General features: G+C 42.0%; 3 protein-coding genes across 5 annotated transcripts; 2 read left to right on the forward strand and 1 right to left on the reverse strand.

Moving 5' to 3' along the window:
• Nucleotides 1-8,364: 8,364 nt before the first annotated feature.
• On the forward strand, nt 8,365-12,987 carry LOC140909934 (C-X-C motif chemokine 13-like). Its single transcript, XM_073340027.1, has 4 exons — nt 8,365-8,460; nt 9,276-9,408; nt 10,697-10,780; nt 12,432-12,987. The coding sequence occupies exons 1-4, from the start codon at nt 8,397-8,399 to the stop codon at nt 12,463-12,465; spliced, it is 315 nt and encodes a 104-aa protein (XP_073196128.1). The 5' UTR covers nt 8,365-8,396; the 3' UTR covers nt 12,466-12,987.
• A 22,075-nt stretch (nt 12,988-35,062) lies between these two features.
• On the forward strand, nt 35,063-43,456 carry LOC140909935 (C-X-C motif chemokine 13-like). The gene is made up of 4 exons (XM_073340028.1): nt 35,063-35,127; nt 38,880-39,015; nt 42,593-42,676; nt 43,376-43,456. The coding sequence occupies exons 1-4, from the start codon at nt 35,064-35,066 to the stop codon at nt 43,407-43,409; spliced, it is 318 nt and encodes a 105-aa protein (XP_073196129.1). The 5' UTR covers nt 35,063; the 3' UTR covers nt 43,410-43,456.
• Nucleotides 43,457-52,134: 8,678 nt separating this feature from the next.
• On the reverse strand, nt 52,135-121,256 carry CNOT6L (CCR4-NOT transcription complex subunit 6 like). 3 transcript variants are annotated; one of them, XM_073340454.1, is made up of 13 exons: nt 121,171-121,256; nt 83,454-83,589; nt 76,511-76,632; nt 74,992-75,178; nt 74,200-74,285; nt 72,008-72,097; nt 69,521-69,589; nt 67,615-67,772; nt 66,373-66,527; nt 65,056-65,207; nt 63,261-63,488; nt 62,217-62,419; nt 52,135-60,326 (listed from the first exon to the last, which is right to left on the reverse strand). In XM_073340454.1, exons 3-13 carry the CDS (start codon nt 76,620-76,622, stop codon nt 60,114-60,116), a joined length of 1,653 nt encoding a protein of 550 aa, XP_073196555.1. In that variant the 5' UTR covers nt 76,623-76,632; nt 83,454-83,589; nt 121,171-121,256; the 3' UTR covers nt 52,135-60,113. The 3 variants fall into 3 exon arrangements, with proteins under 3 accessions (XP_073196555.1, XP_073196556.1, XP_073196554.1); XM_073340455.1 differs by having other exon boundaries at nt 83,445-83,589; XM_073340453.1 differs by lacking the exon at nt 83,454-83,589 and having other exon boundaries at nt 121,171-121,254.
• Between the last annotated feature and the right edge of the window lie 640 nt (nt 121,257-121,896).

The following is a 121,896-nucleotide window of genomic DNA, read 5'->3' on the forward strand; positions in this document are numbered from 1 at the left end:
CAGAGGATTAAACCAGTTTCAGCCTTACCTCAAAATGTTCTGGTTATGCTGATCTCACACACTCTCTGTCTCTGTCTGAATTTCGTCGGAAGGTGTGACACTGTATGGCGTATGGGAGACATTTTATGACATTGTTGATCCCAATATTATAAAAGCGCAATCACTCTTTCCAGATATACAGTGTAAGGTATCAGTGGAAAATTTATAATTTGCTAAATATGATCTTGTTTATATCACCTTTCTATGATGATTCATAGATATGTAGGATATATCTGTATTTCCAAACTTTGCTACAAACTGAAGCTCTGAACAAAGGACTGAATGACCCATCCAAGCTGTGGATGAGTTCCAAAGGGACTTTCAAACCAGCAAACTCATCTAAACTGCTAAGAACCTGATATATGGACTTTGAGGTCTCTGTATGTATTTGATTGCTTTTTCATTTAACAACTCTCTTGTTCTTTTTCTTTTTCTTCTTCTTTATAATAAACCTTTAATTTTAGATACTAAAGGATTGGCTGGCAGTGTGGTATTTTGGGTAAGATCCAAATCTATGCTGTCCCAGTAACATGGCTGACCCTTTGGGGTCAGAAGAACACTTTGTATATGTGAGCAGTGTTTAAAATAACTTCTCCCTGCACTGGACCTAGGTGCGGATTGAGAGCCAGAGAGCTGGAATGCAATAAAGGGGGCGGTGTGATTTCTTTTTGCTTCTTGATAACGAGGTTGGGGGATCAGAAGCACAGTTTGTGACCTGGTTCGGGAGTTTAATTTCAGTATTACTCACCAGTCTTGGGAGTATCTGCTCTCCCTTGCAGCTTGCCCTGACCTTGGCATTTCCAGTGAGGGCTGCCCTATGTACCACCGGGTCACAGAGGGGAATTAACTTTAGTGAGCACTACCTGCTGTGGTTCCCTAATACAGGGTGAAAGGTTAAACTATCCATGAAAGGTAAAATCATAGAATATCAGGGTTGGAAGGGACCTCAGGAGGCCATCTAGTCCAACCCCCTGCTCAAAGCAGGACCAATCCCCAACTAAATCATCCCAGCCAGGGCTTTGTCAAGCCTGACCTTAAAAATATCTAAGGAAGGAGATTCCACCACCTCCCTAGGTAACGCATTCCAGTGTTTCACCACCCTCCTAGTGAAAAAGTTTTTCCTAATATCCAACCTACAGCGAAGCTAGGATGGAAAGGAGGGAAGAGGCCAGACAGAAGCATGGCTGGCCCAAGAATGATACTGGAGAGGAAAGCTAATATTTTGGGCCCATCAGAGCAACAGACACATGGGTGAAAAGATGCATAAAGACCAGTATCTAGCAATCACTTTTAACAGTCATTCGAAGTCCTTCATAGCAAAGGTCTAAAGGATAGAAGTGTTGAATTCCAGGGTATGTGCTTAAACACAAGGAAACCCTGTGTCTAGTGTTTTCTCATATGCTGATACGCTGTATCTCTTCAATCTATCCTAGAGCAAGCAAATACGAGGGTTGGTATCTTGCGCCCCATTCAATGCTCACAGTAACTTATTTATTGAGCCTTCCAGTGGGGGGCACAGTTGCTTGCTCATTTTTTTAAATGTTCCAAACTCTTCTCTCAGGGAATCAATTTTTAAGAGGTGGATTATTCACTAACTTTAAATCCTTCCAAGGAAAGAACATATCTATTTCTAATTTTGGTCTTACGAGACCGGTGTGCTACTTCTCCAGGTAAAAGGACTGTGGAGGAAAAAGCACGGGACCTTCTGTCTCCCACACCTGTGAGCCAAACTGGTCTTTGTCACTGACTTGCTGTATGGCATTGGGCAAGCCACTTCAGTCTGTTTACCTCTCTGTAAAATGGGTGGAATACTTAGACTCCTCTCCTTCACAGCAGTGTTGTGAGGCTTAGTTAAACTCTGGACAGTGCTTTGAACACTTTACATGCTAACTATCTCCTCCTGATCTCACACAACAGGCTCGTCATTGAAAACACCACTGTATCTCCTGCAGCTAAACTGTTGTAACACTTACCAATATTAAATACTCCTTTTAAGTTCAGATTCTAAGAAGATGTTAAGAGCCTTAAGTGACATGGTGAGGATACAGCTTTCTGTTACGCTGATGTCAGACTTTTTCTGCTTGCAGTGCAAATCGAGGAAGAGAAATTTTGATGCACACACAAGGGTCATGGTTTTTAGAGATAGCAGTTTTGCAGCCAGGGGGGACATTCCAAAGAAAGTCTTATCACAACACAAAGGAAGCAGATGGCTTTGTTGCGATTTTCTTAAGCCAACATACTGTGTTTATATAAATAAGAATGGGGGAGAAATGAGCAAGTACTGTTTCAGTTTACCACACTTACTCCCTATTTTTAAACCAAGAAAGCTGACTGCTGGTGGGGCTTTTCCAAATGTAGCCTCCCCTCGGCCATTGCTCAAGGTTTGACTAGTCGCTGGGGGTTTAATGTTCACTGACTATGCTCATTAAAGGCAGACAGAGTTAGGCCCTCATTGAAGAGAAGAATCTTGAGAAGAAGAGAAGAAGAAGAAGAGAAGAGAAGGCTCTGAACCCTGCGTGAATCCAAATACTGAGACTGCTCAGAGGATGAATAGGCTAACTCCCATCCCTCCCTGCACACAGGCTTTGGGGGAACCAACGCAGGGGGGTGAGGAGACCAAATTCAATTCCCTCCCAAATTGGGGGCAGCTTCACACGCACACCCATGTCCTCTACTTCAACCCTACGTCACAGTTGCTTTATATAAAAAAGGCTGACAATTTAAGAATGAGCCCTATGTGGTTCTATACAAATTACTCCGAAACCCTATGGAATTTCATAGTGCACGAGAGCCTTGTGAGAGGTTCTTTTGCCGCAGCCCGTGGCAGGGATATAATTGTTAAATTCTATAGGGTGCTATATAAGCACCGACCGTGAGGCTCTCGTTCACTATTAAATTCTGAAGGAACTGGGAAATTGTTCAGGTAAATCCTCATCAGATTCTATTTTGTGCTGTCATGTACAGTGGGGTAAAACTGTTAAGCTTGAAGATTGTCTGAGGTCCCAACTTTTAGCATGCAAAACCAATGGCTGAGCACTCACGTTCTCTGGCAAGAGAGGGGTGGGAATTGTGGGAGATGACAGTGCTTTGTGGTTTATTTAAATGGTAAATTAATTTTAAAAAAAACCAAACCCATTTACATGACTTGAAACCACTCTGTTCTGCACATCATTCTACAGTCATCTCATCAGTGTAACCCCCCTTTTTCCTTCCTGTCCCTGTCTACTCACTTATTGCATCTCATCTTTAAATTTAAATTGTTCAGGGCAGGGACCGTACGATGAGGCCCCACGCTTCATCTGCGGACTTTGGGCAGTACCATGATGATTCTGCAGAAGCACCATTCAGAACAGCAAGGCGGGCTTGTAGTCTGAACCCAGATCCTTCTGCGGCAAATTTGTTAGCATGATGGGGCCTATGACACAAGTGCACGGTTCTGAATCCATTCAGCAGAATGTAGTGAATCACATAGAAATTAACCAATTAAGTGCAGTGATTTTAGTACAGTGATGTGATAACTTGCAGGAATCAGAGGCCTCCTCACGTGGTCCAACCACACCAGCCATTAACAGTCATCAAACATTTTAATAAGACTATTAGTCTGAAAATTCTCTGAGCAAGTGTTTGTGTTTTGTTCTGATTTTTGTCTCCATTTGAGTCCATCAATAGCTGACCATTTAGCTGGGGCTGCCTTGAGTCTGCGTTCATCTTCTCAGACTTATGTCTGTGTAGATCTCAGTTAAATGGTGGACACTTAAATATTTCCCTGATGCTGAGTGAAAGTGGTGAGCAGTGACACACAGTTGGGAAAGGACAACTTTCGCTAATGAAATGTACAGTGGGTTTGAATTTAAGTCCTCTGAGCTAAGATCACATTTTTAAAAGACCTATCGAAATGCTAACAAATATTGTATTTCAATATTTAATTAAATATTTTTGGGAAACCCATGTCCCTATTCATTTTAGACAATAATATAAATTCTTCATTATCTAAAGTTTGGGTTCATTTTAAGGCTACTAATGCAACATCGTCATAATCTGATCAATGCTGACCCAGTCTTTTCATGAGTCAGACTAATCTGCTCCATCTTGTGGATATTTCTTTGGTTATTCACTTTCATCACAGCCAAGAAACCAAACACTCACTCATGCATTTGGGAATCTATACATCTGCTGTGCACCATGAAGTGTTGTGTCACTTCCAGACCTGCAACCTCTTCTTTACTCCAAAACACATGAGCCACTGATTCCAGTGTGGGTGTTCCCAGTCTGATGAGGGAGATGATGACCATTCAGAACACTGGTTTGGGGTTACCCAGCTGTGAAATATGCTAACTGTAATCCAATCCTGTAGATCTCGTGTAGACAGACCTCCAAATGGTAGTAGAGGGAAGTCCATCTGTGTGAGGATGACAAGAATCTGCTAGTTTCCAAACTTGGCCAACTGAGAGCTCTGTGATAGTTGATCAACAGTGTTGTAAGGATTGGTTAAAATCCAGTTTTGCTTTCTATTGTTATATATCACTCGCACAGCTCTGCTTTGCTGTTCAGTGAGACCGCTTTGCCATTAGCTCCCGATAGGCATGTAGCATGAAACAATGTAGTAGTGACAGCATGATATACAGGTTGAAATCAGTATTAAAGCTTCCCCCCCTTTACCCCAAATTGTAGGGAATGAAAGACAGCTCTCAACATTTGCACAGTTAAAGCTGATTTTCTGGGATATTAGACAAGCAAGAAGGACGTAAAATAAAACAGACTATTTCAGGTTCTTCCAATAGCGGGTTAAGGGTCTACATCTGACTGCTATTAAAGATGGGCAAACACGAGAAACTCACCCACGTGGCAGAGACAAGAATTTAATTGTGTGCTCCTGCAGTAGAGAGATCATCCCTGATTTAGTCATATTGCAAATTTTAAAGGTTCAAGGGAAACACCGAGGGATTCAGCAGGACCCATTCAAAACTGGACACCGCTGGCAAGGCCTCTGTGCTTTTTCAACGCACCATTTTTAAGGCTTCAGTTGGCCAGCAAGGGATGCAGTGACCGTGGTAAGGAGTATTCTAATCAGTGACCTCAGAAAACTGCAGAGTTGGGCCCCTTTCCTGGAAACCTTGATATTTTTCTAGTTGAGGGTCATGATGTTGTATTAGCAGGTCCCTCCTCACAAAGTAGGGAGTGAAATGAACACTGCCACCACCAGCACATACAATGATGCATCCTTGGAATTAGGAGGGTTACAAGCCAGGTAGTTCCATATATAATATTTCCATGTGTGTAAAATCGCATACTTTGTAATATATTTCCCAATGAGTGTTTTCCTTTCTCCTCATTTTACCGTAAATCCACAGGCTTCTGTTAAAAAACCAGCCTATTTCATTAGCATCCACAAGCCATTAGCATCTGGGTCTGCCTCCTGTAAGAAGTTCCTGGGAAGTTCAATTCCTGGAGTATTTAAGCCCTAGCAGGCTCTGAAATGAGTTGATAGCTTGTGATGTGCACACCTCTACACAAGGAACTAGATTGAGCCCACCATCAGTTGGCATAAATTGGCCGCTATGATGCGTTCGAGCGTTTGACCCCATCCTGCCAAGTCTGCCACTTTTCCTGGCACCCTGCTGGCTTAAGGTTCTTTGGTCAAGCTGTTGCTATGCTTCCTGCACATTGAAATAGCATGAGTTGCCTCCCACCATCCCAACCAGATCATGAACCTGGCTTAAAATTAACATTCTGCAATGTATCTCTGGGGGTTTTTTTATTGGCCTCCTGGTTTGAGAGTTGAGGGGTCACTTTTCAAACTTTTCTCCAAGAAATCATGAGGGGCTAGAAACTTTTTAAAGAAAAGTAAGCTGACAAAAGATGGTCCAGTGGTTAGGGGAGGAGCCTACTACCAGTGAGATGGGGGGTTCAAATCCCTGCTGTGCCTGAGTGATATTGGACATGCCACTCAGTCTCTCTCCATCTCCATTCTGTATCACTGAAATGGGGACAATAGCATGTCCCTCCATCATGGGGGTATTGTGAGGGCAAAACCATTAAGGACAGAGGCACTCAGATACTACAGCAAGGGACTCACACAAGTAACTTTATGAATCTAATCTAAGGCCAGAAGGAACCATCAGCTCATTTAGTCTAACCTCCTATGTCACAGGTCACTAAATACCGCCAGAATTAGACCAAAGTATTACAGCCCTCAGGGGACTGTGTTACAGGCAGAGAACAGGAAGGACTAACATGCATCAGTGCCCCAGGCAGTGGCAGGAAACCAATTTAGTGGGATACCCAAACAAGTGACCCATGCCTCACATGGCAATGGAAGGCAAAAAAATCCCCAGGCCTCTGCGAATCTGACCTGGGGAAAGATTCCTTCCTGATCCCAAATGCGATGATCAGTTAGACCCTGAGCAAGTGAGAAAGACCTACCAAGCCAGCAGACTGAATTCTCAGTTACCACCTGACAGCACTAGCCCACCCTACATAGTCCCACCTCCAGCTGTAGCTATCTTTTGATGCATCAGAGGACAAACCCACGAACACATTGGATTGGGGGCAGCGGAGAAGTTTTCCTTCCTGACCCTTATAGATGACTGTCTGAAGCCCTGAAGGATGAGATTTTAGGAACATAAGGTGAACTACGAGGGACACCTTGGCTGCCGAGTCCTGCCCTTCACCACGTGACTCCAGGAGGTGGGGCTTTGAGAAGGATCCCAAATAGGAGACGCATACAACTGAATACTAATGTTAGTCACATTCCAGAGGCTACTGAATAGATTTTAGGGCTAAAAGAGACCATTAGATCAAATCTGACCTCCTGAACCCTACAGCCATTAAGTTTCACCCAATTATCCCTGTACAGACTCAATAACTTATATGTCCTTCCTTCCAGGAGGACACCAGTCTGAACCTGAAGACATCAGGAGGTGGAGAAACCACCACTTCCCTTGGCAGTGTGTTCCAATGGTTAATCATCCTCACAGTTACTTTTTTTGCCTTATTGCTCGTTTGAATGTGTCTAGCTTCAGCTCCCAGCCTTTGGTGGTGGTTACATTTCTCTGCGAGATTCTCGAGCCCTTCAGTACCCAGTATTCTCGCCTCACGAAGGGACCTACCAAGCCACCTCTCAGTTCGTACAGTGTACTAGGTAAACAGCTGGAGCTCTTTAAATCTCTTTGCAGGGTGTTTTCTCCCACCCTCCGTTTATTTTTGTGGCTCGTTTCTGCACCCTCTATTTTTTTTCAACCTCTTTCTAAACCATGGCACCCAAACTGGTTGCGTCATTCCAACGTCTGCCGCTAGCATTGTGTACGGAGGTGAAATCGCCTTCCCGCTCACCGGTCCCCTGATTTGATATCCATGGCTTACATCAGCTTCCTGCCACAGCATTACACGGGGAGCTCCCGTTCAGCTGCTTGGCCACTTTGACCCCAACACCTTTTTGGAGTCACCACGTTCCAACGTACGGTCTCCCGGTCAGTAGGTCTGGCCTGCCCTGATTATTCCTAGGTGCATAACTTTTACATTTGGCTGTATTTATACGCACTTTGTGTGAGCCCAAGTCACTAAGCAAGCCAGATCACTCTGACTACCCTCATTGTTATACACCATGCCACCAGTCTGTCATCCGCAGATTTTATCAGCAGTGACTTTATATTTACTTCCAGATCATAGATAATGGTGAATAACAGCAGGACGAACCCTGCAGAATCCTGCTAGAAACACCGCCATTTAGGGATGATTCCCCATTAACTGTGAGATAGGCCAATTAGCCATTTTTAATCCATTGAATGTGTGCTTCACCAGTTCTACATAGTGCGAATTGTAATGTCTGAGCCTGACTAGAAGGACTTCAGGACGGGAGATGCCTGTCAGCATTTTGCTTGGTACTGTAAAATACAGAGAAGTAGACGAGATATTTATTGTAGGGTTATAAAATACTTAAGCATGTGGAGGCAGTATGACATAAAACGAATAACGATTATTAGGTGTAAACACTGGGGTGAAATATTACCAAGCATATCTCATGTAAGGAAAGTCATTTGGGTTTTCTTCCATTACGCAATGTTTTCCTCTACTGTTTAGCTGATTCTAAAAGCAGCAAAATGTGTATTAATTCCTTTTGCTCATTTGTATCAACAATATTGCAAATTCAGCAATTAGTCTCAGGGGAATGCCTGGGTAGCAGCCCGTGAAAAACGATGATGCCATTTCTCGGCTTTGATTTCTAAAAATAGAATCCTGCTGATCTTGCCACACTGTGAACCTCCCAAATAAATAGGAACCTTTTCTCCACCAAAAGCCTCAGACAAACTTTGAGATTGAACTTGCTGCTGAGAGGTCAACTGACAACTCTAGCCATAATGAGATCCCACACTGCTCTTCTGCTGGTCTCTCTGCTGGTGATCTGTCACTCAGTTTATGCAGGTAAGTACTTTCATTTCTTGACGGGGCAGGAGGAGTTACAGTCACTCCTCTTGAAAGAGTAAGGTAATCATTAAAAATGGTTTTCTCTCATCAGATTTGCAGTGTGTGGTCCAGCAGACCAGGCACTGCTCTAGGAGTCTGGAGACCTGGGTTCTGTTCCCAGCTCTGACACCTATTGTGTGACCTTGGGCAAGTCACTTCACCTCCCTGTGCTTCTCTGCCTCAAAAACTTACAAGCCACATAAACAACAAGAGAGGGGGAAGAGACTGTCTGTTATGCGTATGTACAGCACCTAGTGCAATGGGAACCTGCTCTCCGTTGAGACCTCTAGGCACTAATGTAACACTAATTAAAAGATGCACCTAAAGATGCAGAAAGGCACCTAGTGGATTTTTCAAAAGCACCAAATTCCCATTGAAATAAATAGTATCATTAAATACTTTTAAAAATCTGGCCCTTACTCATGTTGCATAGTACGTTACTCCTCCAATTACCTCATTTGTTTTAATAAGGCTACAACAGATGCTAATCCTCTGTGCCTCAATTTCCCATGTGTAAAATAGGGATAATACCACCTACCTTACAGGAGTACTGCAAGAACTAATGCATTAGTCAGTACAGTGCATTGAGATCCTCCGATGGAAGGGGCTTTAGAAATACAAGGTATAATAATTATTTCCATTAGTTGTGGCTAAAACTCCATTAATAACGTACTACACAGCAAGGATTTCTCTGTCTCACTAGCTAAGTGTAAGCTACCTACTCTATTGCTATCCCTGAATTATACCTAATTCGATGAATTTTTGCTTCATAGCTATCCTAGAAACCAACGGTTCCTATAAGAGCTGCAGATGCACAAAGCAGACTTCAGACTTTATAGCGCCAAGAAGATATGAAAGTATTGAGATCATTCCTCTTGGGGGTGCCTGCCGAACCACAGAAATTATGTAAGTGGCATAAATTACTTTTAACTTGCCTCGATGCACCAAGACTCTACTTTAGTTATGAAGAGGGCAGCAATTACACTTACAATTAGATACACTGATGCAGTATAGACCTTTACATTTCAGCTTCCATCTAACAACCTAGCTATATACTGGGTCGCTTTTTGTATTTATACGAACAATGTACAAAGAGTAGGTTTTAATGCCCAAAGTCACAGGATTGGCTTACCACTCAGGGGAAAATCAAGTATAAAGTCTTCTTGGCTCAACTACACCGTTGAACTTTTTTTTTTTTTTCCCAGCTGGGCGAACGGGTTCTGGCGTAGTAAGGACAGATTCAAATCAAACACGTGTTAAATACTGAAATTTTTTAATTTTTGTTGTTTTTAACTTCATGTGCTTCTGCACTTCCTGTTCTTTGGCCCAGACTGGAAGTGGAAGAACCAAAATACCACAAGGAATTACACTTGTGCTATTCTCAGCCTATATGGATTCAGGAAGTACTGGAAATTTCCCCAAACAGCTTGAGGTCATTTAATTTCTAGCCCACTTCCGAGACCATAGAACTATGGGTACGCTTTAGAGTGGAGATGAGAATGAGTGACTAGGATTTGGTTTGGAAAGAACTTCTTGATCAGGTGTTGTTATTAGTCTGACAAAACTGGGGAGCCAGGTTCCATTTTCTCTGAGACAAAGTTTGAGACTGAGGACTAGAGAAAGTATTTGTTTGGTCCCTTCTGTTTTCTAGAGAGAAACCTACAGCTTTGTGTGCTGCTCCTGTGTGATCAAAACATCCAACACTTTTAAAATGTGCTCCTAGCTAGTTATTTCAAAGGAGTGGGATTTATTTTATTTGTAGAAATACATGTGCTAGAACTTGCATCAGTCCAGTGATCTCCCTCTTTCAATCACACAAATGATCTTGATTGCCCAGTTATGTGTTATGTTTAAAAATCCCTACTTTTGGGCCCTGATAAGGCATGTGTGAATTTATACATGTGTAACTGCAAGTTGTCTCATTGACTTTGCAGAATCGGGGCTTTAAAAGAGGTGTCTACTGATCACATGCGCTACGAGTTAAATCTAAAATTTTGTTTTGCTTTGAACAATTGAAAACTTGTACTCGTCCTCGTGTGATGCAGAATTACTTCTATTTGCCCATTCCTCTACATTCTCAGTATTTTGAAGTCTGCTCCATAAGTTGTCTGTTTGAGGGATGGCTATTGCTGCTAATAATGATTTGAAGAAAGCACAGTATTTAATGAAAGCTTAAACTACACTTGTTTTTCAGACTCAAACTAAAAACAGGGCAGAAACTGTGTGTGCATCCCAAGGCCCCCTGGATGCAGAAATTTCTGACTAAGTTACATAACCAGTAAGTCTCATTTATATTATTTGCCTGTAATAGGACCCATTCCTACAACCATTACTCATGCATAGTCTGACATTCATGGTACTATGTGCATGAGTAAGAACTACTCAGGCAGTTAAAGTTTGCCGAACTGCCCCCTGAGTTGTAGCAGATCAGACTAAAGAGACCTGATCTTGAAGCCTAACTGTATGAAGCTGCCTCATTTAAGTTAATGCTTTGTTATAGAACAGTTTGAGTGCACAAGCTCTAGTTATGGTTATATTTGAATTTTTATTCTAACCCTCTGTTTTACCATGCTCATACTTCTCTGAAAAATGCCCCTTCCTGCCTGCAGTCCACTGCTTGGTCTCAGCCAGGAAAGAAATTATCCTGGAAAGTTTGAGCAAGATTCATCTGGTCATTTTTAAGTAATAGAACAGCAAAAATAATATCCCCACTTAAACTTCAAGAAACTTATTTGCCCAGCTCTACAAATCAAGCTTCCTGGTTGGCTATTCTCCCTGGATATTTCCATGTCCCGATCAGTGTGATATCTGAGTGCTCAGGAACATCAAATTAATTTAACTTTACTACATCCTGTAAAGTAAGGAAGTACTAGTTTTGCAGCTGTAACCAGGTTAGAACATTGACTCATGAAAGCCCTTTATCTCATTGTGTGTGACCTCTGTCAAATTGCATAAGCAAGTATATAGTAGAACCAGGATTTGGAGTCCCAGATGAGTGCTCTAACCACAAAACCATCTGTCTACACTGAGGACTACACTCATTCTTTTATTATTAGAAAAATAAATTAAAATGGTAACTTTGGGGAAGTCAGAACAACCGCTTGTAAACTGCATATTAATTGGCTTTGCAACCAGTTAGGTTTTTAAGCTCAAAGCTAAGAGCTGTGAATTTTTCCTTTAAAAAAAATTGACTTATGAACTTTTTTCCAGTGGGAGCAGATTTAAGCCAATGCTGAAGGCTTTTGAAAACCCAACCCGTAATGATCTAACATTTAACAGGGATATTTCCCTTTCTGATTTTTGAGTATTTACTTTTGGATCTTTAAAATGTTATGGCTTTTGTTCAATATAAAATCTAGAAGATGTTAAGATCTAGACATGGTTAAGATAAAGGATACTGTGAGTATAATTCTCAGTTCCTGACTCTTGAGGATTAAAATACAAAGCATTACACCAGTAACGTAAACTCTCACATTTAATGACGAAAATTGTCAGGCAAAGTCTGCTGAAACAATGTTATCTAATCGATTGGGCCATTTTAGGACAAAGTTGATGGTTCGTGATAAAGCTGAACAAAGTCCAGTCAGGAAAGTGACGGTCTATTTTCAAATGAGAGATGTTACTCTTTTTTCCCTTAGCCCTTGTACAATTATCTAGCTCTAACTGCAGGCCTGTCCCATTTCTTGTTCATATCCAATCAATGGATAGCCATGGATGAAAAGCTCTGTGTGCACGATAATTATCACAATTACTTGGTTTGTGTTTTCACATAATTAAGACAGGTCCTAAATAAAGTTTGAGACCATCTTTATTCCCCCATCTGGAAAACAAGGCCCAGAGATTAAGCGATTTTTCACAAGGCCACGAAGTATAGCTGTAATAGCCCACCCATTTTCTCTGCATTTACTTTTCTTGTTTTCCCCTTACAGAAAGGAACAAACAGCTTCCTCACACAAAGAATAGAAGATTAAACAACTTTAGAAGGAAAAAAGGATGGAGGGCACAAACCTGATTGTTTCCTAATTTTGCTTTTGCTTCCTCTTACCTTTGTCTTGCTCAGCCCACAGAATTATTCTTTCTAAAGAAGCAGCAACTGTTGCTAGCAACTGCTTCCCTCTCGAGCTGGTTTTCCATTAGTCAGATTCCTTGTTCAGTGTTTCAGTGTGCTGCCTCATGCATCATGAGTCATGGAAGAGTAATATCAAATCAAACCAACTACAAGAATACCACTTCGGTTTCTTGAAATAAATGGACTAACGTTTACCAAGTATTATGGCATCTGCCATAAGAGTGTAGTGAGCCATTTTGTAATGATCATGCCTTTGATTCCTCAGTGTCCTTTTTCCGTGATACATCTTCAAAACTTCCCAAACATTAATCCCTACCTTGTTCTATGCTTGCTAGTAAATTTTAAATATCTTAAAGGGCCCTTTCCACCATTGTTGGAATAAATGTGAAGCACTTTCAGTGCAAAGTATTTTTTGAACAGATTGTAATCTTTTAACTTTTTATCATGTACTCTTCGTGTGTGTGCTATGAAGCAAGTGCAATTCAATTAAAGCTCATGGTTTACAATAATTGCGTCATCCTTTTAATCTAGTTCTGATGAGTCGCTGGAGTTTTGGCAAAGTCCTCTGCAATTCGTACAGTGCCTTGCACAATGAGGTCCTGGTCCATGGCTGAGGGTGCTAGGTGCTATTCCAGTACAAATAATAAATAACCACAGGGTGGTGAAAATGCGACTTTTAAAGTGAACTATGCACCTAAAGCAGCACATAGTGAAAATCCAGAGCTGATCAGGCCAGTAGCAAGAGTCCTGCCTCTCCAAAATAAATTGGTACCATATACATCATGTGTGGCTGACAGCGAGGATGCATGGATTCTTAATTGCACAGCTTGCTTGTTCTAAGCCAGGGGTGGGCAAACTACAGCCCTTGGGCGCCGACTTCCCCACTGCCTGGTGGCTGCTCGACCCCCCCCACCTCCCCTGCCCCTGACCCCGCCTCTTCCTGCACCTGCACCACCCTTACCCCAAGTCCCCGCCCCTGCCCTGCCTCTTCTCCACCTCCTCTCCTGAGCGCGCTGCGTCCCTGCTCCTTCCTCTCCCTCCCAGAAAGTCCTAAGCACCGCCAAACAGCTGTTAGGCAGCAGGGGGCGGGAAGTGCTGGGGAGGAGGAGGAGGAGCAGGGACACTGCACTTATGGGGCCGGATCTGGCCCATCAGGGCTTTGGATCTGGCCCGTGGGATTGCCAGCCCCACACTGCGGCGCTGTGGCCCCTGTGAAGAGGCAGAGGGCTCCATGCGCAGCCCTTACCCCACAGCTCCCATTGGCCAGGAATGGGGAACCATGGCCAATGGGAGCTTCGGGGGAGGTACCCGGCCTCCCCCAGGGGCCTCAGGGACATAGTGCTGGCTGCTTCTGGGAGCAGCGCGGGGCCAGGGGAGGCAGGGAGTCTGCCTTAGCCTCGCTGTGTACCGCTACCACCCCGGAGCCGCTCCCGGTAAGCAGCGAGCCCCTGCTGCACCCCTTCCTGCACCCCAACCCCTTGCCCTGAGCCCCTTCCTGCACCTCGCACTCCCTCCCGCACCCCGGCCCTCCATTCATGGCCCTGCATACAATTTCCCCACCCAGATGTGGCCCTGCAGCCAAAAAGTTTGCCCACCCCTGTTCTAAGCTTTCTGTTATAGTTTGGATAAGACACAAGAGCCTGAAAAAGCTAATTTGCTGAAACTGACGTACAAGCTTGTATTACACTAATCCAACTCTATGAGATGTTTCTTTCTTGACATGACTTTTCTGGGAAGTTATTGCTCTGTTAAAGGACTGAGGATACTGTACAAAAAGCCTTGTTTCTTATTTACTTAAGCCTAATAATGGAAATGTAAAATGTAGGTATTTCACTGCTGATATTTTGGCAGAAACAGGCAATAGCTTAAGAGTTAATATTCACCTACCCTGGGACATTGATTAGCATTGGGGAAGGGACTGGGCCATATAGTATTTCCACCCATGATGCTAATCTGATCCATCTCTTAACTCCCATTCCACTTTCCGTTGTCTCTTCGTTAGTGAATTGATAGCATGAAGCAGTTTAGCCAATCCGTGCATTATAAAAGAGGGGCATCCTTTCCATTTGAGAACTGATGGATTAAAACTGAATCCCTGTATGGCTTTTCTATCAGTCAGACACTGCCACCCATTGGTCAGTTTTCACCTTATTAGGGAACCAGAACAAGGAAAGGTGCCAGCAGGTGACCCCCAGAGCTAGTGGCATCTGCCAGCTCAGCAGAACACAGGAACTGCAGACTGAAATCATAGGTGGAGTTTGTGGGGGCAGGCATAGGAGGGTGTTCCCTCCCCCCCCACCCTGCAAATTGCAAGCCTCAGGCAGGCAGCCTGAGCGTGCAATGTAATGAGTTCTGCAGAGGAGACTGGAGGCTGCTCCCAGCTTGCGCCCCTGAGACAGGGAGTCAGAATTTTGTTTATAAACAGAGTGATTAGCGTCGATTAAGATAAGAAAGGGCTGTTAGGATAAGCTTGGTGAACTCCAAAAAGTAAGTAGCCTAAAATAACAAAGTTACTAATAGCTTTCTTTGAGAAGATGACTGATTTTTAGGCAAAGGAAATGCAGTAGATCTCATCTACCTGGCTTCCAGTGAGGCAGCTGATACAGTTCCAAATGAGAAATTGTTAGTTAAAGGGGAGAAGAGGGGATTAATATGAGAACTGAAAAGTGAATAAGGAATTAGTTAAAGGGGAGACTACAACCTGTCATACTGGAGGGAGGTTACTATTGGAGTTCCTCAGGGATCAGTCTCGGGGGGCCAACCTTATTTACCATTTTTATTACTGACCTTGGCACAAAAAGCGTGAGTGCGCTAATAAAATTTGCAGATGCCACAAAGTTGGGAGGTATTGCCAATACCGAAGAGGGCCGGAATATAATACAAGAAGATCTGGATAACCTTGTAAACTGGAGTAATAGAAATGGGATGAGATTTAATAGTGCAAAGTGCAAGGTCATGCATTTAGGGACTAACAACAAGAAGTCTTGCTATAAGCTAAAAGAAAAGGAGTCCTTTTTTAAAAGAAAAAGGAAAAGGAGTAAAAAGAAAAATAAATTGGTTAGTCTCTAGGGTGCCACAAGTACTCCTTTTCTTTTTGCAAATATAGACTAACACGGCTGCTACTCTGAAACTTGCTATAAGCTGGGAATTTATCAGTTGGAAGCGACAGGAGGAGGAGAAAGACCTGGGTGTATTGAGTGATCACAGGATGCCTATGAGCCGTCAATGTGATGCGCTAGTGAAAAAGGCTTATGCAGTCCTAGGAGGTATCAGGCGAGGTATTTCCAGTAGAGACAGGCAAGTGTAGTACCATTATACAAGGCACAAGTGAGACCTTGTCTGGAGTATTGTGTGCAATTCTGGACTCCCGTGTTTAAGAAAGATGAATTCAAACTGGAACATGTGCAGAGACGGGCTACTAGGTTCTCCATTCCTCAGATCATCCTATCTTCTGAGAAGAGACTCAAAGAATGTGGCTTGTTTAGTCTAACCAATAGAAGGCTGAGGAGAGAGAGATGATTGCTCTCTAAAAATACATCAGAGTGCTAAATACCAGGGAGGGAGAGGAGTTACTTAAATTAAGCATCAATGTAGGCCCCAGAACGAATATATATAAACTGGCCATCAACAAGTTTAGGCTTGAAATTAGATGAATGTTTCTAACCATTGGATGAGTGAAATTCTGGAACAGCCTCCCAAGGGGAGCAGTGGGGGCAAAAAACCTAACTGGCTTCAAGACAGAGCTTGATAAGTTTATGGAGGGGCCGGTATAACAGGACTGCCTACAATGGTGTGTGGACCATCGGCAACTGCCTACAGCAAATATCTCAAATGGCTGGAGTTGGGACACTAGATAGGGAGTTACTACAGAGAATTCTTTCCTAGGTATCTGCCTGATGGGTCTTCCCGCATGCTCAGGGTCTAACTGATCTTTATATTTGGGTTCAGAAAGGAATTTTCCCCCAGATCAGATTGGCAGAGACCATGGGGGTTTTAAACTAGTGTAAATGGTGGATTCTCTGTAACTTGAAGTCTTTAACCCATGATTTGAGGACGTCAGTAACTCAGCCAGAGACTAAGGGTCGATTATAGGAGTGGGTGGAGGAGGTTCTGTGGCCTGCAAGGTGCAGGAGGTCAGACTAGATGATCACGCTGGTCCCTTCTGACTTCAGTAAGCGTATCTGAGTAAGAATAGACATTATAATTTTAAACCTAACCAGTGTCCCATAAGTGACTTGCTACAAGATGTCAGCACATGTTAGTATTAGAGCTGAGGGGTCTAATCTTTATTTAATTTTCTTTGTTGAGATAAGAATTCAATACCATCCTCCTGTCAGAGATTTGTAAGTTATCTGCAAAAATACTAGAGTTTGCAGTTGCCTAAGTAGCCCCCGGAATCACAGTGAAAGTTGTGCCCCTCCCCCACACCCCGAAATGTGAAATGGCCCCCTTGTGGGCAGGCATGGAATTGTTCCCCCGCCCCAACACACACACAGCCCCATAGGCCTGACTGGAGCAGCCCCACCTAGGGTGACCAGATGTCCCGATTTTATAGGGACAGTCCTGATATTCGGGGCTTTTTCTTATATAGGTGCCTGTTACCCTCCACCCCCATTTTTCGCACTTGTTATCTGGTCACCCTAGCCCCACCCCAAATATAAAAGTCAAACTACGCCTATGACTAAACTCCCCCTCAGACAAGCACCAGTGGGCACTTCATCTCTCCATTAGGGGAGGCAGAAAGATCGTTATGGAAGGGCAGGGGCAAACAGAAGCAGTCAGTGGCTCTGACTGGTATGCCAGAGTTACATGTTCCTGCCATAAAGAGCAGGGAAATTAATGATTACTGAAGTGCATCACAATAAAACTGCCATATGCCCACAGAAGTCTTGTGTGTGAATAAGGAGTCTTTCTCTGCACGTCCCTCCTAATGGTGCGGCAGAGGGATGAAGTCCACAACACAAATTAGTTCCATAACATGGAGCACGCACAGTGCTAACGGGAAGTGCAGTGACATGTTTAATGGGTGCCATTATTGGATTGACAGGGCTTCTGTTTTTCAGGGTATAGTTTTAAGCAACTTGTAAGTTTTATGCAGGTGTCCAAAAATCAGGATTTTGCTCTTTGTCTATACTGTCCTGAGTAAGCTCTATTCCATACTTTACAGTGTATAGCACTGTAATGAGTAATCTCTGTGGTGCTCCCTATCGCACTGTAACATAGCGCTGTTTCAAACGTTAAACCACACTAGGCAATCTGTAGTACGCACCAGCAGGGTCTGCACAGACCAATTAATTATATTAGTGCACATTACACACCACGGACACTCCCCGTAGTCCACATTACTGCTCTGTGTAGACAAGCCCTTATCTGCAAGTCACCATTTCTGGGGTTTATTGAACAAACGCTGATTTCATTTTTTTAATTGGAGGTGTTTTATCGGCTAAAACTAAAACTCCAAAGCCCAATGTATTGATGATGTCACCCCTTCTGGAAAAGGCCCCTAGCTGAAATTGGGAAGAAATCAACAGGCTTCTATAGAAGCTGTTAAATATGGTTAGCAGACACCACTACCCCGGGGCGGGGAGAGGAGCTGCTCCAAAGGATGACAAAGGGGCGGATGATTTCTCAAAGCCGCCCGTGCCCTGCATGGGCCGTGACCTGCCTGCCATTTGGCTGCTGTCACCGAAGCTGCCCCACGTCCCCCCTCGCACCCAAATAGTCACTGGCTTGCCCCAGGCTGCACTGAGCTGGCTTCACGGCACTGCCAGTAGCTGCCATAAGCCCGCTCTCTTTTCCTACTCCCCCTAGGTATCGGCCTCATCACCCAAAGTTGTGGCCAGATCACCTGAACCCCTACAACACTTTCTCTGTTGCCAACAGGAGCAGCACCTGCATCCTAACGACAGTGCTCAGACATTCTGAACATTGTATGTCCCATCTGAAACCCTGCCTTGCTACAGGGCCAGTAATCAGCCTGTTAGACCTCCTCTTCTGGGCCACGGCCAGGCCCTCCCCTCAGCCAGCAACCCCTGCCCCACGGCCATCTCAGCCGCTCTCATTGGGCCCTGGACAGTAACAAACACATCATCCTCTGATGTATCTTCCCTTCCCTTCCCTTCTGCATCAGCATCGCTCACATGCGTCTGTCCCCTTGTATCTTTCTAGCCTGCTTCCTGTTGGGTAGCTGCAGGGCCCACAAAGTGGCGTGATAAGGCAAACAGCCTGCTCCCAAAGCCTCTAGCACAGCCCAGAGAGTTGATGAAATGGAATTTTTAAAAAAACACTGATTGTTCCCCCATTATACCTGTTACATGCCCCACCCCATTATCATCTCTCATGCACCATCAAAAGGTCAACTCCCACCTTCGGTCTATTACTCCAGCTTCCATCACCCACCTGTTCAGTTATCCAACAAGCACTGGCGTGCTCTCTTATGCTGTCCCTCATGGTTGGAAGAAGCTCCCCGTAAACTTCTGCAAAGCTACCTCATTACCCTCCTTCAAATCCGCCCCTCCCTAAAACTCTCCTTTGATGGGGTGCCTTCAAAAAACCACTGGGGTGTTGAGACCACACAGTCTGTTATGCTGACCAATATTGTCTCATGGTTTCCCTGTTCTCCCTCATCCGTCTGTATTCATTTATGGTGTCTTGTTTTATACTTCTATTGTCAACTCTTTGGGGGCAGGGCCTGGCTTTTTGTTCTGTGTTTGTACAGTGCCTGGCACAATGAAGTCCTTGTCCCCGATGGATTCCTAGGTACTATGGTAATACAAATAATTGATGATAATAATAATAATCTAACTACGTAGACTGTCGATCCTTCATCAATTGAGACTGAGCCGATCACAACACGTTTTCCAATCTTCTCTCGCTCTGGCCATCCTTCGCCATGCTTGTCCATATCTCCTTGTTAGGAAATCATCCCACCTCTTTGAAGGCTGACCGTGTGGCCATTTCTGTTCTCGCAGATACCACTCAGATATAGCTACGGTCCATCTAACATTAATAGAACACCCCCCCTCCCCGAGATATTCATATGTGTGTCAAGAATAGAAGAAGGATAAGCATCCAAAGACATTTTTAAAAGACACAGGATCGGATTCCTCATCTTCAGAGTCAACTAGAAACACTAAGGAGTGTTTTCTACAACTAGTTTGAAAAATCCTAAGCTATTGAGAAAGATCATTTCTCCTCCAACCTATGCAGAAGAGAAGCAGGGTGGGAAGTCTAGATACAACTAATCGCTCCAGCAACAATCAAGACACTGAGTTTGTTTTCCCTGAATACTCTAGGGCACAATGTATCAATTTTGCAGTGTCTATTCTGGAGTATTCACTCAAAATCCATTGTTTACGCACTTTCATAATTGCAAGTTTTCCCATTGGAATAGCTGAACAGAAATCAGGGAACAGAAACGCACCCTGTGGCTCATCTGTCTGATAATCACGCATGAAATCTGAGCTGTTTTGATCAACAGCTGAAGGTGTGCTTACAGTGAAATAACTAATGTCCTTGGCAAACTAGTCTCAGCTCCTCAGCCAAATATCTCCAGCAACAAACACTCAGGGACTTGTTCACAGGCAATACGCAAACAGAAAACAAGGGCTACATAAAGTGAATACAAAATAATTTGTCCAATTCTGAGTCGCTGCACTTAGCAGCAAACATTTGTACGGAAGTACAAGCATTCCAGTCCCACACCCATTCAATTGTTAACAACACTTCAGTGCTGCATCCTCTTTAGGGAAAGTAATGGGAGCATGTGCACTTTGGACTACCTCCAGAGAACGTAAATGCTGTTAAATAATGCAGTGTCTCAATCCAGAGTAGACAACTGAAGCTCTGGCTAGGTATGATTTGGACCAGTAGGGTATGTATCTGCCTATATAGTGAAATACTGTGGTTAAGCAGTATCATTGCAAAGTCAGCTGAAGGCAGTGGCCTGCTGCTCCAGACCATTGTCTGGCTGGGATCTTTACGCTCGCACTGAGGAGGAGCACCTCACCACAGTACTGGTGTGTGGAAAAAATTGTGAAGTCATGTATGGATTAGAATCTTGTAAACCTTTCTCTGACCATTAAAAAATAGCGAGGCCTTCGTGCACTGAGGGACACCTTTACCATCTCACAGGCACATGATTAATGACGTTCTACCTGAAGACAGTCACATGTCTGACAAGGCCTTTGTAGGTTTCAGAGTAACAGCCGTGTTAGTCTGTATTCGCAAAAAGAAAAGGAGTACTTGTGGCACCTTAGAGACTAACCAATTTATTTGAGCATAAGCTTTCGTGAGCTACAGCTCACTTCATCAGATGCATACTGTGGAAAATACAGAAGATGTTTGTTTTTATACACACAAATCATGAAAAAATGGGTGTTTATCACTACAAAAGGTTTTCTCTCCCCCCACCCCACTCTCCTGCTGGTAATAGCTTATCTTATAGTGATCACTTTAGATAAGCTATTACGAGCAGGAGAGTGGGGTGGGGGGTGAGAAAACCTTTTGTAGTGATAAACACCCATTTTTTCATGGTTTGTATGTATAAAAACATCTTCTGTATATTCCACAGTATGCATCCGATGAAGTGAGCTGTAGCTCATGAAAGCTTATGCTCAAATAAATTGGTTAGTTGCTAAGGTGCCACAAGTACTCCTTTTCTTTTTGCAAAGGCCTTTGTAGTTGCCAATATCTTGTCTAGACACCCTTTGCATGGGACTGATGTGGGAGCAATGCCAATTTTAGGGCTTGATGAATTCTTGCGTCAGCCTAAGTGACTAATGCTGTTACAATAAATTAGGCCCTTACCAAAAACTGGAATTCCAGACAACATTCTTACTCATAGAATCACAGAATTATAGAATATCAGGGTTGGAAGGGACCTCAGGAGGTCATCTAGTTCAACCCCCTGCTCAAAGCAGGACCAATCCCCAATTAAATCATCCCAGCCAGAGTTTTGTCAAGCCAGACCTTAAAACTTCTAAGGAAGGAGATTCCACCACCTCCCTAGGTAACGCATTCCAGTGTTTCACCACCCTCCTAGTGAAAAAGTTTTTCCTAATATCCAACCTAAACCTCCCCCACTGCAACTTGAGACCATTGCTCCTTGTTCTGTCATCAGCTACCACTGAGAACAGTCTAGATCCATCCTCTTTGGAACCCCCTTTCGGGTAGTTGAAAGCAGCTATCAAATCCCCCCTCATTCTTCTCTTCCGTAGACTAAACATCTCCAGTTCCCTCAGCCTCTCCTCAGAACTCATGTGTTCCAGTCCCCTAATCATTTTTGTTGCCCTCTGCTGGACTCTTTCCAATTTTTCCACATCCTTCTTGTAGTGTGGGGCCCAAAACTGGACACAGTACTCCAGATGAGGCCTCACCAGTGTCGAATAGAGGGGAACGATCACGTCCCTTGATCTGCTGGCAATGCCCCTACTTATACAGCCCAAAATGCCATTGGCCTTCTTGGCAACAAGGGCACACTGTTGACTCATATCCAGCTTCTCGTCCACTGTAACCCCTAGGTCCTTTTCTGCAGAACTGCTGCCGAGCCATTCGGTCCCTAGTCTGTAGCGGTGCATTGGATTCTTCTATCCTAAGTGCAGGACTCTGCACTTGTCCTTGTTGAATCTCATGCATGGCTGGGGGGAAGTGTTAGGCAAGCGCACTTAGTAGCATTTGAGCATTTCTTCCTGGAGAGAAGCAACTGTAGCCAGCAGAAATTTGGCAAAATAGCCATCAAACTGTCCTATTCTCCAGAAGTGATATGCCATTAAAGTCTCATAGGGCTATTTTCTTGTTGATTAAAATATAGTAATGACTAAAGACTAGAACACCTTCCCCTACTGCTAGCACACACAAATACTTGTTGCCAGCTATTATTTTTGTCAAGAAACCAAGCTTACTCAGCATGAAGTTAGTTGTATACAGAAAGAAACACTTCACAGAAATCAAACTACTCACTCATTATATTTCCGTTTTTTGATGTACGAGAGGTCATGCTAGAGGAAACGTATAGGAGCACTACCTCAGGACATGACAGACTGGGGTTCAAGCCCTGATTCCAATGACTACACAAAGTGGAACACTCCAAGAGAGGAGTTTGAGAGAGACCCACCCCAGAATACCCCATAGCTCAATGCATTCACCTAGGGAGGTGGGAGATCTGGAGCCACATTAGGCAGAGAGGAGATTTGAACCCAGGTCTCCCACATCCTGGGTGAGAACTCTAACCATTAGGATAAAGGTTCGACATGGGGGCAGTGTCACCCCCACAGGCTGCTTTGGGTAATGCCCAATCTGGTGGGCCTCACAGGTGAAATAGGTGGGGGAATACGAGGGAGTTTGGTGCTGAAATACATTTAGAAATTTGGCCCTAGGTGTCAGGACTTAAGCAGCTTTGTGCATGCCCACTGGAAGAAAGGTAGGCACCAGGGGAAATGTAGGTACCTAGGTGGGGTGGTGGCAGCTGAGCAGGAATTTTGATGATCTAATTTTAGGTTTGGGCACCTAATGTGGCAGGTTGAGCCAGAGCCACAAAGGAATTTAGGCACCTGACAGTTTAGTCCGGGATGTCAGAAAATTTAACCCATCCCATTAACAGCTTCAGCCACCCCCCTACAAACAGTGAAAGAGCCTTGCAAGCAGTGCCCTGATGTAGCTATACTTCCATGGCAAACAGGCCCCCCCATTCCCCACAGGCTTTCCTCTCCAAATGCCCTTTCTGTCCTCAGGGCCCTGCATTGCCTTGGCTCACTGAGATTTAGCCAGTGCAGTTTCCTGAAGGCTTCTATCTCCGTGTGGTCCAGCATAGGTATTTATCTCATAGCCACCACCTCCCTGTGTTATCCCTGCCAAATGAGGTCACTGCTTTCCTATAGTTGCCAGGCCTACATTTTGCCCTTCATACTCCACTGATCTTCGTCGGTAACACGCATCACCATGCACTTCTCCTGTCTTCCCAGCACAAGCATATTTGCTAATAGGATTGCTGCCCCCACCACCAACTGCAATAAATTCCCTAGAAGTTAGAGATACAGTTACTTCCTTTGTTGCTTTGTTCAGACTTTGGCTGACAAGTGGTTGTTCTTCCTCCTGTTTCCTCTTTAAAGAGAAGTTTTCTGTGCAGTGCTGGGCATCACACAGCACAGCTGTGGTTTTGGCTTTTCCCCGCCCCCACAGCACAGAGATTTCTGGTTTGAGAAAAACCAAGGCACGTTCCACTGCTTTGCCAAAGGGGTTTGTCCAGCTCCCAGGCACAGGGGAGAGAATAAAGTCCCAGTGCGTCAGAATGCCTGAAAAGGCCAGTCTGCTTTTGCTGCAACAGCAGGTCATAGAACGGACTTCACAGAGATGGCCCTGATCTGAGACGCTGGATGTCAAAGTAAATCAGCATTCCAGCATGGGCATCAAACGCCAAACCAGAGTTAGCCAATATATATGTGTTAGGCATAGTACACAACACATTAATAGTTATGTGCATGGTATTAATATAATATTGATATTCTATGGGTGTTGGGAATTTAAGTGAACTGAATGTTCCCACTTCTCTTCCCACTAGTCTGTTCACCCACATCAGGTATCCCTCAACACTTTGAAGTCAGTTCTGGAATTAGAAAATAGGAAATTTGTCAAAGCAAGGCTGTATGAATACTTTGTTAGGTTGGATCATATTAAAGAAGTTCTGTATTAAAATCACAAATGAGTTTGATTCCCCATAGTTTAAATTCCAGGGTATTACTAATTAAGAGGTCTCTTGGTTTTTGGTCTCTTATTTTTACTGTTCCTCTCCCTCTCTGTGTGAAACTTGAAAGCTTCTAATTGTGTTAGTACATCCTAAGACAGAGTCTGTTCTCAAAGCAATACTTCGTAACAACAACTGCTCAGACAGAGAGAGACTCAAAGCGATACTTTGTAACAACAGAAACAGCACCCAGAGACTCCCCGGCCCTTTTGTTGTATTCATCTCGCTTTGTTAACAATTGTGATTAAAATAGAGATGGAGGATATATGTGGATGGATAATAACTGAATGATCAGGGAGGTGCCAGCCTAAGAATCCAGTGTCCATCGGCTGAAGAAGGCGTCAAGTGGAAACAACCAAAGGACCCCTGGAGGTCGACTGGAATCCACCCAACAGCCTCAAGGATGGGAGAACCGAAGAACAAGATAACATCTGGCAGCACGGAGCAACCAGGAATGTGCCATCTGCTGATTAATTCAGCAACAGCACGATGAAGCAATTCCCATAGACTGGCATAGGAATAAATTCCTATAAAAATGGACTCTGGAAACTGAGAACTTTGGGATCTGACTCTGCAAACCAACTTCCAGAAGCATCAGATGAGCATCTGACAAGGCCCTTCTCCCTCCTCGTGTCCAGGCCACCTGGCCAGTGGCTTGGCACGAGCTACTTGGTAACTATTATGATAACCTTGCAGAACCTCTGTGTGTGTGTGTATGAATGAATGTGTGAATAAATATGAAATTGAAAGGAATGTTATACCTATAACTGCTTACTATGATTCTTTCTGTATTCACAATAAATGTGGCATTTTGCCTTATTCCCTTTAATAAGATCCTGCTGGTTTTTATTTTATTGGTATAACAACTTTGTACCAAGTAGTCAGAGGAGTACTTTCATGGCTCATTGTTAAGGGGCTTATTCCTTCACCCACTTACTTCCCTGGTCCTTCTTGCATGAACAGAGAGCAACAATACCCGAAGTCCAAAGGTGCAAACAATTCGATGTTTATTGGGGTGAACTTCCAGCAAGCATGATTCCAGTTTCCTTCCTTAGTGTCCCCCTTCCCAGCTCTGACACCAGGGAGCCTTACACCTGTGTCCTTGTTCCCATTCCTGCCCTTAGCCAAACATGATTCCAATTTCCTTACCCCCATTCCTTGTTCCCATTTCCCCCCACACACACACCCACTTCCTGATTGACTGCAGACTATATAGTAAAACTTGAGTTCTGCTTTGCTATACCTTAGCCAATCATTTTCCTGAAATTTAACTAACCAATCCTAACATATTGTAACATGATTATGTAACCAATTATATCCCACCACCTTAATTAGTTTACACCCAGCAAAATTAATTATACAGCAGACAGGAACAATCACAGAACCAGGCAGAGATTATACAGACAAACAATAGCAAAGTGGGAACTATAGTGACAAAACAATACAGAAGTGAGGATTTCACATCCCAGCTATTGATAAGTGAGTTCTTGCCAGACAGGATGCTATCAAACTAAGTTTCCTTTTACATTTTCTAGGCACTTCCCTTTCTCTGGAGGTGATAGGCACTATCAGGACAGGATTGTTTTCCTAACAGCCCAGTAGCACCTTATTTCAATGTGACTAGTTTGGAATGTGAGGATGTGACCGGTCGCTTCCCAGCTTATGGCTGCCTCTGCTGCTTAGCCAAAGGCCTTAGCCTAAGAACAGGGCCTCAGACTGTCACGGTAAGAGAAGGACCTTACACTGGCAGACAGTGATTTTGATTCTTTCTTTTATACCTCTATAACTAGCCAAGTGATAAGAATACACCTAAATTCTTAGAGTATAGGCCTTTACAGACAGGCCTGAATATCTATATCCTAACACTCATCAACACTTGGAATGTAGTATTCAAAACAAGATACAGGAAAGTATAGAGCAGTACCATCACAGCCCAGAACCGGGAATGCTAGTATCCAAAACTAAGATAAGGAAGGGACAGAGTAACAAGTTAAGGAACTGGTATAAACTGGTGGGTTGGATTTTAGTGATGTATAAAAAGTTTCAGAACTTGTAAAATCATACTATAAGTATTGCTAGTTGAAATGGGTAGCTTTGAATCACACTTTCCGTGTAAAGTGAACACACTGAGAATTTGCTTCCCAAAGAAGGGAGTGTATATGTCCTTTTCATAGCGTACTGCTTTGTCTTTAGACAATCACTTTGGCTGAGTTCAGTTATTTGGTCTCTTGAACGTTGTTAAGAATGAACTGGGAGCATTCAAACAAATAGCTACATCTTTGAGTCAATTCCCGGGAGTTGCCAAAAGGGATCTGTTCACTCTTTATCTTTCCAACAATCTAAGAGGCATTCTCATCAAGCTGGTTTTAATGACCTGAATATTTGTACTATAGAGAGACCCACTGTATGGTACAACGTGGGAAATTTTCCGCAGCCACATGATGGTGATAGGGCAGCTATTGTGAAGTTAAGCAGGGTGTGGGGGAAAAAAACCCTTCTGGTCACTGATTTAAGAAGCACGAAACAAAATAGTGAAAGAATGTCACCATGAGGTCATGTAATATGCTGCAGGGAAAACTACTTCCTTGAAGCCCCATGTAAGTTTCACACCGTTTGATGGAGATGGGAGGTATGTAGAGCTCATCCTCATACCTCCCATGAGGAGGAGGAGGAGGAGGAGATGGCACATTTAACTCTGCCACAAGGGTGCTAGAGAGGGGTTATCATAGAATAGAATAATAGAATATTAGGGTTGGAAGAGACCTCAGGAGGTCGTCTAGTCCAATCCCCTGCTCGAAGCCGGACCAACACCCACTAAATCATCCCAGCCAAGGTTTTGTCAAGCTGGGCCTTAGAAACCTCCAAGGATGGAGATTCCACCACCTCCCTAGGGACCCCATTCCAGTGCTTCACCACCCTCCAAGTGAAATAGTGTTTCCTAATATCCAACCGAGACCTCCCCCACTGCAACTTGAGACCATTACTCCTTGTTCTGTCATCTGCCACCACTGAGAACAGCCGAGCTCCATCCTCTTTGGAACCCCCCTTCAGGTAGTTGAAGGCTGCTATCAAATCCCCCTTCACTCCTCTCCTCTGCAGACTAAACAATCCCAGTTCCCTTAAGCCTCTCCTCGTAAGTCATGTGCTCCAGCCCCCTAATTATTTTTATTGCCCTCTGCTGAACTCTCTCCAATTTGTCCACATCCTTTCTGTAGTGGGGGGCCCAAAACTGGATGCAATACACCGGATATGGCCTCACCAGTGCCAAATAGAGGGGAATAATCACTTCCCTTGATCTGCTGGCAATGCTCCTGCTAATGCAGCCTAATATGCTGTTGGCCTTCTTGACAACAACGACACACTGCTGACTCATATCCAGCTTCTTGTCCATTGTAATCCCCAGTCATCTGTCCAAATTTCCACTTCTTGTAAGCTTCCTTAAGCTTACCAAAGATTTCTCTGTTAAGCCAAGCTGGTCGGCTGCCATATTTTCTATTCTTTCTGCACATTGGGATGGTTTGTTCCTGCGCCCTCAATAAGGCTTCTTTAAAGTACAGCCAGCTCTCCTGGACTCCTTTCCTCCTCATATTAGCCTCCCAGGGGATCCTGCCCATTAGTTCCCTAAAGGAGTCTAAGTCTGCTTTTCTGAAGTCCAGGGTCAATATTTTGCTTCTTCCTTTCTTCCTTTTGTCAGGATCCTGAACTCGACCATCTCATGGTTGCTGCTGCCTAGGTTGCCACCCACTTCTACTTCTCCTACCAATTCTTCCCTGTTTGTGAGCAGCAGGTCAAGAGGAGCATGACCCCTAGTTGGTTTCTCCAGCACTTGTACCAGGAAGTTGTCCCCAACACTCTCCAAAGACTTCTTGGATTGTCTGTGCATTGCTGTATTGCTCTCCCAGCAGATGCCAGGGTGATTGACGTCCCCCATGAGAAACAGGGCCTGTGATCTGGAAACTTCAGTTAGTTGTCCGAAGAAAGCGTCGTCTATCTCCTCCTTCTGTCCAGTGGTCTATAGCACACGCCCACCAGGACATCACTCTTGTTGCTCTCACCTCTAAAGTTAACCCAAAGACTCTCAACAGGCTTTTCTCCAGTTTCATACTGGAGCTCTGAACAATCATACCGCTCTCTTACATACAATGCAATTTCCTCCCATACCTGTCCTTCCTGAACAGTTTATACCCATCCATGACAGTGCTCCAGTCAGGTGAACTGCCCCACCAGGTTTCTGTTGTTCCAATCACATCGTAGTTCCTTGATTGTGCCAGGACTTCCAATTCTTCCTGCTTGTTTCCCAGGCTTCTTGCGTTCATGTACACACACCTAAGATAACTAGTTATGGAAGGTGACATGGTTGCAGGTCATCTTCAGGCTCCTTTTCTTAATGTAGGAGTAAGCTGAGACTCTTGAGAAGACCCGCTGTGTATTGTTAGGTTTGGGTGATGCAAGTTTCTATGCAGAGCTGGGTGGAGAGCTTTTGCTCTGCCTTAGGCTTGGTTTAGTCCATTCTTGAGGCAGGGTGGGTTTTTGACAACCAGGCATTGGTATTGGGTTGAGTTTCCTGGGGAAAGGGATTGACCTGGCTGCTGTTTGACCCTCTCATTTTGGGACTGATGTACATGTGTACATAAAGCAAGCTATGCCTAGAATGCACCCAGCCTCCGCGTCCCAATTCTCTGGACTGGGAAGCCAACCTGCAAGGCCCAGCACATCTACCACTTCTTGGCAGAGGGACGACACTGGTGTCAAAAGAAGGGGCAACTGTACCCATGCTTGCAATGAGTATGGAATGCTGACCGAAACGTTTTTCCCCAAAGGGAGCTAGCCATATATTTCCCACCTTAAGGTTTGGTGTGGGCTTGCTGTGCTTCACTTTTTTGCGTGGCTCTGTGTTTCCTGGCTTCAGCTGAATGCAGAAGCAGAAGTAACAAAATATGGTGAGACAATCTGTTGTGGGTGAGAGTGTGGGGTGGGGGGGGGGTGTGTCAGCAGAAATCAGATGTTGCTGGAAATCTCAGAAAGAAATCTTGATCACAGACTGTAAATGACAGCAATAAGCCTCCAGATTTGTAGACGTTAATCCCAACCCGAACTCCAAAGCTCTTGAGGCTCACTGGCTGTGGCCAGCAAGCTTCTGCCAGCAAGCTGCCAGCAACTATCAAGATTGCCAGGTCAGGTGCCACAGTGCAGTTGTTACAGGTATGGGAAGGAAGAGGCAAGGGAAGTGGGGAAAACAACATCCCTGAATGAAGACACCTGACTCCTGCCGGAACCAGCTCTGATCATGAAATTTGTAAAGAGGGAGATGGAAATTGCTAATTAGATGGTTGGGGCAGCCACATATGGGGAACCCCAAAACATCACAAAGCCAACTTTAAAAAAAAAAAAGAAAAAAAGGGACACTCAAGGCCTTCAGCCTATAAATTTCAAAGGCAAAAGTCCAGCAAACATCGGTGTCATAGGTATCCCTTCCTGGCTGTTTGCACAGCTCAGGATTCTGCAGTCTATGGTAAAGTCCTTGTTCTGTAGCTAAATGGAGGAATATTCCAAATCAGGAGAAGGAATTGCATGTGAATTGACTGCTTGAGGCAACATCAAGACAGAAACGCCCACATTTCTCACTTCTCTAGGATTGCATCTAGGTATAATTTGGTGGGTACAAATTAGAGGCCTCATATGACCTTCTTCAAAAACTTTGAGATTTTGTTGCTGCCGCATTAGTGCCTGCAAATGTATCTTGCAGAAGAAAGGATGGAGTGAATGTCCAAGAAAGGAGCAGGGAAGATACAGAAAGAGCCAAAAAGTGTATATGCTGCAGATATTCCCCTCTCCAAAGAGTTTTGAGGTCTTGGGAAAGCTGTTGCTATTAGCATTAAGGCAGCTCGTGGGCTGTGTAAAAGTAGCACTCACATAACAGCTGTGGATAGTCCAAGGTTAATGGGACATATGCCCAGGTCATGTTTTCACCTGGGTGATTAGCAGCAGAGCAGACAGAGGTTCTCTTGCCTTAGGCTATTTTGGGAAAACTGAGGGAACTTTTCCCAGCATGAGCATAGGATGAATGGAAGTACTTAATTTTTAAAAATTAGTGCTTTTCCTCGTAACAGAAAAATGATCATAAACTTCCAAACATTTTGCTGCCCCCCCTTCCAACCAACACCCCTTTTTACAACATAATTTTTAAAGTACTCCTTTTCTTTTAAAAAAACAAAACACTATTTCTGATTTCAGTGCCCAGCAGCTTGCTCCCTTCTGCTCACCCTGACTCTCAGCCTATTCCACTGTCAAAGGCAGATGTGCTCCAAGGTAGAGTCACAAGAGCCTCCAGCTCAAAATTCTGATTGCTGTTTGCGTAAAACACATAGGACAGCTGCACAGAGCTAGTCCATGTACAGTGGCACCCCTTTGCCCAGTCATGTGATGTTCAGAAGGCTGCAGCACTGGGAAGCACCTACCAGGGCTGGGCAGTTCAACTTCTGTGTGAACTTGAGGGAGTTGCCAGCCCAAATGTCTTGCCTGGAAGAGGGGCTGGCAATAACTGTGAGATCCACGTAGGGCTAGGAGCCACACATTCCCGCCCTGGATTTTCTGATCACAAGGAAACCTTAAAGGAAGGGAGTAGAGATAATGGACAGCTGGTGCACCTCTAAGGGCTTACAGTATTGCTCAGACTGGTACTGCTGCAATAGGCAAGAGTGGACTCACACAACTTTGTCATGGTTATCCTTCCACAAGACATCCTTCTCAGCAATGCTAACATTTGACAGCTATTAGGGGACACTAAGTAGTAAACAAAGACCTGCCTTGAGCCCCCGCTGAAATAAACTTAAGTAAAACAGCCCTGAGCTCCCATTAGCTTCTTTAGTTATTGATCTGTATCCAGGGTATCTTTCCAAGTGGTGTTTCAGGGTGAGGTATAACTAAACAGGATACAGGGATCAGGAATTACATTTACAACACTTGTAGTTGTTCTAATTTCTTCAGCCTTGCCTTAAATGAGAGGGTAAACTAGCCCCCCGCAAATTGCACCCATTAGGTCTTTTCATATGATTTTAAAATCTCTATTTCCCATTGACACAAGACAGTAATAAGTCAAAGACCTTCAGATTCTGATTACGGAGAGCAGCTGGGAACATAAAAAGAGAGGTTAAATGAGATAAACTGACACCATTTAAGTCCTTAAGGGACAGACTTTCAAAGCAAAGCACATGCAATTATATGCATCAGTTAGGAATGCAGTACTTATAAGTACTTCATGGGTATTTGGCCAAATTGAGTATATAACTAGCTGTGTAAATACCTTGATCAAAATTGGCACGCATGCTTTAACCATGTATTTGCAACTGTTGGGTCAGCTTCACTTTGAAAATCTGGTGCTAAAACGTAAGTAGACAGAATAAGTAAGCAGACAGGGTTCAAAAAAGAACTAGATACATTCATGGAGGATAGGTCCATCAATGGCTATTAGCCAGGATGGGAAGGGATGGTGTCCCTAGCCTCTGTTTGCCAGAAGCTGGGAATGGGCAACAGAGGATAGATCACTTGATGATTACCCTGTTCTGTTCATTCCCTGGCATTGGTCACTGTCAGAAGACAGGACACTGGGCTAGATGGACCTTTGGTTTGACTCAGTATGACTGCTCTTATGTTCTTATTGTTTTCTCTTCCTGTTTAAAATCAATGGGGAAAATGAAAAGGGGAATTTATTTTACATACTTAATATAGACATTGCTCATTTGCATAATTGTGCCACTTTCCTGCTCTTTAGTGAAACCTTTAAAAAGATGGGAGAGTAAAAGGGATTTGTAAATAGGTTATTGTATTATAGAATGAAAAAAATTCCCGTTACTTCTCCTATGTATCAGTAAACAAGCAAGCATGTGTTTAGTATCCAGAAGGTGGAACTCCCCTGCTGGGTTGCAGTACAAACAGGTCACTTTCTGTAGTGCAATATTTAACCTGGAAAGAAAGGGGCATCTTTTTGCTTAAAAAGAAAAGGATCAGTTCTAACAAACCCCAGCATATTCTTTACAAAAAGTCATAATACTGCCTCTCCCACACAAAGTTCATGAAGTAACTTAAAAATATCAACTAGTTGAGCTTCTCAGCCCAGCTGTAAGATAAAAATTGTCCCTATTTTACAGTATAAGTGCCTAGGGATTAGGAAACCTAGGTTCTAACTCCCATAGGTTTGTGTGTTAACAGTTAGATGGTATTTTCTCTCTCCTCTTAGGGCTAAAGAGATTCAATGAGCAATCAATACATTGGTCATTCACCTCTGGAGTCCTGGATTCAAATCCTGCCTTTGGTCAAAAATGAAGAAGAGTTTGCTGCACACAATCTAGTCCTTATGGATTTGTCTACATCATGTAACCATGGACAGTCTCATAGCAACCAAGGACCCCAATTCTACTCCCATTGAATTTAATACATGCTTTGCCACTGAATTCAAAAGGGAGCAGAGTTGGACAGTGCTGCAGCCAGGATCACGTGTGGCTACTCACAGGGCATCTGACCCTAGCCCAATTATTCCATCAAAATGAATACAAACAGCACTGCTTGGAAAATCTGAAGCAGCTTTACATAAGATTAAATAATAAAAATCAATAATATAGGGGCTACTGCTCTGGTTGTATGGTTTCTATTTAATGCAATGAACCGTTCTCCATTTTTAGCTGCCTCTTTATTTTCAATATGCCAATACATTTTGCACTGACAGCACAGAACTGCACCATAAAAATTTCATGGAGCAAAGCTGGAGATGTTACAGCCGTGTAAGACACAACTGGGACTTTTACAACCGGAGAAGTTGTTGGAGGCAGCTTGAGATAAGCACATTAGCTAGACGTTTCTGCCAAAATCAGGCCAATAGTCAGTAGAAAAACCACTTGCCTCAAAAGTAATAGTTTCCACTGAGAAACTACACAAGCAAATAATGATAGAGAAATATTAAGTATAAAATAAGGGTTTGAATTTGAGTTTACCCAATAAGTCGGGCTTCCTGGTGAGCCACGGCCTGGCTTGTTGCCAATCAGCAGATGATCATCTGCCCTTGTTCAGAGTGTGATGATTAAAATTAAAATGTTTGCTTATTAAAATAGTGTCTCTCTTTAAAAAAAAAAAAAGAAAGGAATGGGTCAAAGGAAGCCACAGCTTTCTGAGATTTACTCAGAACAAAGCTCTGACAAAATCCAGGACTTATGAACAAATGCTAAGTGAGTAAGTGCAATAAGAGACGTAGAGACATCATACCTAACAACAATTGCCAAGACCCTGGTAACTACTGCTGAGTAGTCGTATCCCCATTTTACAGCTTGGGCTGGCTGCTCGAAGGATAGGCCCTGTTGTTACTGGTTATTTCTGAATCTGTCCATCAGAATTTTAAGCAGCAAACCCTGTTTTTCCAGATCCAATCTCCGTGGCTGGCTATTCACAGCCTATCCTCATGCTCTTGCATCTGTAGGCCATCCCGCCTCAGTCTCCCCTGTAGCCCACAAGTGAGTTCTTCTCATGCTTTCTTCCTCCACAGCTTGTCAACGGGCTCCAGTGCTGACCCCTCTTGTTCCGCTTCCACGGAGTACAATGGTGGAAGCACCGAGACGGAACTTCCCCGGTACAGGACTTTTCTGCATCTGTAGGAGGCCAGCAGATGGCACAGAGGAAGAGAAATAGAGTGCAGCTGGAATGCACAGTGTTACCTTCTAGTCTATCATATCACAGCTCTGCAGCCACCACGTGCCCAGACATAAGACACAGAACTTCTGTGGTTCAGCTACCTTGAAGCACTCTTAACGCCTTTCTGCATGTGAATAGTCCCAGGACTGAGGCCTAATTCTCTTCTGTCTTATCTGGTTCACTGCACCACGCTAGCTCCCTCACAGTAAAAAATACACCTAATTCCTGTGACAAAGTCGGGCTGGGCAGCTGCAGGAGGGTCAGGAAAACAGGTGTGTTAGCCCTAGAATGCTCAAGGCCCTTTTTCCTACAAGCTGGGAAGGGGTTACTTCAGGTCAATTAGGGACACCTGAGTCCAGTTAAGGGCTGCCTGAAACCTGTTAAAACCTCTCTCCTGGTGGGGTGAGGGGGGGACAGACACAAACTGCTGCAAGGCTGGAGGCAGCTGGGAGATAGGCTTCTCCAGTGTGAGAGACTTGCACTCCTCCCCATAGGGGAGACACCCAAACCCAGCACCTGTTTAGGGGAAGGCCTGACACCCCAGGGCCAGCAACAGGACAACACCTGCCCTAGTGAGGGGCCAGGGAAAGGTATTCCCTTTTTTTGGTGTGTTATAGACTTTGTTTGGCAGAGGAGCACTCCTCAGGCCTGCCCCAAGGCCAACCGGGAAGGTTCTGAGAAACAAACCCCGAAGAGGGAAGACAGACATGCTCCAGAGTGAGGCTGATTTACCCCAGGGCTGGTCCCTGCCAGAGGAGGGAGCGCTAGGTCTAACAAGGCAGAAGGGGTGCCACGCCACATTCCCAATTCTAAATTTGCATATGCTCTTGTGATACTATAACCCCTAATGCCCAGAACATTTACCTCTTAAGAGGAAGGAATCAGAGAAGTCCAGGAAAGAAACTTTTAAAAAAAAAAAAAAAAAAGAGAAGAATTTGTTTCCGTATACTACAGGACTCTGAACAGAAAATTCCATTGTAAAGGCTAATCTCCTGCAAGTTCCCCTTTTTGGGTGGCAATAAAAAGAAGAGTCATCCAAGCTGCATTCAGTGACCTTGTCTAAGAGAGGCCAAGATGAAGAACCTGGCAGTAGTCCTGGCAATAGCCCTGATGGTAACTGACCTCCCTACACTGACTGGTGAGTAACTTTTCCCCTTAGAACTTCACTCTCTTGTATAATTTGCTTTTAAAAGGATGTAATGTTCACCATGAACCTGTCAATAAGCCCTATAAGCCATGACTCTCCTTTTGGCTTGGGCGCTATTCCTACCCCTCGATTAGTAAGACCCTGATTCAGAACGTTGAACTGTGTAGGCAGATTCTCATACCCATGCACGGATCCAGAGAGTTCCGCCTGTCACGCCACGGACAGCTCCATTTCAGTGTGTGGGGGTATGCAGGACTGGAGCCTATACTTGTATTCCTTTTTACATTACATTGTGTTATAGTGGAATATACAAACCAGTAAATAGAACTATCTACACACACACTATTTATAGTGCTTTATAGTCCAAACCCATGTACAGTACTCCCTGTTTTGCTTTTCTCCTTATAATATCCAAATCAAACATCTTTGAAAATATGAATGCAACACTGCAAATGAGACTGAGCATGCTGTATTTTTTAATTCACCAGTTTTAAATGTTAGTTATAATGAAACTATGTTAGATTATGATTTCTTTAAATGGCTGAGAAATTAAGGACAGGAATATTCATTCTATTCAGCACAGTTTAAGTGTCTTTTTGTAACTTAAGGTTTTGCCTAGAGGGATTCTCTATGTTTTGAATCTAATTACCCTGTAAGATATTTACCATCCTGATTTTACAGAGGTGATTCTTTTTTACTTTTTACTTCTATTAAAATCCTTCTTTTCAGAAACTGAATGCTTTTTCATTGTTCTTAAGATCCAAGGGTTTGGGTCTGTGGTCACCTATGCAAATTGGTGAGGATTTTTTTTACCAAACCTTCCCCAGGAAGTGGGGTGCAGGGGTTGGGAGGGTTTTGGGGGGAAAGACGTTTCCAAACAATGCTTTCCTAATAAATAAACCCAGATAAACGTTGGGTGGTGGCAGTGGAAGTCCAAGGGCAAAGGGTAAAATCGTTTGTACCTTGGGGAAGTTTTAACCTAAGCTGGTAAAAGTAAGCTTAGGAGGTTTTCATGCAGGTCCCCACATCTGTACCCGAGAGTTCAGAGCGGGGAAGGAACTTAACGCATCCAATGAAGTGAGCTGTAGCTCATGAAGGCTTATGCCCAAATAAATTGGTTAGTTTCTAAGGTGCCACAAGTACTCCTTTTCTTTTTGTGAATACAGACTAAGACGGCTGCTACTCTGAAAAATGAAACTATAGTTTGACGTAACTTGGCAAAAGGCTTGTGATTTCTCATATGGGGAGTAAATTAATATTTATCTCTCATGCCTCTTATAGTAATTCTTCCTCTCTACAACTCTAGGCAGGGAGAGATTATTGGTTCATTTTGGTTCACCAGTACTGCCACATGTTTTTTACCCTCTTGACTGGGTAAAATGAGATTAAGAAGGTTCCACCCAGCCCCTTTAAAATGACACAATTCTGTTTCTGATCAAATTTGTCTTAACCATTTTTTGCTAGTGACTTTGAATAAGAAACTTAATATGACCATTTATTAATTACATGCAGCAGTCTGCAAGTCAGCTGGCAACTCAAATCATTTTACTGGTGAAACAGATGTCAAAACATTCAGTTTTAATATCTACTGTGTAGCATCACCACAGAAACCGTGGCCCTTGATGTTTGGTTTTCTTACCTGGAACTGTAAAGTAAGAGTTGGGGGTTGATATCTGCTACTACTAAAGACAATTGGAGTTTTGCCATTGAGTCCCATGTGAGCAGGATTGGACCTGTAATGATATTGGAAAAATTAACCTACTGCATGCTAAGCAGGGGTACCTAATTAGTCAAAGAAAATATCAAGGCATCAGTAAAATTGACCCTGATCCTGCAAAAACTTAAACACATGCCTATCTTTATGCACCGTGAGTCGTAGACTTCATTGAAGTCTATGGCACTGCTAACAGTATGTTAAGCATGTGCATATACCTTTGTGGGATTGGCACTGTTGACAATACTTTAAATCCCCAAACACTGACCTCTCCTTCCCCTCCTTTCTTGCAGTTGTCTTTTACACTCTGTCACTTCACTGCAATAACATTGCAAAAGGAATTATTACTATAACAATTATTCTTTTATTATACTTTTTACGGTACCAATCACTTATTTTGTACATAATGGTAGAACTAACGGACTGTGTAAAACATTGGGTAAATTTTCAAAAGTGCTCATATTCAAAAGTGACTTAAGTACTTGAGAGACTAGTTCCCATTGAGTTTCATCTCCTAATTGCCTAATTCGTTAAAAATGTCCCTTAGCTTCTGAAATAAAAACCCTTACTACTGAAAATTAAAATGAACATTTAAAGTAATATTACATGAAAGGTTATTATGTCTTGGTTAAACTTAACAAAATTTAACTCAAACGTGGAAAAGTCTATTAGAACAAAACCAATGATTTTTTGGCTGAACCAAAAGGCAAACATTTTCATTATAAAAAGAATCCAACTCCCTAGAACAGAAGGAAAAAGTTAGAGCCTGTTTATTTTGGGGAGAGCAGGATAGTGGGTAAAATTTTCAAGAGTCCCTTTTTCAGAAGCAGCTTAAGAACTTAGAAGACTAATTTCCACTTAAATAGGTCTGGTCTATACTTAAAATTTAGATCAACCTAGCTACGAAAAACTCACACTCCTGAATGCCATAGTTATGGCAATCTAACCCCCAATGAGATGCGGCTAGGGCAATGGAAAAACGTTTCTGTTGACCTTTCTACTGCCGTTCACAGAGATGGATTACCTATGTTGACGGAAAACCCCGTCGACGTAGGAAGCATCGATGCGATGGCATGATACCAGCATAATTGCAGCACTGCAGCTGCAGGGTAGATGCCTTTAGGCTCCACATTTCAGTATCTATCTCCAATTTTAACGTTCTTCCAAACTAGTTACCTCCAAAGATATCTCACCTCTGTAAATACAGTACAGTGTAATAGATGGGCTTGAAGGAAACCTTCACTGCTTCTTCCACCTTTTAACGTCTTTGTCCCCAGTCCTGTAAGTTACTCCCTGCAGGCAGACTCCTGTACCCATGTGGAGTCACTCACAGGATCGGGGCATTTGTTAGTTTACATCTGAACTGAACAGGTCTGATCCTGAAACTGATTGCACGTGGGTCGGCTACTGGGCCTCTGTGAAACCCCGCTGATGTCCATGGAGCTCCATGAGCCCCAGCAGTCCTTCCACACAGCCCTGTAATGGGCATAGAATAAATGTATTATTCCATGGGCATAGAATAAATGTATTATTAATTACTTGTATTGTGGTAGAGTCTAGAAGTCAGGGCACCAATGTGCTAGGCACTGTATAAGCAAAGAGCTAGATTATGAACTTTTCAGGGCAGGGACTAAGTTTAAGACTGTAGACAACAGATAAATACAAACAAACCAACCTGCGGCATAAGGAAATGATGAAATGATATTAGTGAGCATGATAAATGGTGCTCATAGCATATGAGTTGCCTAACCATTGTAAAGTGTTCTGCAGGTATCACAAAAGAGAGAGAGTTTGAAGGAGGGCATCAACATACCCTCAATTCCCATTCCGCTTTCCCTCACACAGCTATGGCTCACAGTCAAAAAGACAGTGATGTAAATTCAACAGTTATTTTCATTAGTGTTTATTCGTTTTGAGGCTAGGTTATTTTTGATGTGCTCTCTGTAGTAGCTTAGAATGGGTTTGGGCCTTGGCAATTTTTGGCTAACAGAGACAAATAGATCGTTTTGTTCAACGCTTCCTGTTGCAGGTCTACCAATGGAAAGCCTTCTACTCAACCGGAGATGCAGATGCCGCAAGCAAACCTCAGAGGTTATCAGTGCTTGGAAGATTAGTTTTATTGAGGTGATTCCTCAGGGGATTCAGTGTAGAAGAAAGGAGATTATGTAAGTGGGAACTCCAATGACCCTCAATTTATGCAATTTCTTTTGTCATTCATTTACTGAGTAGTTTGCGTGATCAGTTTTCTATCCAGGGGTTGTTTATACATGTCCTGGCTCAGCTCTTGAGATCCTGCCAGACCTCTTGCAGATTAACTAACAGATTCCACTGAATCTGAGACCTCTATGCAAGAAGAGGCAAGAATTGCCCCTAGCAAGGATGTGATATGCCTCTATTCACTTTAATGGGGTGTGACCTCTGAATCCTCACTGGCCTCGTCTAAACTAAGGAAAGGTGCATTTTAAAATGTGTTAGGTCTTGTTTCTGTGACATCTGCCATCTTGGCCAATGTACCAGATACTGAACTGGGGACCTCCAGAGGTAAACACATGAGTCTCTACAGCATGAGCTAAAATGCCAGATTTTGTAGCTAGGGGCCATAATGAACTCGCACTGACCACTGGATTACCTCTACAGACACAAGTTGCACTGGTGTCACTAAAATAGTGTAAGCCTGATTTAGTTGAATCCAGTGCAAGTCTGTGTGTACTTTTACAAGACACACTTATAATCAATTTAAAACTGGTTATACCAGTATGACTTAGCTGTAAATGTACTGAGGTAAGTTAAACTGACGAGCCAAATTTATATCCAGTTATCCACAGAGCGGTTTGCACCAGTTTAAAATAACGCTATTTTAAACTTTTTTTATTTTATTTATTTTTTTATTTTGAAATGCAAAAAACCCAGCACCTATCCGCCCCCATAAGGCAAGCCTGCCACAACCACAAAGCAACTCCACAACCCACCCCCAACCTCTTCTCACCCTTGTGTGACTCTCATTCTCTCTCACACACACATGCTGTGCACTCGCATGTTGGTGGGCAGACAGCTGTTGTAGTTCAATAGTTTTGATCTGTTATCTCAAAGTGCGGAAGTGGGAACGCTGCAGAATCTTTAGCTGGCCACAGAAACTCTTATCAATCGATATCCCAGTGCACTGTGGTGATAATGCAGATCTTTAGACTCATGGGAAAAAAACAAACAAACAAACCCGGGAGATGAATTTATTTTTCTGGCAACTGTCAAATCCATTTAAAAAACAGCCCCAATCCTGTGAGTTACTCCATGCGGGTACAGGAGTCAAATAACCAACCTCTGCCCTGTGTTCAGGGGACCTGGGGCCCAGCTCCGTAGCTCAGGGGGTGAGGTAACCCTAAATTGCATCTTTAGTTAAACTGGCACAGTGTGGGCCTGGTACACCCTCGAGAGTTATAACAGATACAGCTATTTCAGTTAAGGGGTGTGATTTTATATATTTTTTTAACTGAAATAGTTTTACCAGTACAAGCCCTCGTATGCGTCAGCCATAGCAGTATAAAGGTGCCTCAGACCAGTATGGGCTATTCCCCTTCCTTGTACAGGAATAGCTAGACCCGTATAAAGCACCTCTACACCAGTATAACCCACCTGGGTAGGCTGTACTTTACCTCTGACTATACAAGTAAAGTTGCACAACTTCATAGACAAGGCCTTGGTGTGTTAGGTCAGGCTTTAGCTACCAAGTTTTAATTAAGTGATCTTTCACATTTAGCAGTGAGAGCGGACAAGTTTTAACACCTTTAAAAAGAGAGGAGACCCCAGGGTTGAAGATGGCCAGCTCACTTCCCCCCTCCCTTTTTTTTTTTCTTAAGAGAACTTAATTAGAACAGGTTAGCTGCCACACAAGGAACCCACAGATGCTTTTTCCTAGTCTAGACAAAGTCGGTGTCTCAGGGCTTGCCTGCACAAGAAATGTTTCCAGTTATATCTGAGGAGTTAAACTTCTATAGCCATACTGGGATAACTCCCCGCACAGACACTTTTAATCCAGAATAAGAGTAGCTTTCTCCAGTTTAGTTTGAACTCCTTCCAAAAATTACATAAACTAAACCAGAAAAAGCCGCTCGTATTCCAATTAGTGTCCATGCAGGGAGTTATATCATTAAAACTTTTAATGTTTTAAATTCACATTTTAGCTTAATGGTATAAATTTCCTGCGTAGACAAGCCCTGGCGCAAACCCCTCGGTGGACACTATGTTAACTTGATGTAAACATGGCTCTTGTCAGTTTAATATAGGCCATATTTGCACTCAGGAGTAGCCCTGACTGAGCACGCAGGATACCTGCCCCTCTGCTCCCCCCTAAGTGTTTGTGGCCCCATTGGAACTCAACTTAATTAGTTGCCAGTTAATTCAAGTTAGCTAGCACCTTTGTAAATGCTAATTTAGACACTGCACAAATTTTTGTGGTTTACTGTAGGGCTCTGCCTGGGGTACATCACAGCTGTGTGTGTCCTGGAACAAACATTTGCAGAGAGTATCTAAACTGTCATTTACAGAGGAGTTGGCTAAAATGAGTTAATTGCCAATTGTTACTTGAGTTATAACACAGCCATAAACTCCTCTCGCTACATACCCTAAGTGTAAACAAAGATATTCAGAGATTTGCACCAATTTTGCTAGTCAGGATTTAACCTTGCTTAAAATAAGGTAAACCCTGCTTCGCTGAAAGCCCCTGGCACGTGTTTGTCAACACTTAGGCTATATCTTCACTGCGGAGTGAGCTGGGGTGAATAGCAACTGAGTCAGCCATGCGCAGGTGTAAACAGCCACACTGCGAAATCACACCAAAATCTACTACGTCCTCACTGGGCCTGTGCTCCCCAGTGTGTCGCACAGACCTCTGGGGGCATATCACGTGGTTCCTGTGCAGTAAGAACTGTGTTCTTTGAGCTGCTCTAGGAATCTTTCCTAATGAATTGTGGGAGAACTTGTCTGTCCTTCTGGGCACCGAGAGCGAAATGTGAGAACTTTGAGCGAAATTAAGGACTATCCGTGCTTGAGTGGTTTAGCCTGCACCTTGGCTGCAATGTGGGTGTGTTACTGGCATGAGTGAAGGCAACACCTGAGATTTAACCCACACCCCCAGCCATGCCAGCTAGCCCAGGTTTAGAGCACCACCATCAAACCTGGGTCAGAGCTTTTTGTGTGGACAGCAGGAGGGTTGGGGCAGCAGGCATGTAAGAACCCAAGTTAACTCTGACATGCCCTGAGGGGTCAGCACCGGTGCACTGCACTGAATGCTGAAATTGCCAGTTCCACGCACCCAAACCCAGCTCCCACTTCAACACTGCAGAATTACTCAACTGCAGTGGTGGATTAGCCACTGGCCAATGGGACCCGTGCCCGGGGGCCCCGGCCAATTGGGTGGTCCTGGAAAATTGCGTGTCCCCACACCCCGACCTGCTCCGCTGGCGCTCCTGTGCCGGGGAGCAGGGGAAGCCCCTGTGCCCCGATCGCGCTCCCCAGCAGCAGTGCCGGGTAGGCAGGACAAGTCCCCGTTCCCTGGCAGGAGTACCAGGTAGGGTGGGGGGTGGGAGGGATTGCAGGCTAAAGGGGTGGGGAGGGAGCCCCCACTTGGTTTGGCCCAGGGCCCCACAAAACTGTAATCTGCCTCGGCTCTTCTCGCTAGGTGACCGCCTGGAAGATGTCCCAAGGATTGATATTATGAGACGCTAAAATGACCCCATTATTTTTCAGACTTACCCTGAAGAATAAACAGAGAGCCTGCGTGTATCCCAATGCACCATGGATCCAGATATTGCTTCATAAGCTGATGCAGAGGTACTGTATATGCAGTAGCCAATCGCCACCTTCCAGTGGGCACCTTGAGAAAGAGGTGCAAGACTACACAGCAAAATAGTTTTGTTTCTCTGGCTCACCAGTTCATACTGAAAAACAGCCAGGGGTCTACAGGAGAGAGGGTGAGGAGTCTAATCATACGCAAGTTGCTTTTGCTGCCACTCGACATTCAGAAGAATCTAGCAATATATTATATTCTGCCACTTCAAATTCCCTTCCCCTGCAGAGACCAGCCCCTAGTGCTATTCTGCACCATTAACCCGCTGCTACGTTCTACACTTGGAAGAGCAGTATTTCGGGGGGGAGTGCGGGGGGGCTTGGAAGAAAAATAGCGTTATGCAAACGCTCGGCATCGCCCAAGAGATGATTCATTTCAGAGAAGCTTGGAAATGGGGGCGTAAGACGTTTCGTTCCCGAACGTCTAGGCATCAGAAACAGGTGCCTGGATAATTAACCCACATTCCCCCCCTATCACTACCGGCATTCAAACATCACAGGCCCCACAGTGGCAGGAACAGAGCGTGAACAGCCCCCCTGTTCAGAGACACTGTGAATTGCCATTTGCAATTTGCCGTAATTGACGCCTGGTTTGGATACTTTTAAGTAACTAAAAACAGTTGCTGCCTTCTTTTCAAAAAAACAAAAACAAAACCAACTTTTTTTTCTCCCCTCTCAAACCAGTAACAGCATCAGTGCAGTGCAAGTCCTGGACTGACTTTTCCCAGCAAAGGGAACCGAACAGAAGCCGGCTGACTGAGGGACTGAAATTCCTTTCCTGGAGGGCAACGGTTCACTGATTTCCCAACTACTATTACAACCTGCTATACTATTTTTTACTCTACTACGCATGTTTAAGGGCTGCAGTTTGAAACTCTATAGTTAGTTGTGATTGCCCTCGTCAACCTCAGGGGAAAGAGTGCAGATTTGCGCTGATTTTGATCGGAACAGTAAGCATGAACGCTGCCTTGTGAATGCTTAATGTTGCTATTGAGACACATACTGTGAAGAGCTTAGCTCCAAATATGTTGCGGGGAGGATTCGAGTGGACCCTCCCTATTCCTGCATAAGTTAACTATTGAATAATGAGTAAAGTGTACTACTGTACCCTACAGCATAGGGTAAAACTCCTCTTCTTCAGCTGTCAGTAAAAGCGCATCGCTTCCCTCCTGCTAGCTCGCACGCTGCTACTTGGCACCTCCTTTCAAGCTCTATGTAACTCTGTCTCCTGACCGCCTCTAATCATAGACCCTCAACTCCACCAGTGCTTCCACCCATTTGTCAACGTCTTGAACAACTGCCTCTGTGTCGTCTTCCACACGGCCCCCTAGGCATGGTATGACCTCTGAGTGTCCATCCGCCAGGCTGTAAGGACAAGGCCTGGGTCTGCAGCCATATTGCAAGGCCTTTGTCTGCAGCCATGTAAAAAGAGCAGCAGCCATTAGCTGAGAAGCAGGACGTCGCATCCTCACAGTCCATCTAAATTACATTAAAAAAAGGTAATATCAGGTTGTTAAGGAGGAGACCGTGTCCTAATGGCCCCCACTATCACCAGATAAAGAAACAGATCTTAAGGTGGTTAAAGAAAACTTAGTTTGATGGCCTTATCAATAGCGGTGGTGGTGAAATCCGCTTTCCTTTCTTGTTTTGTCATTATGGTCCTTACTTCCCTATTGTTTGTCTGTATGATCTCTGTCCCGTTCTTTAATTGTTTCTGTCTGTTACATCATTAATTTTGCTAGGTGTAAATTAATCAAGGTGGTGGGGTAGGATTGGTTAGAAAATTTTGTTGGGATTGTTGAGAAAAATTTTAGTTAAATAAGTGGTTAAGGTATAGCTAAGCAGGGCTCAAGTTTCACTGTGTAAACTGGGTCTAAAAGGAAGTTCTTTGGGAACAAACTCCAGGACACAACCCCAAGAACAGAGCTGCCAGACCTCAACACTCTGCCAGTGACACCATGCAGAAACTGGAGTCCCCAGATGGACCTGATCCTGACCGGCCCTCAAGTTCATCTGCCTGGCTGGGAGTGGTGAGCACTGCATGTGTCGTGTGTGCATTCTGTTTTCGGTGCTTGCTCATAAATAGAGGATAAGGCTTTTTCACTGGTAAAAGGTCCTGCAAACCCACAGAAAATTACACCCTGAACCCTAGGAATTGGGTGAGGGTGGGTACTTCAATTGACAGGGTTACGCCCGAGCCCTAGGAACGGGGTAAGGGTGGGTGCCCTAGAGTGTGCGAGTAACAGAGAATTTTGTGCAGGTAACAGGCCCTAGCCTCTCTGCTTTTCAGTCCCTCTTAACTCACTTCTGCCATGCTGTCTATAGTGAATGTTGTAGATTTGTACAGAAACCCCCCCCCCCCCATCCTCACCCCAAACCCTTCCCTAACCTCTGTCAACCTGCCTCTTCTTAGACTGCATCTCCTTAGGACAGGGGCTATACCTTCTTGTAGCTCTAGAAAGAGCCTAAGGTATTGAGGCTACTACTGCAAACAATGGAGTATTGAGAGTCTTATTCAAGCAGTCACCCTGACCCACTTGAGTGTTAGTAAAACTCAAGGTAGACTAGCATTTCCACTACAGAACCCATTTTTCCAGATGACATGATTTGACTGTGTAAAACTTCTATGTGTAACGAACCCTGCTTCCACAGCCCTCATGTATGTTTCTGGTCTCTTCTGGCTCACACATAGATTAGTTACCTAAGTACAGGACGCAGCAGGGCCGAGGAGAGAAACCGAGGAGGCACCTCCTCTGATTGATCTTTGATCCTTGTCTGTGCTCCAGGAACTTTAGTTTCACCTGTGGGGTTAGTGGGGGAGGACTATTACCCTAGGCCAAGGGCCACCTTGTAAGAGAGACTTATGGACCAATGGCCCTTTCCCCCCACAAGTTGGTTCTGAGAACATCCTCTGGTGCCCAGCCAGGGAGGACTCCATGAATCACATCTGTGAGGCCCTGTTTTAAGGAGTAAGTATATGGTCAAGTGCTACTCCCTACCTTGCTCATACATGCCAGATGGTAGCAACAGGCTTTATTAAAAGGTAATACTCTTCATGAAGAAACTCTCTGCTTTCCCCCCTTGCAAGTTTGAGTTCTCATTATTAGATCTCTGATTTACAGCAGGTTCTAACCAAGATCCCCATTGTGCTAAGTGTGGTACAAAACACAGAGTAAGACACAGTCCCTGTGTGCCCCAAGCAGTTTACAAAACAGAGGCATGGAGAGGGGAAGTCACTGCTGGTCAGTGGCAGCATAGAAAACAGCACCAGGTGTCCTGACTCCCAGTCCCAGTGGCCTATCCATGTTCTCACTCCTGTGAATATTTGTGTTCCATTCATTACCATGCTATTTGAGCCACCTGTTTGGGTAAGCAGAAACATATGTAGGATGCTGATCTGGATCAGTGCATTTCACTTCACAAAAGTCATTAGTGGTGGTACAGACTGCTATGCGATTACAACTCTGCTGTTACCAGATACAAAACTAGACTGGCTTCTCTTTTCCTTGAGTTGCCATTTCTGTTCTGATTGTATGGCATAATGTACAGTACAATTAAAGTGCAATCATTTATGCACTTGGTGGTTTCAGATTTGGTTCCACTGGGATTTCAAATGAAAACTTTGAAGAAAAACAAACATGCAGGTGAAGTTTCTTTAGGTAAAATTGCCTAAGGCAGCCACCTCATTCCAATGCAATTATTACTCCATAAGATGTAGTTCTAAATAAAAGCTCCCTATTTTATGAAAACAGCTGGGTACATGATCCTGCAAAACACACATTCCTTCTTCCCTCCCATTCAGCGAGAGTTTGTATTAAATCCTTTATCCATTACCTTGCTCAGCTGTATGTAGTAGATAACCCTAGTCCTACAGTTTCCTGAGGTCTAATCTAATTAATTAAGTCCTCTTTTTAAATGTTTTTTCCATTCATAACTCAAAAGTGGCCGGCCACAAAAACTTCAATGTATATTTTAAACTCTCAGTCAACAACCATTAGGCTTCTCTGTGAATTATTTCTCTTTCTTCCCCTTAAAAAGAGGATCACACCACAGGTTATTCTGTGGTTTTAAAGGAAACCTTTAAAGGAAACCCAGAACTTGGCCAAGATTTAACAAAAAAATATTTTGGATACATAACCCGAGACACTTTAAAGGGGTCTGATTTTCAAGACGTGCTGCCCCCTGCGAAGAAAATCAGACCCTTTTAATGTGTCTCAAGTTGAGCACCTAAAATCACCCATCACTTTTGAAAACCTTGACCAAAAGTGGGACTGGCCGCTATCCTGAGCTTTTGGCTATTCACTCTGTTGTTCCTTGTTGCTGGTATCTCAGACTTTCCCAGCCTTTGATTGAAGGTGGCAGGAACTGCCACAATCGTCACTTTCTTGTTACTCAGGACCGGCTCTGGGTACCAGCAAAGCAAGCATGGGCTCGGGGCGGCACAATTCCAGGGACAGCATTCCAGCCCCCCCTTTTTTCTTTTCTTTTTTTTTTTTTTTTTGCTTGGGCAGTTGTGCTCTCGGAGCTTGGGATGGCAAATTTTTTGCTTGGGGCAGCAAAAAACCTAGAGCCAGCCCTACAGTTACTCCCCTCTGATCCCTGCTTTTTACAAGAGATCACCCAGCAGCACTACCAAAAGGAAAGTATAATTAGGCAGGCCAAAAAAGAACTTGAAGAGCAACTAGCAAAAGACTCAAAAACCAACAGCCTAAAAAAAAAATTTAAGTTCATCAGAAGCAGGAAGTCTGCGAAACCATCAGTGGGATCCTGGACGATTGAGGTGCTAAAGGAGCACTCAAGGAAGACAAGGCTGTTGTGATTAATTCTTTGTATTGGTCTTCACTGCAGAAGATGTAAGGGACATTTCCATACCTGAGCCATTCTTTTTAGGTGACAAATCTACGGAACTGTCCTGGATTGCTGTGTCAGTAGAGGTGGTTTTGGAACAGATTGATAAAATAAACAGTAATAAGTCACCAGGAACAGATGGTATTCACCCAAGAGTTCTGAAGGAATTCAAATATAAAATTGCAGAACTAACAACTGTGGTATGTAACCTATCGCTTAAATCAGTTTCTCTATCAGATGACTGGAGGATAGCTAACGTGACTCCAGTTTTTAACAAATGCTCCAAAGGTGATCCTTGCAATTACAGTCTGGTAAGCCTTACTTCTGTACCAGGCAAATTGTTTGAAACTATAGTAAAGAACAGAATTATCAAACACATAGATGAACACAGTATGTTAGGGAAGAGTACACACAGCTTTTGTACAGGGAAATCATGCCTCATCAATGTATTAGAATTCTGAGGGGAGGTCAAAAAGCATTTGGAGAAGGGTGATCCAGGGGATCTAGTGTACTTAGACTTTCAGAAAGCCTTTGACAAGGGCCTTCACCAATGCTCTTAAGTAAACTAAGCAGTCATGGGATAAGAAGGAAGGTCCTCTCATAGATCAGTAACTGGTTAAATGACAGGAAACAAAAAGGTAGGACTAAATGGTCAGTTTTCAGAATGGAGACACAAACCACAGTGTCCCCAGGGATCTGCAGTGGGACCAGTCCTGTTCAATATATTCATAAATTATCTGGAAAAAGGGTTAAACAGTGAGGTAGCAAAGTTTGCAGATGAAACAAAATTACTCGAGATTGCAGGCAGTTTTGGACTTAACTAAGTTACAAGGTTCACTAAACTGGGTGACAGGGAAACAAAATTGCAGATGAAAATCAATGCTGATAAATGTGAAATGATGCATATTGGAAACCATAATCCCAACTACATATAGAAAATGATGGGGTCTAAATTAGCTGTTATCACCCAAACATCTTGGAGTCATCATGGATACTTCTCTGAAAATATCTGCTCAGTGTACTGTTATACCAATAAAATAAAAACCAGCAGGATCTTATTAAAGGGGAAAAGGCAAAATGCCACATTTATTGTGAATACAGAAAAATCATAGTAAGTAGTTAGTTATAGCTATAACATTCCATTCAATTTCATATTTATTCACACATTCATTCATACACACACACACAGGTTCTGCAAGGTTATCATCATAGTTACCAGCCTTAGAGTTGCTCATGCCAAGCCACTGGCCAGGTGGCCTGGACATGAGGAGGGAACAGGGCCTTGTCAGATGCTCATCTGATGCTCCTGGAAGTTGGTTTGCAGAATCAGACCCCAAAGTTCTCACTTTCTAGAGTCCATTTTTATAGGAATTTATTCCTATGCCGGTCTATGGGAATTGCTTCATCATGCTGTTGCTGAATCAATCAGCAGATGGCACATTCCTGATGGCTCCGTGCTGCCAGATGTTATCTTGTTCTTTGGTTCTCCCATCCTTGAGGCTGTTGGGTGGATTTCAGTCTGCCCTCCGGGGGTCCTCTGGTTGTGTCCACTTGACGCATTCTTCAGCCACTGGACACTGGATTCTTAGGCTGGCACCTCCCTGATCATTCAGTTATTACCCACACCAAGCATCCATCCACATACAAGCTCTATCTCTATTTTAATCACAATTGTTAAAGCGAGATGAATACAACAGAAGGGCGGGGAGTCTCTGGGTGCTGTTTCTGTTATTACAGAGTATTGCTTTGAGTCTCTCTCTGTGTGAGTAGTTGTTGTTTCAAAGAATTGCTTTGAGAACAGACTCTGTCTTAGAATGTACTAACACAATTAGCAGATTGCAAGTTTCACACAGAGGGAGAGAAACAGTACCAAAAACCAAGAGACCTCTTAATTAGTAATACCCTGGAATTTAAACTATGGGGAATCAAACTCATTTGTGATTTTAATACAGAACTTCTTTAATATGATCCAACAGTACAGCAACAGTCAAAAACGCTAACAGAATGTTAGGAACCATTAGGAAAGGGACAAATAATAAGACAGTAAATATCATAATGGCACCATACAATAATCCATGGTACACCCACACCTTGAATACTGCATGTAGTTCTGGTCGCCCCATTTCATAAAAGATATATTAGAAATAGAAAGGGTACATGATAGAGATCTATAAAATCATGAATAATGTGGAGAAAGTGAATAAGTGTTATTTACTCTTTCACAGAACACAAGAACCAGGGATCACCCAATGAAAGTAGTAGGCAACAGTTTAAAAACAAACATAAGGAAGTACTTTATACAACACACAGTCAACCTGCGGAACTCATTGACATGGGATGTTGTGAAGGCCTGAAGTACAGCTGGGTTCAAAGTTCATGGCAGATGAACTGACCAAATACCACCATGCCTACATTCACTTAATATAAAGGCGATCTCTCCTAGGTGCCCCACTACCTCCTGAGTTCCTAAATCACTTAGGTTAAAATTTTCAGAAAAAAAGAGTCAGACCCATTTTTAGAAGTGATTTAGAAAGCTTTCACGTAAATCACGGATATATTTTCCTACACACAATTGACTCTTAATCCTAGAAATTTATCATGGTAAAGTTTTCCAAACATGACTTATTACCGTAAGTCTCACTGAAAGTTGTCTTCTTCCTCCTCCTTCTGACCCGGGTTGGAATCGGAGAGCTGACCCAGGTCAAAGAGGAGTGTTGGGATTTATGGTGCTGGTGGGAAACACTTGGTGCTTTGCACCTCTGAAGATGAAGGGAATCTGGGGGATCCCTGAGAGACGAGAAGGACAATTTAAAAAAAAAACAAGCACTCGTCAAACAATTAATTACAGCATGACAGTGCAAAATTCATTGGTCCCAGTGAAGGAAAATCAGTGTATAAACAGGGTGCCTTGCCAAGCCTTCCCCGGAGCATCTTGTCGTGACCGACAGAACTTGGCTCCTACCGTGTGTGTGTGTGTGTATATACATATGCTAATTGTTGCATTTCCAATACATGTGGCATATTGCCTTTGCCCCTGAAAAAGATCCCGTGTGCTTCTTATAAGCATAACACAAGGTCTGATACCACCTGAGCCATAAAGCTGAGAAACAAATGCTTGATATCCCTGGAAAGTTGCGACTCTAATCCCAGCAGGTTGTGAGACATCAGACCTTAAGAAAAAAAAAGTCACCACCTAAAATTAAAAGTTACATTGACACTTTAAATAGTAAAGTTTGCTCTCCTCGTGCTCCTTAGTCACCACATTAATAGCTAATCTCTCAAACAGGCAGGATATCACAAGGTGACTACTGGGTCAAAAATGAAGCAGGAAAAGCCCGGCAGCAATCAAAATAATGCATTTATAAAAAGTCTGCTATCTAGTTACAGGCCAAGACCAGAAAGTTAAAGCACTGGACTGGGACTCCAAGCTCCCTGTGACATCTGGGAAAAGTCACTTATGCCCTGCGCCGCCATTCACCTAGTTGTTGAAATGGGGACCATACTGCCCTCCACAGCTTGCAGTCTAAGTAGAAGAAACACTCCATCTCCACGTGCATGCTCCCTCCCTCCCTCCATGTACCACTGACCTCAGTTCAGGCCTCAAGGATCTACTGTAATACAAATAGTCAAAATGCTTGTGCTGGTGGGTGCTATTGCTTCTAGACCCTGTAAACTTTCACAAGCACTGAACCTGCTCGCACAGTGGCATCACTGTTGAGGACGATAAGCCACCCTTCCCTTTAGCACTGAGCAGATGCTACAGAACAGTAACAAGAGATACTTCCGACTCCTAGCCTCTGATGTACACGTGCTGGACAGAAACAGTGTACTGAACTGGTACTCTTCACGGTGGAAAGGGGAGGGACACTTCACCTTTTAGCACCAAGAAACAGGATTTCTTGACAGAAGGAAGATAAACTGAAGACTTGCACTTGGGAGTGAGCCGCTGTGGCCTGCCAAGCGTGGTAGCATGCTTTAAAAAAAAGGCACCTTTGCAGATCTACTGCACGTGTGCATCACAGTAGTATCTGCTTGTGTCACTTTGTAACACTCACATGTGCGTTAGTTTAGTATTTTACCCTGTCAGCACCACACAGCCAAACCAGCTACAAAGGGACCGAGCCAGATGCTCATCCTCTATGTTGCCATAGAAATATCTAGTAAATCCCAATTCCAGGGCTAATCATTCACACTCACAGATACTCAACTTGCATCCATAAAGGTTAATCATTAAAGGTTCTGCAAGAACTGGATGTGGCTTTTGTATTAAAACCCAATTATGTGAATGTCTAGCATTTAATAATTACACCTCTTACCTTTCATTAAGCATATAACAGTCCTGATCCAAAACCCACTGAATTCAATGGAGAAACTCTCACGGACTACAACAGGTTTTGGATCAGACTCAGTTATCTGGGCAGTCTCTCCTACCCACCCACAGTGGGTAATTGTAAACACCAAGACGTACAATTTGATGCAGAGCAGAAAGTAGCATCAGTAAGGGCCATGTGCCAAAATCCAGCTCTTCGCCTCCCAACTACTTTTGTGATATATACAACAATGCTCAAGAGTAGAAACAAAGACAGGACAGAAAATGCAGTTGCAAAATGGCCGTTTATTGCCTACAGAGGGAAATAAAAGTACACAGGTGCAAAGAAATAAACAAGCAGATATTTAGCCCTATACACATCATATGTGATCAGTACCCAATCTGTGTAATGGGAAAAAACAAAGGATTTTGTCATTTGATCTGACAATAATAGTTCAAGGTTTTCAGCACCTCCCTTCTGAGCTGCCATAAGATTAAAAAGGCAAGACCGCTTAGTACTGTTACTATCTTCATTTTGTATTGTTCACATTTTTTTTTGGTAAAAGTAAAACCTCTATCTCTTGCATGTACATGTTGTACAGTATATATTGCGCAAAATACCTCAACTGAGCTGTGTAAGAGTTCCCACCTCATTGACTGGTAAACTAACAAACAAAACAAAGAGCTGGTGATTTCTGTCAGACAGTCTCACGATAAAAAGTAGAATTATGAATGACGTGGAATTCAATGGATTAGTTCAGTGAAGTCAGTTGAAGCTACAATTGCATGGCACTTTATTTCTTTTAAAGAAAAAATTTAAAATAAAAGATCATTTGCATTTTTAAAAATTACTTAAATTTGGAGAGAAAGAACGGATTGTTTTGGAGGAAGGCCAATAGTTTTGCAATTATTCTGTGGGAAAAGTTGAATAAGCTTTTTTGCTCAGGTCTAAAATCGACTGCTTTGCTTTTCAACCATTAGATGAAGATGTTTATACACCCTCATGGAGTTTCAATGAGACACCTGAACTGTATATGAAACAAGGTTTTCAGAATTTAAAGGTTAGAGGAGAATATTTTTCTTATGAAAATGTAATTGGCAGGATTCACAGTAAAGCAAATCTCCCTACAGATTCCCTCAGTTGGCACTTATTTATGATTATATGGTTAAGCAGGTTATATTTGAGGCAAGAGGCCCATTTAACCTATGGCTCTGTGTATTACCAGAAAGGAGAAAAACCAGAATCCAGTGGTTCATTTTTTGAAAACTTTTCCAGAATCCAGGAATTTTGCTGCATTAGGACAACTGTACAGAATCTCAAAAGTGCACTCCTAGAAGCTGGTGTTTAAGAAATTTGCAGTTCAATGCAGACTGTGAGCCTGACCTGGTTCCCATTGCAGTCAAGGCGAAACTCAAATAAGACCTCAACAGGAGCAGGATTGGCACTTAATTAATTTTTCCTATGTGCAATAATGGAGCTGTTCAAATGCAGAGCTGAGTCAGGAATCGGGAAAAGTTTGCTTCGTTCGAATTTTCATAAAGTGGGAAAACTGTATTTTAACAGATTTATACAGAAAAATTATAGTGCAGTTTCTGATTACCCAGACACAGTTGATGTACCTAGGAGCATTATACTCCCATTGTCTAGTTCACAAAAAAAGAAAAAAAGGAAGTAGTAAAGCCTGGGCTCATATCACCACCGATCCAGTCAAACGTATGGGTTTAGTGAATTACAGGCAAAAAGTTTGATAACATGGTGCACACAACACTTTAATTGCTTGGAAAAACCATACTACACAATAATTAACAATGGAAAACAAAGCCAAAATAATATTAACAATGTCACTTGTAAAGAGAGCCACCATGATTCTTTGCTTTAAAACAAAAACAAATACAGAGACAAATAAGAACTTGGTAAATGTCTTACTCTTGGAAACAGTTTAACAAAGGGATGAGACCAAGTAATACCAGAATCACTCCACCTCTCACTACTAAAACAGTGAAGGACTTTGCAAGCTAAACACACTGTACTATGCTGAAAAGAGTCATATCACTTGGCATGTTTTGCCATCAAAATTGTTCAAATACATTATGTTAAAATACAACTGTATTTCCCCAACTTCACTTATTTTAGAATCTACATCAAGAACAGGAGTCCCTGAAGTATTCTATCTTCCAGCCAAACAAATCCAGCCAAGTTTACTCTGTTTACCATGTTTTAAGATTAGCTAAGATGTTAGTCACTTTTCTAATCGCTTTCAAAGACAACCTCCTCAACTTTATCATTTTTTCTCCCGGTGATTTTAAAAGTAAATAAAGTCTGGTAAATATCAGTACAAAATGTCTTCACTACTACACAGGATAAAGATGCACCAGTTTAGAGTTCAGCATTTTAATCCCCCCCCCATCCGTTATAACGGTGCTTGTAAAACTCATTTTAAAGTATTTATATACTTATGAAAGTTATTTCTCTGCTGACACTTGGCATAAAGACTCAAGAAATGTTTTGGGTTTTTTAAAGCTGTTAATGTATAAAACTTTTTATTTATTTATTTATTTTTACAGTATTCTTGTAAAATATTTACAAATCTAACATGAAATGACTTTCACATTATGAATTTAGCAGGCCCAGACCTTAACAGTGCACTTTTCGCTGTTGCCAGCGTTCAGCTAACTTATTCAGCTATTTTTAATAATCTCTTTAATGTCCCCCGTCAGGTACTAGCAAATTGAGTCATCTGTACAAGTAGTGGTGATTAAAGCTTCCCTATGTTGCTCTGCCAAGACATCTCAATGCTGTTCTGGACAGACCACCTCTACAGGAAAGAGGAAGTTGCATGTGTTCAACCAATGATATTTCAGACTGTCAATCCAGATGTTAAATTTTTAGCAGGGATGGTGGTTTTATAACCTGGACAATTGCGGTAAAATCCTTCCCCTACTGAAGTCAGTATCAAAACTCCCATCATCTTCAGTGGGGCCAGCACTTCTCCCTTGGTGTCACTTCTCCTAGCAGGCAACTCATTTGATGAATATTGTGTAAAAGCAATCACATCTGAAATGGTAATACAGGTAAACAGCTCGCTATCCCATTACCAATCTCTCAAACTATGCTGTCCGGCTCCATGTTTTTAAAAGGACTGATTTTAGCTTAATGGCTTCCTACTGCAGACTGATAAAACAGATCAAGTATTTGATGGACCATTCAGGTTCCTAAGTGTATATTTACACAATACTGTACACATATTGAGTCATTCACAAAATTCTAGGAGAGTTTTCGATTGTATTCAAACTTCAAAGGATCAAATCACAAAAAGAATACAGAGAGCACTGAAGCTCTTAAGAGTAAGGCAATTTAAACTTTAACACAAGCAGGACACGTCACTTTCCTTGCTTAGTCATGCTTAGACATCTCATAACAGTGAGACATGCTCCAAGTACGTATGTTTCAATCTGTCCTCTCCCAATACAGAAGATGAAGTGTCATTCCAGAAGGTAATTTTAAAGTGTAACATTTGCTTGTTTTTGTGAAGTTAGATCTTTGTAAATAAAGAAGAATATCTACATGGCAGTACAGAATAACTGATACTAGATTAACCATGTAAATATGTACAATACTCAAGCCATTAAAAAAACATTTCTTATTTGAAGATTAATGACTACTACAACTTCCTTTTTAAATGGATATGAATTTGAGGCTCTCTCAAACTAATCCTTTGTGATATTTAAATAGCAATCTAATCAATATTGTTTGATAATTAGTATTAAAAATCCTCTTCCACTCCTAAATCTTGTATGCCAAGTATCTTGCCAAACCAAGTTTTGATGCCGAAAGCCAAGAATTATAATAGAAATGTTGTCACTTCAGTTGCTGGGTTTAAATCTGATCTTTGATATTAACTGCCCACACTTTCAACTTCTCAGTTTAACAGATTATGGAAAGAGTATTACTAATGCACTAGTGATTTAGAAATCTTTGAACAGATGTAAATGCCCAAAGTTACCCACCATATTTTCCTCGTATATTTTGTGCTACCAAAACAGAGTAACCTTGAATTTAAACCAGCTTTTATAGCTGGTCTCCTCTCTATACTCCACACCTGCGATCCCCTCACCAAACTTAATCCCTGTGGAATCAAGTGATATGAGCCTTTAATATCTTTTAATTTACTCCCTTGTGATTTAGGTCAAAGTCTTCAGAAATAGGTGCTGAAAGTTAAGCTCCTAAAATCATGTTCAGACACCACAATGTAATGGGACTGGATTTTCAGAAATTGTGAAGTAAATGGGAACTACAGGTGCTCAGCACCTTGGAAAAACAGGCCACTGTAATTCAGGCATCTGGTCGTGACCCTGGAAGGAGGAGCCTAACTCAAAAGCACCCAGGATGGGAGATTTTTCAGACTCTCTCAGCACCGGCCTGACTCTGTCCCCATTGAAGTCAATGGTGAAACCCTGGGAACAGAGTTAGGCCAACCCTGGGGTAGGTACTTTTGAAGATTTTAAGGGACTGAAGATTTTGGCTACGGTTTATAAACATAGGATAACAAGGAGTAGTCGGAACCAACAAGAAAAACGGTTTTATATTTCTGCTGACTAGAAACAAGAGTGGCTTCAAACACATAGTAAGCTTACTGCTAAAATGAAGTATTTTCTTGATGAATGCTAGAAACAGAAAGAAAGAAAAAAAAAAAAGCTTTGAACAAGGCAAATGGGAAGAAAAGCTGGTCTCAGAACCCATTGTGCCATACCTGACTTCAACGTGTGGTACACAAAATGTTCACACTCCTTACATCAAAATAATGAAACAAAAATATTCAGCTACATTGTACAAAAATTTTTTATATACACACAAAACCTCATATCTAACAGATTTACCATATCGAATTTTAAAAAGTTGCCTGTAGAATGGTGTTCGGTTTTTTTCTCTGCTTCCTTTAGGCAGTGCTGTTGCTTAAAAGTTGACACCAGGCACAATATATTTAAAACAAAACCAACTAAGCAAGGAGCAGTACATGAATTTGAACTTTTTTCTCCTGTGACCAGTCCTGAGGATGCTGCAGTGTTCCCAATGTTTAAAGCTATGAGACAAGCATCAATGATGGGGAGAGAGAATAATTGTGTGTATTTTGTTGTCCATTTATCTATAGTGAAATTAGTGATACCACTTTCCCAGATTCCTCTCCCCTGCCTGCTCCCCCTCCCAAGACAAATACACACATACACACCTTATAGGTACTGAGTTTTCAGTTTTCACAATCAGAAGAACCACAACTGCAGAAAATCTAGACTTTGTATGTGTAGGTTTTTGACTTAAAGTCATGAGTTTCCACCCATATGGTAATGTATGTCGACTTCTGGATAATGCGCACCCGTGTTTTTTTTTCTAAAGGTGGCATTAAACTTAAGTTTATCATTGACCGAGTTCCAGATTTTCTGTATTTTAAACAAAAACACTAAGGACAGCAGCATTTCTGATCACCTGAAATGGAAGCTCAATACAGATACTGCCCCTTCTGTTTAAAAAAAAAAAAAAAAGGGGGGGGGGGGAGGCAATACAGCGAGGGGAGGGGAGGAGAGAACCACACACATGAAATTTGGGTAAACATGCTCAGGTGTGTGGGCCAACAAAAACAAACAATACCCATTTCAACATAAAAGCTTTTGTGCAACGTCAATTACTTTTTTAAAAAAATTACAGGATAACAGATATTTTGAAGAATGCATTTTGAAGCAGAGAAAACCCAATTAAACACCTTCCTGCAACAGAGTGCCTCAAATTAATTATGAATCAGAAGAAAATAAAATTTAAGCTGTTTCTGTTGCCCAATTTTTTTATTTTCCCCCAACACTACAAAAGATTGTGTTGCTTTTTTTAAATCGATTTATAAACAGGCTCCTCTGCAGTTCATATACAATCATAGGTGAACTTGAAATTCCATTTTATACAAACATCTCAAAAATATTGGGAGTGAAGTATGGTAGGAAATATTGCTCACATTGCTAGTTAACATGCGTGTATGAAAGGAGGAAAATGGTTTGTTAGTGCATATCTCCAGAGCAGAGAACCCATCCCTCCAAAAGAAAAACAAAAAAAGAATACAGTAGCTGATTACAAAAAGGTAATGTCCACAAAATTAAGTTTTTCATGCTATTCTACTTTCCAGTACTATACACTACTTACTTTTTCAATTTATATGCATGCCTAGGCCTTGAACACTTGAGGTATATAAAAAGAGATACCTGCACCTAGAGGGAAATCTTTAAAAGGGCTTTTTTTTATTTATTTATTTTTTTGATTGATTGTTTGGTTGGGTTTTCTTGTGCTGCACAAAATTTTTTATTTATATTAAATTTCACTCAACTACAATAACTTCCAATTTTATATTGGACGACGGGTGATGCCTCCATTTCAAGGCACTTTTTTGAAAGGGAGTTGTGGTTTCATTGAACCAACTGCTGCATCCCATCCCACCCCCGAACAAATACAGGGAACATTTTCTACTAGAGCCTAATTTTCTATGAATACAATAAAGAAGGAAATGTATAATTAAAGAATGGTGGAACAGGCTAAAGTATTAGTTTTGCAAGGCAGAAGATTGCTTCTTAGTATTTAAAACTAATTTAACAATTTAAATGTGACCGTTTTTAAATCTATGAATGAGACATAAATATAGGCTATTTATCTGTTTAAAAATTTCATTCACATACATGGAAAAATTCTTTTTTATTAAAAATATCACATTTTGAGACTAGAAACAGTAAAGTGCATGAAAAGTTTAAAATATAAATTCAAGAAAATCTTATAGCAGCAAAAAAGCAGAATAAAGAAAAACTTAAAAACACAGACACAACCTTTTCCTATTACGGTGCCATATATATATATTTTAAACATTAAGCAGCCAACCAATTTCTTTCAGAAAATTGCATTATGTTTACTGCCTCTTGAGGCACAACGTTTTGAACTGGTGCCCCCTAGCGTGCAAAAAGAAAGATTTCCAACACAGCTAAAGAGCGTTAACCGTTGGGAATGAACCAGCAGCTTTTTAATTCAACCTTGAAGGAAAACAGAAACAAAAGTATTAAAAGCATACGATGGCTATTTGGCAACTAGGGTCAGGAAAAATAATCCAAGGAATGATTATGGCTACCACTCTCTCCCCCACACAAAAAAGCACCTAGAGAGCTATCTAACCTTCACTTTGGAGATAGAAGTAAGATCATTTCCAGAGGGTTTTTTTTCCCTGTACCTTAGCTTAACCAGTACCTCCAATCCAAAGTTTATCATTTTTGCAATTTAACATTAGAAACAGAAAAGCTACAGATTGAGTTGGAACGTATTTGCTCTTCCAGAACCCACCAATAAGAAAACTTGCAGCTGAATTTTTAAGTGCAAGTTCTTAATTTTATGTTTCTAAATCTTGTTCCCATCACAGATTGTCAAAGTAGGAAGAGTTCTCTGTTAGACCTCTCAAAACAGGCCATCAGTTTAAATTCCTGAATTTCCTAACCAGAAAGAGCTCCAAGAACGTTACCACCATGTTGTCTGCCAACCAAGAGTTCTATGTGGCATTAAATGCTCAGGTCCAAATTCTCTGATGGCATAATTCCATTGTAGTCAATGGAGTTGCACCAGGAGATAATTTAGTCTTTCAATAAGTAAATGCAGCCCATTTTTGGTTTTCCAGTATCAGCTAGTGGGGACGGACGGACAACGGACTATACTGTTAATAATTTACAGTTAAATATTAAGTGCTTTGCTAACATGCAAAATTAATATTGGATGCAGAACCTAGATCTCCATTTTGAGTTCAGTAAAATAGTATTTCTAATTATTCTCCCTTACAACTGAAACAGATTGAAGTATTGTATTTATCAGTTCGTTTTTGTTTTTGTTTTTTTTAAAAAGGAGGAGGATTTGTTGTGCTGTGATTTGGAGGAAAGCATTAATTTTAAATAGATTATGATGCAAGTTTTGAATCTGATTTGCCCATTTTATAAACACAGCTTTCTAATGAAACAGTAAGCTTACCAGTTTAAAAATTAAATTAAAATCCTGGAAAGGGAATAATACTTTGGTTCCAGCCCTAGTGCCAAATGATACCAACATGCACCAAAATGTGCAAAATCTCATATCAAAACACACAATGAAAGGAGCTTGAAGAAGCAGCTTAAGGTTGGCCATACTTCACTCCTACATACTTTGATTTACAACTGTACAGGTCCATAACAACAGGTCCCAGCCCTCAAAGGGGCAGGGCTCCACTACCTCCTGTTAGGTAAGTGTACACCGTTGACAAGAGGCAGGAGCGGAGGATGGAGTTCGAGCTGTGTTAACAGTGAGAAGTGGTCTGAAGGGATGTGAGGGTGTGGACACCCAGTGATGTTGTTCTCAACCAGCCACTGAGGATCTAAAGGCCCCAGGACACCAAGCACGTTCATATGAGTGTTGGAATAGAAAATGTAGTCAATCACACCCTAAAGGGAGAGAGAAACATTCTGTTAAAACGATGACAGGTCACAAGTGATAGTTTAACACTTTCCTAAGATGTATTTGACACAGTTGTACACACTTGCTAGCTCCCCCTCCTTGATATTAAGAGCATGTTTTTTCAATTCACAGGATGTGCAAGGTGGCCAAATTAGTGCTGTCTTTCTAAATATCTTTACTTTACTTTAACTGTGCATTACCAGTCAATGAACATATTTTACATTTAATTTACTTTAAAATATATTATCTGTGCATAATTTTAGTATTTAAATAGTTCCTCACAGACAAATTTCCCTTTTTGTGGCTGCTACTGTTCGGCTGGAGACAGTTTTCTGGCGGCTGCACACTTGGCTACATTTTCATGACTGTAACTTTGCAAAGTTATCGATAAGATGAAGTAACTCAATGTGAAGCTTTTTACATGTGTTTAGAATTTCCAGAATATCGCAGAATGGAGCAAACACTGACTAGACATCCTGTAGAACAGTTTTTCCTGTCCCTAATAAGGCAGATTTTGGGGGAAAGCGTTTGACATTCATTGTTCAGACATCGTCACACCACCAGCTAATATGACCACCTTAACTTCTGCAGCCATGAGGTTGGCTCTAGAGGAAGTATTCCATCTTCCTCATAACAAAAACATGGAGCATAAGTTATAGTCAAATTCTTAGATGCCAACTCTGCACGTTAAGAAGCAATTTTTTCAGTCCTCTAGAAACTTACACTCCATCTTCTTTGTACTGTTTCTTGGAGTACAAAGAGATACTGGAGATATCTCAACAGTTCACAAAAGAAGTCAATTTTCAAGTATTAAGAGCTGAGCCACCAAATAATAGTGACCACAATGTAATTAAATGCAACAATCTAAGCGGAAGGATGGTACCAAAAAGCAAACAAAACACAGTGACACTAAACTTTTGAGAAGAGAGAAGGCAATAAAATGAGGGGACTAGTCAAAAAAGCTGCAAAAATCAAAAGTAAAGAAAACAAAATCCTTAGATTTGTTCTGAATGTTACCTAAGGATAGAACAGTCTCAAAAGGCACACACAGTGCTGAACAAGAAGAGAAGCAGAAAGGTGAGCAGTAAGCCAGTATGGCTCGATAGCAAGGTCCAAGAGATTATTCAAGACAAGTAGATGTCCTTCAAAATTTGGAAACCTACACCTAGTAAAGGATTAAAAGAAGCATAACTACAGTAGGCAATAGGCAAGAAGGAAATTCAGAGGGATTAGATGGAATTCAAAGACAAATAGTTAAAAGGTATAACAAAAAATTCTGTAAAAATATCAGGAGCAGGAAGCCTGTGAAACAATCAATCAATCAAAGGTTGCTGGATCACCAGATTAGAGAGAGTAATTAAAGAAGATAAGGAAATCAGTGAGAAGCTAAAATGATTTTTTTCATACAACAAGAACAAGCAAACTTTCAATGAAATTAAAAAGTGGCAAATTCAAAGCCTTTAAAATAAAGTACTTTTTCACACAACATGTAATTATACTGTTAAACTAACTGCCCACAGAATGTCATTGAGGTCAGTAACTTGGCTTGATTCAGGAAGAGATTGGACATTTATATGGAGAAAAAGAACATCCAAAGTTATAATAGTTAATGCTAAAAAATAAATTCTGGAAGAGTTATTTAGACTCATGCTTCAGGGGTTAAGCCCACCTTTAAAATATTTTAGATTAGGATAACACCTAATGTTGGAGGGGCAGATTATCCTACATCTGCCTGCTACAAGGTTCTTACAGCTTCCTCTGAAGCATCTAGTGCTGACCACTCTCAGACAGAACAGAGGACTAGATGGACCTTGAGTCTGATAGAGCATGGCAATTCCCACAGTAAGAGAAATTAAATTCAGTAGATCATCCCTTACTTTGAAATCAAAGGTGTAATTGGTGTAAGGCATCAAGTTGTTTTCATAGGCGCTCTTGAGCTGGAAGCCATGCGTGATTCTTCCTTCAGAAGCCCCATTTTTTCCACTGCCGCTGAAGTTCATGAGACATTCATTGTAACGCAGCTCTTTGAAGTCCTTATGGTTGTCAGCTACTATGCCATTGCTTAAGTACTCCACAACACCTGTTTGCAAAACAATGATGCAATTAGTAGTTTTAATTAATTATTGAAATACAACATGTATCATATTTAAATACCTTACGTTAAGAACCATGTTGAAAGACCATGGTCTCCAAATAAGTGCATATATATCAGCCAGTTTTTTCTTTTTTAAGTCTCCTTTAGTGAGGTCTGACTTCCTGAGTGCATCTATATAATGAAAGGGTTCACCACCATCTTTGACAGCATAAGCATTTCAAAACCCTGAGCACAGTAAGAATACTAACCGTACTGTGGCAGCCAGCACTAAGAGGAAGTTTTCTTGTATATTTCTCATCGATTAGAGTTAAATATCAGAAGTACTACAGTATATCCATCTCAAGTTTCTGCCCTCATTTTATTTTGTCAGCTTTTCACCCAGAGTGCAATAAACCATGAACTCCAAATTCCTAAATATTACCACTCCTCAAGCTCTTAATCCAAAACAGGCATACCACACTTCTGATACATAATAATTGTTACTAATGTATCAAACTTGAGTTGAAATATATCAACCCTAGATCTTTTTATGCTTTTTTTTTAATTGTACTCAATATTTACCAAATCTTGCACATGACCAATACTTAAAGTGCTAACAACATACTGAAAGGTATTTGATATCTACTCAAATAGAGGAGTTATATTAACTGGTTTGGGAATTTTGAACCACAAATGGATTTTATTAAGAAAGCTTTCCACAATAATAATAATAATGGATATACTGGCATACCATGCAAATGTCGGCTGGAAAGTGGACTCAAATATTCTAATAAAAATCAAAAGTGAAAAAAGACAATAGTAAAAGTGATGAACCATTTCTAAATACCTGAATCGGGCAGTGAGTTAAGATCCGCACACAGCACCAGAGGGATAGAATTAGGATCTGCTGTTGGACTGCCAGGCCTTATGGAGGCTTTCTCAAGGACATTTTTCAGTTCTGAGACAAACATCATAGTCTGAATGAGTTTTACATCTGAGTATTCAGGGTCCCAATGCATGTGGGCATTTGCCACAATAAGCAACTGTTTGTCCACAGCATGAAGCGGCTTCATACCTGGATTAAAAAAAGTTTTTAATGAAAAGTCAGTTAGGTGAATGTATTAAATTCCACCTCGTTACAGATAATGCAAAATTACTGCCACTCCTGTATCAGCTAGAAATGTAGATAAATTGAAAAGAAATACTCCTACTTTCACAACTGGAAAAAAAGGTAAGTCTCACAACAAATTAAATAAAGCTCTAACCCACACTAACAATACATTTTGTTTCACATTAACTTTATTTGGTTACAAGTCTCATAATATGAACTTTTGAATATATGAGGCAAATGGTGACTGGAAAGACTATTAACTGTCTAATCTGAGAGAATTAGAACAACTCCTAAGTGTACTAAAGAAAGGATATTAAATTAAGTGTCAACTATAATTCATGCTATGTCTTCCAAACACTGGTACAATTATGTGAATTACTCACAGCACCAGATAAAAGCTCAAACAACAGCAGTGACAAAATTACTTACCCATTTAGCAGTGCAATAAGCACTGCTGTGTTGTATACCACCACTTCAGCGAGAGCACAGACCGTCTTTGGAATACACTGCTTGGAAATTCTGCACCCTTGGCAACTCACCCCATTGCTATCATCATAATTTGCAGCCTCCCCCTCAATGGGATAATTTTTCAGGGTAGCAGTAGGTCTGACAATTTATCAATCCTCAACTACTAGAGGGGAACCACCTGAATTTTGGGTTCTCTTAATAGAATAAAATTAAAGCAGAGAAAGCCACCTGAAATTCCTCACCATTCAGTGTTTTAATATAGGAACGCAGAAGTTTTTCAGACTGGTTCTTACCTATTGGTATAGCAATTTGTTCGCTAAACAAAAGGCCAAGCTCTTGGTTAGGGTCTACTGCTGAAACAGTACAGCTAGGGCTTTTACTTTCCTAAGAACTGAGAGACTGCAGACTAGATAGGAGATGAAGTTACAGAAAAAGACTCTTCCTGTATTGCAATTAGAGACTGCCTATTAATTTCAGGGCTATATAAAAAAGGCCACAAAATTGGAAGGTGACAAAAAAGAGTCATGTGATTCTTTGAATGACATTTGTGAGACATCACTAATTAATCATCCTTTATTAAAAAACTGTTTGATAGCCAGTTAGGAACATCAGCACTGCCACAGAGATGCCGTGAAGGATTAAATAAAGAGGAAAGAGACATCACTAACAGCTATTGGGAGAGAGAGAGAGGTCTGTACTCCTGTCTGGGAAAAAGTGAAGTAAAATCAACGTAGGAAAGACTGAGAGTCTTGAGTAGAATACTAAATGCCTGACGCTCCTCTTATAACTTCTTGATGTGAAACAGTGAAAATATATTTTTCAAAACAACTTGTGTCATACCTAATCTCAGAGTGACCAAGAAATTTCCCATTTTATAAGAGCTTTCATCAAAGTAGTCTACTGAACAGTGCTCCCTTGCAAATGTTTGGCCAAGGATCTTATATGCAGTAATATCTTACACAACTAGTCTACAGAGGAGCAATTCACTTAAAAAAAAAAATGTACATCTAAACAAATACTGCCCATTATCAATACATAGGATAGCAGTGGTGGTTATACTGACCTGCTCCAAATAATTCTTTGTGCACCTCTAACACCACAGCAACTCCAATGTTGTCCTTTGTCATCACTCTGTTTAACATAGCTTCTGAACCTTCAGAGTTCGCCATTGCCACCTGGTTAAACTCCACTGTGTGCTTCTGCACCAATGTAAATCTGAGTAAAGACAAAACACACAGCAACTCGTACAGCATTATCCATAACTAGGCAGTTGCATTAAAAACATTTTAAAGTTTACCATAAACATCCAATTTATTATTCTCTGTGTAGTTCCCAAAGCCGCCAAATGAGGGGCCTATTGTCACTCACTCTCAGACACTCTAAAAGGCTGTCCTGCCCCTAAACGCATACAACCTAAAAAAAGGCCAGGGAAAATGAAGGATGGATAAGGTAAAATATATGCAATCTATTTTCAGAGGTTTGGTTTGTTTTAGCTATACCAAGGAAAGTTGGCTACACGTAGGGTCAGATAGACAATTATATGATGTCTCGGATTTCTTATAGGTGTCATGGTAAAGATGAGTGTTGAGGTTTGTTCTTAGTGTCTCTGTGCGTCCATCTCTAACAGACAACCCTTATCCAAAACTACCTGAGCCATTCCAAACATGGAACATTTCAACCCAAAAAGGCAAACTTTTTTTTTAAAAAGGTATGAATTGTAGTTACAATGGAAGCATCACATAACCTTAAATTATGGCAGGTTATAGCCACCAACACACTATAAATCAGGGAGAATAAAGTCTCACTGATGCAAGATGTGCAAAATCTCATGAATCATTTGCCAAAGGAGGAAAAGGATTATGTGCAGCGCTGCTTTCCCCACCCGACCTACAGTTTCTGGTATTTACAGCACAAAACTATAGCTCTCTTCACAAAACAGAGATTACAAAAGAGTACCCACTTTATAGTCAGAATACAGACGTGGGCCTAGGCCTGCAACAAACCTCTAGATGTAAAACTATACAGGCAAAGACAGAGATTATGCAGATGTTAGAAATTTAGTATCAGTACAGTGAAGCTATTCCATTAATTCAGTTCATATCCCTTTCTTGGAGGGAAATATTTTACGTATAATCTGAAAGGTACCATTGTAAGTACACCACTAACAGAAGCAACAGTTCCGTAGTCTGACAATGAAAGAAATGTACTTCACATTAATTTCAATTTTTAGCTTTAAAGCATACTAATTTGGTTGCCACCCATTGTAGCAAACTGATAGTTTCATTAATTTTTTTTCAGACCTAAGGAAAAATGTTTCCAGTAGCTGCAGTTTGATTCTTTACATTCATAAAAAAAGAAGGTCTCTGAAGCTGCCCCTTACTTTTCAGTTTTGAAGAATATTGCACAGCCGTCCACATGCTTTCTCTCCTGCTCAGACATGATTTTGGCACGTGACTTTGGAGAAAAAAATCCATCATACCCACGCTCTTTTAATGCTGGCAGAAAGAGGGTGAAGTATTGCTCTGTTTCCACTTCCTGGAATTGAATACAGTTAACATGACAAAGAAGAAGAAAATTAGTGACAGGTTAGTAAAATAAGTAAATGCTCCCACCACTCTATGTACACAACCAATACAAGCATATGTTGCTAAATAACTTATTGCCCAAACCATACATTTATGTTGCTTACACAGAACATTTTACACTAGTTCTCTGATGTATGATAAATAGATTGGGATTCCTGGACATCAAAATTAAAAGGAAGATTTAGAAGGAAAAGTGGCAGGTGTATTTTGAGAAGCTGTCCTGAACATCAACAGGAAACCACACCAGTTATTTTTGACAGCTAAAAAGTGAATTCTCTCCTAGGTTAAAAAGTCTTATTATGCAGAAGCCATTAGTGTTTGGCTTGGTGAGCTCTCTTACTGAAGGGTTCTCCCCATTCTAGAAAAATGTAATTTCTTGGAGACCAAACACCACTACTACTCAGCTTGTGTCAGCTTTTTAATTCAAGCGGCTATTCTCTTCTTCCTGTGTGATGGTTTTTATTCTTATAATACACTGTATCTTGTTTAAAAACAAAAACCAGATAATCTTTAAAGCCAGCACCACTTAACTGTACTCAATGCTTAGGATAAACTCCTACCAACATGATAGCAACCCAATATGTCCCAATTCAGCAAATCACGGCTTAACTTTTAACTGTGTGTGTAGTCCTCTTTGATTTCAACTGGACTGCTCACATGCTTGAAGTTAAGCATATACACAAGTACTACGCTGGATAGGAGTCACAGCAGGGGATTGGAGGAAACAGCTTTTTGGTTAAAACACAATTTCTTCCTTTACTCAGTAAAGCCTGTTGATGTATAACAACCCAAGTAGTAAAATATTTAGGAGCCTTATAGATAATAAGTAGACATTCTAATGCAAGGTATGTATTAGTTCAGCTAGTTTTCTATCATTTTAAAATGACAACAAGGTAACTATGCACACATTCTGTAACGATCACTTTGAGGTTCACCATTAACAATTAGGATAAAAAGCTTTGAACAGAATATTGGCTCAAAAGGTATTCTTCTGTTTTCAGATAAAAGCCAAAAAAGTGTTGTTTTGTTACTGTTACCTGAAGACTAATGATATCTGCATCCCAGTTCACGATTTCTTCCATGATTCCCTTTTTTCTATACTCCCAATTTAATGCCCAGGACGGGCAGTAGCCATATAGCTGCCGGGTGGCATATTTATCACATAACACATTGTAACACATCACTGTGAATGAAGCTAGAAGGAAACATAAGGGGGATTACTTATGAATATAGATAAAACATAGTATCTTTTCTTAAGATACCTATTATTGTATGTTACATCCCCTATGTTGGGGAGTAAGTCAATATCTAAATAAGAGCACTGGGTTTTCCCCCCTAAGAGTTTAATTAACTGGAGTCATAGAATCAACAACTGGCATACAAGGCTAAACTCTGGGGAAAAACCTCTCACTTGCATGTGCAAAATATGCATCTGTTTGTGCAAAAGGTAATTGTTCACAGAGTTCTTAGTTGCTTAGCCTACGTTTGCACTATTATCCATTTTGGGCATACTGAAGCCTGGAAACAACTATTGTTAAAATAAAGTACAGTGGTTGGTGCATACATGCATCTCCCACTGACATCAATGGGAGTTGCAAACGAAACAGATACGTCAATCAGGTCCCTATTTTAGGGTTTGTTTTGCACTTTTGTGACTCAGCACGAATCTGGAGGAGCCAATGGGTCTCTACAGGATTTTTGATTGGGAAAAGCAAGGAATATAGCAGAAATAATTGCTAACTGAGCCGAGAGCTAATATCTATTGCTTTAGCTACTTTAAGGAGGCAGGAGATTAATTTGAAAACAAACAAAAGGTTAAACAGCACAGGAAGTTGATGTATGCATGCCCAGCAGAAGGCTAAGTATAGCAGAAATGTCATGAATAACCTTTTTGGAGAAAACACTGACAATGTTCTATCCATATTATGGAGAGTTACAACTATAAACCTGTTAAAAAAAGAAACCTTAACAGAGTCACTGGCAGCCTTAATTATTCACTCCACTAAGGCACAGTTGCGATACTGTGCATCTGAAGCCCCCTCATTCTCTGGAGACCCTATCGTGTTATCACTAAAGTAATGCATTTCGGTTTGAACAGAAAGAAGTATTCGTGTTCTAAAACAAGCAATTTTATTAACAAGAAAAAAAGAAGGAGAGAGAGGAACTTGTACTGGGCCAAGGAAAGCCGTTCCATTTAAAAAATTTTTTTTTAAGTGGATGTTTGCAGTTCAGTACAAACAGCAGCAGAGGTCACCAAACTAACTTCAGTACCAGGCATTCCTGTGCTTCTCTTATTGCAGATGAAGAACCCAAGGGAGCAGAGAGAAGGAAAGGGAAAAAACACACACACACAGATCCAAGGGCTTCTGGAACTACATTTAGTTGCAGTTTAGAGGCATTGCCTGTGGTTATTTGTGTGCAGTTATTTTATGATTTTCACTATTTCTCTGAAATGGCCATTAAAGTTTCCTTGGTTTAAGTCAAACTGAGTTTGGTATCTGCCTTATCAGGGCAGTCACTGGCTGTACACCTAGGACACACTGAACTCTGACCTTGGGAAGGTAACTGCTTTTGCACCAAGTGAAAAGCACAGGCTAAGGCTGTGGTATTCTTCTCAAACGGTGTCACAAAACACCTAGAGGGGGCCATTGTGGGCACAGGGAAGAACCCAAGACAGCAATATATGTTCACGGCTATTTTTTTAAACTTAAATGCGCTGTATGATTTAGAGATTGCTGCAGTCAGTTAGCAATAATCTAACTAGATCTTGGCCATAGAATAAATTGTAGAAAGTTTAAAAATATATTGTTATTTTTAGACTGACCCATATTTTAAAAACAAGACTTATGCTTAATACTTTCAGTGAAGTACAAACATTTGAAGTGTTTTTCAAATGTCAGCAAAGCATTGACGGAAAAGGAGGGAGAAAGGCCACAAAATTACCTGAGGGCAGAATTTGGTCTCGTTCTTTTAAAGTAATCCACGGCCTTGAAGGCAGCTGCTCTGGATGAACTGAAATTACAAGAGTGATTAATTTAATTTAGGGTTTATAAATATCTATGGAAGACACTATCTTAACTTACAATCAAGCTGATGGCTCAGCAGCATTGCTCCATACTGTGCTAGACAAATCCAGGGAGGAGATATGCCCCAATCACATGAAATTCCAAAGGCTGTTTAGGCTCAAGGAAACAGAGGGGTATGAAAAGTCATACAAAGGCCTAAAAATTGTAAGCGCAATAAAATAGCAAATTCAGCAATCACATAGCTTCTCCATGGTTTCTCAGCACCTGAGAATCCTCTGTTGCTCTTAATATATCACAAGGCAGTCACTGAAACCCTTCTGCCCCACTGCGAAGTTGCCATTTGACCAAATTTTCTCATCTGGTATTGTTACTGAAATCCCTCTCCCCAGGGACCTTATTTACAACATAGTCAGTTTGCATGTACTGCATGGGTGGCAATAAAACTACAAAGGACTTTATCCAAGAAAAAATCCTTTTTTCAAAATGGTATTGAGGGAATTGTGTGTAACAATTTTACAACACATACCACTCAAGTCCAGGTGCGATAGATTGACTTTTCTTTACTCAATTTGCATATAAACTGCAGTTTCTAACAAACTGCACTAAAGAAAAGTTATGGAGTCATTAATGTTTAAAGAATGTCCTACCAAAAGTACCCCATAAATCTTACTAAGGTTTGTATTCAACCCTTCTTCAAAAAGACAAAGTCTTTTTGTAGACAGGACTACAAAGTAAATCTCTCAAATACACCAAACACTTTTAAAAAAAAACAAAACAACCTCTATTTCAGTTTATGTCCAAATATTTGGAGGAGGGAGAAGGGGGGAAACTGGACACAAGCTAAAATATTCAGCAGTGAATTAAGAGTGGCTAAGTTATAACCCCATAAGGACAGGATTTAAAACAAATGTGTGAGATTCTCACTCATAGTGGTATTTCTGGACTGAAGTTTATGAGCTCTTGAAATCATGCTGCTTGCCATCTGAATATAATAAGAGTGAAAAGTACCAAAATAGGAAACTGAAGCCCTCTGTTTACTAATAAGATCTAAAGCAGGGGTGGGCAAACTATGGTCCGCGAGCCACATTGGGTCCATCAGACCATTTAATCCGGCCCTCTGCTCCAGCCGGGGAAAAGGGTTGGGGGCTTGCCCTGCTCTGTGTGGCTCCCAGGAAGCAGCCAGTATGACTCCCCGTTCCAGTACCTATGTAGTACACAGAGGCATGGCCAGGCGGCTCTGCACGCTGCCCTGTCCGCAGGTGCCGACCCTGTAGCTCCCATTGGCCGCAGTTCCCGGCCAATGGGAGCTGCAGGGGTGGCGCCTGCAGATGGGGCAGCACGCAGAGCCGCCTGGCTGCACCTGGGAGCCAGAGGAAGCACATGCTTCTGGGAGCTGCTTGCAGTATGTTCCGCCTGGAGCCTCTGAGGCCCGCCTGTGGCCCAGCAGCCTGCCCCATCCCGGATCCTCATCCCGCCCTCCAAACCCCTCGGTCCCAGCCCTGAGCACCCTCCTGCATCCCAAACCCCTCGTCCCTGGCCCCACCCCAGAGCCTGCACACCCCAGCCAGAGCACTCACACCCCTTCCCCACCCCAATCCCCTGATCCCCCTCCCGCCCTACAAACCCCTCGGTCTCAGCCTAGAGCCCCGTCCTGCACCCCAAAACCCTCACACACACCCCACACCGCAATACAGAGTCCCCCCCGTCCCCCCCCACACACTCTGAATGCATCATTTCTGGCCCCCCCAGAGCCCTAGCCCATCCTGCACCCCTACCGTCAATTTCGTGAGCATTCATGGCCCGCCATACAATTTCCATACCCCAATGTGGCTCTCAGGCCAAAAAGTTTGCCCACCCTGGTCTAAAACAAGGACAGTGACTGTGAAAGCCTTTCCCACGTCACCCAGCAAATGTACCTCAACCTCTCTGGATGAAAGGACAGTTTGGTTCCTTGTCAAATTAATCCTTGTCTCTACTGAGACTGCCAACAATTATGCCAGAGTTTATTGATTTAGGAGACACTGATGCTCACCAACTTCTTTTGGATGTGCAGATCCCTTCAGGAAGAGCTTTAGGAAAGCCAAAACCTTTTGTCATTACTGATCAGTTCTGGACTCACACCAGTGATCTAGAGATAAAGGGCACCATACTCCATATGCTAAACCCAAGCCATCCGGCTACCTAGGAAGGTAAATTTCTTCATGCTCTACTGCAGGTTATATCTGTTACAATATACTACATCCATTTTGTTATTTTAGTGGCGGGAGTCCCTGGACTCGATAGTAACATAAAAGCAGCTGGAAGTGATTCAGAAACTCAGACCCTCAATTTAATGCTATCAAATACAAGTGGAAGTGTTTGGCAGTTAGTTATGTATATCAAACTAAACTTTTGGCTGTGTTACCTGCTAGATTGTCAAGCATGTAGTTTAGTAGCTTTCGTGTTCCATCTGGGTCCTGGTACAGGCTGAGAATATCCTGTGATAAAGGATTGCCTGAAAGAGATTCAGAACAAAAATGGGATAATTAGCTACCCGAATCAAAACCTGCACTGCAACTGGACTTTCCTGAAAGGGAATAGCTCCCCCAGGAGGGGATGGACAAGATGATCCAGTAAGTCTTTTCCATTTCCAATTTCTATTATCATAATGATGGATGATAGAGAAATAGCTAGCAAAGATAATAGTATACTTTCCTTTCCTTTCATTTCAACTCAGCAGTAACTTAAGTGGTTTAGTTTTTACTTCAAACTCGCTAAAAACATTCATTTTCAGATTCGGAAATTATGCACTAAAAAAAAAGTTTTTATGAAATAATTAAGTAGTGAGGGAAGGACAAAATGGGCAGTTTGAGGACACAGATAAGCTTCTTGTAGCAAAATGTGCAGTGCCACTATGTCATGACATGTACACTCAAACCGCACCATTAAACACATGCACAGGTGGGTGGGCACTGCTCTAGGGCAAATGTTAAGTCTCGCTGAGGCAAATGCTTGATACCATTCTCAAGCTTTCCCAGGCTGCATGCATTTCATATTACAAAGCCCAAAAGCTTCAGAAATCTGAACTGAAGGTAAGAGCCAGCAATTATACTTTCCAACAATTTCTGGGTAAAATAGAGAGGCTTCAGGAGAAACAGCCTCACAATGCACTTCCTAACTGTGCATGCATGCAGAATGCATCTCTTCCCAAGAGCACCCAGACTGAAGGATTTTGAAACTTTGTATAGAGCATGCACAGGGCATAGTTTAACATTTATGCCAAACTGAAAGTCCGAACTGATTTTTCCTCAAACCCAGAGAATGCTCTTCTGCCCAGTGTGGAGTATTTTACTTGCAGAGTTTCAACTTTCAAAGTTCAATTTTTTACTACTGTCCTATAAGAGACTTCATTCATCCTTGTTTATCTCAGATATGGCTGAAAGCATTTTGTTTAATTTTCCAAATTAGCAAACTTTGGACACAGACCAAGTTTTAAACAAAAAGTTTAACAAAATAAAACACCAAAAAATAAATTTATGAATAGGGTTTCTAGAAACCTGCAGGACATTTTGCCAAATTCAGAAAGTTTTGGGAATTTTTTCCCTAAAAATGCACGTCCTCAAACTACAAACCCTAATGTAATGAATACTCTCTTTATCAGGGAAGTATATCTATTTTTACTTAATTAGTCAACCAGTTTTTGTGCATCTAAAACAACCTCCACTGCCCTGAAGTCTCATCTACTCTCCCCTTCCAAAAGCATTCATAATCCCTCTAGAAGTTTCTTTCTTGCCACCTCAGCCTCCCGTACGTTGAAGGCCAAATATATTGGTTTTTTGAAGAATGCAGAATTATTTTCATATGGAGAACCTGAAATATCCTTCCAGTGGAACATGTGCAGGAGAATATTTTTTTAAAGTAAAAATGTAAATCACATTATTGGACTAAGGCAGGGTGCTAGCAGAACACGATGCAATACTATTTTGCTAGAAAAGGGAAATTTCCACAACTTGGTTCTTGTCCAGATCTGTTCCCTGCAACGCCTGCTTTTTGTTCTATATATCCTCCCAAAAAGTTATACATCTTCTAAGGAAATATTGATTTTTATTAGACGACTAGAATTCAGACTAAATTGTTATTAACTTACAATCAGAACCTTCTTAATAACCCCTCTACATTGCTCACAGGTAGTCTGTCATACCTATTATTGTGAATTCCCCACTCTTGCTCAGTGCATAGGATGGGAACAAGAATATCCAGATTCATGAAGACTGATTTGGTAGCCTTTCTATAATTTAATTGTTCTGTTTCAAGTTAAGTGTTAAAATAATATTCCCTTCAAGAACAGAGTCATCTAAATAAAGCGGTTTGTAGATTTGATGTGGATAAGCATTTTTATTATAAAATAATGTTTCAATTTGATTTATACAGTTCTATTTATTAGGTATAATTTTGTTCGGGGCGGGGGGAGAAGGTCTCTGGAACAAATACAGCAGAAGCAGCCACGCATGCCACAAATTTAGATGATGACTTGCTTTGGAAGGGAGTTTTAAAATACCATGGAAAGCTACAGAACCCAAAAATATCAATCAGGAGAATTATTAGACGTGCACTTACCTTTCAAACCTAAGGTTTGTAGCTGGAAGAGCCGTCCAAGTTCATAAGGCAAAACCCGTAACAGATTGTTATTTAAAAGCAATTCCCTGCAATAGATGAAAAAGTAGTTTATTAGCATCATTTTAGGAGGATCATTCTCATGACATTATATGCTGTGATACTCTTGAGGGAAGGGTACTTTGGTTTTAAAATGGTTATACTTTCTATAAATAAGATTACAGTCTTTTACATCTCTAAGTTCAAAGATAAGGAACTAAATACCAAAATACATCAGAGAAAGGAGACAGCATACATGCACAAGGTCTCAAGTTTAGGAAGCATGAAACTACATTAATTTTTGTACTGACCTCTGAAGGTCATGTAAATGGGATAAGGAAAAAAAAATCTTTTTTTTACACTGAGTAAGCATTTTACTTGGAAAGGAAGAAGTGCTACTTGTGGCTAGTTGAAAGGGTTTTTTTTATTGGCAAGCTGGCTAAAAGCCAGCATTGAACATTTGTAGCAATGGACCTTAGCTCAATGTAATTAGTGAATTATTCATGTAAAACATTAGCCAGTCATATGGGGAATACTTTAAAACAAAAGTAAAACATTCAGGGTTTTGGAGTTTAATGCTAAAGAGGATCCCTTAAAAATAAAAATAATTTGCCTTGCATGTCTATATTAAAGTAAGTCTTAAGAGTTTTTCAGAAAAATTTATTCAGCAAGTTCAAGGACAAAGTTCAGGTTCACTTGTTCAAAAATCATCGTTGACAGACTCTTGGGGAAGTTAACCAGGGCGACGCTTCTCACCTGAGAGATACCATGTTTCCTAGTTCTGCTGGTAAACTTCTGAGTTTGTTGGATGATAGATCCAGGTAAACCAGATTATGGAGCTTGGCAATATCAGGTGGAATGCGAGCAAGATTATTGTCATTGAGGTGTAGAGCAGTCAAGTGAGTCAGTGACCAAAGTGACGTACTTAAGCACCGCACTCTACCTAAAAGAGAAAATGTAAAGAACTAGGTCTTCAAACAGCATTTTATTATGTCAAGACAATAGGCACAAGTCATTGGGGAATGGAGGGGTACTTTTAATGTGCTACATGGAACAATCAGATGTGAAAATCCCACGCCTGGTAATAGAATGGAATTTTGATTTCTTACTCTAAATACTGTATATACTCAACCATAAGCTGGTTAGTTTATAAGCCGACCCCCCAGATGGATAAGTAAAAATGGAAATTTTTTATGACCCATTCATAAACCGACCCTATAATTCAGGGGTCAGCAAACTTTGGCTCCTGGGCCATCAGGAAATGCCACTGGCAGGCAGAGACAGTTTGTTTACCTCGAGCAACTGCAGGCACAGAGGTAAACCTAAGTAAACAAACTGTCCCGACCCGCCAGCTGCTTACCCTGACGGGCCAGGACAGCAACTGGTGGGGACATTTTGGGGGGAGAAGCTGAGGGTCAGGGAGGTAACCCCACATGACCCTACCCCGGGACCCCCACAGACTCTCCCCACCCCATCTCTTCCCACCTTATCTGGGGAGGGCCAGGGGTGGAGGTGTCTGGCCTGACCGGAGCTGCTCCAGCAGGCAAATGGCGCGGCTGCAGCATGTTCTGATGGGCTGGGCAGCACAGCCACAGCGTGCTCCGGCGGCACGGCCACAGCCTGCTCTGGCGGCCGGGGCCGAGCGTGGCACAGCTGTAACCTGCCAGCCCCGGAGCTGCAGCTGCTTTGGAGGCTGGGGGGAGAGCAGCATGGCCAGAAGCGGAAAGACACTGGCCCTGCCGGCTCTCCTTGCCCTCTCTGTTGTGGGGAGGGGCTGTGTCCCACTTCTCCCGCTCTCTATACCTGTTCATAAGCCGACCCCCTTCTCTGATGCTTCCCTTTTTTACGAAAAAAATTCGGCGTATGAACGAGTATATACAGTAAGTGCTGAAATATACCCTAGGAGGAAGAACTGAACTCACTCATCAGAATTTATCTGTAACATTTCATCACTAACAGGTTTTAAATGACCATCCAACACTAATTTTGAGTAGGAAGGAGAAATGGAAAGAAAGAAAAAAAGCAGAAGCAAATCTGCTTTTTGCAAGTTAGTTTTTAACCAAATCTATTCACACTCAAAACTTGACAGTGTTTTGAGGCTAAACTGGAAATTCTCTTGAGTGATCCTAGAAGTCAGGTGTTTTTCTTTAATTATGTTCTCTCCCTTCTCCGAAACAGAGCACCTTAATAAGAGAAGAGTTCATATCAATATTACTATACATTAGAGCTATTCCTAATCAGCAATTTAGCCATGCCAAGATTTGAAAAAACTCACCCGAGATTTCTAATTCTGCCCATTGAGACTTCTTCCCATTAGCTACCTCCTCTGCTGACATGATGGTGTAAATTCTGCGAGGATCTGGAGGATCATATTTTTCCTTTGGCATCCCTGTTAGTCTGAAAGATTGCCATGACTATTACATTACATAGGTGAAACAACAGATTTTCATTTTAAAACCAAGCCATCTGACAGATTACACTTCATCAACTTACATCTGCAAAAATGTTTGTACTTCCATGGTACCTCTCACAGTGCATAAATAAAGTTAAGCATGCGCTCATGTCTTTGTAGAATCAGGGCCAAAGTTGGAAGGGGGAGTTTCTTCCATGGAAGTTTGGTTTCTAAAGTCAGAATAATTGCATTACCGTATACTGATCGACTAGCAGAATTTCAAGAGTATTCCAGAATATCTATCTCACTACCCCAGATCTACTAACCCATACCATTGCATTGCTATTGGATGCATCATCATGAAGTAGTTAAGACAACTACTCCTTCCTACAGGAAACAAGAATACAAACAAGGAAAAGTCTTCAGATTAGTGTATGTAATTCACAGCAATTTAATTTCCAGGTATACAAGTCCTTTTTTCAAGTTTCAGATTCAACATTCTTTGTAATTTGAATCTGTGTAGGTGCATTAAACATCATTTTTGCTTTCTATAAATCCTTAAGCTTTTCTTCTGCTTTGTGCCTGCCAATGTCTAAATCAAGAGTCTCTTACACTACCTAGGACTGGTGAAATTGAAAGGTTGAAAGTAAATTTCCATTAGCATTATTATTTAATTACAGGGTTAGAGTCAATCCAGCAATTAAATTTTCCGATTATCTCACATGCTTTATAGTCTTTTAAAACTGAGCTTGCGTTTACCTTGAATGGTGCCTTAGAATGTGCGCTAACTGCTTATGCTAAACTATCTGTTTAACCTTGTATTTAGCTGTGACAGTCTGAGTACATTTCCCAGACCTGAGAAAGAGCTCTATGCAGTTCAAAAGCTTGCTGCTTTCACCAACAGAAGTTGGTCCAATAAAAGATATTACCTCACCCACTTTGTCTCTCTAAGTTCAAATGATGTAAGTTTTCAGCAGAGTGGAGAGCTCTGAAATTCCATTCCAGTAAAAATGATTAATATATTTTACGTATCACGTGGTGAGAAGTGGTTCTCTCGATACACTCTTTCAGACTGTGCTGAACAACAAAATAAAGGCTTTTGATTCATAATTATAATCTGTGGAATTGTTTTTACACACAACACATGTATACCTTGATTTCCTGGAATTTTGAGCAAAGTGGTATACAGAATGCATGTTTTCCTTAGTAATTATGCTTCTAGTATATTTGAAAATGTTAAAGTAATTGTAACTTCTTTGGTTTGCTGAAATGACAACTCAAAAAACCTATGAAGAATTTGAGGAAGCTAGTTCAAATTATTTCAGCCAGTCCAATCAATAAGTGTTGTCCATCTCCAATTCATCAGCTAATTGATCATTCACTATTGAGAAGCTATTCTTCCAAATTCAGGGCTTCCATCGGTAGAACAGACAAAACAGAACTTTAGAGCGATATGGTGGGTGAGGTATAAAGCTTGTCTCTCTCACCAGTAGAAGCTGGTCCAATAAAAGATATTACCTCACCCACCTTGTGTCTCTAATATCCTGGGACCGACACGGCTACAACAGTGCATACAAAACAGAACTCTGGCATTTTAAATGGAAAGGCCTGAGTTATCAAAGCTTCCCTTTGAGCAACCGTCTCAGTCATTAGACAGAAAACAAACCTTCTTATGATAAACTGACAGTAAAATTTCATTTAACAGGAATCTGAACAAAGGTTTCAAATATCTTCAAAGTACACAGCGGTATGCAAACCAAAGTGCTAATGACAGTGAACTTCCACTGACAGACGAAGTTGTATTGCAATAGAAGGGCTATGCTAAGAGGACTCTATACCCATGCTGCTCATGTGCAGCAATTTCATTCATCCATGAACTGAAGAGCCTAAGCAAGGACACAGCGTTGGTCATGAGTAAATCAGATCCTGGTTTCAGAGTCTGAATATTAGGATTTTGCTAATGACTGATTCCAGGTTACAGACTTCGCTGTTGTACTGCTAAGTCTCCAAAACCATTCACGTAATACAGCAGTGCACTGCCCCAGTTCCAGTAAAGAGATTCCTCCAGTCCCATCTGGGACTCCAAAATACTAGCACCACTCCAGCACACCAGAGAGATTCGACAAAGTAATGAGGCACTAGCAGCACCAGGGTCCAAGTCCTCTGTATGTGGCAGGCTCTCAGACTCACAGGCGTCGCCAGCCTTGGAGTGCAAGACCCAGATTCCAATCCCTGCTGGGAGGGGCACTGCAATACCACCAACCCCAATATGTAATAATTCAAGATCAGGGCCCGACTGCATTAGATGCTGTACAAACACACAGTAAGACAGTCCATGCCTTGAAGAGCTGTAGGTTAGTACTGTAGCGAGTAATGTTGTAATGTGTTACCATTATTTGAAGTTGATCCCTTAATAGGAAATGAAACTTTATAACCTAGAAATATTTTATTTGGACTTATGTACATTTCTGCAGGGGGACAACATAAGATCAGTTGGGATGCCAGTAAGTGATGAAGAATTTATGGTAGAGGGGCACTATTTGGATCCCTTAACTGTTCTTTTTCAGACATTTTAATGGGATTTTGTTAAGTACAGATTTTTAATAAAGAAAGTATTAATATTGGTTTTGAGTGTTTACTGAAAAATTTAATGTTTCTGTGGAGCCCAAAGACTTTAAACACAGTAAAGTCAATCCATTCTGGCTCCAAATGGACATGAAGTATTCCATGTCACTTCCTGTAAGAGGGGTGGTCCTGCTGTTTGCCAAAACTTCCCCATCTCTTTTAATGTGCAATTACTCTAGTTAGTTGGCTGCTACTCTTCCCTCCATAAGCCCTGTATTTTGCTGCTGCTGTATCAGGGTCCAGTGGTTCTTATATTTATTTAAAACTTAACATACCATGCTTAAAACTGAATATTCAGTGCATCATATTCATAATTTAAATCAGTGTAGCTGCAACCCTGGTTTTGAGACTAATGCTATATAGGAAACCAACCCATGTTCAACTTGGTTATGGCCTGCGCACCAGTTTGAGGACCACTAATGTACTCTAAGACACCTCTGCCTCAGGACCTTTATCCTATGTCTGTTAGGTTGGGGGAGCAAAGCTCCTACGATCTGGCTGTGTGGAAGCAGGTAGATGTACATTCTGGTCCTCAGCAAGAATTCTGAACAATTATAAAATGGTAACTACAGTAGCTGGAGCTGAATGCTCAGTGAGATGGACTATGTTCAAGAGGTCTTTTCCAGCTCTAATTTCTAGAACAGGGTAATGTTACAGAATTAGATTCACGCAGTTTAAGTTTATACTAAGTTTCTGTATATATAAAGACACACACGGTTAGGGGAAAAAGATTGGCAACACTTTCCTGTTGCTTCTCGAAACGTATTTTTCAATTAAAAGCAAACAAAAAAATCATATTTCAAAATTATTTAGGTTTGTGATTTTGTTGTTTCATCAGAAGTCAAGCTGTGAGCCATCTGTCAAGGAACGTTAAGCTCAAATGTCCATCTTTTTATTAAATGCATCTCAAATGGAAACTTTCATAGAAGCAAAAGTTACCATTTTATAATTGTTCAGAATTCTTGTTGAGAACCAGAATATACAATGTGCTTCCACCCAGCCAAACCCTAGAAACTTAAACATTGGATGCAGGTCCCCAGGCACAGGTGTCTCTTTTACTGTAACGTTCTCTTTAATCAGAGGCAAATTCCAAATAAAGAGTCTGGTCTTAGTTAAAATTTTAGTTAGAGGTCAAGGTGATTAAATAATCTTGGTCCCGTGCACCCATTTACACCTGCCTACATGGAAGGGCTGCATTGGCCACATGACACCAAGAACTACAAAGTTTCAGGTGACCTCTTCTGTTTAAATTGGCAGCTTTCTCTTTGGGGGGAAAAAACCAGGTGAGATTTGCTGAGGTATCATTCTGCATTGTGAAAGTTTCTCTGCCAGTAAGTGGAGGGCCTCAGCTGCTACAAAACACTTCAGTTAATTTCACTTCTTCTATTCAGTGAATCAGACCCTGAAATGCAAATTATAAGACTTGCTCACTTGCTACAAAGATCTTAAGCTATCATCCACAACACTACTCAAAAGAAGCATGAGAGAGTCAAACACCAGCATAACCCCTGAAATTATGAATACTTAAAATGAAACCTAAAATTAAACATATTATTTGATTTCTACATTATAGCAGCTTGTTATTCAAAACAGAGATTATATCAAATGACCATTTGCTATAGAGTGGCAAACCCACCTCCCAAAAGTTCAAAGTGGCCTTTAGGCAAGAACACTTAACTCGTGCCACTTTCCTACATGACTGTACTCGTTTGTTTTCACTGTCCATTTGTATGTAACCACAACAAAAATAACCCTTACAGTATACATGTCCAAGGTTACCCTGGGAAAGCTGCAAGTTACCAGAACAGTCACATTACAGTAAAAAGAGAACATAAAAAAAACCTTCTGCTAACTGCATTCTCAAACAATATTTATGACCATATTCTATACATTGAAAACTCTATTTGTATTAAAGTACAGAAAATCCTCAAATGCACAGAAAGACTACTTAACCTCTGAAGATCTCTTTTGAACAAGAAACCTATCAGTCTATAGAACCAAAAATCTTTGCATGCACAGAAGTATAAGTCTATGCTTGCCAATTGCGAGAGGCACATACAAAGAATTCTAACAGTTCTTCAGGGTCACTTAAAGACAGATTGTTAGAAACATACTACAACTGAAATCAAGAAGATAGAGTAACCGCGCTCAGCTCAGGAGCCCCACACATAGTTGCAGTTATTCTCAAATAGCTCTTGCTCAGGTGTATACAAAGGTTAGCCCAGCAATACTCCTGTATTCCAATGTTGGAATTGGTGCAACCGGGAGCAGCCTTTCAGTACTCCCTCTTGACATGAAACTGCATCTGTTGGATTGGCTGTAAGATGAAGCTATCAACTAAAGCAAAAAGAAAGAGTCTGAAGATGCAACTTAAACTGAAGATGTGAAAAATGCAGCCTGTCAAACAAGGAAGCGTTGAGCCATTAGACCATACTGGTGGATTGTAAGTAGCCTTAGACACTCAGAAATACTGACTTTCAGAACGCCAACCAAAAAAGGGAATGATCTTCTGTTTTCCACTTACTTATCCTACATCTTTATAAGTGATGCTGGTATGGATAATAAGAGATCTTCAGGATAAATCTGGCAGCAGTACTATAAATTCACTGAAATTTTGCCAAGAGGAAATTAGAGGCAGTCATATAGATCATATCAGTGTATTCCATGAAAGTGATAAAATAGTCTGGTTTACCAATCACAGTCTACCTTCTTGAGAAAAATGTTTTCTATGTTTCTAAAAGAGGCCATGATTTTCTTCACACTGTTTTAAACAGAAATGCAACTGGTTATAATCACTCTGCATGGCAGCAGTGAGACCTCAGCTGGAGTGCTCTGTCCAATTCTGGGTGCCACACTTGAAGAAAGATGTGGACAAATTGGAGAGAACCCAGAAGAGAGCAACAAAACTGACCTAGGAGGTTAGAAAAACTGGACAAGTTTAGTCACGAGAAAAGAATACTGGGGGGCGAGGAGGGGGAAACCTGATAGCCCTTAACATATTTGAAGACTGTTGTTATAAAGAGGTTGGTGATCAACTGTACTCCATATCACTGAAGACAGGACAAGAAGTAATGGGCTTAAATCTGCAACAAGGATGATTTAGGTTAGATATTAGGACAAACTTTGTACCTCTAACGGTAGTTAAGCTCTGGAATAGACTTTCAGAGGAGACTGTGGAATCCCCATCACTGGAAGTTAAGAACCAGTTGGACAAACACTTGTCAGTGATGGTCTAGATTTACTTGGTCCTGCCTCAGTGCAGGGGGTTAGACTTGACCTCTCAAGGTCCCTTCCAGCCCTACATTTCTATGATAATTGTTTTAAGTTGCCGGTGCGGAGTAAACCCACAACCCCAAATTCTCCTGAGTCACTGTTTCAAATTTATTTATGATCATGCGACTAAAAGTTTATCTTAAACTATCAACATTTTTTAAAAAAAAGTTAGATGTCTTTTTCAGAAGAGCTTAGAAGGAAACCAGCAAAGCATCCCTCACCAACTAGGAAGAAGATAAATTTACTAATTTGTGTTTGGGGGAGGGGGAAGAGAGAAGAGTCAACTTGCTTCTGCCTAAAGTTATTATTTAATGTCTGCACTGCAGTAGCATCTAGAGACCAGCTATGCACTGTATAAACATAAGTGACAGTCCCTTCCCCCAAAATGCTTACGATCTAATAGAAATCCATCTTATTGAGTCATTATGGCATATATTGTTCAGTCTTAGTTCTTTCGTGCCTGAACAGAGGCTTGAACACACAAATGCATTTTCTCTTTTTTAATGAGGAAGGAAGCAGGAAGCTATGTAGGACTGCAATGAGATGTAAAAGTTATTCATAAACATGTTGGCACAATTCAAAACCTCCTTCTAGGCCTAAAGCACATTGACATTTTCATGATCTTTCAAAGTCTTGGTAAAACTCCAAGCGCTTTTTGAACGTTCTCCAGCAAATAGCCTGAATAATTTCTCCCTCCCCTGTAAAGTAAAACAGTCTAATGCCCATCAACTTCATTTAATGCTCGCCAAATGGGATTAAAATGACACTTGCTTAAGAAGATAGGAGTGTTTATCATTACATTTGTTTTCACCTCTGGAGACCTGGATCACAAAATATGAAAAAGAGATCCATTAAAATATACTGTAAGCAAGAGTAAATAATTCCCAGAAGTACTAAAATTATTCTATTTAACACTTACTGCACTGACCTATGTCAGAGATGTCAGTGTTTCTTCGCGCTTTTGATTTTCCTTGAAGCGAAGGGAAGTTTTCCCCACCACCAAACACATCCAATTCCCAACATGAATGTAGAGAACGAAGTCAGAAGTAATAACTTCAGAAATACTTTGTAAGACAAAAATTCAAACAAAAGTGGGGTGTTACATTATTTTTCTTTTAAAAGCACCAAACAATATGTAAATTAAGATTAACAAATGTCTGAGGATGCTTAATTCTAATAGTAATACAATTATGTTAATATAAAGGTATGAAGTAGAACCATGCTCCTAACATGACGTAGGGAGTGATCAAGACAAAAATAAAAGTTTCTGAATTGATTATTAATTAGCTTTAGTTTAATCATTAAATACTAGCAAACAAGCATGCAGTCCTTCTCTCTGAAGCTGTGAGAAACTAAAAGAAAAAACCTGAGAGGAAGATTAGTTTGTCAAAATATATTTACTTGGATTTATACAATGAAAACAGTCACTTATCCAAGGCTTTTGGTGCCTCTTCCACAAGTTACAAATAGTTTACCCTTGACAGCCAGCAGAACTTAATCCCCAATAAAAAACACAAAATTGATTGTTCCATCTACTGTAGTACTCCTTATTACAACCAGAAATTTTCACAGGCAAAAACCTCATGTGACAGATATTGCAATCCCATGCAGTATCTTTGGGGATCATAATCTATTAAATTAATCATAGAATGAGAATAGCAGGGTTGGAAGGGACCTCAGGAGGTCATATAGTCCAACCCCCTGCTCAAAGCAGGGCCAATCCCCTACTCAATCATCCCAGCCAGAGTTTTGTCAAGCCTGACCTTAAAAACCTCAAAGGAAGGAGATTCCACCACCTCTCTAGGTAACCCATTCCAGTGCCTCACCACCCTCTTAGTGAAAAAGTTTTTCCCAATATCCAACCTAAACCTCCCCCACTGCAATTTGAGACCATTACTCCTTCTTCTGTCATCTGCCATCACTGAGAACAATCTAGATCCATCCTCTTTGGAACCCCCTTTCAGGTAGTTGAAAGCAGCTATCAAATCCTCCCTCATTCTTCTCTTCTGCAGACTAAACAATCCCAGTTCCCTCAGCCTCTCCTCATAAATCATGTGTTCCAGTCCCCTAATCATTTTTGTTGCCCTCTGCTGAACGCTTTCCAATTTTTCCACATCCTTCCTGTAATGTGGGGCCCAAAACTGGACACAGCACTTCAGATGAGGCCTCACCAATGTTGAATAGAGGGGAACGATCACGTCCCTCCATCTCCTGGCAATGCCCCTACTTATACAGCCCAAAAGGCTGTTAGCTTTCTTGGCAACAAGAGCACACTTAACTCATATCCAGCTTCTCATCCACTGTAACCCCTAGGTTCTTTTCTGCAGAACTGCTGCCTAGCCATTCGGTCCCTAGTCTGTAGTGGTGCATGGGATTCTTCCGTCCTAAGTGCAGGACTCTGCACTTGTCCTTGTTAAACCTCATCAGATTTCTTTTGGTCCAATCCTCTAATTTGTCTAGATCCCTCTGTATCCTATCTCTACCCTCCAGCGTATCTACCACTCCTCCCAGTTTAGTGTCATCTGCAAACTAGCTGCAGTCCACGCCATCCTCCAGATTATTAATGAAGATAATGAACAAAACCGGCCCCAGGACCAACCCTTGGGGCACTCCGCTTGATACCGGCTGCCAACTAGACATGGAGCCATTGATCACTACCCGTTGAGCCCGACGATCTAGCCAACTTTCTATCCATCTTATAGTCCATTCATCCAGCCCATACTTCTTTAACTTGCTGGCAAGAATACTGTGGGACACTGTATCAAAAGCTTTGCTAAACTCAAGGAATAACATGTCCACTGCTTTCCCCTCATCCACAGAGCCAGTTATCTCATCATAGAAGGCAACTAGATTAGTCAGGCATGACTTGCCCTTGGTGAATCCATGCTGACTGTCTGTGATCACTTTCCTCTCCTCTAAGTGCTTCAGAATTTATTTTTCCAGGGATTGAGGTGAGGCCCATCTTTTTTAGGGATGGGCACTACATTAGCCTTTTTCCAGTCGTCCGGGACCTCCCCCGATCGCCATGAGTTTTCAAAGATAATGGCCGATGGCTCTGCAATCACATCTGCCAACTCCTTTAGCACTCTCGGATGCAGCGCATCCGGCCCCATGGACTTGTGCTCGTCCAGCTTTTCTAAATAGTCCCAAACCACTTCTTTCTCCACAGAGGGCTGGTCACCTCCTCCTCATGCTGTGCTGCCCAGTGCAGTAGTCTGGGAGCTGACCTGGTTTGTGAAGACAGAGGCAAAAAAAATATTGTGTACATTAGCTTTTTCCACATCCTCTGTCAGTACGTTGCCTCCCTCATTTAGTAAGGGTCCCACGCTTTCCTTGACTTTCTTCTTGTTGCTAACATACCTGAAGAAACCTCTCTTGTTACTCTTAACATCTCTTACTAGCTGCAACTCCGAGTGGGATTTGGCCTTCCTGATTTCACTCCTGCATGCCCAAGCAATAATTTTATACTCCTCCCTGGTCATTTGTCCAATCTTCCACTTCTTGTAAGCTTCTTTTTTGTGTTTAAGATCAGCAAGGATTTCACTGTTAAGACAAGCTAGTCGCCTGCCATATTTAATATTCTTTCTACACATCGGGATGGTTTGTTCCTGTAACCTCAATAAGGAGGTTTGGCCTTTAAAATACAGCCAGCTCTCCTGGACTCCTTTCTCCCTCATGTTATTCTCCCAGGGGATCCTGCCCATCAGTTCCCTGAGGGTGTCAAAGTCTGCTTTTCTGAAGTCCAGAGTCTGTATTCTGCTGCTCTCCTTTCTTCGTCTCAGGATCCTGAACTCGACCATCTCATGGTCACTGCCTCCCACATTCCCCTCACTTTTGCTTCTCCTTCTAATTTTTCCCGGTTTGTGAGCAGCAGGTCAAGAAGAGCTCTGCCCCTAGTTGGTTCCTCCAGCACTTGCACCAGGAAATTGCCCCCTACACTTTCCAAAAACTTCTTGGATTGTCTGTGCACCACTGTATTGCTCTCCCAGAAGATATCAGGGTGATATGCATCACTGTGGGCCACAAACTGTGTGCAATTCCAGGGGGTAAGATTACTACAATTGCTCCAGGAACAAAATTGGTAGGGGCATGATTAAACTGAATCTTCTAGGTGGTAAACACCTCCAGAGAAGTACCACCTCCTGGGGAGGCTTGCATATACGGATTCAAACTGGGTTTTCTACAGACCAACAGACAAAGGATGGGCTTTTGGCACAAAAATGCTGCCTTTAAATTTACTCAGGGCCTTCTTTCTGATCCAGCAAATGGACAGGACCTTCTGTCTGAAGGGGACTCCCCCACCCCAGTATGCGGAAGGGTTGTGAAGTCTTTGGCCTAGTAGGGCCCCATAGGACTTATGGGTGACCTCTGGTGAGCTTTTAGCATGCATATAGGAATTTTTAATCATTTTTATAATGCTTTTGGCCCTAACAATAAAGATGCTTGCTTAGAAAGAGCTGTGTAGTAACTTGTAAGTGATGGTATACACTGTTCTTAGCCCTGGAGAGAAAGTAACACAGCCATGCTGGCCTTTAGACAGACTGGTTTGCTGGGGATATCACAGTGTAAGACAGGGAACTGTGCAGCCTTAAACCCATGGTCAGAAGGGAGTGGGACATGGGTTCCTGTCCAGAGACCGGGAACACCTAGAGTGGATCACAGAGGAGGGAATACACATGCAGTTACCTGGAAACTGACACTCACCACAATAAAGCTAATTAAATTTCATGTATTTGTACCAATCCCTCGGTATATTGGCTGTTTGCAATGACAAGAAGTTCTTGCTTGTTTGATTATGGATATGAGTAATGCTGTAATGTCTAGAGGCTCTGGAAGGCATACAATCTAAATATGCAGGATAGCCGCAGGGTGGAAGAAAAGAGGAACCGCCATCCTGCTTTTACATATAGGGAGTTGAGGCACAGGGACACTAAGTACCTTGCCCAGGCTCACAAAAACTGTGGCCAGAATCTGAACCCAATTCGCTCAAGTCCCAGGCCAGTGCAATAACCACAAGACCAACTTCCCTCTAACTGCAGCAACAACATTGCACGGAGACACACACCCCCACAACTAACTTGACCACTTAGTCTACCACCAAAAACATTCAATTAATATTGTAGCCCAATTCTATTTTTAATTATGGCTCATGGACCAGAGTATAATAAACACAGGACAACAAATTAACCTCAGTCCATCTCCACAACACATCTTCCATGGGCATAAATGGAAGCTGCATGCAAAGATCAAGGATAAGAGATTATTCTTATGAAGCTGCTAAACTTTTCATTTCTACTAATGTCTGCACTTAGTTTCACTCCTCCTTCTCTGAAGGCAGGAAAGTAGGAGAGTGAATTCCCAGTTCCAGGGTGTAGAGAGAGCCCCTCCTGCTGTGCTTCTTCTCCTAATGCTTTATTTCTTTATTCAGTGGTCTAAAAAAGGAAACGAGCGGCTCCACTGGACACTTTCCCCAGATTCCTATTGTCGCCTGGTCCATCACTGTGCTTGAGAGCAGGACCACCATACTAGTAGGAGACAGGATATACAACTAATCATCCCCAAAAGAGCTGACTATACGTGCTGTCAAATGCACAAACTGAAAAGGGAGGGTTTTTGCTAACTTTTCTGTTACAAGCAGCTCCTAAGATTACTGTAATAGTAGTAGGTATAAAAGTCGAGACAGATGTCAATTTTCAAATTCATTGTATCACTTTAAAACGGTCTGAGCTGAAATCCCTGAAGAGCGGCTTGACAATGCTTTTCTTTCCTTCAGTTACTGCACAACCGTGCATACATGACAGCATTTACACCTTAGCCCAGGAGATCTGTGATTGTCCAATGGCCAACACCAGAAACTGATCCTGGGACCTCCAGGGCTAAAACCATGAGTATCTAAAGCCTGAGCTAGAGAGCCAGGCTCTGAAGCAGAGAGCTTCCAGAGACCTGTATCTTACGTAGTTTGGGCACAGAAGAGCAAATATAATAGACAATAACCAGTACGTTACAACTGCATCCTGGTAGAACAATGGGGAAAATGAAGAATCAAAACAAAACAGTGAAACACTCCAGTATTTTAGGGGTGAATTTATTAATTTAAAAAGTATTCTAGAACATGTTTCCCCCCCCCCACAGCTGAACTTTTTCACTGCAGGCATTAGTAATTAGCTATATTTTTGGACACTTATTTTCACAGTATGACTTATATTTGTGCCATCTCATTAATTAGCCAAACATTTTAAGATTTGAGCATAAAACCTAGCCCTGGTAAATGTAATTTTGCTTTTATTTATTATGGAGCAGCATAGTTTCCATTGAAAGCTACTAATTTTGGTCCTTTATCGAACGTCCATATCTGCTTCAAAGACTGGTAGGCATGCTCTAGTGAAAAGTCGGATTTTTCTTCTGAATGCAAGCTTAACATACTTATACTTTTAAATCTCTTTCTGCCCCCCCTTTTTTGGGGTGGGAGGGATGAGGGGGGAAGGATGCAACAACAGGAAAAAGTAAAAAAGAACCTCGTTGAATGGAGGCCCAAATTGGCTTGTTGGAGGCCAGATGAGCCCATATTACTAAAATGTTACTTTTTTGGCTAGCATTAGATCTTTCACTTTGTAACTAACCTTCTAAGCAGCTAATTCCTAACCTGTACCTGGTCCTCAATGCTGCACGTTATTACTATCACAGTATAAGGGAACAGGTTAACCCATCATGTTGGGCTAGCAAATTAAAATAACGGATTTGTAGGATATGCTTGTGGGAACTTGTAAATGAATTTCAACTACACAGAAAGAGCTAATAAAACAGGTAACTAGTTAAGTGGTTTAATTGTTCTTTCACATTTATTTGACAAACATTTTAAATTTACTAGAAAAAACAAAACAAACAAGTCTATTCAACAGGTTTCTCTCTTCATGGGGAAAACAGGATTAGCCGTTTAAGCAAAACAATACAAAACAAAACCTATTTCCAGCACCAAGGTAAATTATCAGTAGCAAGAGTAGAATGCCCACACTAAGGCTACACAGCTAGATGTTGATACAAACAAAAAACAGCAAATAAGCCAGGAAGAGGGCATGTGTCCCTTTAAATTTCAGTGTATTAAATGGCCAAAAAAACCCCACTTTAGTATGGAAAAATTAGGACAAAATTACATACTGAAAAAAGTCTTCCAATTATTTCTGAACATAAGTACAATAAAACAGAGCTTTAACAAGTTCAAATCACAAGGACAAGAGCCACAGATGCTGGCTATCTCTGAGTGCATGCTAGCTGCATTACTCGCAAGTAAGACAGACTAAGCCTTGCCCTTTTCTCTCCCCCCTACTGCTGAAATGAAAGGCAAAATATACACATTATTAGCAGCACTGACAGGAACAGGGAAAAGACTGTATACATTTAAAAAACTTGTAAATACATTCTCTCTGAAGCAACATCCGCTCAGGCTCAGGTACAGACAATCTTTATATATAGAAACAGGTGGGATATTTTTGGAGTAGCGTTTGCTGGCTCCAAGTGTGAATGCTTGTTTTTGTCAGGTCTTCATTTCTGCCAGAGCAAAACTGCCTACTAAATTAAGCAAGCATGCCAAACCACAGATAAATGAAGTCCCAGAATCTTCAAGAACCCCTGGATGCAGCTGACAAACCAAACAGAAGGGTGTAGTACTGCTAGCATATGGCTTGATATGAAATTCCTGTGTCCTGATCTTACTGGGATGCTTAGGCATTCTTCAGAGGTTCTACAGATATTAAAAATCCCTTTGTGAAAATCATTAGCGTGGATGCCAGAAATTCAAGGTTCGGAATTAGGGAGCCTCTTAAATGAGAGCTACGTCAGTCTCTCTCAACTTCTTCAGAAAGTTAGAATAAATATAATCCAGATAACTATTCTTGAACAAGTGAATTTTCTATGGATCTTATTAATAAAAAATGCAAATAGTACAGTTTACATTGGTGTTTCTCTGGTTTTCTTAAAATGGATGCTAGATACAGAACATGCAGGGACTTCTTTTGGCTCTACTGTACCCAAATCTTGTCATCGCCAGAATCTATTTGAGGATTTTTTCCTCTTCTATTCCTCCAAGAGTAACTTCAGCTATTCCCCTAGTTGATGTTCATATTGCAAAAAAAGTTAATAGGCACATTGTGGTTTTGTCAACAACAGAAGTGCTGAGTCCTTTCTGGCCTCATCTTCACTTGCTTTTGCATCCGATGAAGTGAGCTGTAGCTCATGAAAGCTTATGCTCAAATAAATTGGTTAGTCTCTAAGGTGCCACAAGTACTCCTTTTCTTTTTGCGAATACAGACTAACACGGCTGCTACTCTGAAACCTTTTTTAGTCTAGTAATTCTGCTGAAACTAGATTATTAATGAAGTAAATAAAGGAAACACCTATGTTTGCAGCTTTTGCTGAGAGCAGGGAATGCTTATTCTTTTGTGCAGCCACTGTTATTGCTATTATGAAATATTTAAAATGTAGATACCTCTTTAAGTTAAATCACAAGTACAAATACAAAAAAGACTGCTTATCACACCTTAACTCAAACAGATATTCACCAGCTAATAGAAGGCGAATAAAATAATAAACAGTATGCTTCAAATGATATTAGCAGAGATCAGTTCTACATGAATATTCACCTCCTAGGAACAAGTGAATTTGAACACTGAGTCTGATATCATGGATCTAGCCACAAATTTCAGAGTCAGTGGATACATCTATAACAAAGGATTACGTGAAGAAAGCCTGGTTAGTTTTTCTTTATACTATCCATCTATTGTCCCATTCTCTGAGAATGTTGCCAGAGATATTCTGACCCTGCGGCAATGTTTCTCCTAAGTGAGCAGAATGTGAGGGTTGGTCTAAATTACCTCACTATCTCCTTTTCTCTAGCAAGGAGAGACTATTAAATAGAGAGACTCAATCATAAGTTAAACAATAAAGAGAACTTCAGAAGTGTAGTACATTAAAGGTCACTTCCTTCTATCTCCTTTCAAGTCTGTTCAACCAGTACCTCACCTAAGCCCGTACAGGAACCTGTTGGCAGACTCTATTCTTATTTTGCTCTTTTGAAGTGGTACTCAAGTTGTATAGAAGCACAGGGCCCAACAATGTAGAGCTGTAGCTATGCTTATGCTCAAATAAATGTGTTCGTCTCTAAGGTGCCACAAGTACTCCGCATTCTTTTTGCTGATACAGACCAACACCGCTACCACTCTGAAACCTGTAGCAATTGGAATGCATCCGATGAAGTGAGCTGTAGCTCACGAAAGCTCATGCTCAAATAAATTTGTTAGTCTCTAAGGTGCCACAAGTCCTCCTTTTCTTGTAGCTATACTGTATCATCTTGTAATACGCCTGTGACTTAAAGCAGAAGTTTATCTACCATTTTAGAAGCTTAATATACCTGAATATAGTCTGACTTAAGCAACAGCTAGAAATACTGTCAATATACATTCAATATTTAAAAGCTTCTTAGAAATGGACTGAATTTATCCACAGTGACAAGCTACCATCTATATTCTCCTAAAGAAATAGATGCCTTAATGATCATGACAGAGTTCAGAGACGCTCCACATTTTAGGGAAGTAGTCAGTTTGTGTGAAAATGGGTTGATATGTACATGTGAAGAGAACGGAGGTCGGGGGGAACAAAAACAAACAAACAAACAAAACCTTCCTGTAATGTTTATCCTGATGTACAATTAATTTATAGAATGTCTGGTGGTGAACAACTTAGTTAAGTTTCAGAGTAGCAGCCATGTTAGTCTGTATTCGCAAAAAGTTAAGGTTACAGTAAGGCAATTTAAAAAAAATTTTCAGAGTGAAATCAGTTCACCTACTTTCAAGTTACACAGGAGTGGAAAAAAAAACAGACTTTATATCAGGGGTGGGCAAATGACGGCCCACGGGCCGCATCAGACCTTTTAATCTGGCCCTCGAGCTCTTGCTGGGGAGCGGGGTCGGAAGTTTGCCCCTCTCCGCGTGTGCAGTGCCTCTGCACAGCTCCCGGAAGCAGCAGCATGTCCCCCCTCCGACTCCTAAACGTAGGGGAAGCCACGGGGCTCTGCACGCTGCACCCACCCCAAGCGCTGGTTCTGCAGCTCCCATTGGCTGGGAGCCGTGGCCAATGGGAGCTGCAGGAGCAGCGCCTGCGGACTGGACAGGGCACAGAACCGCCTGGCTGGCATCATGCCTCCGCAGAGGAGCCAGAGAGGGGACATGCCGCTGCTTCTGGGAGCTGCTTGAGGTAAGTGCCACCCAGAGCCCGCACCCCTGACCTCCTCCTGCGCCCCAACCTCCTGCCCCAGCCCTGATTCCCCTCCCGCCCTCCAAACCCCTTGGTCCCAGCCTGGACTACCCTCCTGCACCCCAAACTCCTCATCCCCAGCCCAACCCCAGAGCCCATACCTCCAGCCAGAGCCCTCAACCCCTCCCACATCCCAACCCCCTGCCCAAGCCCGAAGCCCCCTCCCGCACCCTGAACTCCTCATTTCTGGCCCCACCCCAGAGCCTGCACCCCCAGCTGGAGCCATCAACCCCTCTCGCACCCCAACCCAATTTTGTGAGCATTCATGGCCCGGCATACAATTTCTATTCCCATATGCGGCCCTCAGGCCAAAAAGTTTGCACGCCCCTGCTTTATATAGTAAAAAAAAAATATTACAACACCTTTGTTCATGCATAACTCTAGTGCCCAAATTTCTAAACTTGAAACCTTCCAGGTATGATCCTCGGTTTTGAATACACCTAGCAGAAACGTTTGCTAACATTCCTCACTATGCCATTACCTGCATGACTAAAATAATACTGCAGCTAATAGCCATATGGAAAAGTCTTTCAACATAGAAACAGTTTAAGTACCTGAAAACTGTGTTCCAATGCTTCGGAACAGAGTTTAGGCAGGTTAAGCAGCTCTTGTAAGCTGTATGTATTACAAAGCCTACTCTTGCAGAAGTGGCACAATGACTGAAGTACAGTTTAAGACTTATAATAACGGGTTCCCCGTGCCGAGGGAGAGTGGAGGGATGCTCCACTACCCGCGACCTGTGGATGGGCCTGCTCACTCTCAGCAACCTAGGTAGAGGTCCCTAGCACTAATGTATTAACAGAACATTCAACCTGCAAGAAAGCGATGCGGAGGTGGGGGGACTGCACAACCCCTTTCATGGGGAAACCAAGCCCAGGAAACAAAGGTAATCTAGTCATAGGAGGAGAGATGCCTTTATCTTCCCTCTCTCCCCCTTTTAGAAATAGGTGCTCTGCCAGAGAATGATCTGCAAAACCTGTCTTGTAGCTGACAAGGCAGAACACAACCACTGAAGTCTCCAGGTTTGGCATCTCCTCCCCTGCTGGGTTTGGTTCTGCCTGATGAGCCATGAACAGGCTGAAGATCTTCCTGTAACTATCAGAGGACCTTCCTGAACAGAAGAATGTTAAAGTACCTATATTTTACACCCAAGACAGGAAGTTAGAGAGTTCAGTTCAGTTCCTCGTGGTAACCTTAAATAGCCATGCTGCACATATGTAGTAAATCTAATACATTTGTTATCCTTTCTAGCAGACCAATACCGAAAAGTCAGAAGCTTCTTTTACATGCATCTACAATTTAACTGAGATCTGCACAAACCTTCAGGTTGTTGACAGCACAATATGAACTGCACTACATGTTACTACAGAGCTATAAAAACACCACCTAGAAGTATGCCATGTGCTCTTAGAGGTATAGCATCCCTGTTTCTTTTTAAATATGTACCTTAGCATTTGTCCTTACATGTATGCAGCAAAATAGCACACACCCCATAACAGAGATCTTGACCTTTCCTCCAATTGCTAAGCATTTAACATAACCTTCGTTTCTCGGTCATTTTTTTCCTTTTTCTTTTGTGTGTATTTTTATATATACAAAGAAGTGATATCAGTCATTTAGTAACTTTTTGGCCACCACCTTCATCACAAAATGAAATGAGAACGTTAATCTCTCTTGTGGTTTTCTGTAATATCACATTCCCTTCAGCACAAGAACTCAAACAACTGTTTCCCCTATTTCAAGAAGCTCCTAAATATTTAAACAGTTTTACAGGCAGTGTAATATTTTCATAAACTGTATTCCCGATCAATGTCTCCCTTCCTTCCATGCCCATCTATAGCGTTTGTGATTTTACCAGACGCTCAGTAAGGAGATGACTAGACACACTAGCAATAGAAAAATATGAAAGGGTTTTCCTTGGAGGGGAAAGGAGGGAGATGGGGGAAGAAATCACCAACAACCATCTCCCCACTGCTCAGAAAGAGGAAGGGATTCTTACAAAGGTGCTGTCACAGTGCTTCCATGGTTTGCAACTGCCTCCAGTTCAGAGGGGTCTGATAAATTTGAATCCCAACCTGCAGTCCTTCTCCTCTTCTGACAGAAAGGAGACCCACCATTCTGTGTTCTCCTACTTCCACCTCAGAGCCTTCTGGCTGCTGTGAGAAAGAGGTCCCTGCCACTCTAACCTTCCCTCAGCCTCCATTTTTGGTTCCTCTCCAGTGAATAGTCCCAGGTCTTACTGCTCCATTTTCCAAAAGTAACAGCAGAGTGAAACTGACTCAATTCTCACCACCTCCACAGCGGCCCACTAGCCTCTGAATAACAGCAGTAAAAGCTGACCAGATGTGGTCAGTTTTCACTCTACTGCAACTTAAAGCTATAAGCAGTAGCAGAAAGACATTAGCACTAGCTGTCTGCATACATGGGAAGACAGTCCTCATCATATTAAGATCTGTTCCTATTTGGAAGATTTTGCACCTCCTACGAGGATGGTAGTTTTCCTGACTACAACCAGCTGTACAAGAGTCCATGCTAGTCCAAGACACATCTAGGCCAGAAATGCTACATCACTCCCCCAAAGAGAACAGGAGAGAATTTCCTATCAAAATCATCTTACTTGGACGAACATCAACTTCATGTAAGTTTAGATAAGATCCTCCCCCGGGAGGATTCTGGGATTTAGAATCTCCTAGATTTAGGAGGAAATTTAGTGTCACTATACTCTTCTCTGGGAAATGCTTCCAGATTACAATTTAGTGTCTTCAGAAGAAAAATTTCACTTTCTTCATACATATCCCCATGGAGATCCAGCTGGGAAAACACTAAGATACTACACTCCACAACTCCAAGCTGCCACAAAATATCTATTCCTCTTTAACTCAAGTTTTGGCCTTTGCTTTCAGCAACTAGTAAACAGAACTGTGATAAAGTGAGGAATTTTGGTAATTTTGTTGATTCCTATGCATGTCACAGTTTCTCTCTGTGCTTTACATTGCATTGCTATGCACTGAGTGTAAAGGGAAAGAGACAGGTGGTGGCTGCGTCACATAACTCTCTGGGGTGATATGAATGGGTTGTTCAGCTGGCTAGAGCCAGTTCATATCAACTGACGATCCAGAAAGACAATAGGAACCCCATTGTTCAGGTCATTTACAAATAGCAACCAACAGCCAAGAAGAAGAAGGAGACTTTCTCCGCTCCTCTGCAGAGAAGCAGAGCAAAGGCCCCAAGCTGGAGAACAGGGGAGAGGCGTCAGATGTCTGTGTTAGGACTTCCTGATGCGGTGTCCCACTTGACTAATAAATCCTTCTCTGTTTTGAAAAGACTACCTGGCGCCACTGCAAATACTTGCTAAGATCCACTGATCCCTGAAGAAGGCAAAAAGTCTCTGAATAGGAGGGCTCTACTGGAGCTCCCGTATGGTGTGCAACACGAGTGCTGGAGCCTGCAGGCTTAGTCCTGGAGGCACCGTGGCCCCATGGCCTACCTGTAAGGCAGAGTGGGGCTTCTTAGGGGCTATTTCAAAGCTGGGATATAGCAGCGAACCTGTAGATCGGTGACAAGAACTAGCATACCTCAGCCAGGATCTATATTGGCAAGGGAAAACCGAAGAGCAGGCTGCTGAGATGTGATTTGCCACCATGGAGGAAGGGAGAACATCAGCTACACAGGCTTGGCTGTCTCTCCCAGCTCCTTTGTCTGAACAGCACAGGCTCTTCTGCTCCTCCCACACATCTCAGCCACCAGAACTCTCTAGAGGGACTGGGGAGAGAGAAAGAAGGTAAGTTGTGTAAAGAGAAGGAAAATGGCACTTGAATTTAAGATGATGCTTGGTCCTCTCCATCTCCAGAGGAGGCGGTGTGCTGCCATGTACAAGGAAACTGCTGCATACCTCAGAAACTGGAGGTCACTGGGGAGAAGATCCACCTGCAGGACAGAAAGCCTGTGCCATCAGGTGCAGCTTTTCCACTGCCTAAAGTAAAGACAGGGACACCCAAAGACCAACAATGGACAAGCATATACAGGACTTGTGTCCTCAACACAGAGTTTTTTCCTGTCTCCATCTGCTGGAAGGGGGGTATAAACTCAAAGACTGGGCTATCTTAGGAAGGCCCGCATGGTCTTTCTCTCTCTTTCACGCACACACCCCCTCCACCCATATTCAAAGCACTAAGACTGAATTTAAAACCTATCTGCCTTCATGTAATTTCCATTGATACTCTGCAATGCAGGCATTACTGCCGTTATTTCTATCATGGAGAAAATAAGACAACTCCAAGAGTCTTAAAAAAAATTCTTTCGGGCCAATATACAGTCACCATTACCATAACAGTAAACAAACAAAAGTAGACAAGAGAGAGTCACTTCTGCGTAGCTAAATCCAAAATTTTAGAGCGGGTTTGTGTTCACCTGCTCGAGGTGACTATCATGAACGTCTTTGGTCAGTGCTGATGTGGAAAGGGCAAGTTAGTTTTCAACATAAACAGCAATAAAATGCATATCCTTTTCATGTTTCCTTGCAGAGAGTGAACATGTAGGACACAGATGAACCTCTTCTCCCTAATCTAAATGAAAATTCTGTTTGTGTGTTAAAGTAACATGCTTCACATCCTGCCAAACTCCGTGGAGCTGTTCATTAGAAATGTGCAATATCATCTTAGTTTCCTATCTGGTAAAGTGAATAGTTAGGAACCTAACAGCAAGACTGCTTTAAAATGACACAGTTAGCTTCCTTTCTAATAACAAGCTGAACAGATCTAGTAGTCTAGGTTTATAATGCTGCCTCTGTTTGGTGTGGAGACGAGAGCATATTTCAAACCTCTATAATGTAAAAAGAAGCAAAACGTACAGCTAGGTGCAACAATGTTCAGCAACCACATCCTCTGGGGCCCCCCAACCCTCCTCCCCCTTACTTTAGGGGTGTTTTTCTTGACATATGGTGCAAACCTAAGTGTAGTGAAATTCTATCACCAGGAAATCATGAAACATCAGGGTTTCTGGGAATCTGCAGCTGACAGTAACTTTCATGGTGGTGGAATTCCAAAGGACTTCATGTTATCACTCCAACAAAGCTCACAAAAAGTACACTACAGAAACCAATCCTGAAGAAAAGTTGCAAAAACCCAAAGGGATCTATTCTCTTAGCTTTTGGGCCAACCTGCAATTACAGTTAATGGAAATGCATAATTCTTCCACTGTACCACACCATGTTTTTTTCCCTGCCTTTAAATGAATAGCAATAACGATCAATTCTTTTGTAAACCATCCCTGGTACTACAGTAAAGCCAGCTTGCTTTTTATTTCTCCCCCTCCCATTTTTTCTTTCCTCCATCACTTCTTCCAATCAGCTTTTTTACAAGAAATATTAAAATATTTACGGCATGGAAATACCAGATACCATTTGAAATACTTACATTTTTTCAGTTTTTATACTTAGTTTTACTAAGTCCTTACATGCAGATTTTTATTTTTATTTGTATAGTAAGTAAAGCAGAAGTGAGTTTCTGCCATTATCCTGACAGTCTACATGATCTGTCTTAAATGAGAGATATAAGAGCTTGTCGTGTTTATTCTCTTCCACTGGGACAATAACTACAACAATGAAGAATGTAGTACATGCAAGTTTTTTTTCTTAATTGAAAATTAGTAAGTAAGTTCCTAGAATATTATAAATGTAGAGAGAGGTAGAAGTCTTGTCAAATGCAAAATTCTAGTTTCATCATCTAAATGCTTAGGAGCCTGAATGTTTGTGACTTTTTGAGCAAGAAGAAATGGTGTTCCACCAATCAGACTGTAAATTAACAAACCCCACGAGGAAGAGCCAGTGTAAATAAGACTCCTGTTTACATAAGGATTCAAAAGTATCCTGGATTGTCCAATGAAACAGCTAGTTTGGAGACCCCACCCTTCCCAAGAAGTGGGCATTACTAGTGGCCTTATATTAGATATAACAAGGACATCAGAGTGGCCTAAAAGAGTTAGGCCTGCAGTCATGAAGCACTTAGAGAAAGAAGTCAGGAGCAACTGAGGGGCAGCTAGAGTACTCCTGTGACTAACGGCAACGACCACCAGGAACAAATTTTCTCTTGGGCCATGGGGGTGGAGTAAGAGTGACAGTCCATAGTCCTAATGTAAGACAGCACGTTTGTGGTTCCCAATTGACAATGGTAGTACCCGAATAGAAAGCTTTTCTCTTTGGGAAGATCCGGAGTGAAGAAAGAAGCCCTGTTTCCAAGTAAATTGCAGGCCTGCAGTAGAGGGAAGGTTTTTACTGACAGACCTGCCACTATATCAGAGTTCAGTAGGTACAGTATTCTAAACCTAAAAAGAGAGAGTCACTGATCAAGTTGTCTTGAGTGATGGCCTTGGTGTACCTGACGAGGCCAGTAACAGGCTGAGTCCCCAGGGGTTGAAATAGAAATCCATATTCTGTGAGCAAATTTTTCAGAATAATTCACACACACCCTGATAGCAATTCTAAAAAAAAAAAAAAAAAAAAAAAAAGTTCTATACCTTACAGAAAGAAAAATATTTAAAGTCCATCTAATGATCAAGTCAAATAATCAGTGACACTTCATCCCCCAAAGAATATTTGCGCTTGCGGGAAAGAGGAGAAAGGAGATTATTCCCCAGGCTGTACAGCTGTCTTTACTCTTGATGCTGTACAGTGCCAAGACTAATAAAACAAGTGAAGCCCAGCAGCACTACAGCTCACACTCATCCTACCACAGAAAGAGAATGGCCAGCTTCCCCTCTCTCTCCATCAGTTCTTTGCAGCAATGATTAACTACGTGGAATGAAGCCACCCAAAAAACAAAAACAAAACTAAAACCAAAACAAACAAACAAAAAAAAACCTTATTTCACACAGCTTAAAAGTTCCAATGCTTTCCCAAAAAGATCCAGCTGTCGGTAAATAAAGTTAGATTAGTCAAAGCTTGATACTAAAATGAATCGTGTTTTCCAATTATTGGCACAATAGCCAGTCTTTTTTAGGTTTCAGAGTAACAGCCGTGTTAGTCTGTATTCGCAAAAAGAAAAGGAGTATTTGTGGCACCTTAGAGACTACCCAATTTATTTGAGCATAAGCTTTCGTGAGCTACAGCTCACTTCATCGGATGTCTTTTTTAGTTAGACAAAGTGACATTACAGAACAGTCATAACAGGTCACACTACTCCACAGCAATGTTTAAACCACCCAGAACTTGGGGTGTTTGCAGGGAGAAGACGAGCAGAAAGGGGAGGTAGAAGACGAGAAATAGAAAGAACAGTGTTACAAGTGACAAATCCCTCCCAGAGGATATATTTAAAAGGAGGAAATCTTTGCTATTTTATCAGGAAAGTCAACAATGGTCACCGGGTCTAGCTTGAAATCTTACTTTTTATATCCAGAAAGTTAGATACACGCAACTCAGCCTCTCTCACGTATTCATCGCCCTGCACATCTGTATTAATGCAAGGCTATAACTCTATAGAACACCAGGTTTCCATACCTATTTAATTGTCTTTTCACAAAACTGATTTGACAGCTATCAGGCATGCATTCTTATAGTCCTAACTAACCTGCAATATGACACTGAGAAAACTGAAATACTTTAACTGCCTTGAGTATAATGTAACAATCTTTGCCATAAGTGGGAACCATGGGAATATGCAAAAGAGCTCTTTTTAAAATCTCATTTACAACATTATCATAAGCACCCAGAGTACACAACAGTGGTGATCCAGTAAATACAACATCAGAAAGCTACTATGTAATTATAACAAGTATTCTAGTCTCCAAATCAAATGAAATTCAGTACCAGGCTAATACTAGTAACACTACTCTTAGCCTAACGGAACAGAGTAGATCAACAAACATGAGTAAGCCTTAAACTATACAGCAGCTGGAGAGAAGCATAAGCAGAAACCTATTTCTATATTTTTTGTCAAACTAAGTTTGGTTTAATAGACTGCCTCCTCTAATTGTCATTTGGAGGACTTGGTTATTAAAAAATATGTTTAATTTGCTAGTCAGAAGACACATTTAGCTTGTTATTCCTTTAACAGGTCAGTTTTTTTAAATGATTATTTTATGTTGTGATGCACTGGATGTTAGTTAAATAGTTTACTTCCTGACTTCATTTTGAAAAGCTTCATTGTACATTTTTTGTATGTTCAGCATGGGCCACTGTTATTTGCTGTTGAGTTACATCAACCACCAACCACTGAGAGCGGTGGCACTGACTCAAAGTTATTTCTATTGTGGTAGCACTCCAAGAATGCAAGCAGTTCCCCACTGCACTAGATGCTGTATAAACACATAACAAGCATGTGTCCCAAAGAATTTGTAATCCAAGGCCCCAGTCTTGCAATGCAACACAAACATGTGGGCACGCACAGATACCGGGATCGAAGCACTGCATGATCAGAGCCTAAAATAGCAAACACGACACAAAGGGTGAAGGAGTGGGAGAAAAGTCAATGTACACTTTTGGTTGTTTTGGGGTTTTGTTTTTAAACACACCTAGTTTTGTTTTCTAGCTAGATAAATAAATGCTAGCGAACTATTCCCAGTTACCCCTCAGCCTATCCATAATTAGTTGGCTTATAACTTGTACGTGTCATGGAAAAAGTACATCTCTGTTTGGGAAGAGAGCAGTTCCATTTTTATAATTACAAAAGAACTAAACTTGACAGCGACTATGAATTACTTCCCTGACTATCCCAAGCTGAGAAACTTTGTACACTGACTTATTCACTGCACAATGCTCAAAATAGAGTCAGCGGCTCTTAATCCAAAACACATCTATGGAACAATATGGATTCCTTTGGTGGCCACAATACCCGCTCTAAGTTCTTACATACAGCTGTAAAGGCTGCGTAGCCTAGAAGATAAATGCTTTGGTATATGAAGCCTTCTCTTAGGCCTGGGCTACACTGGGGGTGGGGTGGAGGAGCTGCAGTTGAAGTATCTTAGTTCGACTTACCTGGCCGTCCTCACGGCGGCGAGTCAACCGCGGCAGCTACCCCGTCGACTCTGCTTACTCCTCCTGCCAAGGTGGAGTACAGGCGTCGATTCGGGGATCGATTTATCGCATCTAGACGAGACGTGATAAATCGATCCCCAATAGATCGATCATTACCCGCCGATCCGGCAGGTAGTGAGGACGTACCCTTAGTCCAAGGCATTTCAGGGAGGTCTTTGTGCTAAAGTTCCCTTCTCTAGCAACAGCCATTAAATACTCAAAGCTATCCTGAAGAAGTGCACTTATCTCCCCAACTGAATGTTGATAATTTTATCTGACAATCCTAGCTTCTTCTGACTCTTCCACTCAAGAGCAGGGCAAACACAATGAGTAGGAAGAGGGTCAAAGTACAGGCACGTAACTTTGTCCAGACACATAGTGAATCTTAACGGCAGGGCCCGGACACTTTGGAGAAAATATACAGGCCAAGGGCTAGAGCCACAGATGCCGAAAGTCCAGCACGACCCCATTGATGTCAGCTGACCACTGAACCCAGATCTTCCTGGCACTTCTGACTATATTCCAGTACTTGAGAAGTTGTCTTGCCCCGTTTTCCCTTCCTTAAAGCTTTCCAAAACAAAAAGGGATTACAGGAAAGGCGTTCACAACTGGAAATTTCTACTGGGAGGAGAATTCAATCTGTGCTAGCTCTCCTATTTCCAGGGCAGATTACAAAAATCTTACATTAGGACAAATACAAATGAAAACAAACATTTATGGATATGAAATAACTAGAAAACAATTATTCCACAATCTCCTTTAACTGCCACACGTCCAGGTGGATTCTCCCACCCACCCACCTTGCCAGGTTCAATTACGCCAGAATGTGATGAGCTGTGATTTGGGAGGAGCAGGGGAGGGGAGTGTTTTTGACAATCTGAAAAGAATAGTTTATCAGAGGAGGACTTTGTTTTTCCTGGCTCTTGCCAGTTAACAGATCACAGTTGTCATTTGCACATTTACTGTCTGTTCTCAGAACGATGGAGTTTTGATAAGCCTCTTTTCACTTGTGTAAGAAGAGCCTGCGTTCAGTGCACACGGAGAAGGGGTCAACTAGAGAACAAGCCTTTCTCCAAGACTCCAGGAACAGCTGGACTCTCAGACTAGCCACAATTGCTATCTTCAGTTCTCCTGAATAACTCCCCAGCGAAGACTGGGGAGGACAACTTCACATTCTCATATGAAGGTTTCAGTTCCACTCCAACTCAGAGACACATTGAAGTGTCTGGGGCAAAGGATCTTCCCCAAGCTTGGAATCCCCTACCACAGAAGGAGAATTTAAAAGGCTAGATGAATAATTTGCTGAGACCGCCTGAGATAAACCACTTATTAATTTTAGCTGCATTTGGTTATCTAACAAGCTAAATAGACTGGTGAGACACAGAAGCCCCTTGGCAAAGGGTCCCCTATTCTTTGCAAACAACTCTCATCTCAGACCTGACAAACTCACTACACCAGACACATGTCTTGCACAGTATTTATCCATAAAGAGTAACAGATAAGGTATCCGCAGAAAGCTCACAATTATCAAGACTCAATCACTGTGAGATGTCTGTCCAGGTAATATTTAAGAAATAATGTTGCTATGTTGAAAATATGCTTTATGGATTTGGAGTAAAAGTTAGTCACCAAGGGAGAATATATCTTGGTGATAGCCTGTTCAAGTAAGAGGGAGTTGTCATTCTTCCTGGTTAGCCAGTGAGCTAACGCAAGGCTCAATTGTCTAGCCTTGCTCCACCCCAAGACTATCAATGGAAAACCACGAGACACAACGGCAAACAATCAAAATCACTTGGAGAAAACATCTTGTGGAGCGGGGGTGTTTTCATGCAAGTTTGGATCCTGATTCCGGGCAAGCCAGCCAGCTCTGCAGCAGACTGAACTTTGGGGAGAAACCTAGTTTATTAGATAGGAAAAGTAACTCTCTGTAATTGTAGACCCTAGTTCACGTTTTATGATTTTGTTTTGTATGTAATCATAGACTCTCAGACTTTAAGGTCAGAAGGGACCATTATGATCATCTACACAGGCCACAGAATGTCACCCACCCACTCCTATAACAAACCCCTGACCTATGTCTGAGCTACTGAAGTCCTCAAATTGTGGTTTAAAGACTTCAAGGTGCAGACAATCCTCCAGCAAGTGACCCATGCCCCACGCTGCAGAGGAAGGTGAAAAAACCCCAAGGCCTCTGTCAATCTGCCCTGGAGGAAAATTCCTTCCCAACCCCAAATATGGCGATCAGCTAAACCCTGAGAATGTGGGCAAGGCTCACCAGCCAGACACCCATGAAAGAATTCTCTGTAGTAACACAGATCCCACTGTGACGGGTTGGATCACAGAAACCCCCTTGGGGCTGCCAACTGATGTGCCAAGACTACTTCTGCCCCTGCTTTCCCTGCCAGCTTGGGACTCCAGCACCGTCTTGTTGAGCCAGACACACCAGTCTGCTCCAACACAGACCCAGAATCTGAACCACGTGCCCCAAAGCTGCAGACTTAACTGAAAGCAAGTGCTCCTGTCTTTAAGACTCAGATGCCTAACTTCCAGTGGGGTCCAAACCCCAAATAAACCCATTTTACCTTGTATAAAGCTTATACAGGGTAAACTGATAAATTGTTCGCCCTCTATAACACTGATAGAGAGATATGCACAGCTGTTTGCCCCTCCCCGCCCCAAGTATTAAAACATACTCTGGGTTAATTAATAAGTAAAAAGTGATTTTATTAAATACAGACAGTAGGATTTAAGTGGTTCCAAGTAGTAACAGACGGAACAAAGTGAATTACCAAGAAAAATAAAATAAAACACGCAAGTCTAAGTCTAGTACAGTAATAAAACTGAATACAGACAAAATCTCACCCTCAGAGATTTCAGTAAGTTTCAATAAGTCTCTTTCACAGACTGGATGCCTTCCTAGTCTGGGCACAATCCTTTCCCCTGGTACAGCCTTTGTTCCAGCTCCGGTGGTAGCTAGGGGATTTCTCATGATGGCCGCCCCCTTTGTTTTGTTCCACCACTTATATATCTTTTGCATAAGGCGGGAATTCTTTGTCCCTCTGGGTTCCCACCCCTCCTTCTCAATGGAAAAGCACCAGGTTATAGATGGATTCCAGTTCAGGTGACATGATCACATGTCACCGTAAGACTTCCTGTATACCTGTGGGCTGGCAAGTGGGTAATGAAGACTTACAAGTAAAACAGAAAAGGAGTACTTGTGGCACATTAGAGACTAACCAATTTATCTGAGCATAAGCTTTTGTGAGCTACAGCTCACTTCACTGGATGAATAAAGCTTATGCTCAAATAAATTGGTTAGTCTCTAAGGTACCACAAGTACTTCTTTTGTTTTTGAGGATACAGACTAACACGGCTGCTACTCTGAAACCTGTCATTATGCAAGGCAAGTAAAACAAAGCCATCTACAGGTAATTGTCCTGGTTAATGGGAGCCATTAAGATTCCAAACCACCATTAATGGCCCACACTTTGCATAACTATAATAGGACCTCTGAGTTATATTTCATATTTCTAGTTTCAGATACAAGAGTGATACATTTATACAAATAGGATGACCACACTCAGTGGATTAGAAGCTTTGTAATGATACCTTACAAGAGACCTTTTGCATGAAGCATAGTCCAGTTACATTATATGACTTTATAAAAATATGCTAATGAGTATGAATATAGAGTGCAACGTCACACCCACCCTATCTAGCATCCCATCACAGGCCATTGGGCATATTTACTGCTAATAGTCAAAGATCAATTAATTGCCAAAATTAGACTATCCCATCATACCATTCCCTCCATAAACTTATCAAGCTTAGTCATGAAACCAGATATGTCTTTAGCCTTCTAAGGGGAGCAGTGGAGGCAATTTCAGAACTTCACTCCTCTGATGGTTAGAAACCTTAGTCTAATTTCAAGTCTAAACTTCCCGATGGCCAGTTTATATCCATTTGTTCTCGTGTTCTTGAAGCTGGAATAGAGTTGTAACCAACCGAAATGAAAACTGGAGAAGTTGAAGGTTTTCTCAACCTAGCTGTATAAAGAACATAAGATCCCACTACCAAGGCATATGAAGTGCTTCCAAATTAGAAGATTTTCTTCCCCTTCAGCCTAGTAGATTATTTCACCTACAATATGAAAAGCAAGCAATAAGAACAAAAGCTTCCCAAGAAAGATTAAGTCCCCAAAATATCGTTTTCACACAGAGATTTTTGTTGGACTTCACAGAGGCAGAAAGTGAAATTAGCCTGTGATAAGAAAAGCAGTTACACTGATTAAAAGGCACAGAAATGCTTTGCTTCTGTTGGTTACCATCTTCCTGATACATAAAAGGGGTAACACCACATTGGTCGGTCTGAAGCCACATCACAAAGAGAGCTCCGCTTAAATGGTCATGTTTAGGGCCCTACCAAATTCCCAGCCATGAAAAACGTGTTATGAACTGTGAAATCTGATCTCCCCTGTGAAATCTGGCATGCAGCCAGAGGTTACTACCTTGCGCAGGGGCTCCAGCTGCTGGGATGGGGATGGAGGAGACTTCCTCTTCCCCTGCAGGCGCTGCTCCCTGAGCTGGTCAGACCCACCTCCAGGATCTCCCCCGGCGGCAGGAAGCTTAGTGGCTCCAGTTGTCAGCCCCCCACTCAGGTGGGAGACTACCAGGAAAACTGGACATATGGTAACCCAACCCCCCCCATACCCTGCGACCCTCATTTCTATGCTGTTGCTGGCAGTGGAGCTGGCTTTAGAGCTGGGCACCTGGCCAGCAGCCTTCCCCTCTGGCCAGCAGCCTTCCCGCTGGGCACCTGGCAGCACCCTTGCCATCGGAGGGCAGAAGAAAGGGTGGCAATCGCATGAACCCCCCCCACCCTTACTGCCTTTTGGGTTGGGACCCCCACAGTTCCAACACCATGAAATTTCAGATGTAAACATCTGAAAACAACTTTTAAAACCTCTGGCCACGAAATGGACTGTGAATTTGGTAGGGCCCTCATCAAGTTTAACAAGAGAAAGCTTAGTTTGTCTGGCCTTCCCACACATTCCCAAATTCAGAGTGTGTGCACACAGTTTACAAACCTTTGAAGGAGAAAAGTGAAACAAGATACAATCAGGACATGTACATACACTGTAATTTTTACATTAAGATATCTTTACTTAGAATCTTTTAGTAACTGGCTTTTTTACTTGTGAAATTCACTAGACTAAACCAAATACATTAGCCAGACCTTGAAACTGAAAATTCCACTCTACACTCCTCCCATGTTCCCTAGCTCACTCTACACTCCTCCCATGTTCCCTAGCTCACTCTACACTCCTCCCATGTTCCCTAGCTCCCTGCCCTCCTGATAAAAATGGTCTCTTTTTAAAAAATAAAAATAGCAGCAGCAGAGCTAAGACTAAAGCAGCAGTAGGCAGGAGTGGCACAGAGAAGAACAGGAAAAAGGCTGAGCATTTCTGGTTTCGTATCTGCCCAAACATCCATTCTTATCCTCATCAACAGGGTAGCAAAACAAAACGTAATTGTTTTCTTAAAGTGTTTTTTTTTTATTTTAGTCAATTTTAAAAAGATTCTAGTTGACAGCATCCATTTAAGTACCGAGAAAACTCCCACTCCACCACTACAGTACTCTGACTTTATATTGCTTATTTCTAAGGGTACAACACAGCAGACTTAATTTTCAGGCCTTCATTATTGCTACAATAGCAAATAAAAGGCTCAAATGCATTTTCCTCCTTTGACAGGTCTCTTTAAAAAGTGATGCCCACCCCGCCTGCCAGCAACACAAATTTTGCAAAATCACCACACCATTCTCCAATCTACATTGTTTAGTTAACTCAACCAATGAAACTTGCTCCCTCTGAAGATCATTTAAAAATACTGTGCCTTAATTTTCTTTCTGAAAAGTAAGAACTATCCAGTCCCTTTCACGTACCGCCAATAGTATTTGTGAAAGGATTAATGGTCTTGTGGTTAGTGCAAAAGACTAGGAGTAAGGAAGTGAGTTTTTTCATTCATCTCTGCCACAGGTTTCCTGTGTGACCCTGAATATTAGAAAGTCAAGGTGGGTGAGGTAGTATCTTTTATTGGTTCAATAAAACCAATAAAAGATATTATCTCACCCACCATGTCTCTCTAATATCCTGGGACCAACACGGCTACAACACCACTGCATGTGACCTCAAATACGTCACTTATGGCCAGACTGTGGCAAAGAATGTGTTGTGAAGACTCCCTCTGCAGGGGGAAGTATGCTGCTGTATAGTTCTCAACTCTTTTGTAGACTGCAGTGTCCCTGTACTCCCTGATTGTAAAGACTCCCATTATTCACAACCCACCTACAGATGTCATAGAATTGTAGGGTCAGAAGGGACCTCAGGAGGTCATCTAGTCCAACCCCCTGCTCAAAGCAAGACCAAGCCCCAATTTTTGCCCCAATCCCTAAATGGCCCCCTCAAGGATTGAACTCACAACCCTGGGTTTAGCAGGCCAATGCTCAAACCACTGAGCTATGAGGAACGGGGCATGGTATGTTTCTCCTTTGTGTGTTCATACAAGGCAGTGAACAATATTATTTGCTTCGGTTTCCCTATCTGTAAAATGGTGATAATCACAGGGGTAGGCATGAAGGATTAATTCATAATCTACTTTGGAGATTCTCACATGGAAGATGACCAAACTGTTGCTCCTGTATACAAACCAGAAACTATTTTAAGGGTGAACACCTTAGGGGTCCAGAAGGAACATTCTCCTACTTAAAACACTACTCAAGCACCACATACACCATTATTCCCACATCACCACCCCATACTTTCCATTGGAGAGACTTGCACTGGCCATTGTAGGCAGGATAGCAAACAAGATGGGACTGACAGTGTAATATAGCCGTTCCATGACCCTACTTAAAGTGAAACCAGATATGGAATTTCTATAGAAGCATTGTTCTCAATTTAGTTAAAATTGGCAGAGTCAGAAATAGCTATCGGGTCATAAACATGCCCGATCTTGCTTTAGACTGTGCCAGCATTCAAGGCACTATACAACACTCTACTCTTCTCTCTCTACAGACATTGCTACACCAATTTTCTCAGAGGGGGAGGAATCAGTATTTTCCCTATTTTGATTTTGGGGGGGCGGGGGAGAGAAGAGATTAAGAAATGAAATATACAGTTCCTGGGTTTTCCCCTTCCCTCTTCCCTCCTGATTTTCTGTGTCCTCATTAATCCATTGACATGACACTGCACGATGTACCAATGTTATAAATTGGTACCACTTGTGCATATAATACACTAAAAAAAAACCCCACAGACCAAATACACATATAGTTGGTTTGAGCCTAGTTTAAGCACTTGCACCATACCTCCTTTCTTAATTCCCTTAGGGATCCAAAGACTAAGTCCCATAGAGTTTTATAGCCATGTTCTGCAGATTCCTCAGTATGGAGGAAAAAATATAATTAGGAAACTTCTTAGACAAGAAAACAGTGAAATATCCAGCAGTAAACCATTTAGCCAAACAGTAAATTTATACTTAACTGCCACATTAAATGAAAAAAAAGTTTAAAATTCAAAATGACCTGGACAAATTGGAAGAGTTGGGGGGAGCCCACCATTTAGCCAGCAAGTCAGTCCCATGAGTGGCTGTAGCAGAGTCTGCACTCAGTTTCAAAGGGATGCTGAAAGTCTCTATTATACCCTCTTTGGCTTGAACAGTCTTAGAATTCCAGTCCTTGCGAATGTTTAAAGCAGAGCAATTGCCATTTTCTTTGGTGCTTTTTCTCCTCACTGGGTGACTACTCTAGGAAGGATGATGATCCTGTGGCTTTCTAAAGGCAACCCTGTGCCAACATGAGACTTTCCCTTGGTTGTAAAAGCAGCAAAAACCGCTTTCAATGGAATTTGGCAGAGCAGAGGAACAGGACAGGCATTTCTCACCCCTGGTCTTTTTACTGAGGGATCCACCATTTCTGAGTCTGCCTGCCCCCTAAGGAAAGCTGCAGCAGCACCTCAGTGAAAAAAACAACTACCCCACAATCAGAATTTGGAGCCAAATTAATCAGACACTGCTCAAAATTGGGCTGTAGGCAAAGAGAAGAAATTTTGAAGGGAGGAGGCAAGATTTCCCTGTGCTAAGGGAAGGTCTGCTACCTCCTTTGCTAGTCTGGAGGGAGAGAGAACCATCTGGCTTTTCACTGGAAGGAAATCAGCCTTTTCCTAGCGTTAACGTGTCTCCTCCTGCAAAGCTGCCGGAGTGACTGAAGGCCTACTGTTAGAATCTGTGGGACTACATCATAAAAATATTTAAGACAACAAACCAAAACGCTCAGGACAAATTCATGGAAGAGCATTGTACAGCTGGTCCATAACTTAACAATAAGTGAAGTCAACAACTCAGATTGCATCATGCTCTATTAACTAAACACTTCCTTAAGCTCAACTCTAAACAAGTCTACTACTTTGCTACTCATTACAAAAATTCTAATTGACTGCAGTAGTACTGGGGCAGGGTTAAGTTTGTGATTATGGTTGCACCACAAATGGTTTGCTTGGGAGTGCAATCTTAACATTATATTTTTTATTTTAAAAAACACTACCGTATAAAGTTAGCTAATAGCACAGATTTACTTGCAACCTAGATTTCATTAAGGTAAAGTTTTATACAAGGCCTAGAGCGAGAAGTAAACATCTACATGTTTCAACAACTAGCACCTTCAGTAACTTCCTTAGGATAGAGAGAAGGAAAATAATGAAAGGGCCAAGACTACGATTTACGGGAGAGTTAGACAACACCTGTGGAAGACACCAGCAACTGGCGTTCTTCAAAACCCTGAATAAAAAGACGACCCTTGCTTTACTGCTCCAGGGACAAACTCCAATTATATGCTGCTTTTTGTGACTGTTGCAATTTGGTGTGTAGGATGACAAACTTGGATGAATGAGCAGTTCTTGGATTTGCCTTCAGTTTACACAGAATTCTTTGGAATAAAGGAAGTCCTGAAAACCAAATGAGTTGTCATGAAGTAAAATAAATGGATGTTAGGCCAGCTGCATCTCAATCTGGCAGACTGGCTGGTCTAGTCTAAGTAACAGATAGATGAGTGAGACTCCACAGTACATATCGGATCCACAGAAACAGAAATTTAAATATACATCTTTATGGCTATCGCAAAGATAGCAGGAGTTTTCTGTTAAACTGAAAAGCAGGTTACAAGAGCACTTGAAGTATTGTCATATGCAATTATTGTATCTAAAGAGTCACAGAATTTTAAGAGGGAAGAAAAGCATATGAGTAAGAATTCATGCTTCCATAGGAGTAAAATCCACTAGCAAACCTGGACTAGAGCCAACAGGCCTGCACATATATACAGGTTTAAACTTATTTTACAATGTTTTCTACAGCACCTTCCTTTCCCTCACCCCCAAACTGCTCAACTTCATTGATATGATTGCCTCTCCAGTGTTTTGCTAAACAGACTACATGCAATACACCCCACAAGCCTTTTTTGTTTTTAAAAGCCTATTCAAACAAACTTACAAAAGCCACTGATACACAATCGAAGAATCCTGCATTTTAAAAAAATGTAATTAAAATAAAAAGTCATGGCCAACAAACTCAAGTCATCAAAGTAGTATAGTTTTCTGTCCAAACAAATCTGAGTTTATGGTGGTATAATTTAAAGTTTGACTACAAGTTTTCCGTCATGAAGTAGTACTGCAATAATTTAAATTGCTCTGTATTTTCTATGTAATAAAAGCAGATAAAAATATATCCTTGGAGGTCAAATAAGCACTTCCATTGTCAAACCACCTCTTTCAGTGAGTGAAAGGGCCTAGCCAAGCACACTTGGGCATGATATAAAAATCCAGGAGCATCATCCATAAAATGGTTCCTCCCACACGAAAAATTAGCAAACACAAATCTGACACAGAAAGATTTCAGACATATGGAGAACAATGCACGTTAGAAATGGTCAGTTTTTTGTTCAGGTTTTAAAAATGAGTATTTCGCTTGATCTCTAGGGTACAGTTAGAATCCAATATTTTTAGTAACACATGAGATTGCTTTTGCTGAACTGCAGATACACAATTAGAAAAATAAATCTTGCTAGATAGTTCAAACAAATTCCATCCACAGTTGGGATGTCAAGGTGCCTACATTCTAAGAGAAATAAACAAAACAAAAAAGTAGTGAAGTTTAAGGTTCCAAAGTCAAGCTCTCAAGTTAGGAAATGCCAGAAGTAAGGTTGCCCATGCAATCTTAATTCTGTCCCCTTGTGCATATGCATGATGACAGCCCAGTTACATGCACACACAGTACTCCTCCCAAACTTGTCAGACCCCTGCCTCATCTTAGTGCTTGTCAAGGATGCCAGACTGACAACTCTGAATAAAGTAGTTCTGTGGGTAAGCAGACAAGTTCTGTCTAAACAAGCTTCCCCACGCTTACGTGTCAGTGCACCTCAATCCTTATGGGGAGGGGTGACCTGCTCTGTCAGTAAAAGGGTAGTTCAGTGTCCTTGTCATTTCCATCTTTAATACTGCAATCTGCTTTTATTTTCTTTAGTAACTATCTCTGACCTTTTGTGCCTACCACTTATAATCACTTAAAATCTATCTTTCTGTAATTAATAAATCTGTTTTACATTTTACCTAAAACAGTGTGTTCTGGTTGAAATGCTTGGGAAATTTCAGTTCAGTTTACAAAGTGTCTCTCCACTCCACACTGAGGAAGGGGAGGACTAAGTAATGAACTTATACTGATCAGGCTTCTGACCAGGGTAAGACGATATATTCTGGGGGTGCAAAGGTAGGGACTTGGAAGATTTGCTGGTGCCTTTTTCTGTGTGATTCGTGAGCAGCTCAGGGAGCATTCACGCAATGTATATAGGTGTGGGGCTCCACGTGCTATTGTGCTAAGTGATAACGGCACCTGGAGGTGTTTGCTGCTTGTCACTAGGTAAAGCACTGAAAGAGACAGACCACGCTGGAGAGTTAAGGGGGCACAGTGGTACCCCAGTTTCAGGTTGTACCCCAGGGAGCCCATTGCAGTCTGTTTTGGAGTAAAACAAATTACTAATGCCAGAGTGCAAATGAAATATGTTCTCCAATGTTTCTCCTTCAGTTTAACAGAAGACTCCATCTCCAGCTTGGTTTTAGGATTAAAATTCAAAATGATCTGGACAAACTGAAGAAATGGTCTGAAGTAAAAAGGATGAAATTTAATAAGGACAAACGTAAAGTACTCCACTTAGGAAGGAACAATCAGTTACACACATACAAAATGGGAAATGACTGCCTAGGAAGGAGTACTGCAGAAAGGGATCTGGGGGTCATAGTGTAACACAAGCTAAATACGAGACAACAGTGTAACACTGGTGCAAAAAAAGCAAACATCATTCTGGGATGTATTAGCAGGAGTATTATAAGCAAGAAACATTAAGTAATTCTTCCACTCTACTCTGTGCTGATTAGGCCTCAACTGGAGTATTGTGTCCAGTTCTGGGTGCCACATTTCAGGAAAGATGTAGACAAATTGGAGAAAGTCCAGAGAAGAGCAACAAAAATGATTAAAGGTCTAGAAAATATGACCTATGAAGGAAGATTGAAAAAATTGGGTTTGTTTAGTCTGGCGAAGAGATGACGGAGAGGGGACATGATAACAGTTTCCAAGTACATAAAAGGTTGTTACAAGGAGGAGGGAGAAGAATTGTTGTTCTTAACCTCTGAGGATAGGACAAGCAGCAGTGGGCTTAAATTGCAGCAAGGGCGGTTTATGGTGGACATAAGGGAAAACTTCCTGTCAGAGTGGTTAAGCACTGGAATAAATTGCCTAGGGAGGTTGTGGAATCTCCATCATTGGGAATTTTTAAGAGCAAGTTGGACAAACACCAGTCAGGGATGGTCTAGATAATACTTAGTCCTGCCTTGAGTGCAGGTGACTGGACTAGATGACCTCTCAAGGTCCCTTCCAGTTCTGTGATTCTAGTTCCTGTTACTACTCAGAGAAAACTCCGCTTTATTTTTTAAAAAGAGGTGTGAATTTAATGTTAATGTTGAAGTTACTACAGTGCTGGGCTAGGCAAACTTAAGCAAATTCATTGTCTTTAACTATTAATTTTTCTATCATAATCTTTATGATGAAAAACCAGGGTGGATAAAAATCAAAGATTTTTTTTAAAAAAAAATTAAAAGTCAGATTTTTTTATTTAAATGGGATTTTTTTGATCAAATGCTTTTTGAGGAGAAAACCTATCTAACGATCGTTTTAATTAAGACACATTACAGCTCAAAGATATCTCATCATGGAATAGGGATTATAAATTCTAATTCTATAGTATGAGACAATATATTCATGTAAGGTTTACGAAAAGTTTTCTAAATGAGTTCCAATAGTTCATGGATTAGGGACCCAATCTTATGGGGTTCCACAGGCTTCTGTAGAGATTATTTAGGTTAATCTTTCTATGTACCCAATGGGACTCAGTGCTCAGTCTAGAAGACACCATCAGAAATGCTTAGTTTTGCAGTTCTCAAACTGTGGATTTGTGTCTCCAGAAGTAACATCCTTGTTAACAGCAAAAATGTTTTTACATAAATAAATAATATACAGAGGTGAGAAATAACAGACCTCAACTCTATTGTATTGTCCCTCTGCAAATTTGTATACACAGAGTCAATCCCTTACCTCTTTCTAAAAGTGCAAAGTTTCAAAAAGTTCAATTAATAGAAAATTGTTGGGGATGGAATATATCTGGACAAGGAAAAGAAGTCTGGAGATAAATGTGAGACGCGAGAGACATATGCTTGTTTTGTTAAAATATTAAGTTTGCTGTTAAAGAAAAAAATCCAGAATACTTAACATTGTTGTTTTAGTTAAATAAAACAATTTAAATGTCTGTCTGGTGATGTTCTCCTCCTAATACAGCAAGAAAATAATGGCAAGAAAATCCTCCAAATATTAATGATTAACCTGTTGTACTGGAGATATTTATGAAGTCATTGGGAGGTGAACTATCTGCTTCAATTACCTTTGGTAAATGAAATAACCAAACAACCATTCATTTTCTGATACAGCTGTAAAACTAATTTGAAAAGTTTTCAAACTAAATCACTGTTTAAAAATGTACAGTGTGTACCTTCTAAAAATGAAACCTACATCTATCGCTGAGTTGTAAAAAGTATATATTAAGGTTATAACAACCAACAAGAATGCACTTTTATATAGAAAACCCTGATTATGTAGAAAACCAGGAGTCTTCCTGACCAGTGATTTAAATCATGATTTAAATCAATTTGATTTAAATCAAATCCACCCTGGGAAAAATTATATGACACAAAGGAAATAAAATCACTGTCAACACCCAAAATAAGCAGAAGTTTTATAATATCTCCCACTTCAGCTATTAGCACCCAACAAAATTCTGCAAGCCTAAAATTAACAAGTTTCCATTTACAGTGGAAGGGGTTGAGGATCCAAACGACAAACTAACCTATTACTTCCTTCAAGTAAATAAAGTAAAATTTTAGTCTACATTAAAACTTGAGGTTTCAACCAGAAGCTGTAAAGCTTCACACTCTCACAACAACAGAAAAGCTATGCCATCACCAAACGTGCCTCACATCTAACAACTAGATGACGAATATTTACACTCATATCTTACCATGGTAGAGCCTTAGTACTCAAGGACAGAGGCAGGGTAAACATAGTTGAAGATTCTCAAGATACCTATTATCTATTCACATTGTCCTTCAGAGTTTCAGATTAAATTCTGCAAAACTAAAATAAAAGGAAACATTCCTGACAGACGAAAAACAAAAAGAAAACTGAAGAAATGGACGGGTTTCAGAGTAACAGCCGTGTTAGTCTGTATTCGCAAAGAGAAAAGGAATACTTGTGGCACCTTAGAGACTAACCAATATCCGATGAAGTGAGCTGTAGCTCACGAAAGCTCATGCTCAAATAAACTGGTTAGTCTCTAAGGTGCCACAAGTACTCCTTTTCTCTTTGAAGAAATGGAGATGCAACTATATTGGGGCTCCCCAAGTAAAGAGGACCATTACAATCCAGTTGTGAAGAGGACAAAATGATCTCTGTGTAAACGAATTACAAACCCCAGTACACCCTCGCTAGAATGCCCTTCATAATAATGAACCTTCTGCTATAATGAACCCCATCCCCGGATCCCACCTTGAGCCCCGCAGTTGAGACTGGAGGAGTTGTCAGCGACCCCCACACCGGCGGGGCTCTTTCACTATACCAAACCCTGGATATAATGAAGAAATGGATTGGATCCCGACACGGTTGTTATAGAAAGGGTGTACAGTACACTAGGTAGGCATTGGTCAATACAGCTTTGCAAAACTGCCTTGAACACCCAAACAAAATGTCATTACTTTATTCTTGTCTTCAATCATCTTGAAAGATAATGGGCACATAGATCTTATGCCTGAGCTGAGTTTTGTTAGGATGAATCAGACTCAACATGAAAGTCCAGGTCATGCATATGGTGGAGTCATCTCTATGAAAGCAGTGAAGGGCAGTAAGTCACAGAAGTATCCATTTTGATCTATTCTGGATCAATACCACCAAAACCACAGAAGTAAATAAATTTCTGCTCCACTCAACAGAGAAGATTTAAGGGTGACCATTCACAATACCAGGGTTCTTAATGAGTTGGTTTCACTGAATAATTATTGAATCAAATGTATGAAGTGTAATATACCATGCAAGTGGGAAATGCTAAGAACAGGAAATCAGATCAGGTTGCTGTACATGTTTTCATCACAAAGTAGGCCATAAATACAAGTGAAACCTCGTGTTTCAGCGTTTAAATTACCTTTTGTAAAGTACTGCTGTCATAATAATTTTTCACGGTAAAAATAATTAAACCAAGACAAACACTTGTTGAATTTTATCAGATTCACATTTTACTGTGAACTTAAGAATTTCACTATAAATGCATATTTTTAAGGAACAGAATGGAAAAGTGAAACCCACTGTCATAGTAGTATCTGTGTGTGGCCACATTTCATGCTTACTGAGACAGTGTCCATTTCCGGACCCTCCAAATTAGAAACTAACTTAAACACAAAAAAAAACAAAAAACTCTCTGTCACTAGTAGCAATTTCATTATTAAAAACAGTAAAAAACAGCTTTACTTTTTGCCATTTATGCCATGCAGGCATAATCCCCCTGCGTGGACACACTTGTTCTGGTAAAAGAGTAGTTTTTTTCAATTTAGCTTTATGAGGCTTGGGAATAAATTTAAGATCAACCAAAAATGTAATACTATACAGAAATAAGAGTGTCTGTACAGGGCAGGGTTAAACCAAAAATGTTTTTGCATGTAGACAAGGCTTTTGTCAATTTAACATTCAAGCTCTCATGCACAAGAACACTGTTTGGAACCATAGTACCCTGCAGCAAACGCTTAGACAGTCAACTCAAATTTTTAAAAACTTTGTGATAGTAAATAAAATATTCTCAGGCAAATAACATTTAAGATAACTGTAACTAAAAGCTTAGATTAAAATTGGCTCATTTTATTTTCTTTATGTTTTACATCGTTATTGTCTTCCTGTTCATGTGGGCCTTACAACCAGCCATGTGGAAGATGTGGTTATAAAGCACAAAAACTGTCAGAGGAACTCAGAAGCAGTATAGTACCTAAGCTATGCTTAACTTTAAAAAAAAACAAACAAACAAAAAAAACACCTGAAGTTATATCTCTTTACATAGAAGAGTCTTCACTGAATTAAAAATGTGAAAATATTTCTATTCATATAAGGTTTTGCAACATTTTATTTACAAAATCTAAGTTTTGAGCCTGAAGTGGTTTTTCATTCGCAGACCCTTAAAAGAATTTAACTGGAGGTGCAGACCCCTTTGGAAATCTACTGTCTGTATATATAGCTGAATTCCGTTCAGTTTAAGCCTTTCGTGGACCCCTTCAACATAGTCCGCAGACCCCCAAAGGTCCATGGACCACAGGTTGAGAAAACACTGGTCTAGTTGATGGTGTTCCTCTAGTCATTTAAAGGTGATGCTAATTCCTTCTACTGGGCTGCTCTGGAGAATTGGATAAATGAGAGAATCCACCTCTGTAATATGAAAGATGTCTGGGATATGTAAAGCCAGCCATACATGTTAACTAGCAAAGGCCCCTATCCTGCTAATATTTATTCACATGATTAACTTCATGCAGACTTCAATGAGTCTCACACATGCTTAAGCATTTGCAAGATCAGGACTTAAGTATGTATGCCATTATGTTACAGAAAAACTTTCTTCAACACAGCTATATGTATTTGCTCTCTTCTGACTGCTGAAATAATACGTCTTATCTAGGCCCTCTATATCACAACTTCATACTCCAGTCTCTTCTTCTGTAGCCTCTATGCTACTGCAACTTTGCCATCCTCAAGTCAATTAAAATGCTGCTGCCAAAGTCTTCACACTTCATCACTTCACTCATATCATACACCCATTTGTCGGTCCACTAGATTCCTCCCTCCCTATAGCATCAAATATGTGCTCATTATCCTGACCTTAAGGGCCATTCATAGTTGACCCCAGCCGTACTTACCAGAGCCACTATCTTACCTCACCACCTCTGCCAGTCTTTATTAACTATGGACTTCCAAGACATTCCCACGCCTGGCACAAATTCCCGCTACAAATTTGAAGAGTGGCTAATTTAGCCTCCACCAAATCTCTCCTTAAGACTCAATTTTAACCATGATGTCTGCAGAACAGTGCCTACAAAAACACGACAAGCTGATGACAGGTAGGCAAGTGGCAAGCTAATCTAAGGCCATGTCTATACATACAGCACCGCAGCTGTACCAAAACAGCCGCGCCACTGCAGTGTGTCTGGTGAAAACATTCTATGCCGACACATCGGCATAATAAAGTCATCTCCGCCAGCAGCAGAAGCTATGTCAGTGGGAGATGTTCTCCCACCAACATAGCCCTGTACGCACAAGTGCTTATGTCACTGTAACTTATGTCACTCAGGGAGGTGGTTTTTTCACACACCTGAGAGACATAAGTTATGCCAACATAGGCTTTGTCTACACTCCAACCTAAGAGAAAACGTACTTCCATTGCCACCTTGTCCTCACACCTGTTTGTCTCATCTGCTATATTGAGTTGTCATTACCTCAATGGTAAGCTCTATAGGGCACGACCTGTGTTTTTACCACATATTTCTACAGTGCCTAACCTCTAGCTCAGGGGTCCCCAACAGGGTGCCTGTGGGTGCAATGGCGCCCACCAGGGCAGTTGCGTGCGCCCGCAGGACACCGAGCTGCCGAAATGCCGCAGCCAAGGGCGGCCACCGGAGAACTGCCTGCCAAACTGCCAAGAAGCATTGCTGTTTCTCAGCAGCATTTCGGCGGCAAAGCTTCTTGCCGCTGCTGCTTCTCGGCAGCATTTCAGCGGTGGGGTGTCTGGCGCCCTCCACAGTCTTCTGGGAACAGGAATATGCTATTCCCACAGAAAGGCTGGGGACCACTGCTCTAGCTGCTATTGTAACATAAGAACAGCCATATTGGGTCAAACTAAAGGTCCATCTAGCCCAGTATCCTGTCTTCCAACAGCAGCCATCATGTGCCCAGAGGGAATGAAGAGAACAGGTAATCATCAAGGGATCCATTCCTTGTTGCCCATTCCCAGCTTCTGGCAAAACAGAGGCTAGGGACACCATTCCTGCCCATCCTGGCTAATAGCCATTGATGGACCTATCCTACATGAATTTATCTAGTTCTTTTTTGAACCCTGGTATACTCTTAGCCTTCACAACATCCTCTGGCAAGGAGTTTCAGAGGTTGACTGTATATTGTGTGAAAAAAATACATCCTTTTGTTTGTTTTAAACCTACTGCCTATTAATTTCATTTGGTGACCTCTAGTTCTTGTGTTATGAGAAGGAGTAAGTAACACTTCCTTATTTACTTTCTCCACACCAGTCATGGTTTTATAGATCTCTATCATATCCCCCCCTTAGTCGTCTCGCTTCCAACCTGAAAAGTCCCAATCTTATTAATCTCTCCTCATATGGCAGCCATTCCATACCCCAATAATTTTTGTTGCCCTTTTCTGAACCTTCTCCAATTCTAATATACCTTTTTTGAGATGGGGTGACCACATCTGCACTCAGTATTCAAGATGTGGGTGTACCATGGATTTAAATAGAAGTAATATGATATTTTTGGTCCTATTATCTATCCCTTTCTTTAATGATGCCCAACATGCCCCTGCACATTGAGTAGATGTTTTCAGAGAACTATCCACAATGACTCCAAGATCTCTTTCTTGAGTGGTAACAGCTACTTTAGACCCCCATCATTTTATAGGTATACTTGGGATTATGTTTTCCAAGATGCATTACCTTGCATTTATCAACACAAATACACCATTTAAAAATGAGATTTTAAAAACTTTCTACACTAAGGAACCAAGAAAACCCGTATTACCGGTTACGATGAAGACCTCTATGAGGTTTAGTGTCACAAAACAAGCCTGAAGATTAAATAAGTGTCAGAAGTCTCACTGGAAACAGTTGTAGGGATAACAACTGACCGTGTGTCAGCTACTGGAAAGTTACATTTCCGAGTGGATGGAGGCGCGGGACGAAGAGCCTCCAGCTAAACTAACCCTGGGTCTTTCGACCGAAAGCTTGCAAATGACCACCTTTACAGCCCTGGGGCTTGATCCCAAAAGCTCCTGAGCCCGACACTCCCCCCCCAGGGGAGGGCTCTCAGCAGCTTTCAGGACCAAGCCGTGGATGGGGCAGTGCGGGGAAAGCCAACCTTTCTCCTCCCCCCCCCGAGAAACAACAGGCCCCCACGCAGGAGCGAGCGCTGACGACTCCCCAAGTCTCCCCCCACCCCCAGGCGCGTTGGCGGGAACCCCACAACACCCGGGGCCGAGCGTTGGGCTCGGGCCACGTGTTACCCAACAGGCGCAGCGCCGTGGGGGCAGCCGCGGGCGGGCGGGCGGGAGGGGGGGGGGGGGGGGCCGGGATAGCCGCGCGGTGCCGAGGCCCTGGCGCCCGGCTCGCGGGCCGCGCGCGCGCGCACACACACACACACACGCGCGCGCGCGCGCCAATGGCCGCGCTGCCCCGCCCCCCGGGAGACCCTTCATGAGCGCGGGACGGCGGGCGGGCGGCCTCCCCCTCCCGTGCAGGCCCGGCTCCGCGCGGCCCCCCGGCGCCTCCCCGCGCGCGCGCGCGCGCGCGTCCCCCCCCCGGGGCGCCGGGCCGGTTAGGCCGCGCTGCCCCCCCCCCCCCCGCACTCCCGCAGGCCCCCGGCCCAGCTCACCTGCATCCGGCGCGCCGGGCTGGCGAGGGCGGCGGGGCTGGGCGGCGGCGCGGAGGGCAGCAAATACATGCAGGCAGCGGCCCGCCGGGGCGGGGCGGGGCGGGGGCCCGGGCGCGGGGGATCAGCCGGCGGGCGGGGGGCCGCAGGCGGCTGCTGCCGGATAAATATTGGGATTATTCCGGGGGGGGAGGCGGGCGGGCGCGACGGGGCGGGGCTCGGGGCCCTGTCTCCGCCTCCTCCCGGGCGGGCCGGCCCGGCCCGCCTTCCCGCGCCGCGGCCCCCGGGAGCCCGCGCCGCGCCGCGGGCAGGTTGGGCCTCTGTGCGTGCGTGTGTGTGTGTGTGTGTGTGTGTGCGCGCTGGGGGGAGGGGATACCACACCGTGTGTGTGTGTGCGCGCGCTGGGGGGAGGGGATACCACACCGTGTGTGTGTGTGCGCGCGCTGGGGGGAGGGGATACCACACCGTGTGTGTGTGTGTGTGTGTGCGCGCGCGCTGGGGGGAGGGGATACCACACCGTGTGTGTGTGTGCGCGCGCTGGGGGGAGGGGATACCACACCGTGTGTGTGTGTGCGCGCGCTGGGGGGAGGGGATACCACACCGTGTGTGTGTGTGTGTGTGTGCGCGCGCGCTGGGGGGAGGGGATACCACACCGTGTGTGTGTGTGTGTGTGTGTGTGCTGGGGGGAGGGGATACCACACCGTGTGTGTGTGTGTGTGTGTGTGTGCT

The sequence above is a fragment of the Lepidochelys kempii genome, chromosome 4, assembly GCF_965140265.1.
Source record: "Lepidochelys kempii isolate rLepKem1 chromosome 4, rLepKem1.hap2, whole genome shotgun sequence".
Classification (NCBI taxonomy): Eukaryota; Metazoa; Chordata; order Testudines; family Cheloniidae; genus Lepidochelys; species Lepidochelys kempii.

What these genes read in the sequence shown, in the direction of transcription:
- LOC140909934 (XM_073340027.1), top strand. Translation starts at nt 8,397, where the DNA reads ATGAGATCCCACACTGCTCTTCTGCTGGTCTCTCTGCTGGTGATCTGT. An exon ending in CTGTCACTCAGTTTATGCAG is followed by an intron (nt 8,461 to 9,275) that starts GTAAGTACTTTC and finishes TTTGCTTCATAG; the next exon opens with CTATCCTAGAAACCAACGGT. An exon ending in CTGACTAAGTTACATAACCA is followed by an intron (nt 10,781 to 12,431) that starts GTAAGTCTCATT and finishes TTCCCCTTACAG; the next exon opens with AAAGGAACAAACAGCTTCCT.
- LOC140909935 (XM_073340028.1), top strand. Translation starts at nt 35,064, where the DNA reads ATGAAGAACCTGGCAGTAGTCCTGGCAATAGCCCTGATGGTAACTGAC. An exon ending in TGACCTCCCTACACTGACTG is followed by an intron (nt 35,128 to 38,879) that starts GTGAGTAACTTT and finishes TTCCTGTTGCAG; the next exon opens with GTCTACCAATGGAAAGCCTT. An exon ending in TGTAGAAGAAAGGAGATTAT is followed by an intron (nt 39,016 to 42,592) that starts GTAAGTGGGAAC and finishes ATTATTTTTCAG; the next exon opens with ACTTACCCTGAAGAATAAAC.
- CNOT6L (XM_073340454.1), bottom strand. Translation starts at nt 76,622, where the DNA reads ATGCCAAAGGAAAAATATGATCCTCCAGATCCTCGCAGAATTTACACC. An exon ending in GGAAACATGGTATCTCTCAG is followed by an intron (nt 74,286 to 74,991) that starts GTGAGAAGCGTC and finishes CATCTATTGCAG; the next exon opens with GGAATTGCTTTTAAATAACA. An exon ending in ACAAACCTTAGGTTTGAAAG is followed by an intron (nt 72,098 to 74,199) that starts GTAAGTGCACGT and finishes AATCTCTTTCAG; the next exon opens with GCAATCCTTTATCACAGGAT.